The following is a 144,179-nucleotide window of genomic DNA, read 5'->3' as shown; positions in this document are numbered from 1 at the left end:
GAAGTCTGATAGATACCATTATAAATACTGAAGACTTTATCCCAGAATGAATGGACTCTGACGCATTCCCACCACACATGAATGTATGATCCTTTTCCTCGGTGACAACGCCAACAAGTATCCAAAGTGGCCGGGAACATCTTGTGTACCGTGACTGGAACTCTGTACCACCGTGATAACAATTTGTAGTTCTTCTCCTGTATAAATCCCGACCTGGACAATTTGTGTGTGAAAGAAGTGGCCCATTGTTCCGGGGATATCTCAATACCCAAATCCCTTGACCACTTGTGTGTGTAAGTAGGGAGGGAGCCACACTGGTGGGATTGTATGTCTTTATATATCAGTGACAAGGTGTGTCTGGGGATCTGAGAGAGACCACACATATCCTTGAATGACGGGAGGGGTCTTTGAACCAGTCCCAAAAGATGTAATGATCTGCTAAATTGAGTTAGGGAGATTGTGGAGAGCCAGTTAATCGGGGTAGGTGTCTGTGCGTCCGAAGGTGGCCAGAATTGACATGTGGTGGGATGAAAAAACTGTTTGGCTGTGGGCCACTGTTCTCGCCTATATAGACCACATTGTTCATTGTAGAGATATAGGTCAGGAGGGCTGGATTGTCAAATAAGGAGATGAAAGGGCCTGGGTGAGTGGATAGGGAGAATTTATTGATTTTGCTGTACCATAAGGTAAGAGCTGTAGTTGTCAATGGGGAAACACTGTGCATTGTGTGAAATTTGGCATTGTATCCCCAGAGAAGGGCCTGAAGATCGGCCTGTGCCATATCTTGCTCGATAATCATGGATGGTTTGGATAGGGGTCTCGGAAATCACTCAAGGAGTCTTGATACTAAGGCAGATGTATGGTATAGTTGAAAATCTGGCAGGCCGGTGCCTCCTCTGGTCTTGGGGCGCATAAAATGTTGTGCTTTTGTGAGTCTGGGAGGGTGGTGCTGCCATATGAATTTGACCACCAAGGAGTGAAGCGAGAGAAAAAATGCTTTGGGAAGGAGGATGGGTAATGTTTTAAATAAATAGAGCATTTTGGGGAGAATAGCCATTTTAAGGACATTCATTCTCCCCCACCATGTGAGCTTAAGGTTGTGCCAAGCTTCTAAAGAGCGTCTGATTTTTGTCAGCAATGGACCATAGTTCAAGGCATATATGTCTATATGCCTATATGCGATTGCCACCAAAAAGGAAATTGTTCCTGAATGAGGGCTACTTCTTTCGGTGCCAGGGATGATATGTTCAGGGCTTCTGTTCTAGCTATGTTTAATTTAAAGTTGCTATGTGCACCAAAGAGGTCAAGCTCCATCAGAATGGCTGCGATGCTAATTTGTGGTTGGGTGGAGTATAGAAGTAGGTCGTCAGCATAGAGTGACAGTTTACGGGGGCCTGAGGGTATAGGGATTCCGTGGATAGAGTCATTACTGCAAATGGCTTGGGCCAGATGTTCCATAGTATGCGCAAATAATAATGGCGATAAGGGGCAACCCTGCCTTGTGCCATTTCTTATTCCGAAGGCCTTAGAGGCCGATACTTTTACTGAAGGGTTTGAGTATAATGACATAATTTTGGACATTGTCCACGGGCCTATGGCTATTTGTTGTAGTAAAGCCTGTAAAAAAGGCCGGCTCACTCTATAGAAAGCCTTCTCGGCATCACACTCCAAGAAGCAGGTAGGGATGTTGTGGGATTTAGCATATAATATAAGGTGTAGGGTTTTTGTGGTGTTGTCTCTGGCTTCCCGACTCGGAATGAAGCCTACTTGGTCACTATGGATTATAAAGGGAAGCAGGGGGGCTAGACATATGGCAAAAATGTTGGAGAAGAGCTTTACATCGATGTTCAATACGGATATGGGTCTATAATTGCTAGATTGTGTATGGTCTTTTCCGGGTGTGGGCAGCAGCACTATCTGGGCTTGAAGCAGTTGCAAAGACAAGGGATGTGTTTCGTCCACTTCCTCTAAAGCTTTTGCCATTATTGGGGCTAGTTGTTACGCAAACGTTTTATAAAACTGGAGAGTGTAATCGTTCGGTCCCAGACTCTTATCATTCTTAAGGCCTTTGATCGTGATTAAGAAGTCAGACGAGGTTATGGGTTGTTCCAGGGAGACACTCTAGGTAATGCCGTGTCCTGTATATATTGATGAAGGTCATCTGGGGATGAAGGATTCAATGTCTTGGGAGGGGGGAGGTTATAAAGCGAAAAGTAGAAATCCCGAGACGATTTCGGAGTTCTTGAACCTCTTCTGTTGGGATGGGGACATGATGTGAGGAAGGTTTTGCCGCTGTTGTCTAGGGTGGATAACCCGTGTGAGATGTTTCCCACATTTATTAGCTTGGGAGTAGTAAATATGAAGACCCTTGTTACATGCTGTCAACAATCTTTTTGAAAAAAGATGCAGCAATTGTCGCCGTGCATTAGATCGTTCCGCTAGTGTCTTGGGGTCTAAAGTACGCTTATGAGAGGTTTATAGGGAAGTTATCTGAGAGAAGAGACGACATGTGTCTTCTGTAATCTATCCTAGTGTAGGATTTATGTGTAGGGGAGTAATATGTGTAGTCTCTCTCAGCCGGATGTAGGAGTCACCAGGTGTCTACTAATGACAAATTCGTTGGTGCGGATGGTGCGGATTTTGTTTAGCAAGGAAGGTGAAATGTATGACTTACCAGTAGAAGAGTCCAGCCTCGGAATGAGAGGGATGTTTATGTTGCTCCCCCAAGATCAAATTAGGAGTCCCGAAGGCCTTCAGGCGGTCAGTCACAGAGGATAGGAAGTGGAGCTGGTCTTGATTTGGTAAATAAACATTGGCAATTGTGAACAGTGCAACAGTCCGTAAATATTGCAATTTCAAAAACAGGAACCTGCCCTTCTGGTCTATGTCGGTGTCAATTACCACTGGTTAAAAGAGCTGCGGAAGGCCACCGAAACCCCCTTTGTTCTGGCTATGGGATTTGTGCTATGGAACCATGTCATGAAGTGTTTGTCTGGAAGTGGTGGAACCTTGTCTGAATGAAAATTTGTTTCTTGTAATAATAATATTTGCGTTTTGGTTTGTGAAAGTGATGCAGTATCTGCCTGTGCTTTTTGGGCGTATTAAATCCTTGACAGTTAAGGGAGGATACCTTAAACTCTAAGGTGGTTGCCATGGTAAGAGGATCGCGGAAATGTGTAACCAATGTAAATAGGTCCTAAAGTGAAAGAATCAAGTGTTAAGTTGCTGAGCTGAGCTAGGGAAGTAAGAGGGGGATAGAGAGGTGGAGAGGGTAAAATGCGGGATATATGCACTGATACAGAAATGGATGTGGTGTAACACTGTGAAGGTTAAGTGCAAGGGGAAATTAGGGAGGGTGTCTTTGGGAGCACTGTATCAGTGTGATGATTCGCTTATGACTAAGCTGGTTGTTGCTATCTATAGGGAGACTGCTCCCTCTAGTGTCCATTTTGAAGTAAAGGGAATGGACACTACAAATTATTTCTAATAAGTATAACAAAGACAGAGGAATTGAAGACTCTGTGAACCCTAGTGTGGGGAACATGTTTGGTCTGATCAGGGGGGCTCTGCCCCAGTCTTAGACATGTTTATTTTGTTCAAGTATTTCACACAGCACCGTAATCTAACTTAATAAATATTAAATGGGCTTAAAGTGATTTTCTCAGGGTCCTCGTATATCAACAAACTGTATTTATGGTTAATAACATGTAGTGCATACAAAAAACAAACAACTGGAACAAGTGTAAACTTTTAAACTTAACCCTGAGAGAAGCTGCAGTAGCCATTACAGCTGACTTGGCCCTCTCCTCTCTCCTCCCTTGGTGAGTGACCGTGTATGGGGATCACCCACCTCTCCCAACAATCCGGGTCAGAGGGGGAAGGCACAAAAACCAAGGGAGAGGAGAGGAAAAGAAAAAAAAAGGAAAAAAATCAAGTCCTGAGTAAATTGAGGGAATAAGATGCCCATCAGCCGGTGGGAAGGTAACTTTTCATCCTGGGGGGGATTTGGACATGCGGGATCGGGAACATTTCTTCGTGGATTGTTTTTCCCATCCAGAGGATCTTGAGAAACCTGGGGTTGCTGGGCTGAGAGGCCAATCCGGGACCCTTATATGTGGAAGTTCAAAAGTACCTAAGAAGTTAGCCAGGTCCCCGAGAGTGCGAAAGGTAGCAGATTTACCGTTCAGGGATGCGGAAAGATGGAAGGGGAACCCCCACCTATATTTGATCTTCTTAGCTTCTAAGGCATCAGTTATCAGTTTCAGGGCCTTCCGCACGAGCAGGGTCTGTTTTGACAGATCCGTCAGGATCATTATGGGGGTGCCATTGAACAAAATGGATTCCTGGGCACGAGCTGACTGTATTATGTTAGATTTTACATTAAAAAAATGTATGCGACAAATAATATCTCTGGGGTAAGCCGGGGTAGGGTTGCAGGGTCCCAGGGATTTGTGGATCCTGTCTATTTCAAGCGGCGCTTCCTTGGGCTTATTCATCAACTGATTAAACATGGCAATGGCTGCCATTGGTAAATCTTTGTTTTCCGCCGACTCTGGCACTCCGCGAATGCAGATGTTGTTGCGACGACTTCTGTACTCCTGGTCGTCGAGACCATAGAACAATTGTTGAATTTGATTAGTATGTTCCTGCAAGATATGGTCATGTTCTATAATTCTGGTTACTGATTCCTCCACAGTGGACTCAATATCTTCTATGCGAGGGCCTATGTCCTTGCGAAGATCATTGATCTCTCTCCTGTATGATCTCTCAAGCCTGCTGATATAGGATTCAATTTCCTGCTTTGTTGGTAGGGCCTTAATATAAGCCTCCATGTCCCAACTGTCCCACTGACTGTGCTGAGCTGGTGAGGGGCTTCTGGAGTGCGAGGGACTCCATGGGTTTTGTGTTTCTGACCCAGGGGACTGGTGTGAGAGAGGGGGATGTGCTGATGTTCTGTCCCTTTGTGGGGAAATAACTGCCGATCTCCCCTGATTTCTGCTTCCGGGGGGTGTTGTTGCAGCCCCTTTTGCTCATATGGAGGGCAGATGGTCTGTGTAACAGCGGTGCTGTGTGTAGTTTACAGGGCTGGAGCGGGAGCCGAGCTAACAAGCGTCCTTCTCTTCCATGCGCCCTGTACCTTCAGTTTAAATCACACGAGCACATTCCAATCCCTACCAAAGATTTTATGAGTACTATTGGAGTCCTGGCAGGGATTCAGAAAGTGTGAGTTATGGAAGTCCCAACAAGGAATCTCAAAGTACTGAAATAAAACTCTCTAGCTATAGGCACCGTGTTGCAACTTTGCAGCCTTCCCACCTTTTAATCTTCAATGAAGTTGAACCTGAACTGCCAAGAGAGCAAGTTTGAAAGACTATAGGGCTTCTCCTGTGAACTTTGAGGATGAATTGCTTCATAGTGCCTGCAGTTACAGGGGTAAGTGAAGACCTGTTTGAAACCTTTTGTACAGATTTTTAAGAATATGTAATTATTTGAATTGACATAACCTGGTCACAGGTTCACTTTAATGCAGGGCAAAGCAGCAGGTTCGCTTCAATGCTCCCATTTCTAGCAGCACACATTCACAGTACTTTTGCTCCCCTTCAGCTCATGTTACAGTGCTGAAATGTCGTCACTGCCGTAGTACTGTCACATGTGGGTGGATATATATATATATATAGATATAGATATAGATATATATATAGATTATATATATATTTTAACCCCTCCCCCTCAAAAAACTCAATTTGCTTGGTCTCCTTGGCTGCACTCTCCGTTGGTTCGAATCTTACTTATCTCATCGCACCTTCAGTGTCACTTACAACTCCACTTCCTCTTCTCCAACTCCTCTTTCCATTGGGGTCCCCCAAGGTTCTGTCCTTGGACCTCTATGAATTCCGCTGCAAGACTCATCCACATTACCAACCATTCAGTGTCCTCCACCCCTCTCTGCCAATCCCTCCACTGGCTTCCACTCACCCAACAAATACAATTCAAAGTACTAACAATAATTTACAAAGCCATCCATAACACTGCCCCCAGCTACATCACTAACCTAGTCCCAAAATACCAACCAAGCCGCTCTCTTTGGTCATCCCAAGACCTCTTGTTCTCTAGCTCCCTTGTCACCTCCTCCCATGCTCGCCTCCAGGATTTCTCCAGAGCTTCTCCCATTCTTTGGAACTCCCTACCCCAATCTGTCCCACTATCCCCTAATCTATCTTTAAGTGATCCCTGAAACCCTTCTCTTCAAAGAAGCCTATCCTGCTTCTAACTAACACTGTTTTACTTCCTCAATCAGCTCATCCCCCCACAGCTATTATCTTTTGTATCAGTTGACCCTTTCTTTTTAGATTGCAAGCTCTAACGGGCAGGGCCCTCTGATTCCTCTTGAACCAAATTGTAATGTAACTGTAATTTCTGCCCTCATGTTGTAAACCACTGCACTATATAAAACCTGTATATATATATATATATATATATATATATATATATATATACAATTAAAATCTTGAGTAAAATTTTCACAATGGCAATACTTTAACAGAGAAAAAGAAGTATGTGTAGTTGTCCTTTCTAAAGAATAAGAAAGGACACTGTGTTATTACTTTCCAGAAAAGTATGAATAGACTGCCAATGTGTATGTCACAAACAAGTACCCAAGTCTCCAACAAAGAAACAGAAGCAAATAGTAAGTTTCAAATTAAAGTGGTCTGACAAAGAAACTATTAATCATGATGGAATGCTTAGTATTGTTCTGCGCCTGGGAAAACCACAAGCCCGTTAAATGGCCCCAGAATAGTTACAACTAAAGCATTAATTTCCAACTCTGTTGTTTTTCATAAAAGGACAAGACATTAAAAAAAAAAAAAAAAAAAACGGAATACCTGTCCAATTAAGCAGGCTTATCACTGTATCAGTAGAACTTTCATTTTAAATGACAAAACACAAGTAATGTCTATTTTACTTGCTACTTTACGGAAACTGTGATATATATACAGTAAATATTAATATATATGTGTATATATATATATACTGTTTATGCATAAAATTAGCAGAATGGGTTTATTACAAGGAATGGATCATTTTCTGTTTTCTTTTTCTTTTCTTTTTTTTTAAGTTATTTTTATTGAATTTCAAGGTAAATACAGAACAAAACATAACAGCCTATTGGGCATACCCAGGCTGGTCTCTACTTTACAACTACTAAGAGAAAAAAACAAAACATACATCTGAATTGCATGTATGCTTAACAAGACCACTATACGCTCCACCACCAATGCAGACCATGCAAAGCAACCCAATTTCACACATACCCTACAACTTCCTTTGATTGTTCATGGGCTAAAATGTACAATACACTTTTGTATGCTTACTCCCCCTCTTCCCCATAGATTATTGACATGAGAGCCCAGGGATGTTAATACAATCAGGGATGCCACCCACTTCCTTCCCAGTGCTTAATAGAATGGTACTAATCATTGTTCGAATCTGCATTGGTGTACTGAGATTCAGTCCAAATATCCCATATTTTGTGAAATTTATTGCCACAGCCACGTGACAGTTAAGTAGCTTTATACTGTGGTAGAGCCGTGTTCACTAACCTCTTCCAGAAATTTTGTGAGGGTACGGCCGAGGCCTTCCATCTGAGTATAGTAATAGTCCTAGCAGTATTCTGATCGCCCGACGTGGGGCCAGTGGTTTGACAAGTCCCAGCAGACATCTCTCTACAGACAATGGCACAGGAACAGTGGTTACTGTCAGAATAAATTTGGTCACCTCCACCCAAAAGATTTCAATCTGAGGACAGCTCCAGAACATATGAGTGAAATCCGCCGAGTGTGAGTTGCATCTCGAGGAAGAGGCAGAAACAGATGAATAGATTCTGTGTAGACGTACAGGTGTGTAGTACACCTTATGTACTATTTTAAATTGCACTAATTTATCTCTAGCTGATACTAGCTGTGAAAATGGGTACTCCCACATTTTTCCCAGTCTTCTGTGTCTAGTGTAGGAAATCTACTTCCCACTTTGCCTTAAGGTTTTCTAGTCCCATATGGACGGTAGGGAGTAATGCTTTATATATGGTGGATAAGGGCTTAGATAGATTTTCATCTTTGAGCAGAGTCTCCAAACTCGCAGTATAAAAAGCTACAGAAGCATTTTCAAACTGCGTCTTAAAAGCGTTACTAAGTTGCAAGAATCTAAATAGGTGTGAGTTAGGTAAATTATATTGTTGTTTCAACTTGTCAAAAGTCTGTATATTGCCCTGAAAACAGATCTGATTAATATATTTGATGTCCCTGCCTGCCCATACACTAGGGTCGGGAATGGATCCGAATTCTGATAAATTTGGGTTAAACCAAAGAGTGTTATACGGGGAAATGTGTCCCGAGGGTATGGGGCGTATTGAATTAGCCATTGACCATGCCCTTATGGCCTCTCTCATTGCAGAGGTGAGAGGGAAAGGATCTCTAGGGCCTCGGTAAAGTAGGTTCCGTAGCGCCTCATATGACCCCAAACATGCTGCTTCCAGGACCACCGCCGCGTTGGACTCACCCGAGACCAGCCAGTTGTGGACGTGGGATAACAGCTTTTAGCTTGCTTGGATTCCCTTGTTGACAACTTTGGATCAGATATTGACTATGCTCAGAATTCAGCTTGCCCTGAACCCGGACTGTCATTGACCACTCTGCCTGTCTGCCAACCACAGCTACCTGTCCACTGTGCTCAGTTCAAGTTCCTGTTCCTGTGCTCAGTTTGCACCTACCCCGGCATGGTAGCCAAGCCCTATACCATTGTGTATAAGACTGGCGGCAACCAAATATCTGTAGGCCTGCTTTCCTTATGAGATAGGGGTTGCTATATGTGAAAAACACCGCAGCCAGTTATAGTGCCTGATGACCTACGCTAGGGTAGGTGTGACAGTGTGTAATTGCAAAAGCATAGCTGTCAACAGTTCAAAAAATGTCCAGGGGCACATTTTTTTCTGTGGTCCAGCAAGTCAGTGTAGGCAGAGTGATGTACTTTAAAGCGGGAGTCCGCCGTTTTTTTTTGTAGCCAGCAGCTACAAATACTGCAGCTGCTGACTTTTAAAATAATCACACTTACCCGCCCAGCACGCCCGCGATGTCGGTACCCGAAGCCGATCTCTCGGGTGCTGCCGCCGCCATCTTGGGTATGGGAATCAGGAAGTGGAGCCTTGCGGCTTCATTTCCCGGTTCCCTACTGCGCATGCGCAAGTCGAGTTGCGCAATGAGGATGGTCCTCGCTGTCTCTGGGATCCATGTGTTTCCCAGCAGACAGCGGGGGACCTTCGGAAAGGGGCGTCGATTCTGCGGAAAGGGGCGTGGCTTCTGCAGATATCTATGCCGGAAGTGGGTGCAGATACATGTACTGTACAGGTACCTGCACCCCCCTCCCCCCTGAAAGGTGCCAATTGTGGCGCCGGAGGGGAGCGGGTTCCAATGAGCGGAAGCTCCACTTTAGGGTGGAGCTCCGCTTTAATTCTCGGTGGGGCATTCATTCAAAATGGGTGTGATTCTACAGGAGGCAAATTAACTTATTAAACCATTTAGTGTTAAAATACTGTATATACAGAAAGGAGTAGCATATAAGGACAGAAATGTACATAAGAAGGTATTGTTCATTTGTAAAAGTTATTGTAGCACTGACCCCCGAAGGAGCTGCTGGTTTTATTGGGCTTACCATTACCTTCTTGACCTCTTCTCTGTCTAGGGTTTCCCGTGGTAGATGGCCCAAAGAAATGTAGAAACTGACACTGAATCTTCTTTTGGGTTATTTATTTGAAGTAGAAACAGAATCTCTCAGTTTAGGGTAGAGGGTTAGGAGGAAGTTCATGTACTTTGGACTGTCAAAAATGGAAAGTCTTTATAGAAAAAATCCAGAGAATAACCATTTCACAGCTGGATTTTCACAACCCCGGTATAGACCTCCTCTCACTAGGCCTAGCAGCCGGTAAGTAAAGTCTCTGCCACAGACTTGAGTGTAGAACACTTGACAAAAAGTCTCTGCCACAGACTTAAGTGTAACTGAGGGACATAGACAAATGTATAGAGCTATCATTCGGTACCAGTATCTCTCAGCCGGTTCGGCGATACCGTATGAGTGTGGATCCATGAAGTATCCTTCAACTGAGCCCCCAGGCTCCTTCAGAGAAGCCAGCCTTGTGCATAGCCTTCTCCTGAAGAGTCCTCCCCTGGATGCTTCTCCAATTGCTGGGCCTCTTCTTGGATGAGACGCAACACGGACCACCCTTGAATCACCAGGCTTCGATATCCATTCAGGCCTTTCCCTGCAGTTGCTTCACCTCGGACTATCCAGCCCCGAGACTTGGAAATGCATGGAACCGCACACCAGGCCAGGAGGGCCATGGGGGCTGGTCAGGAGGACCAGAACAAAACAGACAGAAAAATCCTCTGGCATGGACTCCCGTAGCACGTGATGTCAATACCTTAAATACCACCTCCCAGAATACACAGCAGGAGAACACTCCCACTGGGCTGGTTCAGAGAAAAACATGGCACTCAATACACCCAGCTAAAATGCGTTCTACCACTTGCTGGCGGTGACAGCGACACCTGTATCCAAGGAGAACCCAGTGCAACCCAGCTGGACTGGTACTGAAATTATAATTAAGTAAAATTAGCCTAAAACCCAACTGTGATTTCAAGAATCTTAAGTTTCAAAAACATATAGCACATGCTCGTCAGGAGCCAGCGCTACATTATTTTTGTAGTTTTTTAGCTAGCTACAACCTTTAAGCTAGTTATACAATGCTCCTGCTGAATCTTTTGAAATTTGAGTCATGGATGGCCCTATTGGCACCACCTAGCTTAAGTAATTGTAAACCTCAGACATGGGGACAAGGGTCTCTTCCCCACAACCCTGCTTAATGGTTGTGGGGGTCCACAACCCTGGTCAGTGGTTGTGGGGTCTACAGGCAGGGGGCTTTTTGAAATATGGAAGCCCCCTTTAACAACGGGGCCCTCAGATCCCACCCCCCATGTGAATGACATAGTGCCCCTACTTATTCACCAATTGTTTTAAAAACTTAAATAAAAAATACAACACAAGTTTTTGGCAAGTTCTTTATTAAGAAAAAAAAAAGTCCCCTGGTGTAGATCCATCATCAATCACGACACCTGCTGCTACCACCGACCCAAAGAAAGAAAGAAAAACTTCCGGTCGCGACAAAGGCTCCTGCCATCTACCAGGTCCTCCGTCTGACAGTTCTTAAATAGCTAAGCTGTGTGGCATTATGATTTTATATTTCCATAACACATAAGTGCAAAGCTATAGTGTAAGATGCTTAATTACAGGTTTGCATACTTTAGATTTTAACTGATTTGCAAAAGGCATAATATATATTTTACAAATATTTGTTATTTATTAACTCAATATGGGTTTATTTTAGATTTAGTAGGAATTTTTTAAGTTATGTTATGTTTGTGTGTAAGTACTGATTTTATTATATTTTAATCAAAATTGTATCAGTTTGATAACCATTTGGACAAATATTATGGAACCTACAAAATCTGTATCATCATCTTTTTTATTCTACCTGTCTTGTGCTTTCAGAAAATGCATATGTAGCACCGAAGGAGCTGCTGGTTTGATTGGGCTTACCATTACCTTCTTCTCCTCGATTTGTGTCTAGGGGTTTCCCGTGGTAGATGGCCCAGTAACTTGAGAGACTGATGACAGATCCGCATAAAGGGATTTTTATTTGCAAAAAACATAGACAATGAACAGTCTCTTAAAATAGGATCAGAGGGTTAGGAAGGAAGGTCAGGTACTCTTATGCCGCATACACACGATCAAACAATCGGGTGGAAAAGTCCGGCAAACTCAAGTCCGCCGGACAATCCCCCTGTGTGTAGCCTCCGGCAGACTTTTTTGATCCGAAAGTACGGCGGACTTAGAAAGTAGTTTTGCACTCCAATCTTCCCGCCGGACTTGCGGTCTGATGTGGACCTGGGGGTTCCCCTTTAAGTCCATACCAGGTGGTGGGGTCAGCGACGTCTCCTTCGCGGGCCCCGCCTACCTGGAGACGTGCTCGAAATGAGCGGACTTTCCTCCGCGTGTGTGGGCGAGGCCGTTCATTTCAAAAGTACGGCGGATAGTACGGCGGACTTAGTCCGCCGTATTAGTCCGCTGCAAAAGTGCCGTGTGTGGGCAAGTAGCCCGTTCGGAAAGTCGGACGGACAGTCCGGCGGGAAATCCGCCAGACTAAGTCCGTCGGATAGTCGGCTACGCGTGTACGTGGCATTAGTGTCAAAGTCAATAATAAAGGACTTGCTTACTTTGACTAAATCCACAGACTAGCCATTCACAACTGGATGTTCACTCAAGTTGGATAGTCTCTCTCTCATAAGGCCTAGCAGCCAACAAGGTGCTTTACTCAGGAACAAATCTCTGCCACAGACGTTGTTGTAGAACATACAGGAATAAGTCTCTGTCACAGACATTGTTGTAGAACATTCAGGAAACTAAAACTTGTAGAACACTCATGTGATAACTGGATCTTTCAGCCAGCTTGGCGATACCCACGAGACTAGATTCCCTTAGGTACTTCAGCCCCACCAGGCTCTTGCTAAGAAGCCAACCCGTATGTGGCCTTCTTCTGACGAGCCCTCCCCTGGATAGCTATGAAGTTACTGGGCCTCTCCACGACCAGAAATGGCACCCAAACACCTCAGAATCCTCTCTTTAGTTTCCCTGCCTCGGGCTAGCCAGCCCAGAGATAACAAGTCAGGTGGATCCGCACCCCAGGCCATAGCCTTCCTGGGGGCTGGTCAGGAGGACCAGGACCATGGAGTCAGAACATCCTTCTGGACCGGAACCCTGAACCACGTGACATCCGCATCTTAAGTACCCTCTCCCAGAAAGCACAGCAAGAGTGACACTCCCACTGGGAGGGCTCCGAGAGAAGGTAACCTTAAAGCACCCAACCAGACTGTGGTTCCATGCCTGCCAGAAGAGACAGTGCCCCCTGTGGCCAGGCTGAACATCCTACAGTCCAGTCAAACTGATGCTGAGGTCAAAAGTTAGAACAATTGTACCCAAACCAAACTGCAGTTCAGGTGTAACCTTAAATTTCAAAAACATACCGCGTGCTCTTCAGGAGCTGACGCTACACATAATATGGGGGATTTTTTACACGGTAAAAGCTGTAAATGAAAAATAAAATAAATATGGCAAAAATGGCCCTGAGGTCAAAAGTACCTGGCCTGATAGTGAAAGGATTAAAGTAGAAGCAAACCTAAATAAATGCTTTAGCAGCATGTATAATAAACAACTGCTCTTGTTAAATAAAGGTGTTTTTACCTTTCTTCATGCTTTGTTGTATCTCAGTACTGCTGATTTTCTGTAGCCTCTTTGCAAATACTCCCTGTCTACTTGTCCTCCAGTAATGGCTGCATTGCATTTCACAGGCAGGCTTTCCTGGTGACAACAGTAGATCATTTCTGCATAATATAAGCTGAAAAGGCCACTTTATAACAAGAAATGCCTGAGCAAAGATCTTCATATTAGGAATACCAACTATTATTTTAATGAAAGCTGCAGATTTGAAAATAATAAAAAAGACTTTAGAAATAATATTAACATGGTAAAGCTTATCTGAAATTTTAGTGGTTGGATATACTTGAAATCTATAAAATAAAGATTTCATGCAAATAATTAAAGGGATAAAACAACACTACTTTGTAAATTAAAAAATAATAAAATTACCCAAAAATAATTATAGTTTCCCACCATCTAATCACATTCCCTGATATACAGATGATAACTAGAAGAGGCTTTTATGGATCTGTATGTTAAATACTATGATCAAACTATAAACTACAGACTGAATGACCTAATGTCACAATGATCGCTCAAAATTAGTTTTTACAAATAATATACAATATTTCCTCCTACTGTATATAGAGATGGGTTCTGCTTAATTTGTTGTGTGTATTTATTTTTTTTAAGTTCAAAACTAAAATATGACATTTAAAAAATATACTGTATGTTTGTTTCTTATGCACAAATGCATAAATATTAATTATTTCACATAGATATTTGTAGTGCTAACCCCCAGGGGGAAGCTGGTCATAACTCAGGTCTCCCTTACTTGTTCAGAGGCCACACAAGCTCAATTTAGGGGTTGACTTTTTGAAGTTTTATTGCAGTACTTGAACCCAGATGGGTAGAGGGATGAGGGTGCAGGATGCTCTAAAATACACTCAGACATAGAGGACATATTCTCAAGCAAATTCCTTTAGTAACAAATATTACTGGAGGTAGAGGGGACAACCAGCTAGTCTGTGACTCCGTAAGAGCAGTCGCAGTCCTTGTAGCAGCCTCTGGCATCTAACCCTCAAAGCAAAAGTGTTTTCAGGCAGCTTTCCTTAAGTCCAAGTTCCTCTAAGGCTCTCAGCCAAACATATGCTGTGGCCCAACAGCAACAACTCTCCTTTAGCACAGGGCTGCCTCCCCGGGGAAGAAGATGCCCAAGGAGAAGATACCATTTGAATAGCCCTCCCAAACATTTATCCTCTCCCCAGCCACACCTTCAGGGCACACCCTCCCAAGATCAATTGAGGTCAGATAAATATTCATAACCCAGTGGCTAACCCTCCTACACTATTTATGGAAGCTTCTTCCAGAGGCAGACAGGAGCAATCAACCACCAGGCTTAGGGAGACCTAACTCAACCAAGAAAATAACCTGCTGCTCAGCACAGTAAACAACTAAATGTATCCAGCTCAGGAAATAGTGTTACATATTTATTGAGAGCCACCAGTTGGAATTCTATGAAACTTTTCTGCATATTTACAAGGGTTAACAATTTACCAGTCTGCTTTTCTAAACAAAGTTTGCTGTTTACTGAGCTCAATAACTCTACCTAAAATTTAATTAATGTGAAACCTGTATTTTAAATTAAAATTCTATAGTCACACAGCATATACTTTAATTTTATAACATCAGCTTTTTAATAGCAATACAAACAACATAAATGTTTGACAATCCTCTATAAGGTTACTTGAAAAAATCTGTTTTTATGATGTGAATTCTACCTATCTGCTGCTCTCAGCAACTCTCTGGTTTCACTGCGTACTTTTCAGCTACTCCTCTGTTGTTTACTTTCAATTTCTAGGAACTACATGTCCCATGGTACATTGCTGCCTGAAAGCAGTTATCCCTGTACTGAGTCTGTCTCCTGAAATGACTTCTCTCAACACCTCTGTGAGACACAACAGTAATTATTCACAGGGCATAGTAAATATTGGCGTTAACTACAAATAATTTAAATACAATGTGGAAAATAACATAACATTTTACATTTTGAGCATTTTACATGTAGTGCTACCATCGAAGGAGCCACTAGGTAATTTGGGTTCTCTGTTCTGCGCATCAACTCCAAGAACACCCTCAGTCCCTCTGGCACACCTCGTTTAAAGGAAAGTTACTGCAAGCACTTATAAGAACACAAGTATAGCTACTTTTGGCTTGGCTGTAAATAATCACCAGGAAATAGACAGGAGACTGTTTAATGCTAACCAAGCTCAATGTACTTGTAAGGGTTATGCCGCGTACACATGAGCGGACTGTATGGCGTACTTAGTTCGTCATACAATCCGACGGACAGTCCGTCGTACTTTCGACTGAACGGACTTGACCACACACGGATGCACAAACAGTCAGTCGAAAGCTTGCGCGATGACGTGTACAGCACGTACGACGGGACTAGAAATAGGAAGTCCAAGACACAGCAAAGCACCCTTCCGCCGTGTAAATCCTTTCTGGGCATGCGCCATTCTTAGTCCGTCGAACTAGCATACTGACGAGCAGATTGTCCACTGAAACCAAAGTACGACGGACAGAATTTTGAAAAATCCGAAATTCTTAGTACGTCGGACTGCACGCTGAAAAAGTCAGCTGAAGCCCACACACGAGCGGATTGTCCGCTGAAATGTGTTTCGACGGACTAAGTACGCCATACAGTCCGCTCGTGTGTACACGGCATTAGAATAAATGTTGGTTTGAGCATGAACACACAGAAGGTAAGTTCAGACACATTCTGCTAGACTGAATAATCACTATGCCAAGGTGACTTAAAGGCCTGTACCACTAAACTGGAAACAACACATAAATCAGCAAATTCAGCAATAAATGGTGTATATAAGCATTAACTGCAAAATGTATAACAATTACCACAGCTAGTCAATAGTGCACTCTAGGAGAATGGCTAGGATATGGTACAATAACTCTTGAGAGGTACCTCTTAGCATAAGCAATAGGTAAAGGTCTCTGTGTAACAGCATCAAAGGGACAGTCTTTAGGCCTAACTTTTTAGCCAGTTAGCATTGAGGCCCAGTTGCATTGGTACAGTATACAGTTGGCACAACAACTCAAAACTCCAGATCTTGCCACCATTATGCAGCAGTGGTGGTGTATACTGAATAGTGACGTGTACTCTCTGGGCTCCCTCATGGCAAGATGAAGCTGTGTGCTGTACAGCTTGGGAAATGCAGCTCTTTCCCATCCTTCAGGCAATCTGCCTCTGGGAAATGCAGTTCAAAAGCTCTTATTTACAGTGGAGTCTCTCTCCTCTGGACCACAGTTCCCCCAGTGCAGTGCTGCCTGACTCAGTCTATTGAACTCTTCCTGCTCAGCAGCTCTATCCTCTTGCTGATAACTGTTAACCAGTTCAGCACTGCAGGGCAGCAGCTACAGAAATCAGCTGCAGCCAGTGTTTCTCTCACTCTGCATTGTTGGCCAAGCACCTGGCTACATAAGAAAGAAGTAGGTTCTTTAGACTTAATCTCACATTTTATTTAGAGGTACATTATGGTAGAGTACAGCATTTAAGGACCAGCTTCAGGTGCAGGAAGTGGAAAGCATCAATGTCAGTGCACCAGAGTCAGAAACACTCAGTGCTATTGTACTTAGGAAATATACAGTCAACAGCCAACAATAGTCAAAAAAATTATTTGTTTTGTTTGGTCAGATCATTTAACATGCTTGGAAAACCCATTTCTATTCGATCTATTGGTTCTTTATAAAAACCAATTTCCATAGACTTACACAGTAGATTTTCCTATTACTGATAAAGCAGCACATATACCTATATACTTCTTCGTTTGAACACATTTTATAAATACTGCTAATTTTCGAAAATAAAGGAGCAAAGCCAACACTGTGTTTTTAAATGATTCAACCTAAAACATAAAGCCTTCCCATCGCCCCCTTTTGAAACAACTCAAGCTGATATTGGTACAATTTGCATAAATACAGTATATATATATATATATATATATATATATATATATATATATATATATATATATATATATATATATATATATATATATATATATATATATATATATATATATCTATGTATACACACACACACACACACACACACACACATATATATTTATAAACTTGCAACTGTTAAGCTTGTTAGCAAATCTGCAGTTTAGTAGTGTGAATTATTCAAATATATGGAGAAAAATGGATGCAAATGGCTGAAAATCTTATACATAACACTAAAAATATCATGGATATGGAAATCAGCTTGTCTCCTGTCTCAAATATTGTGGGTCTGTAGATGCCAAAAAGATCTATGAAGTTATTTCTAAAGTTTAGCTGGTCTGTAATCTTAAAAACCATGGATGTCACACTATTTATATACAGCAGGTCTCTGCCAACCTCTACAGCTAGGTAGAGACATGGCATTGGAATGTATGACATGATCTAGCTATCAAATGGTCACAGGGACACCATCCCACCTCTTTGCACTCTGATACCAAAATCTTTAGCAGTTTTCCTATATGTCCCTGGGATCTCACAAACAAAAAACCATCATTGGTGTACAGAGCACACGTGACTAACAAAAGAGGAAATATAAGGTTCACATATATCTTTCCTTCAAAACTCTGCTTGCCAACAGTGATATAATTATATCTACTCTACTGTAATTCTGCATGTAATTGAGAAAATGGCTAAATCAACATAACACATTATATGTCATAATGGAGCACCTACAGAATGGGTAATAAAGTAGATCTAAATCCGCACATTATACAAGCTTTAATGTGGGCCTTGAACTGAAAAACAACTAGAAAAAGACTTACTGTGTTATAGAGAGTATTTAAAAGTTTTAATTGTGCCTAAGCATTAGCCAGAAAAAGTTAGCTTTGTCCTGAAAAATATAGCTTTTGGTATGTAATTGTGTTCTGACACTCTTGAACCTACAGCCTAATAGCTGTATATCTGCAGTGTGAATCTCCTGCTCTGCTCTCTCTGTCTGGTATGCTGGCCATACACTAGTAGAAAAATCATTTTATTAAGCAATTTAAAAAGGTTAAATTGTTTCATGTAGGTACCATATTTTGAGCATTAAATAATTTGCATGCTATACTATGTGCCAATTTCAAATTCAGTTTTTAAAACTAACCTGTTAATGACATATAGTTGGTTGCTGTGTTTTTGGGCTAAATACTTTGCAATAAAGTTATTATTGCACTCTTTTGTGCTTTTGTGGTACTTATTAAAAATGTTTTTGCGTGTTATGCCACGTACACACGACCGGACTTTCCAGCAGACTAGGTACGACTGTCTTTCCGACAGACTTTCGGCGAAGTTCTGACGGACTTTCCGAACGAACGGACTTGTCCACATACGGACGGACTAACGTGATGACGTAACCGGGACTAAACAAGGAAGTTCAATAGCCAGTAGCCAATAGCTTCCCTTGTGTCGTATTTGGTCCGTCGGACCAGCACACAGACGATTTTTTTTCCTGATTTTAGTCCGTCGGAATGGAGTCCGTCGGATAGATTTGAAATATGTTCTATTTCTAGGTCCGTCTGATTTATTTTTATTTTTTTAACTATTGGACTAGCCCACGCACGATCGGATTGTCCAACGAACTAATCCCTAGTCTCCCGGAAAGTCCGCTCGTGTGTATGCGGCATCAGATTTGCAAGCACAAAAATGTGTTTAGCTGCTATGTTGGTCATATATATGCCTTGGATCCTTTTGTAGTGTTGTAGTGTTGATGATTGTGCATTGTGCTTGTTTACAAATGAACATTCGTGCACACAAACGTGGGACTTCCAGGTTAGCTTTTCCTTACATGTGCATTAGGTAGATAAAATATAGCGCTAGTGTCATAGTAACATGTGCTCATAACACATAAACATCAACATAAATAAACTAATCAGTGATTAATTACATAAATAAGTCCACAAAGTTTCCATCCGATACTTGATGGGTCCGTCATAAACCAAACTAATTCGTAGAGAGAGACAGCCAACAGTTGAATGTTTCTCCGCTCCCTATATTGCTTTTTAAACGATGTGATCACTATTTTATTTCGTTTTGTAATCATTTTATTTGTCGGTGTTTTATGAAAATAAATAGACATTTTGCTTTTTGACCTACACCATTGGGAGCTCGTGTTCCTTTATGTTTTTCATACCACCTGCTACAAGAGCTTGTTGATCACCTTGGGTGACACATTGCTACTGGGTCTCCTTACATCCCAGATTCCATTGTGCAAGGGTCACCAGAGGATGCTGCAGACTGGTCTGCGTGGATAGAGAATCCTTTTTGACCTGTTACCCCATTCCTGTGTGACTGCTTCTCTTTATGCGTTTATGATCTGGTGTCGCTGACATGCAGGTCCACCAGCTCTGGTAAGAGTACCCATCCTTATCTTTCTTCATTGGTGCCATTACCTCCAGAGGTCCATTCAACTGTTGACTGTCTCTCTCTACGAATTGGTTTGGTTTATGACTAACCCATCAAGTATTTGGATGGACACTTTGCGGACTTATTTATGCACTTAATCACTGATTCGTTTATTTATGTTGATGTTTATGTGTTATGAGCACATGTTACTTAGACACTAGCGCTACATTTTATCTTCCTTTTCACATGAATATTTGTCACATTCATATGTATCAGCTGTATTTGACCTTTTTTTCACAGATTAGCGCAGTATTTTCTTTTCCATTTTTTACATGTAATTAGACACATGATTTTTGTCAGATGATAAATATATCAACCTTTATGCCAGGTTCACACCACAGCATGGAGCTGCTCACAGCAGGGGTCTGGTGCGTCCCCATTCACAGTTTCAGGTCCGATTTCAGCACTCATTTTTGGCTGAATTCGGACTTGGAATGGAATTCGCACAGGAGTCGTTTCAGAGATGGGTAAACTGGCTCTATAGGGAGCCGGTCACATTCTCCTGACATGCGAATTGGATGAGGTGAAATCCGCATCCAATTCGCAATAATGTGAACCCAGCCTAAGATTTTTTTCTTGCTAACCAAAATTTTCCTTCAATTTTATGGGTCTCTAAAATGATTTTCAATCAACTCCCATTAATTGAATGAAAAACGAATTAAAGTTTAAAATTAACAAACTTCAAACAATATTTATACTAGTATATGGCCACCATTAGTCTTAGGCCTCATGCACACCAGGTATCTGTATAAGCCCTTCTGAATGCCAAAACTCCTGTAGAAAATGTCACTTAAAAGTCTTGCCTAAAGCCTCATGCACATGTGTTTAGGTGCATCTAGCATTTGAGGGTTAATATATTCTATTGGCCAGAATATTAATTTATACTGATCATTAGTATGCATCAACACTCAAATGCTAGACGCATCCAGGTGGCCTTGTATGTATATACAGTACCTAACTAAAGTGAATACACTCCTCACATTTTTGGAAATGTGACAACACTGAAGAAATGACACTTTGCTACAATGTATAGTGAGTGTACAGCTTGTATAACAGTGTAAATTTGCTGTCCCCTCAAAATAACTCAACACACAATCATTAATGTCTAAACCGCTGGAAACAAAAGTGAGTACACCCCTAGGTTAAGATGTCCAAACTGGGCCCAATTATCCATTTCCCTCCCCGGTGTCATGTGATTCATTAGTGTTACAATGTCTCAGGTGTGAACGGGGAGCAGGTGTGTAAAATTTTGGTGTTATCACTCTCACTCTCTCATGCTGGTAACTGGAAGTTCAACAAGGCCCCTCAAGGCAAAGAACTCTCTGAGGATCTCAAAAAAAAGAATGCAGCAGCCAGGAGTGTGTGTATATTTGTAAAAGCAACTGTCGGGTTTCATGTTGAAGTGATGCAAACAATTCTGAAGTCACCTTTCACTTCCACAACTGTTGTATCATATCCCCCCTCAACTTTTGGGGAGGGGGGCGGCGTCAAAGGGGGGCCCCATCAGGTAGGCTGTATGGGGCCCCATGACTTCTAACCCGCGGCCCTGCCTGAAAATACTTGCTTTATGGCAGCTAGCTGCTGCCATAACCCTGGTATTTAGCATCAAAGTACCAATGTACTGAGATTTGCGTGAAGTGGTTAACTGATGTCACTCCTGTGCTGGTCGCTGTTCTCCTTGCTGGAGGCTCTGGCATGAGGTTACAAAGGCCTCTACCAAGATGATGACCTCTACACAGAGACACATTGCATAACACGCTGCAGCTTTAATATAAAATGCCTGGTAATCCTGCTATGGGGAACCTTGTTTAGGGACTTCTTGATATAAGGTGACAATGTTCTGTTCCTTACAATCAGTAAAACACCTGGAAGCAGATTGGCTTCTCCAGATTTTACACTCTCCAGTGTTAGTAAAACAATCAAATCAGTTTAGTAAATGAACCCCGTTTGATTTTCAATGGAGAATACAAGTAGCCATTTCAACACACAATACTGAAGCATGGTCCACTGTTGTCAGCAACAGGAAAAGAGCCCTGAGAAACATCATGCATACATGTAGACAGAATGTTGCTGCAAAGTGGTCACAGGAGATCAGCAGAACAAAGATGCAGCAAAGGATGAAGAAAATGAAAACAAGTATTTTCTTTTATGATACTTTATGCTTTAGAAATCTAAATTTACTTCAGTTAGTGTTTACATCTGTCTGGCAGAGCTGTCAGCACAAGTTCATATAGTGCGTAATTCTCAATTCACCTGCTGTTCTAGTACAGCACAGGAAATATTATTTCATGGCCCAAATATTACACATGAAGCTCAAATCAGTTGCATAACTTTGCAATATAGGGTTCACTATAGACACCCTAATGTGTATTATGTGTACAAATTATTTGCGATTTACAAATTATTACACACCCAATAAATATAATAAGCACTTTGGCCCCAAGACTTTACTCCACATACTCCAATATGAAATAGGCACAAAGCCGAGGAGAGCTGTACCTTCAGAGACTTTAAACAAGTATATGAGCTTTGATTCACAAGCTTAATGAATGATAATATAATTTGAAGGAGGCTAGAAATGTAAAGTATGTTGAAACCTCATTTCAGATGCACAGAAGGGACGATTTTCCACAGCTCTAAAACATGCAAAGTGTATTAGGGTGATTACTTTTAGGAAGGAGTAGGCAACACTTATTTCCTTTGAATCTCTTCCTATTAAATTAATATGAAAGGCTACAATGGATGGCAGTTGATATTAAACTTTATGTGCAGCATCTAAACAATGTGATGTGCAGCCATATAAACCGAGGGGCTAGCTTTATTTACTTGCAGTGTAATGTCTGCTATAAAAGATTGCCACTATTTTATCTTATAATTTTTACAGACTTTCGATGCCATTTAAAAATGCTAGTTAAGTGCTGGCTCTGCTGTCTGTATATTTGCCACAAAACAGTATCAATAATTATAAGTACACTCATTCCTCTATAGATAAACCAAGAATATATTCTGTATTAGGGTGAGTATATTGTTATGTTATTATTATAAAATACAATTATTGTTTTTTTCTCTCTTTATCAATGTATTTTGACACAGTTTTATGTTTTGTATTAAAGGTTTATATTTCTTCTTTGCTTTGGGACTTTTCTAACACAACGGTTCCTACATACTACAGCCTCTTTGTGAACAAAAGAAAAACAAATGACCCAGATAAACATGTGAAAAATAGGCAAGAGCCCCACCTGCTGCTGGCATATGCAAATAAAAAATATTCTCATTGAAATATTTTGGAAGGATAAGCAAAACTACTAGCTTCCCTTAACAACATGACAATCAGGTTTTGCCATAACCTCTACTCCCACCATTCAAACCATACTTTTGAGCTGGATATTGGTGGATGGTCTGAAGTTAATGCATTATATATGTAATTCCCAGTGACTTTTAAGGCAGTTATTCTCTTATTCACACCAGCATTCTTGTTCAGGTCAAAAATTGGGCAACATTTTCTGATTTGCTTGGGTATTTTGCCCTGAGAATGGCAGGTTAGCACTGTATTTCACCTCCCCAATTGATTGCTGCATGATCAAGGCATTTGCAGCCAGATTGGAATCTGACACCTATTGTCTATGGCAGTGCTGGTCAACTTATGCCGCACACACACGACCAGACTTTTTGGCAGCAAAGGTCAGATGGAACAAGTCCGTCGGACAATTCAATCTTGTGTGGGCTCCATCGGACCTTTGCTTGCCAAAAATCCTGCGGAATTTAGAAATAGAACATGTTTTAAATTTTTCCACCGACACTTCGCCGGACCAAGAAATCCGCTCGTTTGTATGCAAGTCCGACGGACAAAAAACGACGCTAGGGCAGCTATTGGCTACTGGCTATGAACTTCCTTATTCTAGTCCAGTTGTACGTCATCACGTTCGAATCCGTCGGACTTTGGTGTGATTGTGTGTGGCCAAGTCCGTTAATTCGGAAAGTCCGTCGGAACTCCGCCAAAACTCCGTCAGAAAGACCGCCGGACCTAGTCCCTCGAAAAGTCCAGTCGTGTGTACGCGGCATTAGTGGACATAAGAAGTAAAACCCCTAACAATACCAAAGGGACCCTCATACGTTTGAGCATATGCATTATGCAACTCTTCAGAAGACTGTCAGTGACTGCAGGCATACTACAGTAGATGGTTAAAGACATAGTGGTGGAAATAATAAGACTGCAGGCAAGCTACAAGGAACGGTTGAAGATTGGGGTCATGCTGCAAATGAATATGAAATGCTGAGGAGATCACTAAACTAGTGGACTGGTGTCTTTTTTTTCAACCTATGTAACTGCCATTACCATACCTTTTACATATCAATGCTCCCAGATTTGTGATTTCTTCAGCCCCCTAAAAAAATAATGGCCCATTTTTTTAAGTTCCTCTCAGCAAGATAAGTTATGAAATAGAGGAAAAAAAAAAAAAAAAGAAAAAAGAAAGAAAGATGCAACCAATTAACTAGAAGAAGCTAAAGTAATAAAGTTGTACTTCGCTGATCATGAAGCATTTAGGCAGGGAAACAAACTGACTACCTGCAAAAGTATATATAAAGTCTATGGATACAAGCTGAAACAACTCTCGGAAAGGCACAACAAACCTCCCACGCTTTGTTATGAGTCTCCTCAAGCTATTTCTGATCTCTTTACTGTCACAAACCCTACAAATACATAAAATAAAGTTAAAATTGGCATTGTTGGCTTTTTTAATTTATCTGTCAGGGCTATGTGCTGCACATCATTTCTGCCTGACACATCCCACATGCTTAGGGGTGTTAGTTTTACTTCTGTGCATTTATTTGGAGGTGTGTAGGGGATGACAAGGGAGTTATCTTGTCCTCCATCATCACCCCTAATATCCACACACCAGTATCCCCCACACCCATCGCCCACAGCTGCAGTACAGGGAGACTAATGGATGGCAACGTTACCCAGCAGAATAATGCTGAGCAGGCAGACATCAGGACAGCGTTGGATGGCAATAACAACAAAAAAAGAGTGGCAGTCATGGCATCTGACCTAATGACCAGATTTGATGATGCAAGGAGGCAGACCTTATTAGGAGTGGGATACACTGGCCAGGGATTAGTAAAGAAAGGCAAGGAGTTTCTTGCTCAATTACCATAGTACTGTCCACTGTTCCCTACACTGTGATAGTAAGGGGACCAGTCACCTTGCTGAGGATAGAGCAGCCACTAGTGTCTAGTGCCCTGGACAGAAAATTACAGAAATGCAACCACTGATGGATGACTTTGAGGGAAGATCTGAGGAAAATGTTTCTGCTACAAGGTAAATGGAGCTCGTATTGTTTTAAATGCTATACATGCCTAAAATACTACTGGTAACAAAATTTGCCCCAAAAAGGGACTTTTTTTAATGGTTCCCAGTTAAGTAATTTGGTAGGCCAACTTCCATATATAAAGGTATACTATTACGTATCAGCTTGTCACCTAACAACATTTTATGGACTCTGTCAGGAACCTCATGCCGGCTGTGCTTCTTTTTTTTTTTTGTGCATGTACTGGTGAGCATAGGTGTTTGAGTGCATGTGCACACATATACTTCCAGGCTGTTTAAAGCAGAAATAAACTCTCTCAATCAATGATTAACTGTTTTTAATACTTGTGCTGCTAGCCTTAGAAAAAAAGATAGGCAAGTTACATAGTTATGTAACACCCTCTAACCTAGTTTGCTAGCTGTAGATAGTTTTTTTGTAAGCTGTACTGTGAGTAAATTTGGCCTGGCCGAGAGCCAGGCCTGAGCTGAATCTGGGTCAGGGATGGGTGACTCATGGAGTCTGAATGACTCATCAAGCAGTATCTCTGGAAAATCCTCCTGCTCTCTGCAACCTCGGGGAAGCTTCCAGAAGTAGAGGGTGGCGTTTAGGAGGAGATGCTTGGAGTATTTACAAGGGCCCCATCCAATACCTAGCAAGTGGGCAGGGGGCAGGGCGGGCACCTCTTAAATACTCTTTAATGCTACAGCTGTCCCCCACTGTCTCTAAGACCAAGAACCAAGTGATCACATCACCAATGACTGCTAAATTCCCAGTCTTCACTGAGCAGAGAGTCGTGACTGTCAATCACCGCTCTCTGTTCTGCCCCTTCAGAGCTCCTCGGAGGCTGACCCACCTGCCAGTCAGGTATCTGGGTGTATCCCAGCCTTAAACTCGTAAACCTTGCAGAGCATGGAGTGGCGATATGATGCTAGCGAGGTCACAGGAGTGCAGAAATAAGTGCACTTCTGCTACACAGAAGAGAAGTATGGTCAATAAAGCTTTGGTCTTCTCTTTTTAGACTAATAACCTTTGGTCTGGCCTGGCCTGTCCTGTGCTGTACAATTAGGAAATTTCTCTTTGTATTTCAGGCTCTTGACCTTTGAGTGTTGCGCTAATTTCCAAGCATTTTAAAATAGCATATCAGAATTATCCAAAATACACATTCTTTCTTTCTCATGCTCCGCACTCCGCTCCATCACCTGATATGGCCAATTTTCCTTTTCTGTTACACTTACAAACGTTCTATATACTTGCAGCAATTCAGTAACATCTTACTGTCTCTCAGGGTAACACTTTAAAAAGTCGTTTCCACTATTTCTTCTCTCCCTGTATCTGAAAAGATACAGAGATACATGAAGCAGAGCAGGTTGCTTTTCAAAGCATTACCATGGGAGAAAGTGGGATGTTACTGGATTGCTAAGAGTACATAATAACAAAGACATATAAATATCCGGAAAGGAGAAAAGGTTATATGATATTGAGGGGGATCAGAAAGAAAGGTGTCTTTTTAATATATTTACTTACACTTTAAGGAAAGAACATGTGTTAGCCCTTTCTTTTGCACAAACTTTTATAACACACAACTTACCACTAACTCTGGAAAAGTTAAACTTTACACTTCAAATTTATTGTTGGTATTTCAAAAATATTTCCTGTTTATTTGTGTACTTGTTCCGTTCACAGAAACAGACACTGATGAAATCTGTCTTTTTTTTTTCAGCTTCTAAAAGGTTATTGTGGAAATCCATTACTTTAGCAAGACATATTTTTGTGTCTTTATTTCATGTTGTTCTTCAATGTATCTTTTATTAGTAGTTTATGTTCTAGTTTATGCTGTCTTCTATTTTTGGTTGACATTTTTGTAGTCCTAAAGAACAACTATTTTCACTTGGATTTCAATCAGTTACCATATGTTGCCTTGATGATGATTAAGATAAAATACATCTTCAATACATTGGAAAATTGAGGGTCATGGACTCTGTGAGCTGCAAAGTAAACTTTTTTATAGTATGTTTGCTTTGCATTTTTTGGTTAACACTAAATTTGATGTAAGCGCACTGAGCAAAAAGGTAAACTTAGCATGACACAGAAATGATAAACATAACAGTAGGTACTTGATAGGTACCACACCAAAATCTCAGTCATCATAGCATTTATAAAGAATATTGTTCCTAATGCCGTGTACACACGGCCAGACTTTTTATTGTGTTTATTTGTGAAGAACTCTGCACTAGGATACAAGTCAGATTTTGGGCATCCTCTGCAACAGAAATGTCATTTTTGTTGAGATACTCCCTAAGAGTTAATCACATCTAAAGGGATACAGACACTGCAACGTTCCTCATCAGAACATGGAAGGGGCACCAGCTGAATAGAATTAATAAGTTACTCCCATTCAGAATCAGTATCCAAAAGACAAAATAGAACAAACAGCTTTTTTACCTGAGCTTGGTAGAAATATGCAACAAAGTTTTGATTAACTCTTAGGCCAGGTTCACACCGAAGCGATGTGGGAACGCCGCGAATCCGCTGCGTTTTCCCGCATCGCATGCCTCCCGCCGGCAGTTCACACTGCCCTATGCAGACTGCTGGGAGTGTCAATGAAATCTTAATGACACCCCCAGATCAGTCCGCATATCGCAGTGCGATCTGCAAACTCGGACAGGAATGGGATCGCATGGTGTGAACACCCATGCGATCCGATTCTGCTGCGGACCAAAAAAAGGGTCCTGTGCGAGTTTGCAGCGGGTGCATGGCTGAACTCGCATCGCACAGAGATCGGATGTGATTTGCACTGCAGTGCGGTGAGAATCACATCCGGGTCTCCCACCTGCAGCGGTGTGAACCCAGCCTTAGGCAGTATCTCAACAAAAATTACATTTTTGTTGCAGAGGATGCCTGAAACCTGACTTGTATCCTAGTGTAGAGTTCTTCACAAAAGCATGAATTTACATTTCTGGGGGAGTTTTGTACAGGATGCCTCTGGGTTGCCATATTGCATTGAATTTTTAAAAAAATTACATATTTTTAATAGCATTAAATTACAATATGACGTGTAGCAATTGTATATGCTATATTATTATTATTTTTTATTTGCTATATTTGTTTTTTCCACGGAAGCAGAGGTGACCTTTAAATTGACCCAGTATTTATAAAAAGAGACTGTAGTGGACCTATGTTATCATAGTCCTTAATTCTTAATTGGATACTCCATGTTATATTACCCAAATAGCTGTGTACACTAACAATTTGTTTGAAATACTAAACAAAGCTGCATACAATGCATCTTGAGCACTGTTGAGTGGAGCACCACTGATACAGAATACAACCCTAAACAGAGTGTTCAAATAGCCTAGGTATTTTTGCATACATCTAGACTGGGTTTTGGGAATTTACCTAAAGCTGCTTGATCAGGCTCAGGGGGCAGGCAAACCAGATCCATTGATCATGAATACTTGCAAGTTACAACGAATCAGAACTTTACAAAACAACTTGAGAGTGTGGGTTGTCTTACAAGGTGAGGGTTTATAATCACTTTAATCTGTAACAGAAACAATTTATATACAAAAGGCAAATCCACTTTGCACTACAAGTGCACTTGGAAGTGCAGTCACTGTAAATCTGAGGGGTATATCTGAAATGAGGGGAAGCTCTGCTGATTTTATCATCCAATCGTGTGCAAGCTAAAATGCTGTTTTTTTATATTCCTTGCATGTACCCCTTGGATTTACAGAGACTGCACTTCCAACTGCAGTTGTAGTGCAAAGTGGATTTGGCCTTAGTAAATAACCTCCAATGAGTTACCATTGCTTTTGATGGGGCTGGTATCATTATCTTTGTGTCACAGGTTAGTCTCTCTGACCTGACCTATGCTTTTCTCGACAGCTCCTTCTACTGCTCTGGTTTTCCGTGACGTAAGTAGGTTTCAGCAGTTTAACTCATCTTCAACCTGATCTCAGTGTCGGGCCGAACATTGGCTGTTTGACGAACACCCCAAATTATTGGGGTGTTCAACTGTTTGTTTGGCCCACCGATTGACCACAATGCACTGCGCAGCCACACAAAGCACTGTCAGAACCATGATTGGAGAAATAGCGGCATTTTGCCGGCGGTAATGCAGCGCTGCCCCATTGATTTGGTGGGGAGCAGCGGTGGAGGAGCGGTAAACACACTGCTCCTTCACTGCTCCAAAGAAGCTGCTGGCAGGACTTTTCCTGACGTCCTGCCAGCTCAATGCTCCGGTGAGAAAGCCCTCTGGGCTTTCACACTGGAGACAAAGAAGCAGCAGTCTGAGGGCGGATTGCAGGCGCTATTTATAACGCTATAGCGCCTGCAAAACACCCTTGGTGTGAAAGGGGTCTTAACGTAGTATATATCAGTGTGTTACTGCACATTTAACGCAGTATATATCAGTCCATTACTGCATGTTTAACGCAGTATATTTGAGTATGTTAATGAAATACAAATGTTGGTAGTAAGGGCGCCCTACTCTAATAAACATCTTATATTCCAAGAGATAATACAAAAAGGAAAAAATAAATAAATGGATGTGTACTAAAGTGCAAAGTGCAAATTTGGTGAGATCCAGTTAAGTGCAAAAAAAAAATAATAATATGTAATTGCCCAAATCCTTAATAATGGTACTATTAAATTATACCATGTACTAAAATATATACCTTGTGGTGCACAACAAAACAGCGAATAATCAATACAAAAGTGAATAATCAATACTGAACTAAAAAATGTAAAAACAAATGTCACAATTGAGTTCTAAATATACAAAATGCGGTGATACAAAAGCTAATCTCCTAATCAGTGTCCATAATTAGCAGTGCTACAGCATATAAAAGTATAAAAAAAAAAAAAAAACAGTCCAAAAGTGCAAGATGCCTGGTGCAAATAATCCTTGGGGGTAAAAAACCCGGTGCGGTTTTTTGTGCAATAGCCAGAATTCACACTCATCGACTTCCCTTCCCCTGCAGGGGTAGAAGCGCCTCCACAGTATTAGCCACTGTGTAGCTATTTGTTGATCCTGGTATCCTGCTCTCAGCCGGTCCCAAATAGTTTGCTTGTCACTTCAGGGATGTATTGTTCTCATTAAATATGGAAAGAAAAACTGCACATAGCGTGATAATGTAACAAACATCAGATATTTATTTGTAAAATGTGAAGAAACTACTCACAAAGGTACAATTTTAAAACCGCAGTTAATACAGGTACTGCCGCTTGAAGGAAGAGTCTGTGTGTATCCTAGGCCACGCCCTACGCGTTTCATCATACAACGTCCTCTCGATATTTGAGTATGTTACAACACAGTATATATCAGTGCGTTACTGAATATTTAACACAGTATGTATTCATGCGTTACTACACGTTTAACGCTGTATATTTATCTGAGTGCATTACTGCACTTTTAGCGCAGTATATATTAGTGTGTTACTGCAGGTTTAACGCAGTATATTTTAGCGTGTTACTGCATGTTTACTGTTCATTTAAAAGTGCATTACTGCATGTTTAACGTGGTATATATATATATATATATATATATATATATATATATATATATATATATATATATATCTCAGTGTATTACTGCACGTTTACCACAATATATATTAGTGTGTTACTGTACGTTTAATGCAGTACATATCAATGTGTTAGTGTATGTTTAACACAGTATATATTCGTGCGTTACTGCACATTTAAAGTTGTTCTGCACCTAAAAAAAATATCAAAAGCCAGCAGCTACTAATATTGCAGCTGCTGACTTTTAATAAAATCCCACTTACCTGTCCCAGGGTCCAGCGATGTCGGCGGCAGATGACGAGCGACCGCTCGTCTCGCTGCTGCGCCCACCGCCATCCTCTGTCAGGGAATCGGGAAGTGAAGCATCGCGGCTTCACTGCCCGGTTCCCTACTGCGCATGTGCGAGTCGCGCTGTGCGTCTCTTCTGGTCCCCCGCTGTGTCCTGGGAACTGTGTGTTTCCCAGAACACAACGGGGGGCAGGGCGTCTGAGGGCATCTGCGGGGGTCTGCGGCGGTCTGCCCAGAAGTGGGTGCAGATACCAGGATTATCCAGGTAACTGCACCCCCCTCCCCCCTGAAAGGTGCTGATTGTGGCACCGGAGGGGGGGGGGATCAGATTAGCGGAACTTCCCCTTTAGGGTGAAGAACCACTTTAAGGCAGTATATGTCCATGCGTTACTGTACATTTAATTTGGTTTATATCAGTGTGTTACTGTATGTTTAACACTGTATATATCAGTCCATTAATGTATGTTTAACACAGCATATTTGAAATACATCAAGCATGGCAAAAACTGCAGCCATTTTGGTACCACATGCTTGGCAAGGCATTTAACCTCCCACCACTCAGGCCGTTGACAAGAGCACCTGAAAGCCACGTGAAAGGGATGCAATTCTGCTCCTCCTCACCTTTCCGGTCTACCGCCGCTATACCTCATGACCTCTCAGCAGCCTCCACCAACAGGGATGATGATATAGCGCAGGGTGTCCCAGGTCCTTGCAACATGTTTGCCAGTAGCACACCACCAGCTGTAGACTACAGCAGGCAAACTTCTATGTCCCATCTGCTGCAGCAAAAAAAAAATACAGTGACTGCCATCCACATGTCCAGTGTCTAAATTCAAGCTTGTCAAAGCAGCTGGCTTTAAAATGTATGCCTTTCCATCTGGTGGATTCTGCCCCCGTCTGCGAATTTGCAGGAGACATGTGCAGTTCATTACATTCTGAATTGAAATTCGGACTAACTTTTGTTTTTCGGAGATGTGGATTATCTGAATTTCAAAATTACAGTAGTACCGAATTTAAACAAATCTGAAATAATCAAAATTCTGACAAAATTTGAATTTGAATCAATTCAAATAGTTTTCAAATCAATTTTTAAATAGTTTTCTAATTTAAATAGTTTTTCAATTTCCAAAGGTAATAAAATAGAATAGAAAATAAAAGAATAGAAAAAAATATAATAGAATATAAAAGAATATAACTGAAAATAAAAGAATAGATGATAATAGAGTAAAACAGAACAAAATAGAATAAAAAATAAAAGACCAAAATAGAATAGAATATAATAGAATAGAAAGAATATAACCATCTTCTAAAATTCAAATTTCAAATGGAATAAATTCAAATTTGAATACATAAGAAAATAATAGAATAGAAAAGAAAAGATTAGGGAAAAAGAATATAAAATATAATAGATTATAGTAGAATAGAAAAGCATATCATAAAAAAATAATAGAATAGAATAGTAACCATTTCCCAAAATTCAAATATAATCAATTTAAATTTAAATAGAAAATAAAACAATAGATTAAAATTAAAAATAACAGAATAGTATAGAAAAAAAACCTATAGAATAGAAAGAATAGAACCATATTCCAAAATTTGAATAGAATACATCTGAATTTGAATAAAAAAAGATCGAATCGAAAATAATAGAGAAGCTTGGAATATAATATAATACGAAATAATAGAAAAGCTTAGAATAGAAAAGAATAAAAAAATAATAGAATTCAAAAAACAATAGAATAGAAAGAATATAACTATTTCCCAAATTCAAATAGAATCAATTTGAATAGAATAGAAAATAATAGATTAGAATAGGAAGAGGGTTATATTCTTTCTATTCTACGCTAGTCTGTTTTTTTCTATACTACTGTTATTTTCTATCCTATTCAAATTCAAATTGATTCTATTTGAATTTTGGGAAATGGTTATATTATTTCTATTCTATTGTTTTGTTTTATTCTTTTTTTTTCTATTAGAATTTAAGAAGATGGTTATATTCTATTTTATTCTATTCTTTTTTAATTCTATTCTATTTGTTTCTATTCTGTTCTGTTCTTTTATTTTCTATTCTATTTTGTTCTGTTTTACTCTATTATATTCTATTCTTTTATTTTCTGTTATATTTTTTCTATTCTATTCCTTTATTTTTTATTCTATTTTATTCTCCTTGGAAATTGGAAAACTATTCAAATTGATTTAAAAATTATTCAACATGATTCAAATTCCGAAGATTTAACTCACTTCGAATACGAATAAACCAAACAAATTCCAAAAATTTATTTAATGGATTAAATGAATTTAACTAAACAAATTCATGTAAATAACGGAACAAAAACGATTTTTTTTGTTTTGCACGTCTAATTTTCAGAATGCGCTGTACCACAATGGCAGGGTCCCAGTCACTATTTATTTTCATGTAAGGCTATTCCAGCTCTCTACCATCACGTGGAAGACAATGTTGTGACATTGTTGGGCAAGGCAGTCAGCCGCAAGTGGTACAGCACACATGGTCAGGGACAATATATTTTGTTCACAACACACTGGATAATTGTGCTTGCAACTAGGAATGACTCAGGACATGCATCTATGCCCCTACATTTCCATACAGCTAGTGGTGATGATGCAAGATTTGTCAGCTCCACCTCCTTCTCCATGCCCTCCTCTGCTGAATTGTTTATGAAGTACAAGTACCCCCTAATGCCGTGTACACATGAGTGCAATGTCCAACAGAAAAAGTCAGACGAAAACTTTTCATTGTATATTCCGATCGTGTGTATGCCTCATCTGACTTTCTTTATGAAAATTCTGACGGACCTAGAAATAGAACATGGTTTACATTTTTTCCAACAGAATCAATTCCTATCGGGAACAACGCATGCTCTGAAGCAAGTACGAGATGGAGGCTATTGACTACTGGTTATTGCACCTCCTTCTTCTAGTCCCATCATACGTGCTGTACGTCACTGCGCTCTTAACAATCTGACTTTGGTGCGATTGTGTGTATGTATGACAGCTTCAGCGGAACTCTGAAAAACAGCAGAATGTCATAAAAACCATGTTCTGACAGAATGGAGAGAGGAGCCTACAGCTCCACCAAATTTGGAGATAGGAACCCTTGGCATCTAGACAGCGCCAACACAGGATAGATGTGGAGGGTTATATACGGTGTAGGTCAACTGGTGTCCATTACCATTGGGATATAATCTTATAGCTCTTCTCCTGAAAATAAGACATGGATAGTTTATGAGTGAAAAGAAAAAAAAAATCTCCAATCTTTTTCCCACTTTGGAGGGTACAGCAGTTCCCCTACAGAGGTCCCCTCTCTCAGACTCCCATATAGATGAGGTGCCGTGTGGGTAGGAGGTGTGTCATGGGAAGGGAAATATTCCAGGGAGGTAAGGTCAGGTACTACTCGGGCATTTTTCTTAAACCTGTGGAGAAAGACTGACAATTGAAATTGCATAAGCCAAGGTTGACTATGGGTTGAGAGTGGGGAGAAGTAGTGTTGTGCCTCCGAAATAGTGCAGTCAGGGTAAAAAATGCTTACTTGTGGCCAGTTTATTCAAGACAAAAAGCATGACAGTGGTCACCTGGAGTCCTGGTCCAAAAGAGGTGTTGTCAAAAGTGGGAGAAAGGCCCCAAGCCATAATGCCCCTATCCCAGAGGCGCAAGGGGTGTTGTGTCAAAAAGAGGAAGGGAGGTCTGGGGTGGAGGACATGGGGGGGGGGAAACCAGGGGAGGGTATGTAAGTCACGAGTGGAAAGGGCTTGCTCCATTTGAACCTCTTGGCCAATGCATGATAACACCAATCAGATAATCTGGTAGTAATTTCTGCTTTGTGGTAAAGTTAATAGTCTGGGAGGCCAGATTTAGGCATATAGAGAGATGCTAATCTCAGACGTGGGCAATGCAAACTTGAAGAAGGTTTACATGTACAGTATTTTAGTTAGAAATGTTGGGAATGTTATGCATTTCTGAATTTGGGAACCCTTGGCAAATGCCCTTTTGCCTCCCTAAAATGACTCAAGGGGCCAATTACATCAAGAAGATAGCATACAGGATGCAGACGGATGTGACTGATATAGATCAGAGACAAGGATCTTCCAGTGCAAAATAATTTCCAATGATAATCTGTTTTATTAATACTAAACTATAGAGTATGTAATCCCTGCAAAAAAAGGTCATACCCAATATTACATAAAAAAAAAAAAAGACTGGTTTAAGGCTGATCTCCAGGGAAAATAAATATATACCTTCTCCCCTCACCCCACTTAAAGCAGTGGTCATCAACCCTGTTCTCAGGGCCCACTAACCGGCCAGGTTTGAAATACTTCTCCCCAAGGAAATACATAAAACCTGGCCTGTTAGTGGGCCCTGAGGACAGGGTTGATGACCACTGACTTAAAGGATTAATTGCTCTATTTACCAAAGGGATTGATAAGGTGATATATTTACCTTATTCCTCACCCCCCCCCAGGCGGCCGGTGCTATCCTCCACTGTCCAACACTCTCAGATTGTGGACGGGCCCTCTTCACTTTCATGCACAATGCAGGATCCTGCAAGATCAAGAAATAAGTTTGGTATATCACTTTATTTATCATTAACCCTTGTAGTGTAAAGGGGGATCCACTGCAAAGGTAAGGGTTTTTTTTTTATCAGAATTCATTTTTAACTAAGTAGAAAGTTCCCTCACTTAAATGTTATTACATTGTCTTTATGACAGTTAAATGAACTGAAGTCCTCCCAGCTCTTTGTTTCTATGTAAACACAATCTCCCATTAATTTTTCAGCAGTCCAAACAATTACTGCTCTGGATGAGTACCAAAACATTATAGATTTAATATAATCTTGGAGGTTTACTGAAGTCTTTCCCACAACATAATATAATACCAGCAATTTCTATGAAGCGCCAGCGTCTACTCCCATAAACTCCAATAATGAGGTGCTGTAGAAGAACAGCTGTCTTGAAACCTTGCTGCCTCTCAAAGAAGCGACGCTGCTGGATAATAGCATCCAGCGATGGCTGGCAAACAATAAGTGTTCAAGTCTATTTATGCCAGGCAGCTGCGACTTCTAACTGCTCTTCTGTATGTCTTGTGTATGCAAACGTTTCACCTTCAGAAGAATGGCAGGAATGGAATCTGAATTACTGTAGGCACACATTCATTTAACGTAGACAATCAAATTGGGAGCTGCTGCCCATAATATGGGTTTTGAAGGTCTGTCAGTCAACAGATGGGTTAAATGTTTGCTGGGCCCAGTTAAGCTATTGATAATAAGAATATGGATGTTGCGTAGCAACAAAGTAGATTATTTTTGCTCACCCTGCTGTCGCTGGTATCTTGCCATATCCTTCTGTTCTGTGCAAAAACTCTTGGGGTTTGGGTCCATTAACCTTTTCACTGCCTAAAGCACATTCATAGCTAAGCTGGCAGATGCCGATTATATTGCACTGTCACTGAAGCGTAAGGGTAGTCAATAATTTAGAACAATCTTCATAAGACTGCTACTGCGATCAGTTTAGTGTCTCTATGGGCGTATTCTAAAAAGGCAACGTAAAGTGCGACGACAGTGCAAAATGTGAAAACCCTTAGTAAATTAGATTTCGGTGTACTAATGTGGAGAAAGAAGAAATCTGATGTTCTTAATAAATAATATTAATAATTAGTGAATAATAATGTGTGAAAGTCTACATGGTCTAGTGACTGCTGGAGCAGACAAAAATAACGCAGCTTGAATTTGAAATTGTATCTATGTGTTTCTTTGTCATAAAATTGTTAAAATAAATATACATACATCATTGTATATACTGAAAGCTTTCATTCAGCAGCTGCAGGAGGAACATTATGCTATTCAAAATAAATACATTTGAAATTTTGAACCATTTAATTTTATTGTGGTCCTTGACCGGTTACTAAATCACTTAAGTGGCCCTCGCTCTTCAAAAAGTTGAGCACCCCTAAATTAGACGCTTCGGGTCTGGTATGGATTTTAAGGGGAATCCCATGGCAAAAATTCATACTAGACCCCATTCCGGGCTTGAAGCCTGGCAGGTCATGAAAGGGGGGACAAGCGAGAGCCCTCCCCTCCTAAACCATACCTGGCTACATGCCCTCAACATGGGGAGGTGCTTTGGGGCAGGGGGGGTTCTGCCCCCCCAACCCCACAGCACCTTGCCCCCTTGTTGATGGGGACAAGGGTCTCTTCCCCAAAACCCTGGGCTGTGATTGTGGGGGGTCTGCGGGCAGGGGGCTTATTGGAATCTGGAAGCCCCACCTCCCCTATGTGAATGAGTATGCAGTACATAGTACCCCTACCTGTTCACCAAAAAATGGTCAAAAAGTAATACAAACAAAGACAGTTTTTGACTATTCCTTTATTAACCCTTTCATGACTAAGCCCATTTTTGACATTTGGTGTTTACAAGTTAAAATCCGTATTTTTTGCTTGAAAATTACTTAGAACCCCCCAAACAATATATATATATATATATATATATATATATATATATATATATATATATATATATATATATATATATATATATATATATATATATATATTTTTTTAGCAGAGAATCTAGAGAATAAAATGGCGATTATTGCAATATTTTATGTCACACAGCATTTGTGCAGCGGTGTTTTCAACGCAACTGTTTGTGAAAAGGGACACTTTTATGAATTAAAAATAAAAACAAAACAGTATAACACTTGGATGGGAGTGGGGTAGATACGAACACATGATTCAATTGCTCTCTTCTATTTTTGTTATTGCATGTCACTGTCTAACTGAATGGGTAACAATTTTTGCTATGCACTTGCCCCTGAGGTTGCCCCGACCTGCACCTGCTGCCCCCCCTTCATGTCCCTTCCCCCCCCCTCCCAATCCCCCCCCTTTTCACCTTCCCTCACTCCTGCCCCCCCCTCCCCCCCCCTCCCTCCTTCCCCCCCTCCCTTCTCCCCCCCCCTCTCTCTCCCCCTCTCCCTCCCCCCCCTCCCCCCCCCCCAAAAAAAACCCCCTCCCAGGAGGGGGAGGTACTCGACCGAAACTTCTCTCAGGCCTCCCCGTCCCGGGCCAATCTACTGAGGTTGACACTGCACCTTTCTTCATGCTCAATTGCAATGTTCATTGTGCACTTTTGTGTAATTGTATATGCCCTGTGGCCCAGGGCCTGTTTTCTTGTTTTCTTATTTTTGTCGCAGTTCTCTATTGTTTTATTGTTTTATTGTTATATTGTCTAGCTAATCTTACCTAACAATGTGCCCCCTTTTCTCCCAGGACCCCCTTTTTTTTGGTAGGCTCCCCTATACGCCCGGTTCCTCCCCAGAGTGGGTGAGGTCCCCCTTTTTCCCTACCTAGATCCCCCGGATCGCGGCTGTCATGTAATCCTCGTCTGTTCCATTGTCCCCACACAGCAGTCTCTTTGAGACCAGGCTGACACACCAGACTTTACCACCCGTCCATCCAGGTAGACAGCTGGTCTGGTTATACCTCTGTTTTTTTGTCCCCTGTTTCCCTTCCCTTACCTACCCTTCCTTGTTCCCTTGTCCCTTTCCTCTTCTGCTACTCCCACCCCGCTCTCCACTCTCCTCTTTGCTTGACTCCCAGGGTGTGGCCCCCCGATTCACATTCCCCTGTGTAGGCTTTCTCCGCCCACTCAACCCCTTATGATGCAGCCAACACCCGCGAACAGCGCTCCTCTGCAACTGAAGTGTGTTTTCCTTAACGTGAAGGGGCTCAACTTGCCAGAAAAAAGATCTCAAGTGCTCTCCTCGTTAACCAAATTCAAAGCACACTTTATTTTCTTGCAGGAGACGCACTTTCGCTCTGATGCCATTCCTAAACTCTCGAACCATGTCTACAAGACGGCCTTCCATGCCACCAATCCTGCAGCAAAAACGAAGGGTGTGTCCGTCCTTGTTTCCAGACACGCTAACTTTCATCTAACCGACTCCTTGGTAGACCCGGAAGGCAGGTATGTCTTCCTTAAGGGCACCTACGCGTCTACACCGATTACGTTGGCCAACATTTATTGCCCAAATGAACACCAGGTGACTTTCTTCCGCACAACCTGTGCCCTATTATCCTCCTTCCAGAGCGGCCTGCTTCTTCTAGCCGGAGACTTCAATGTCCCCCTGAATCCTCTACTGGATACGTCCACTGGGACGTCTTCGCTGACTTACAAAGCCCTCCATCAGATCAAATCACACCTCCAAGCCTTATCACTTCATGACGCCTGGCGCACTCTCTACCCCTCCTCCAAAGACTATACCTTTTTTTCGGCCCCCCACCAAAAATACTCCAGAATAGACTTCTTCTTTCTGTCCCAGAAGGACCTTCCCCTCCTTCAGCACGCATCCATTGAACCCATGTTCCTCTCTGACCATCACCCTATCACCGTCACACTCTCCTTCCCCGAATCCTGCCCCAAAACCAAAATATGGCGTTTTAAACCCATCTCTGCTCAAAGATCCCCTCGCCCTGGAGCGTATTCGCTCGAGTATTCGGCTGTTCTTCCAGGAGAACTCGGGGTCCGTTGCATCCCCGGTCTCTCTCTGGGAGGCCCACAAGTGTGTGATCAGGGGGGAATTGATAGCTATCTCCTCACAAGCCAAAAAGCAACACCAGGAGCGTGTGTCTACCCTCTTGACAAAACTGAAGGCGTTGGAACTGTCCCACAAATTATCACAGGCCCAGGCTACCCTTCAAGAACTGATCCACACCCGTACTTTGCTCACAGACGAGTTGGGCAAACGCACTAAAAGGCGCTATGTTCTTGGCCAAAGGATCTTTTACGAACACGGCAACAAGTGCGGCCGCCTCCTGGCTCGCTCGGTTCAATCAGCCAAGCTTTCTCCCACTGTCCATAACCTGAGGCGCCCCTCGGGATCCTTACTTACCAAAAATGAAGACATTGCGAAAGAATTCGAGAATTTCTACACTAAATTGTATAACCTTCAGTCACCCCCCCACTCCCAATCCGCACGAGCGGCCCGCGATGCGATTATCGCGGACTTTCTCTCATTGCACAGCCCTACACCCATCTCCTCCCTATGTGCTCAATCCCTGGAGGCACGGTTTTCCCCCCTTGAGCTAGACACCGCGCTGAAGCAGATGAAGGTCGGCAAAAGCCCGGGGCCAGACGGGTTTTCCCTCCAATACTACAAATCCTTTTTGGACACTCTCTCCCCTCACCTCCTACTCACATTTAATGCCCTAGCTGATCCGCAAGTGCGATCGGATCAGATGCTAAAGGCCCACATCGCCGTAATACCCAAGGAGGGTAAGGATCCGCTCCTGGTGGCAAACTACAGGCCAATATCATTGTTAAATGTCGACATTAAAATTTATGCCAAGATTTTAGCCAACAGGCTGCTCCCCCTGATCCCTAGTCTAATACCCAATGATCAGGTGGGCTTTGTCCCGGGCAGGGAGGCCCGGGATAACACCATCCGTGCCTTGAACCTACACCATTGGCTCACTTCTTCTAAAACTTCTGGCTTTTTTCTTTCCCTAGACGCCGAGAAGGTGTTCGATAGAGTGGCCTGGGACTACATGCGCGCAGTCTTGGCAGCGGTGGGCTTAGGTGACCGCATGCTTGCATCTATAATGGCTTTGTATGCCGGCCCTACTGCGGCGGTGAGAGTCAACGGCCACCTATCGGACGCCTTCCCTATTAGCAACGGCACCCGTCAGGGCTGCCCCCTTTCCCCATTGATATACATTCTCACTCTGGAGCCCCTTTTGAATAAGCTTAGAGCGAACCCGGACATCAGGGGGGTCTCGGTGAAGGGGAGAGAGTTTAAGGTCTCGGCATTTGCAGACGACATTTTGCTCTCTCTGTCCGCTCCGCACACTTCCCTCCCATCGCTGCTTCGTGACTTGGAGGCTTTTGGTAAGATTTCCAACCTTAAGATCAACTATTCCAAGTCTCAGGCCCTAAATATCACCCTGCCCCCCCAGGAAGTGGCCCACTGTCAAGCTGCGTTTCCCTTTCATTTGGAACGTACCGCCATCTTGTACCTGGGCATTAAAATCCCTCACCACCTCTCTGACCTCTTTTCCCTCAACTTCCACGCAGCTCTGGCCCACACCCAAACCTACCTTAAGGAATGGAATCACCTTAACGTGTCCTGGTTCGGACGAGCAGCCCTCCTTAAAATGATCGTCTTACCTCGTTTCCTATACCTGATTCAAACCATCCCTATGGCCTTGCCCGGCAGCTTCTTTTCTTCCTATCGGAGGGTTTGCTCGGCCTTTCTATGGAAAGATTCCCCCCCGAGGATCAAATACTCCAGACTCACTTTGCCCAAATCTAAAGGGGGGATTGCCCTCCCGGATCTGTACAAGTACTATGTAGCCTGTCATCTCACCAGGATAGCAGACTGGAACATCCACTCCCTTGAAAAACTGTGGGTGTCTCTAGAAAACGCCTTTTCCCCTGCCCCCGTCTACCTCCTTCCCTGGTTGCTCCCGAAACAATGGCCCCCGTCCCTGGCCACTCACCCATTTATCTACACTTCATTGATGTTATGCAGGAAGACCTCCGCCTCCGTTCCCATTGCACCGTCCCCAGGCCCCCTAACCACACTGCATTGCAACTCTGATTTTCCTCCTGGGAACTCGCCCAACTTTCTTCTGCAGGACTGGCCCTTTGAGGATGTCCTTGCCTCACATTTTTTCCCAGGGGGTAGGATCGTCTCCCTAGATACTCTTCGTAGCCTCTCGAATTCCTCCTCCTTCTCGTTCTGGACGTACCGACAGGTTCGCCATTTCCTCTCTACCCAGGCCCCCTTGGAGGACTGGACAAGACCTCTTACCCCGTTTGAGGACTTGTGCAACCGCAAGACGCCCCAAAAACACCTTGTTTCTTTCCTATACGCCCTTGTCTCAGACCCGGGTGTCCCGACCCTATCCCCCTCGCAATCCTCCTGGCACAGGGATCTGCCGACTCCTTTAACACCGACGGAATGGACTAGGGTCCATGAATACGCTCATAGTTGTTCACTCAATGTAGCCATCCAGGAGAATGGTTATAAAATTCTAACTAGATGGTATAGGACTCCATCCCGCCTTCATAAATTCTCCCCCACTATCCCGAATGTTTGCTGGAGATGTAATGCTGATGTTGGGACAATGCTTCACATATGGTGGGCATGTCCGGGCATCCAGCCTTTCTGGAGGGAAGTCCACAGACTCATCCTAGCAGTTACCACTTATGATCTTGACTTCACACCGGCACAATTTCTCCTACACCACACGTCCCTCTCTCGGAGAACCTATTTCAAATCCTTGGCCATGCACATGGTCAACGCTGCAAGGTTGTGTGTTCCTAGACATTGGCGGACCACCCACACCCCAACTATGGGTGAGTGGTTCGCGACCATCACCAGGATTGCTGGCATGGAAGAGTTGATCCACATCTCCCAAGAGAGACTGGAGAAATACTCCTTTACGTGGGCCTGTTGGTCTCACTTCACGACCACCCCTGAGTTTAAACAACACGTTCCCCCCGACTGAGCGTCGATTCCCCCCTGAAATCCTGCCGCTTATCCCTTCTACCCCTTGGGTCTCTGGGGTGGGGGGCCACGTCCCCCTCTCTCTTTCTTTCTTCTTCTTCTTTTTCTTTTTTTCCCCTCGTTTCCTTTTCCCTTTGTTTTTTCTCTTCCCTCTCCCTTCCCCCCCTTTCCCACCCATCCTTGCTTCCCCCCCTCCCCTGTAGGCGCGTCTGTTGCCCGGTTTCCGACGCCTTACTTTGCCTTATTCCTTTGCCCGGATTTCGACTCTAGGATGACTCGGGTGGGCGCTGGTAGCCACCCGAGCCACCTCCCCCCCCCCCCATTGAGAGTCTAGCACAGTTAGACTTAGCGTAAATACCGATATAGTTGTTGGAACAGTTTTTTTCACTTGTTCTTTAGTCTGGTACCCTTAGGAGGTTCCTTCTGGTCCCTCCTTTGAAATGTTCTTTTTCCTTTTGCTGATTGTCTCGTGCTCTGTACCTGTATATTTGTGACGACCTGTTCCTGTTAATTTTTGCAATCCTCAATAAAATCTTTATGGAAAAAAAAAAAAAAAAAACGAAACAGTAAAAATGTGAAAGATGATGTTACACCGAGTAAATAGATACCAAACATGTCACGCTTTATAATTGCACTCGTGGAATGGCGATAAACTATGGTACTTAAAAATCTCCATAGACAATGCTTTAAAAAAATTTTTTACGGTTACCAGGTTAGAGTTACAGAGGAGGTCTAGTGCTAGAATTATTGCTTCCGCTCTGACGATTGCGACAATACCTCACATGTGTGATTTGTATGTATAAGGGAATACTTATTAAGGTTACCAAAAGATATACTAGGTTAAAGGTCTAAGATAATATGCTTAGGCATGCATTTCACTAAGTTCAGAATTAAGATGCAAGATGTTGACATATTAGGAAGCATCTGTCTGCGGTAAGAGGTACAAAGCTAAGATAGGACTGGTTACGCAAGAATATGGTCAGTCAGCAGATGTTGAAATGACGAAATAACTATCAGAAGACTGTATTTCACCTTTGACTTAGATAATGTCATGAGTTTAAGAAAAATGTCGATGTATGTATGAATTACCTGATTGGCTAAACCACAGGGCTGTCCTTTAGCTCAAACTAAATAAAACTGCTGTGTGTGCTTCAATATACACATTCATTATTCACGTACAATCGTGTGTATGTGTAATGTTTTGTCCACCGGTGAAAGGGACCTCCGCTCTTCCATCCTAGCCTAGGCTACCAGGGGTTACTTACAGAAGACGAGCAACCTAACAGTTTTGGTACCAGAAAAGTGGGGTCATCTTGCGGCAGGTAAGTCACTTTACTCCTTTTTGCCTAAAAGGTGAATGGTGTGAATACTTACTCTGTCCAGATGGTCGCCATGAACTTAGTTTAATTTAAAAGAAATAACTGTGCCTTCGCGACGGACTAGGTTGGTCCCTCGGGAGGTTAAAAGGGCTCGCAAGGAATTTATAGGTTTAGGGGAGTCCGACTAGGTTGGTCTGACTTAAAACTATTGGTAATAGTATTTTTAACACGGGAAGTAGTAGATTACGCCCGTGACAAAGGGATTGGTGGAGTGGACGCCCATTTGATTTTTTTTTTAAAAAGTGCACTATAAATTGATAAATGTATTGCAATACGGTTATGTCATGTCTTAAAGTATATTAAGAATATGTCTGTTTCTCTCTAGGTACACGTGTAAGTATATAGAGTATAAGTTTTAATATAGAGTATAAGGAAAATAATTGTTGTTGTTTAAATGAGTGCAGAGTATGAGGAGCCCTCTTGTAGTGACATAGCATCCGCCTGCCCCCATTGCACGTTAGGTCTACTCTTCCTAAGAATAGATGACAAGTGGATTTTACTGACCACCAGACCAGGGGGGTTCTCTTGCAGACATGGTGTAAGAGGGGTATATCCCGCCACCAGGAAAGATTTACCCTTCATCGTATATTAAGGGTAAATCTTCATAGTTTTATATAAGTCCATCTGCCCCAAAAAAAGATCAGGGATCCTACTCCCAGACCAGAGACCGGATTGTTGGACAAACCGGGTGTTATCACCTGTGTCCTGCCACTAGACACACACTGCCCAGACTACTAGATGGGGAATTCTGCAGCAACCCAAGCCATGGCCACCCCATCACCCTATGAATTTGTCAGTAATATGATCCCTGGCCCCCAGGTAGAACCATTTTGGACACAAGTCCGGGAAAGGTGTCACCAATTGGGAATCCATGACCCAGGACCCCAAGGTCCTTGTTCAGAGGAAGACTGGCAAGAAGTCAGTAAAATTTGTCAGGTACATAAGCATTCTTATCCTCCCTGCAAAGGGGCTGACCCACAATACATGAAGGATTGTTTCTGTGCATGGAACAAATGCCTTGGAAAATATAGGCAATTGTGGACAGCAAGGACATTGGAAATCCCAGTGCCCTTATAGGACTGGACAGATTAGAGCAAGAGGCAGAGGCAGGGGATTTAACCCCCAGACCCGCCCACAGTATCCCCGTTATCTGCCATACCAGAACCCTCGTCAACCACTACCCCAATATCCTACACAGCCACAAATAATGCACCGAGGGAAACTCTGTTGGTATTAATGGGACACCTGTCACCCATCCCATCACTCCACCACTGACTGTAGCCACTCCAGAAGGACAGAAATTATGTACCCAAACTTTTGCCGTCTTGTCCTCATGCCCTGTGCCCCTTATGGGACGGGACCTCTTGGCACAACTGTGTATTACCATTAAGTTTAATAAAGAAGGTTCCCTTACCGCTAGTTCACCATTATGTGACTTACATGGCCCTAAGCGACATGCACACAGAGGGTTCCCAAAAAGACATGCACACAGGAGTTTCTTTCTAATGATACCTTCCTCCCTTGACCATCATACAATTTGGGCAGAAAACAAAGGTAGTGTGGGCTTTATTAATTGCACACCATATGCACCCCAAATGCGATCAGATGCAGGGATACAATATCAAAAACAGTATCCCCTACCCCCAGAGAAAGTCAAAGGCATCTCCCCTCAAATTAATGATTACATATCAAAAGGTATCCTGAGACCAATCATCAGTCCCTGGAACACGCCCATTTACCCCGTAAAAAAGGCCAGTGGGGAGTGGAGACTTGTACAAGACCTCAGAGCAGTAAGCAAACAAGTGATTCCCCTCCCACCCCTAGTCTCAGACATCACTTTTATTTTCTCATGCATACCGGCAGACTCTCTATGCTACACAGTAATTGATTAAGCGAATGCTTTCTTTAGCATTCCCATTGCAGAGGAAGCCCAACCTATGTTTGCTTTCTCCTGGGCCGGGGGCCAACTAACCTGGCAAGGGTATGTAGACAGTCCAGCCGCCTTCTCTATGGTACTCAACGAGACTGTCAAGTCTTGGACTTCTGAGCGAGGGTCGGTACTAATACAGTATGTGGACGGCCTGCTCCTGTGCAGTCGAACTGCTGAAGATTGTGCGGTCGATTCAACATCACTGTTACAACACCTAGCTCACGCCGGGCATCTAGCCTCAAGGAAGAAAATACAATGGTGCCAGCCACAGGTAGAATACCTAGGGTGCATTCTAAAGGAAGGAACAAGGCTGGTGTCACCTAAACGTGCCGCAGCCCTACAAGCTCTCAGTCCGCCAAAAGACGAGGCCGCCCTACTCTCATTTTTGGGTGCAATTGTATATTGCCGCCAATGGATCCCTGACTGTTCTCACTATGATGGTATCCTACGAGAGGCTACTGGGTCAACCGCCCCTAAATTGATAGACTGGACAGAGGACAGACTAAAAGCTTTTAAAGCCTTACTACACAGTTTGTCATGTGCACCCGCCCTGGGGTTGGTAGACTATGGTAAAGCTTTTCAACTATACTGTGTAGTTTCAGGAAGCTCTTTTGCCGCCGTGCTAACACAACAACATGGATCAGGGTATCGCCCTGTCTCATATCTATCAAAAAAAACTCCCCATCCAAGTACAGGGAATGCCATCCTGTCTCCAAAATCTTGCTGCCTGTGCAATGTCTGTACAAGATGCAAACAAATTAGTGCTAGGTCACCCATTGACTCTCTATACCACTCATTCAGTCACGCATCTTATTCAGAACATGAATACCCAACATATGACCTCGCAAAGACTTAGTGGTTATGAGATAACACTGATGAACACTGATAACCTCACACTCAAATATGTGCCTGCCAGCAACCCCGCTGTGCGCCTTTTGCATTCCATGTTGCGTTTACCACATGACCCAGACATTATACATGAATGTTCGGAAAAGGTTGCTGCTATTACCAGTCCCAGACCGGATCTCACTGACACCCCTATCTCAGGTGCAGAGGATGTTTTTGTGGACGGTAGTTGCTCCCGTCCCTCTGATTCCACCTTCCAAACAGGATATGCAATAGTCCAGTTGCCAAACAAGGTATTAGAAGCCAAACCACTGCCCCCCTCTTCGGCTCAGGTGGCTGAACTAGAAGCCCTCACCAGGGCCTGCATTTTATTTACAGATAAGAAGGTGAACATTTACACTGACAGTAGATATGCATTTGGGGTGGTGCATGACTTCGGAGTAATATGGGCTAAAAGAGGTTTTAAAACAGCGGATAATAAACCTATTTCCAATGCTACCCAGATTGAGGCACTTCTTCGGGCTATTTTGCTCCCAAAAGAGGTGGCAATAATTAAAGTAAAAGCACATTCTTCAGATAATAGCAAACTTTCCAAGGGAAATGCTTTAGCTGACCGAGAAGCGAGAAAGGCAGCCCAGTCCTCCACCCAGGAGCCCACCCCCACGTCCATGTACTTTAAGGATCATTTCACCTGTCCTAACTTTAAATCTGTAGTGGCACAAATGCAATCATTAGCCACTGAGGAAGATGTCTTGTATTGGGTGAAGGCTGGCTTGACCAAAGACCCAGAGGGTCTGTGGTCAAAAGAGGGGAAGATATTGGGAATACCTGAGGCAAGCAGTATTCTAATTCTCTCCTACCTTCATGGTCCAGGACACATAGGTGCCGTCCCTTTAGCCACTATGTACACCAAATCTTTCTGCACAAACGCCTTGAACAAACAAGTCAAACTCCTGACCACAAGTTGCCTTACCTGTGCTCAAAACAATGTGCAGGGCAAACGGCATGGCCTACATGGTCATCTACCCCCACCAATGGGTCCCCTTACAGATTTACAAGTAGACTTCACACACATGCCAAAACAAAAGGGGAACTTAAGATACCTGTGCGTTGTCATAGATAAATTTTCAGGCTGGGTTGAAGCCACTCCCTGTGCAGGTGAGACAGCCAATATAGCAGCAAAATGCTTGCTGAATAACTGGATTTGTAGGTTTGGCATACCAACATCTATTTGGTCAGATAGGGGACCTGCATTCAGCTCCTCCGTTACCCAGGCTGTGGCTAAATTGTTAGGGCTGCAATGGAAACTACACATCCCCTATCACCCTCAAAGCGCAGGGGTAGTGGAAAGAATGAATAGAAATATAAAGGATAAATTGAAAAAGGCCACAGGGGGCACAATGAAGGGATGGCTTGATCACCTCCCTTCTGTGCTATTCCAGATTAGAACGGCACCCCACGCCAGAACGAAACTTTCACCTTTTGAAATTTTGGTGGGAGTCCCCGCAAACATAGAATTACCCCCATTAGACCAAGACACTGATATTGACATTTATTCCCAACAGGAAATGTACGTGAAAAACCTGGTAAGTATGCTTCATGAAATGAACGAACAAGTTTCTGTCACCTTTTCTCCTCTTTCCACAGAGCCAACACACCCCTTCATCCCAGGAGATCAAGTGCTAGTCAAGCAACTGGCCCACAAAAAGAGGATCGGACCAATCTACTCTGGACCTTGGAAGGTTGAAAAGGTGTCCAGAACTGCGGTCCTGACTGACCAAGGAAACACCTGGATCCACGCCAGCAGGCTGAAAAAGTGCCCACCGCTTCCCACAACCCCCGACCCCCCACCTATTGAAGGAGAACCCGACCCACCCGAACAGCGACTGGAACTGCAGGAGATTCAGGAAGGCATTGGACAATTAACCCTTGAAACCCTACATGAGAAACGAAGAAGAAGAACAGAACTCTTAGATAACAAATAATCAGAACTTTAAAAAACAAAGATGCTTTCTCCATCAGTGTCAGGGAAGGCCTTGTGCCTCTTATGCTGTATTACCCTAGTAGTGTTCCTACCAACCTGGTTGATAGCTAACTGTATATATCATCCAGAAGACTTAGGTCTATTAAAAGGGATATGTGGACCACCTAAGATGAATAATACCCCCGGCCAAAGACATAGTAGAAGTATTGTACCCGTTAATGAGTCACCTAAGGGACTGACTAACAAGATGTTACTACTAAAATTCAAATATAGCTATGCTCAAAAATCTGGTTTTGAGAAATGCTGGATTTGCAGCAAGCTACATCCCAGTACAGCTAGAATCCCTCTCATGGCAGTCCCCTTGAATTTTACCCCCCTCCTTAATGGAACACCCCCTATCGTCCTAACGAATGTTACTAGGACCCTTCCAAATAAAACCCTCACTTTCCAAATTATAGGTAGAAGCCACTTCCCAGACTGGTGTTTCCGACTGGGAAACACCACAGATGGAGCCGAGGTTTGCAAACAAGCAAAACTTAACATTTCAATGACATCATTTAACAGTCCTTCTTTCTTCCATACTTCAGATCCCACCCTAAATGCCACCTTTTTAGACTTTCTTAGCTCCAGTACCAAGACTACAATACACCAATTAATGTCAATTCTGGTGCTCTCTGGCCTTTCTGATACTCTTAGGAACGTGTTCCATAAACGACCCCTAGCTCTAGGAAATACCATATATATATGCTGCGGCAAACTCTGTCACCCCTGGATCCCAACCAAACCCCAGGGGTGGTGTTACCTTGCAGCCCTGGTTCCTATCATGGGGGTATTAGGGGATAACAAGGGAAGTCACCTCCTTGAAGCCAGCATGCATCCTAGATATCCCCTTAGACACCGTAATAAACGAGAATTGTTTTTAGAAAAAGATATGGCCTGGGCATGGTTCCCTTCCTGGACAGGGTGGGGAATTGACCTAATGAAAAGATTAAATAATTACACTGGCATAATTGATGAGATTCTGGAGGAAAATTCTGATGACATAACCAAACTAAATCTAGAAACTAGGGCAATTAGGAAGCAACTAGAACTACATGAGTTGGCTATAGAAAGTATGAGTGCAGCCCTTACTGGCCTCTGTGAGACTACTGAGGATTATGAGTGCTGTACCTGGATTCATAATACCAGCATCGAAGTCCCAGACTACTATGACGTTATTGCCCAACACAGGGAAGAGGTAAATAAACTACAGAAAGAGGCAAGGAACATAGGAAAAAACTGGGATCCCTTCTCGAGCAGTTTTAGTTTTGGGGGATTAATATCTTGGCTCCGAAATGCTGCCATGACAATTGTCACTGTGATTCTCTTCATTCTATTTTTATATGCCTGTTATAAGATAATCAAATGTTTATGTAAAAAGGGAAACACGGTCGCTCCGAAGGATCTGAAACTCACTTCCATTGTTAAGGATCCAACGGTATGGTATAGAAACCAAGAGCACAAGGGTTCGGAGTATGAAGCCTGTGCTATTAAATTAGAAAAGGAATGATCATTATGTAAATCACAGAATGATCAAAGGAAGGATTATAAGGGAATACTTATTAAGGTTACCAAAAGATATACTAGGTTAAAGGTCTAAGATAATATGCTTAGGCGTGCATTTCACTAAGTTCAGAATTAAGATGCAAGATGTTGACATATTAGGAAGCATCTGTCTGCGGTAAGAGGTACAAAGCTAAGATAGGACTGGTTACGCAAGAATATGGTCAGTCAGCAGATGTTGAAATGACGAAATAACTATCAGAAGACTGTATTTCACCTTTGACTTAGATAATGTCATGAGTTTAAGAAAAATGTCGATGTATGTATGAATTACCTGATTGGCTAAACCACAGGGCTGTCCTTTAGCTCAAACTAAATAAAACTGCTGTGTGTGCTTCAATATACACATTCATTATTCACGTACAATCGTGTGTATGTGTAATGTTTTGTCCACCGGTGAAAGGGACCTCCGCTCTTCCATCCTAGCCTAGGCTACCAGGGGTTACTTACAGAAGACGAGCAACCTAACAGTATGCATTTTCTTTGCTGCTTGAGCTCGCAGCGATGGGAACACTTTAAAAAAAAAATTCTTATTTATTTTATTTTAATATTAATACAGGGTTTTTCGGCGATTCTGAAAACTGTATATATTTTTGAAACCGGCGCCATTGGCAGCTTCCGTGTTGATGTTGCTTCCGTGTTTACAATCAGGAGACTGGAATGAAGCCACTTACAGCCTCATTCCAGTCTGTCCCTAGCCGCTGGAGGCACCAGATTGTTGATCGGGTGTCCCGGTGGAACAGGAGGCCTGGTAAGAGCGACAGGAGGTGAAGGGGCATCCCCTCCCGCTCCTCCGGTATAACAGCCAAGTGGCTTTCAGCCGCATCGGTTGTTATAACTGGAAAGCCGTTTGCCGGCTCTAAAAAACATGAAGGCAAACCGTTTGACAGTTCTAACAGTATATAGGAAAGGGAGGGACCACATGGCAAGGTCACCAGGTGGTATCGCCCCCCTGGTGACATCACAGACCAGTGCATGCTGGGTCAGTGACATCACAAGGGGGCGGTATCACCAGGTGATTTTGCCAGGTGGCTCAGACCCTTACCTATATAAGAACTGTGAACAGTGGAGGAGGCATTTGGTGTCAGCCGTCAATGAGTGTGGAGCATTTTCTTTCCCCTTTTACATGTGCAGTGGGTGTCATGATTGACAAAAGATTTATATTGGGGGGCACAGTTTTTTTTTTAAACAAAGTAATTGTCAAAAACTGTGTTTTTATTACTTTTTAACACTTTTTTGGTGAATGGGTTTGGGTTTATACCCCATACTCATTTGCATAGCGGGGCCGGGATCTGGGGGCCCTCTTGTTAAAGGGGAATTCCAGATTATGATAAGCCCCCTGCCCACAGACCACCACAACCACAGCCCAGGTTTGTGGGGAAGAGAACCTTGTCCCCATTGATGGTGACAAGGTGCTTTTGGGGTGGGAGGACAGAACCCGTGCCCCAAAGCACCCCCCATGTTTGATGAAAAGTATCCTAGTATGGATAAGAAGTGTGCTCACTTGTCCCCCACCTTTCCTGACCTACCAGGCTGTATGGATAAGGGCCTGGTATGGATTTTGGGGGGACCCCACCCAACAATTTAAATGTGATTTGACTAATTGTTTTTTTCTTTAGAAATGTCAGTTTTGCTGCAGCATGTTCTATACAAATGCACCATTTTACAGGCAGACTAAGGACACCCCCAGGCACTATATTTAAAGGAATTTTTCATGTTTATTGTTTCAGCATCATTAAAATCCTGAGAAAACAATTGTTTTAAAAAACAAATGTTTGCATTGATACATGTCCCCCAGTTCAGTACCCAGACCCCCTTACCCCTTTTATGGCTAATTACTTGCATATAAGCCTTCAAAATGTGCACTTATGACTTCTCATGTCCGGCTCCTATAGACTTCAACAGAGTTAGCGGTTCAGGACAGAATTTTTAATCTCATCTCTAGCTAGTATACAATTGTATATGCTGTTGCTTGGCAGCTTGTATGGAACACAGCAGGAAGTTGGAGTCCAAGGTAAGTATCCCTGTTTTTATTCAGGGGGTAAGGTTGCATTTTTAAACAAAGCTGCAGATTTATAAATATTGAAAATCATTTTTAAAATTAAATTTTATAAGATTTTAGTGATTAGCTTTACATATTCATTAAAGCCCAAATCAATCCTGCTTCCTCCAAACCAGAACCTTAAGGGCTTCTTTACACTGTGTATACTGAGCTGCACACCATGCACATGAATGGGGCACAAAACTCCACACATACCGTGTGAACAGGGAGCATAGATAACAATTGTGCCTTGCTCACACCATAAATGTGTGGTGGTGTGCACAAAAGCTTAGCTCAAAGGAGATGGTGTGAACAAAACCTAAACCAGTGTTGACCTTAAGGAGGTACTATACAACAGGAAAAACTGAATATAGAAATAGTTTGCATATAGGTTACCAGATCTTCAAAATGAAATCCAAATACAATCTCAAGACCACACCAACTTTTATCAATGTTCACAAAAGTACACCCTCATTTGATGTCTCACACATACCAAATTAATTACCTGAAACAATTGGTCACATACAGTTTTAACAAGAGGCAGGTATTCTAGCTAAAAAGTCAAAATACCTTGGGCATCATTAGAAAGAAATGATGTAGCGCACATAGAGCGCTGTAGAAAATTGTGTGCGTGTGACCAAATTGTGGCAACAGTGGTTTGGCCGTAAATGGATAAATAAAACCTAATGCCGCGTACACACGGGCGGATTGTATGGCGTACTTAGTCCGTCGAAACACATTTCAGCGGACAATCCGCTCGTGTGTGGGCTTCAGCTGACTTTTTCAGCGTGCAGTCCGGAGTACTAAGTATTTCGGTTTTTTCGAAATTCTGTCCGTCGTACTTTGGTTTCAGCGGACAATACGGTCGTCAGTATGCTAGTTTGACGGACTAAGAATGGCGCATGCCCAGAAAGGATTTACACGGCGGAAGGGTGCTTTGCTGTGTCTTGGACTTCCTATTTCTAGTCCCGTCGTACGTGCTGTACATGTCATCGCGCAAGCTTTCGACGGACTGTTTGTGTATCCGTGTGTGGTCAAGTCCGTTCAGTGGAAAGTACGACGGACTGTCCGTCGGATTGTATGACAGAATAAGTACGCCATACAATCCGCTCGTGTGTACGCGGCATTAGCCTATGCTGCAATGGGGGTTAGGATGAAGTAACGCACAGCGTGCAAGAGTCAGAATTGGGTGATGCACAGAGTGCAGGGGTGGGGATTAAGCAATGCCCAGAGAGCTAGTGTCTTGAGTAAGGAATGTGCTGAGTTCAGGGTTGAGGATTTGGTGCCACACAAAGTTCAGGGGTCAAAATTTAATAACCCACAGGGGGATATTTACTAAAACGCAGATTTCAGTGCAGCTGTACATAGTAACCAGTCAGCTTCTAACTTGTTCAATTAAGCATTATGCATACATTTTAGTAAATCTCTTCACAGTGTGCAAAGGTCAGGATTAAGTAACACACAGAGTGCAGGGGTCAAAAATAAGTAACTCAAAGACCTGGTGTTTTTTACATTCAGTTTCCATTTTCATCATACTCCCCTCTGTCTTCCGGACATCCCTAGCCTTGTTCCCGGGAGCTGGGCAGTGTAGATTAAACATTACAGTGCCCAGGCTCCAACTCAAATCACACTGCGAAAAAGTCAAACTAAAATGGTGCAGTTGGAGCAGCCTGCTCATATGCTTCAAAATGGATTACCATGCACACACACAAGTTGCTCTTGTGGTGCCATTTTAGATTGTTGTTTGTGCAGTGTGATTTGAGTTGAAGCTTTCGCACTGTAGGGTTTACTCTATGGTAGTGGGCTCCCAGGGACCAAGTTGGGAACACCCTTTCTCAGGGTAAAAACCCCATATGAGAGGCTGTCCCCAGGAAACAGGGACAAATAATAGCCTTAGTCTGTGCTCAAATGTCCACTTCTAATAGACGCTAGCATAAAGATAATATACAGTCCATAACAAGCATGTAACACTTGTATCCAGACGATGACTATGATATTTGCAGACAGCCAAAATGATGAAATATCCACCACTGTGTTCATGGATATAACTTACCATAGCTACTAACCTTTATAGAACAATTGAGGTTAGTGTGCACATACTTTTTTAGATTCCATAGAATAGGAAAACCCAGGAATACTCACACTACTGATAGATAAAACTACCAGCTTGCAAAGCCGATCCAAGCCAAGTGGGATTCCATTAATCCTGGGATGTTCTTCCAATGGAATTTAAAAATCTTCAGAAGCAGCAATTCTCCCAAAAGTGAAAGTAACGTCTAACATTGGTTGTGATGAAATGCGTAAATCTGAGTTGGAAGGTCTGACACATGCAGTGGGTGCAGTGTTCCTGTGCAGGGATAGTTTTTTTTTTGTTTTTTTGTTTTTTTGGGGGGGGGGGTTATACGCAAGGCAGAATTACTGCAGTTTTATATACAGTTTCATAGGCAGGTTTTAGTTTTGGTTCAGCTAATGAGTATTTGTAGTAATCTTTAAATAAAATATTCTCTGAGCATTACTTGGAATATTTGGATTTCTCTTTGTGTAAGAATAGCACCAGAGCATTTTTAATTACACCAGACAAACTTCTCAGGATAGACGGTATCCCACATGACCTGGCAGCCGGGCAACCCAGTAGTTTCTTCATCAGAGGTGCAAGTGTTCCTGGGTGTTCTTTAGAGGTCGGCAGTTCTGATGAGTTATATCTGCGTTCAAGAAGAAAGATGTGGTCACCTGTTTGTGGACCTCAGAGAAATGCTGTTTATGGAAAATCTTTATTAAGATTTAGAAAAATAAACAATACAAATATCACATAAAAAATGTTTACATGTAAACAAGGGGATGTAAATGTAATGGGGAAACAAGGGGAAATCTAGCAAAAATATTTTAAAATGACTACAATGTATTTAAATATAAATAAAACATTTAGCGCTGACTTTTTTTTTTAATCAAAAGTGAAGAAATTGCAAAGTTTAATGATAATGCTTTAAGGGAGATAATCTATTGCAACCAATCAGATTTCATTTTTTCATCATTTATTTTAACTCCAAACATAATTGGCTATTATAGGTAAGTGCACTACTCAAATAATCAGTTAGCACTACCTTAACCGTGTGTTTGACAGCCATTCTAATTCCAGAATAGAGCATCCTATCGGAGCACTGTAACCCTTCTATAGCACCTGAGAAGCAACAAATTAAAACTTCAATATACTGTAAACAACAAAATTAACTGTGGCATTCACTGAATGTCATGACAGTCACTAGTGATGATCTCTGTCCTGTCAGGAAATCCTTTGCAGCAAACACAAACTTAATTAACTGTATTGTTATGTACAAGCTGGCTCCCCTTTTTCATTCATATTATACTGCCCGTCGTGCCCGATCTTCCAAATGACAAACAAGGGACAATTAAGATGGTAGTACAAAATTAAAAAACATTCTTTTATGACTGTATACAATATGTACATGACGTAATTCTAAATCAAATTACTTTAAGAATCACGCAGTCTTGACAAAAAAAAAAGAAGCATGGCGACATTTTTTCATGAAGTGAGTGATTAAATCTTTGCTGTTTATAGTACATTTAATTGAAGGACTGCCTTTAATATCAGCAGGTACAAAGTTTGACCCAGCGGTCAGGAAATTAGAAAAGATGGTCATTTGTCAATAAGAAAGTTAAAATTTTGTATGTAATGTAAACTGTGAGAAGTAGGGATGAGCTTGATTGCTGTATGATGATTGGCCAAAGCATGCACCTGACTTGCATGCTTTGGCCAATCATAGCATGCTCTGCTCAGAGAGCCATAATTTGGCCAATCATGGCTCAGGGGGACGTCCCACACTATATAAGGCTGCTTAAACACCGGAGTTTCATCAGATTAGGTGACCCGTCAAAATGTGTAATGGACGTGACATTCCGTCGCCGCCATCTTGCTACACCCCGCACTCCTCCATAGTAAGGATACACTGAGAAGGGGGAAAGCACACATCTTGTTACACCCACCGGAGTTTTGCATTTTTTCACTTATTTTTAACAGTAAAGTGAGTTTATATAGTGCAATACAGTACTTAGAACTCGGTCTGACTGGTTAGATGTTGAATTTTAAAAGCAGTGAACTTCTGTCAGATTAGCAAACCTATGAGATGTGCAGGCTTGACGCTGCTTTTAAAATTCAACATCTAACCAGTCCTAACGCCCTGTACACATGACCAGTTTTCCCGTCGGAATAAACTCTGAAGGTTTTTCCGACGGAGTTCTGATGGAATTCCGCTGAAACTGTCTTGCATACACACGATCACAACAAAGTCCAACCGTCAAGAACGCAGTGACGTACAACACATACGACGGGACTAGAAAAAGGAAGTTCAATAGCCAGTAGCCAATAGCTTCCGTCTCGTACTCACTTCAGAGCATACGTCGTTTTTGGTTCGTCGGAACAGCATACAGACAAACGGTTTTCTTGATAGGAATTGGTTCCGTCGGAAATATTTTAAACATGTTCTATTTCTAGGTCCATCAGAATTTCCGATGTAAAAAGTCCGATGGGGCATACACATGATCAGAATATACAATGAAAAGCTCCCGTCTGACTTTTTCTGTTGGACATTCCACTCATGTGTACACGGCATAAGTACTGTATTTCACTATATAAACTCACATTACTGTTAAAAATAAGAGTAAAATTAAAAACTCCGGTGGGTGTAACAAGATGTCCGCTTTCCCCCTTCTCAGTGTATACTTACTATAGAGGAGTACAGGGTGTAGCAAGATGGCGGCAGGATGGGAGCATCATTCATCACACATTCTGACGGGTCGCCAAATCTTATGAAACACCGGCCGTGTATGTTGTTGCTGGTGTGGACAGCGAGATAGCTTGATTTAGATTAATCAGGCAGGTTATTCAGTTAGTGGCAGTGTATTTGAGATATATTATATATACACACACACACACACACACACACACATTCTGCATCCAGTGTAGCCTATATCTACAGTGCATTCCGTTATGTACTGTTTCTAATACACGTCAGGTGGTGTATTAATATACAGAGATATTGTGTACATATATGTACTCTGCATTCAGTGTAGCCTATATCTACAGTGCATTCTGTGGTACACTATTTATAATACACTTCAGGCGGTGTACACAGTATAAAATACAGTGCAGCCATTGTACAGTTTCTAATACAGTGCAGGCGGCATTTTAGTATCTAATACATTGGGTACTGTTTCTACTACACTTCTGGTAGTGTACACAACAGTCCAGCCATAGTACATACTACAACTTTTTTGGTGGTGTACACAGTATCTAATACAGTGTGTACAGTTTCTACTACACTTCTGATGGTGTACACAATACAGTGCAGCCGTAATAGAGTTTCTCATACAGTATAAGCAGTGTATACAGGTTCTAATACAGTGTAGTGTGGTGTTCCAAAACAAAAAATGCATCATGTTCGGAAGGCCACCAAAGAGAGACAGACACTCACATGCCACTAAAAGAGGGCAAGCAGCCTCTGTGTCTACAGTCAACACTGGTGGTCATGGACATGGTGTATCCTCTGCAGGTGGCCATGGGGCTCGCTTGTCCTTTTTTTCTGCTGCTGGCCATGTAATTGAGCCAGAACATGCAGAAGAGTTGGTGCAGTGGATAACAAAGCCATCCTCATCCTCCTCATCCTCTTTTACCCAGGCTCAAAGTAGTTTGCCTTCCAACGCAGATGTCAAAAGGGCCTATTCCACTGGCTCCTTGTCCACAGTCAATCCTTCACCATCATGCACGGAGGAGTCCCCAGAATTATTCGACCACAGTGTCAGGTACAAGCTGCTGGAGGATGCACAGCGATTTGAAGGCTTTGCTATCAGTCCCAGGTTGAGGAAGGGAGTAATGTGAGCCTAGAGAGAGGGGGTGCCCAAGAAGGATAAGAAACTAGCAGTCATGTTCCCCCAGCTGCAGCATACTGCCAAGTTTGATCCAGTGACGAGGAGGGAGGGGATGGGTCACTGACTGTATTTGATGCCTGAGAGAAGAGAGGAGGAGGAGGAGGCACAACTCCAATGAGGAAGGGTGTCCTCTAGGGGGCAGCTTAAGGGCAGCCATCCTATTGCATCACACCTCAGAGCTCCACAGGTGCAGGGCACTGCTGAATCCCCGCTGACTTTTAAATGTTCCTTGGTGTGGGCCTTTTTCGACATGTGTGCAGCAGATGGCACTGTTTCTGTTTGCAACCTATGTCTGAAGTGGATCAATCTCGGCCAGAACAGCAGCCACTTGAGCACCACATGCTTGACCAGTCATATGATGACCTGCCATGCAGTCCGTTGGCAACAGCACTTGAAAGATCCACATCAAAGAAAAAGGCAGGTTTCTCCTTGCTCCTCATCTGGCATCTCCAACCCTACTATACCTCCAGTTCTCTCAAAAACCTGAGCTGAGAGGAATGAAGGTATAGCAATAGGTGTCCCAAGTACTTGCAGCCAATCTGCTAGCAGCACACCACCATCTGATTTTAGCAGACAGATTTCCCTACCCCAGTTGCTGAACCGTAAAAAAAAATTAGGCCCCAGCCATCCACATGCTCAGCATCTAAATGCTAGCTTGGCCAGATTGCTAGCACTGCAACTGTTACCTTTTTAGCTGGTATATTCTGTCCCCTTTCATGAATTTCTGGAATGTGCTGTACCTCAATAGCAGGTTTCAAAACGCCATTTCTTTTCACAGAAGGCCATTCCTTCTCTCTCTACCGGCATGTGGAAGGCAATGTTTTAGTGTTGTTGGACAGAGCAGTCAGCAGTAAGGTTCATATTACCGCTGTCTCACGATCCAGCAGGCATGGGCAGGGACGTTACCTTTCCTTCACGGCACACTGGGTAACTCTGCTCGCAGCTGGGAAGGATGCAAGACAGGGTTAGTGTTGTGTTGGAGCTTGTTCCGTCACCACACCTCCAAAATGCTAGTGGTTATTCTGCAACAGCTCTCTCCTCCACTCCCTCCTCTTCTTCTTCCTCTATGGTTTCTTTTGCATATTTGTCATTTGAACCAGCGGTGCTCCGTAAACGTTCAAGGGGGTATGCAAGCAGCCAGGCTAAAAGATGCCATGCGGTGCTTGAGTTGGTCTGCCTGGGGGACAGGAGCCACACTGGGACAGAGATTCTGTCAGCTCTGCAGGGGCAGACTCAGAGATAGTTGATGCCACACCAGCTTCAGCTGGGAATGGTTGTATGTGACAATGGCACCAACCTTCTCTCCGCCCTCCGACAGGGACACTTGGCCCATGTTCCATGTTTGGAACACATCCTGAATTTGGTGGTGCAGTGGTACTTGAGCAGGTACCCAGGCTTACAGGATCTCCTGAGGCAGGCCAGAAAAGTCTGTGGTCATTTACACAGGTCATACCATGCTAGTACTCGGCTTCAAAAGGAATGCAATCTGCCCACCAACAGCCTCATTTGTGACATGCCCACCAGGTGGAACTCAACGGTGACAATGCTGTACCTGTGCGAGTATGGCACCAGGACAGGATCAGGGGAGCTTGGCTTCTTTTCGCCACGCCAGTGGCTACTGATCAAGGATGCATGCACTGACCTGTAACCAGCTGAGGAGGCCACAACGATGGTGAGCAGCGACAACACATGCATCAGTGACACTGTCCCTCTAGTCTTCCTGTTGGAGCACACGTTTCATGGAATCATGGACAGGGCACTTGAAGCAGAACAGCGGGAGGAAGAGGAGGACTTCCTTACCTCTCAAGGCCCAATTTATCCAGATAGCATTCCTGCGGGCCCACCTAACACACAGGAAGGAGAAGAGGAGGAGGATTGTGTCAGCGTGGTTGTAGAGGATAACACTCAGCAGAAGTCTTCAAGGGATGGTTTTCAGTCCCCAGAAACCCAAGGAGTTTTGTGTAGCTGGTAGGAGGTAGTTATGGATCATGTGATCCTTAGTGACCCAGAATCGATTGCCTCTGCAAACTTATGCTGCATGGCCTCCCTGATTCTGAAAAGCATGCGGAAGGACCCTAGGATTCGTGGTATCAAGGAGAGGGATCATTACTGGCTAACAACCCTTCTTGATTCACGTTACAAGGGTAAGGTTGCAGAACTCATCCTGCCTTCGCAGAGGGAGCAGAGGATGAAACATCTTCAGGAGGCCTAGAAGAAAGGTTTGTGTAACCCTGGGAGGTTACAATTTCCTGGTGCTGGACAACATGTTTCTGAGGCTTTGTTCAGTCAGCAGAAGGGTGGTGGAGAAGGTGGCCAGCTAACCGATGCCTTTAACCACTTGACTACTGGGCACTTAAACCCCCTTAATAACCAGACCAATTTTCAGCTTTCGGTGCTCTCACATTTTGAATGACAATTACTCAGTCATGCAACACTGTACCTATATGAATTTTTTGTTCTTTTTTCACACAAATAGAGCTTTCTTTTTTTAATTACCGCAATGAGTGGCCGTTTACCATGATCCGTGATGCACCAGGTCCTCTGGACCCGGCGTTCACGGATGATCTCGAGTTCTCGAGAGCGAAATTCTGGGAGGGCGTAATAGTACTGTAGTAGCCGTCATTCAGCAATGGGCCGGTTGTTAAGCGGTTAAACTATTTTTCACTGCTGCTGATATAGCTGATCCCTTGAAGACTGCCTATGCTAACTATCCTATTCCTTCTCAATCTTGATGATGCTAGCTTCCCACAATATTTTTGGTTTAGGGCACCACCACCATAAGGCACAATTTTACTGCCCCTGTTTAACAGGGGCATGTAATTACAATTTTTGATATGATATTTCACAACAGGGCCTGTTATTGCGCCCAACATATGTATCTGTGAGGGCTTACAGTGTTCTGGTACCACCAACACCTAAGACCCAATTTTCTGCAGAGTATATAGGGCAGGCCATATAGTATATATACTGCTGCTCAGAGTATATAGTGCCTGGGGGCCTTAGGGACCCCCACGCCATTTTTTTTTTACTTTTATTGTTTCACTTTAAGCATTTTTAAAATCATTTCTCCCTGAAATAACTGCCATTTTTAAAACTTTTTTGCATTGATACATGTTCCTTGGGGCAAGATCCGGGTCCCCAAGCACTTTGGATTTTTCACGTTCGTGTCCCATAAACTTTAACAGTGTTCAAACTAATTTTTTGCATGTTCTGCTGCGAACCGAACGGGGGGGGGGGGGGGTGTTTGGCTTATCTCTAGTCCTCATATTTTAAAAAGTCAGCAGCTATAGTATGTGTGCGTATTCTGCTTTAGCTTTAGGCAGTCAAGGCTTTCCCCTATGTGTCCTGGCAACAATCACATAACAATTCAATGTCAGAACTATGATGCTGCTTACAGATACGTTCTGGATAAGCTTTGGGTTTACATTTAAGATGAGTTGGACCTGAACCCAGCCTGTTTAGAGTCAGGTGGACAAACTAGCTATATTTGGCCATTTTGGCAGCTTAAAGCCCTGACTGATGTGGGTAAAAAAAAAATCTTTAGCCAGAAGCATGTAATTTTGCGGTGGTAGTGCGATCACTCCAATATGTCAGATTCCTGGGCAGTTTCTGTTTGTAAACAAACTGCCAGGATAGCCTGGTGACATAACCAGTTGCAGACTCTAGACAACCCCAAAAAAATTTAATCATTGTACACAGGGCATGTCAATACGTCCAGTCATTTTGCCCTGCTGCCCTGATTCCCCCCTGTGACAGTACAGAGCAATTCAGATCTGATGAATCATGGTTGCATTGCCAAGTATACAGAGAAGATAAAAAAAAAAAAAAAATTCTGGCAATGTTTATCAATAACATTGCCCAGCCACGAATACAGAAAGATACAATGCTAAATATGGTTTGTACACATAGAAGGTGGTCTGCTGTACTGGGAGAGAGGTTTATGGGAAGATTGGAGGAGTATTTAAACTAGGATTGAGGGTGAAGTCGATTATAATGGGACAAACAGGTCAGACAGGAGTCAGTCCCTATTGGTGGGTGGAATAGGGAAAGATGGGGGGTGGGCTGTGGCAGGTGCTATGAAGGTTTCATGTTACAAACAACCATTGGAAATGGAACCATTTGAACGAAAATAAAAAAATATGCAAAATAAGAGTGCAAAATGTAACAATGAATTAAAGTGTTTGTTGCCAGAAGTCTGGCAAGCAAAATAGGTGAGTTGGAAGCTTTGGTGTATAAAGAGAACTATGATTCAATTGGTATTTCTGAATCAGGACTTCATTCTTCACATGACTGGGCTATTCTCTCTTTCGAAAAGACTGGGTAAAATGGAGGGGTGGTGGTGTCTGTCTCTATGTGAGAAGTGATCTCAAAGCAAGTGTGAAAGAGGACCTAGTTGAGTGAGAGTATGATGAGGCTGAAGCATTATGGGTGGAATTGTACATGGGTATACATAATACAAAGGTTATCATTGGAGTTTGTTATAGACCTCTCAGTGTTAACCACTTGAGACCCGCGCTATAGCTGAATGACGGCTACAGCGCGGACCTCCTTTGCCGGGACTACGTCTATTGACGTCGTCCCATGCACGAGCGGCCTGCGCGCCCCCTGAGGGGAGCGTGTGGCGCGCTCTGTGATCGGCGAGTCTATGAGACTCGCCTGATCGCCGATCCGAGCAAGGGGTCGATCCCGACCCCTTATCACGTGATCAGCTGTCAGCCAATGACAGCTGATCATGTGATATAACAGAGCCGGTAATCGGCTATTATTCCTCCTCGCGCTGACAGCGCGAGGAGAAAAAAAAAGAGCCGATCACGGCCAGCCCTGCCAGTGCCCACCTGCCCCCTGCCAGTGCCCACCTGCCCCCTCATCACTAAACATCATTAAAAAATAAGTGCCCCCCCGTCAGTGCCACCCAGCAGTGCCCATAGTGCCACCCAGCAGTGCCCATAGTGCCACCCAGCAGTGCCCACAGTGCCACCCAGCAGTGCCCACAATCTGCCTCAACAAAGGTGCTGCACCCCAGTGCCACATATCCATGCCCATCAGTGTCATCTACCAGTGCCCATCAGTGCCCAGCAGTGCCACCCATCAGTGCCCAGCAGTGCCACCTATCAGAGCCACCTATCAGTGCCACCTATCAGTGCCCATCAGTCCCATCTATCAGTGGTACCTATCAGTGCCCCTTAGTGCCACCCATCCGTGCCACCCATCTGTGCCACCCATCCGTGCCATCTTATATGTGCCCATCTTTGCCCATCAGTGCCGCCTTATCTGTGCCCATCGGTGCCGCCTTATCTGTGCCTATTAGTGCCGCCTTAACTATGCCTATCAATGCCCACCAGTGCAGCCTATCAGTGCCCACCAATGCAGCCTATCAGTGCCCACCAATGCAGCCTATCAGTGCCCACCAGTTCAGCCTATCAGTGCCGCCTCATCAGCGCACTTCAATGAAGGAGAAAAATTACCTGTTTGCAAAATTTTATAACAAACTATTAAACATGATTTTTTTTTATTTATTTTTTTTGCATCTTTTTTTGTTTAGCAAAAAATAAAACTCCCAGCTGTAATTAAATACCACCAAAAGAAAGCTCTATTTGTGGGAAAAAAAATGATAAAAATTTCATTTGGGTACAGTGTTGTATGCCCGTGCAATTGTCATTCAAAGTGCATCAGCGCTGAAAGCTGAAAATTGGTCTGGGCATGAGGGGGGTTTAAGTGCCCAGTAAGCAAGTGGTTAATGAGGAGGTGGAGAAAGGGCTGCAAGGGATGGGGCAGTGATAATAATAGGGTATTTTAACTAACTGGAGTAATGGCACTGCTGGGACAGTTAAAGTGTAAACATGTATAAACCTATAACAAGACAATTTGTATGGTACAGTTCATAGAAGCCCTGATTAGGAATGATGCTCTGCTGGACCTGGTAATCTGAAACCATTAAGAGCTTATTACTAATGTTCATATAAAAGAAAATCTGGGCAGCATTGACCATAACATGATTTAATTTAGCTTTAAGCAACAAGCTCATACTGGAAATATAAAAACACTTAGCTTTAAGAGAGCGCATTTTCCAAGGATGAGGGTTCCTCTCCAAGACTTAGACTGTGAAGGATTATTGGCATCCATGAACACAGAAGAGAAATGGGAATTTTTCAAAAAGACCATATGTGAACTCGCTAAAGGCTAAAGGCTAAAAATAAAACCTATTTGGCTCACGGCCAAAGTAAAAAAAAAAAACTATAAATAAGAAAAGAGCTTTTAAAAAATATATAAATGAAGGAACTCTATCATCGTAATCTAACAGAGTATGTAAAAAGGAGATCAAGGAAGTAAAATTTCAAAACGAATTACAGGTTGCAAGATAGGACAAACCCCCAAAAAATCTTCAAATATAATAATAGTAAAAAGGTCAGTAAAAAGGCATGTAGGCCCTTTACAAAATAACATAGAGTCGTGACTAGGGGCAAATTTATTAAATATCCTCTTAACTCTTGACATGTGCGGTTCGTTTAGTTCCGAATTAACATTTGGACAAATTTTTCATTATTCTGAGATTCGGATATATCCAAATACCCAGATTACAATTTAAACAAATTTACCGAATGCTCTGAATAACTAAATTAAATTCATCCAAATTTTCTAAATTCGGCCTGAAATTTGGATTTAATCTTACATTGATCTCTCGTCAAATTCTAACTGCACACATATTGCTGAAATCAAAGACTGTGTGTTTTTAGAGTACCATTTTGAAAAAGTGCTGTTTTAGTTAAGTCAATGGTGATTTAAAGAGTCATTGTAATAATTTGATAAAGATTTTATTTTTGTTTGTTCACTTTGCCACATTCGAATTGGAAAGTTTTCAATTTGGCCAATTCAAAATATATCGATTCAAATGCTTTGAATAGAAAAACAATCGGTAAATTAGAATCAGAATATGAATTAACCAATTAACTAAACAAAATAACTAGATTAGCGAAACGAAATAAAACGAAACAAATGTTATTGTGAGCTCTTTAATTTCAAAGCTATTGTTTCTAATTGTTAGGAACTCTAATGACTGGCATAGTACCACTGGATTGGCGTAAGGCTAATGTGATGCCTATATTTGGGGATGGTCCAAACACTCTCCAGTTCGGTTCACACCAGAACATCTTGAACAGGCAAAAAGTTCTAGCGAACATGCAAATCCTATTAAAGTCTATGGTACAAGAACATGAAAAATCAAAAGTCCTCATTTTAAAGGCTTATATGCAAGTTTTTGCCATAAAATGTGTATGAGGGTCCAGGTATTGCCCTAGGGGGACATGTAACAATGCAAAAAAAGTTTTTAAAACAAATGTTTTTAACCACTAGAGGACCAGCCCCCGCAGTTATATGTACAGCTACGGCAAATCATCATAGCTGTACGTCGGCCACTTTAACACCACTAGGGGGCACACGGCATAACAATGGAGCTGAAGTGCGTGCCCGGAGGCTGCAAAGTCTGCCAGGCATCCATGATCGCTCTTGAGAGGGAACGAACGGAGATCTGTCAATGTAAACAGACAGATCTCTGTTCTGTCAGGAGAGACGAGACAGATCTGCTGTTCATAATAAGTATGAACAGCGATCGGTCTCCTCCTCCAGGCAGTCCCATCCCTCCCAGTTAGAATCACTCTCTAGGACACACATTTAACCCCATGATCACTCTCTAGTGTTAACCCATTCCCTGCCAATTACATTTATACAGTAATCAGTGGCTATTTTTAACTCTGAACGCTGTATAAAAATGTCAATGGTCCCAAAAAAAGTGTCAAAGGTTTCCGATCTGTCCGCTGCAATGACGCAATCCAGCTAAAAGTCGCAGATCGCCGTCATTACTAGAAAAAAAATAACAATAACAAAAGCCATAAATATATCCCTTATTTTGTAGACGCTATAACTTTTGCGCAAACCTATAAATTTAAGATTAATGCAATTTTTGTAGAGGGGTGCAGCATTTTTTGAACAGGTACCCAAACTTACAAGATCATTTGAGGCAGGCTAGAAAAGTCTGTGACCATTTCCGGCGGTCATACAATGCCAGTGCTTGGCTGGCTGAATTCAAACTGCCCATCAACCGCCTCATTTGTGACAAGCACACCAGGTGGAACTCAACATTGGCAAAGTAGCAGCAGCTGCACATGCAGCATAGGGCGATCATTGAGCACCTGTGTAAGTATGACACAAGGACATGCACAAGGGGGCTTGGCTTCTTTTTGCCACGCCAGTGGCTACTGATCAAGGATGCATGCCCTGTCCTATCACCATTTGTAGAGGCCACAAGGATGGTGAGCCGCGACAATGCATGCATCAGACACTGTCCCCCTAGTCTTCCTGCTGGAGTACATGCTTCATGGAATCATGGACAGGACACTTGAGGCAGAACAGCGGGAGGAAGAGGACTCCTTTTCCTCTCAAGGCCCCCTTTATGCAGAAACCATTCTTGCAGGGCTGCCAAACACACAGGAGGAAGAGGAGGAGGATTGTGTCAGCATGGATATAGAGGATAACATACAGCAGTCTTCAAGGGATGGTTTTCAGTTCCCAGAAACCCAAGGAGTTGTATGTGGCTGGGAGGAAGTAGTTCCTAACAATGTTATCCTTAGTGACCCAGAGGACTCAGAATCTCATGCCTCCTCAAACTTACGCTGCATGGGCTCCCTGATTCTGCAAAGCCTGCAAAGAGACCCGAGGATTTGTGGTATCAAGGAGAGGAATCATTACTGTCTGGCAACCCTTCTTGATCCTTGTTACGAGGCTAAAGTTGCAGAGCTCATCCTGCCTTTGCAGAGGGAGCAGAGGATGAAACATCTTCAAGACGCCTTGAAGAAAAATGTAACACTTTTCCAGACGTTACCATTTCAAGAACAACATGTTTCTGAGGCTTTATTCGGTCAGAGGAAGAGTGATAGAAAATTCTATAGTCCTCAACTCCCAGGGCTGTTTAAGAAACCATCCGCAGCATCTGTATCATATGGTGCAAGATTATCTAGGGGCAAGAGCAGACTTGGAGACCTTTCCAACTGAGCATCCACTGGGTTACTGGGTCTTGAAGATGGACCACTGGCCAGAACTTGCTTAATATGCAATCAAGCTACTGGCCTGTCCTGCATCCAGAGTTCCTTCTGAAAGGGCATTCAGTGCTCCTGAAGGGCTTGTGATGTATAAAAGGGTGTGCCTGTCCACAGACATTGATAGGCTGGCATTTATCAAAATAAATCAGTCCTGGATCAACAGCAGCTATCAACCCCCTGATGCTGATGTAACTGATTGAATTTGCTAGGGATCTGTGATCCCTTGAAGACTGCCTGTGCTGCCTATCCTATTCCTGAATCTTGATTATGCTATCTTCCAACAATATTTTTTGTTTAGGGCACTACCAACACCTAAGGTCCAATTTTTCTGCACCTGTTTGACTGGTGCATGTAACAGCAGGGCCCATTCCTGCACCCAACAAGAGTAACTTTGAGGGGTTACAGTGTTCAGGCACCACTAGGGAAGGGTGAACGGTTTGGGTCGAGCATAAGTTTGGCCTGAACATCGCCCATTCAGATACTTGAGGCCCCTGACATTTCAGGGCCTCAAGAAATGAGATAGGCCATCAGTACATATAGTGCAAATCATAAGAATTTGATTACTCCTTAACTTTCACACAGACTAAATAATATCCACTAATTTGGGTTATTTTTAGCAAAGATATGTAGCAGTATAAATTTTGGCCCAAATTTATGAACAAAAATTATTTATTTGCAAAATGTTATAATAGAAACAAAAAATATATATTTTTTTTCTTCAAAACTTTCGCTCTTTTTTTACTTATATCGCAAAAATTAAAAACCCAGTACCACCAAAAGGAAGCTCTATTTGTGTGAAAAGAAATTGTCACGTACCTAGTGGACGAGCCCGACCCTCCGGTGGGTGACCTCTTGTGGCTCCGACTCGAGGGCCCTGGTAGGATAAACAGGAAGCACAAGAGTCAGGAGTGGCACGAGTGCCTGGCAGGATCAACAGCATGATATGGATCAGGAACCCAGGAAGCACTGTGTAGGAGAACCTCGGCTGGATCAGCGGATAGGCAGGAGCCAGGAAGAATGCTGGATCGGCAGGCAGGTGCGGCAGATAGGAACTGGGCAGCAGGCAGTACCAGGAACCAGGACACCAGAGCAGGAACTCAGACTGGAACTGGGCTGCAGAAAGGAGCTGGTCAGCGAGCTGGAAGCTGGCAGCTAACAGGGACTAGGAACCAGGATATCGGAGCCGGACCTCAGGTTGGAACTGGGCTGCAGGCAGGAGCTGGACCACAAACTGGGAGCAGAGCAGCAGGCAGGTGTCAGGAACCAGGATACAGAGAGCTGAGAGTCAGACAAGCCGGGTCAGTTATCAGGCGGGCAGCGGAGGTACCAGAGGCTCAGGCAGAAGAGTAGTCAGACAAACCGTGGTCAGATGCAGGCGGAAGACAGGGATGGTCGGAGACAAGCCGGGTAAAATTCAGGCGCGTGCGAAAGAGCAGCAGCAGGTCCAGGACGCCTGTTACTGGCAGGATCTTCCTGACAGAAATGACAAAAATGTTGTTTGAGTGCAGTGTTGCATGAGTGAGTACAGGCATACGCCACTTTTAAGTACACAATTGGGTTTACAGTATTTACTAAAGCTGGAAAGTGCAAAATCAGGCTCACTTCTGCATAGAAACCAAAGAGCTTCTAACCTTGGCTTCTTCAATTAACAATTAAGCTGGGATATTAAAACCTGAAAGCTCATTGGTTTCTATGCAGAAGGGAGCCTGATTTTGCACTTTCCAGCTTTAGTAAATAAACCCCATTGTGTACTTAGAATTGGGGTATGCCTGTAATTGTGTGAGTGAGTAATTGTAATTCAAAATGTGAGAGCACTGAAAGCTGAAAATTGATCTGGGCAGGAAAGTGCCCTGTACTGAACCCTATGACAAAATTAAGAACAAAAACAGTGTGGGGCCCACCCCAAAATCAATACCAGACCCTAATCGGAGCATGTAGCCTGGCAGACCAGGAAAGGGGGTGGGATGAGCGTGAACGTGAACCATACCAGGCTGCTTGCCCCCAAAGCACCCTGTCCCCATGGTGATGGGCTGTGATTTCCGGGAAAACCCTGATATCTTATTTTGGGAAGCCTCTCGGCCATCTGCCTCCTCTCCACTTTTGACAGTTCTTATATAGGCAAGGGTTGGGGCCACCAGGCTAAGTCCCCCTGTGGCACAGCTCCTTCTGATGTCACGCAACATCATAAGGGAACAGTGCCATGGGTGAGATACCTGGGTGGTCCCGCCCCATGCCTGTATAAGAACTGTCAAAAGCAGAGAGAAGGTAGATGGCCCGGGGGCCATCTTATATAGGCAAGGGTTGGGGCCACCAGGCTAAGTCCCCCTGTGGCACAGCTCCTTCTGATGTCACGCAACATCATAAGGGAACAGTGCCATGGGTGAGATACCTGGGTGGTCCCGCCCCATGCCTGTATAAGAACTGTCAAAAGCAGAGAGAAGGTAGATGGCCGGGGGGGCCTCCCAGGGGCGGAGCATTTTTTTTTCTTTTTCAGTTCCAGCGGGTGACGTGATTAATGGTGGATTACATCGAGGGACACTATTTATATTTTAATAAAGGACTTTTCAAAAACTGTTTGTACTTTTTGACACTTTTTTGGTGAATGGGTAGGGGTACAAAGTACCTGATTCCATTCACATAGAGGGGGGTCAGGATCTGGGGGCCCCCTTGTTAATGGGGTCTTCCAGATTCCCCAGACACTGACAACCACAGCCCAGAGTTGTCAGGAAGAGGCCCTTTGGGGTGGTTGGCACAGAGCACCCATCCCCCCCCCCCGTTGACGGTATGGTTCAGGAGGGGGAGGGGGAGCTTGGATAAGTTCCTGGCATGGATCCTATGCCTTTTTTTTGTATTTTTTAAAATCTATATTTCCGGGAGCTGGCAATACATTACAGCCGAGAGCAAATTTTAATTGCATTTTTTCCTTTATAAATGTCAATATTGTTGCAGCATGTTCTACACAGATGCGCCACTTTACAGGCAGACTAAGGGGACCCCCAGGTACGATATTAAAAAGGAATATATCATTTTTATTGTTTCACATTATTAAAATCACTGCTCCTTTAAAAACAATAGTTTTAAAAACTTTTTTTTGCATTGATACATGTCCATCAGGGCAGTGCCCAGGTCCCCATACACTTTTTGTGGCAATAGCTTGCATATAAGCTTTTAAAACAAGGACTTTTGATTTTTTGTTTGTGTCCCATAGACTTTTATAGGGATCATGTTCGCTAGTTCGCCGTTTTGTCTGTTTGAGATGTTCTGGTGCGAACCGAACCGGGGGGGTGGTCGGCCCATCCCTACTGAATAAACAGGCTCATAGCAGAAATTTGAAAATTTCTCTGATCCATAAGGGGTGGACAGGTGTGAGAGATGAAGAGGTTAATTAACCCAGTATAGTCATACTGCATTCTGTGCTCTTCATTCACATAGTGAAGTTGCCTGAGGAATTGTCTTTTGCAGTGGGAGTAGTGAAAGGTGATCATCATTGAAGAGACTGTCATTGTCAACATTGTCAAGTGTTTAGTCATCATTGACATGGATTTACAACTTTGTATGACAATATACAGTACATTCTACATCAATCATGTCACTAGCGTGAAGGTGGCCCTATCATTAATGCTATGGTAGTGCTACCACCACTAAATGAGAGAACATGGCGGGTTTGTTTGCAAACAGCAGCTGGCCATTGATCTGTCATTTTCTGGTGGGTAGTGCTGCTGACAGATCATGGTTGTAATCTGTTTGTAAATCAACTGGCAGCTAACCCCCTCATGACCAAGGGTAAAACAAATCCTAACACTTGAACACAGTGTTGCAACTTTAACACGTGTTAGTAAAACTGTATACATCATATAGCAATTACTTTGTGTATCCAGGTGGATTACACCTTGTTTTTTTTTCACAACGAATTGGACTTTCATTTGGTGGTAAATAGTAATGAATATCTCTTGATTTCTTTTTTATTATCAAAGTAAAACTGGCACAAAATAGTGAAAATCCAGTCCCTGTACTAGGAGCGTGTTTACTTCTGTGAGGGCATATATACAGTATGTGTACACTTGGCTGGAAGGGGTTAATTATGTGACCCAGCATACCTGTCTCATTGTTTAAAAACACACGCCAGATGGGGATCTGTTAGTTATGCCAGGAGTAGCAGTGAGGGAACATTTTCAGGTGATAGGTTGTCATGTGGGCAGGGTCAACATCATGGATCAGCGGGTCTTCGTTATTCATATGAACTTAGAACACTGGATTTACTTTCAGGGACAATGTTTATTTTTCATGATATGAGTGGGTGTTTTTTTTTACCATTTACAATTTTTCTGGAAATAAGTAGCAAGGGCTACTAAGTACCCCATACTCATTTACCATAAAGAGGGTGGAAATCTGTGGGCCCCTTATTTTTAAGAGGGATTCCCACCTGCAGAAGCCCTCCAGATAATTGGAATGATTGAAGTGTTTTGGACATTGACTTGGAGAAAGCTGAGTTTGATTGGGAGGTGTTGCTTCTATCCATCTGAGGGTGCGCTACTAGATTAAAATCCCCGCCAACAAACATGTGTGTGGATGAATATTTTTCTAGTATCTTAATTGGTTGACACTCAGTCCAGCAATTTGAGTGTTCCACAAACAGCAGGGTGTGCAGGTGACCTTAATGTATCTTGTAAGGGTACCAAAGACGTCTGGTATGGAAAGAGCAAACCTGCTACTGTATGTAGTTCCAAAGCTTGCTGAACAAGGGTGATAGAAACATGCAGTAACATCATAAAAACTGTGTTCCAGTACTTCCAAAAAGGGACAGTAGATGGTGCTCAGTCTTCAGGAGATTCCAGTGGATAATTGGGATTCAATAAGAGCTGTAGGAAAGAGTTTGTAGTGATGATAACAAAAATGCTTGCGGTCAGCTTTGATGGGCGTTTTTGGCCAGCTTCATGTCTGTGATGTCTGCGGTCTCGTCTTGGGGGTGGGGTGCTCCAGATGGGTGTTGGTCTGGGGGTGGAAGGTGGGCGAGGCAGGGATTCGGCATTTTAAAAGTCACAATTTAACAAGAATTTCCTGACCTTCCGACAATGTGGTCGCTATGTAGGTTGTACCGTTATGGGGAACAGAAAGTTTAAAGAGGAAGCCCCATCTGTAGCGAATGTGTGCGTTTGCAAGCACAGTGGTGAACTCTTTAATTTTACAGCGTCTGTCCAGGGTTGCTGGAGAGATGTCTGGATAAATGTGGATCGGAGTGCCGTCCAGGGAGATATTGTGAGAATTGCGGGCAGCACTGAGGATTTCTTCTTTAATAAGGAAGTCCTTTAGGCAGAGGACAATATCCCTGGGGGGTTTATCAGGTGGGGGTTTCAGGAGGAGTGCCCTGTGTATACGATCGCAGGTGAAAGATTCAATCTCATGGTCTGGTAGGAGGGACTGGAATAATTTGTGCATAGCAGGGATGAGATCAGAGGCGCTTTCAGGAACCCCTCTGATCCTGAGATTGTTCCTGCGATTACGATTGTCGAAGTCTTCGATTTGGGATTGTAATTGAGAGACTGTTGCAGTAAGGGACTCAAATTCCCTAGAGAGATCATTGTGGGCTAAACTGAGTTCATCATGCTTAGTTTCTAAGCGATCAGTACGGTCTCCCAAAGCAGATATCTCGCGTGTTAGAGCATTAGTGCTTTTATGCAGCTCTGTTTGGAACTTAGTGGCTATTTGCTGTAAATAGATTCCAGGCTTTTATCTAAGTCTGCTTTTGTAGGGGGAGGGGAGTACTCACAGTCTTGTGAAGGAGCAGCAATGTCCTGTGAAGTCTGTAGTAAGGGAAAAGCAGGGCTGCCGGCACCATCTTGGGACATGCTATAGTGTTCCTGATTCATCAGCAGATAGTTAGTAAGTGACCTCTGCGCGGTCTTTCGTCCTTTTTTGAGCTTTGGCGGCATGCACAACTCGATCCGGGGGGTGTTGGGAGCTATTGTGGAAAGTTTGGTGTACTTCTGGCCCTGGGAAGCAGGCTAGATGGTCGGAGTAGTGCGGAGCTACTCACTCATGCGGCCAGTCCTGTGGAAGTCGTGCATGCATCCCCCGAGATTGAGCTATTTATCCCATTCTCTATATCATTTATATATTAAATAGAATTGGTCCCATGACAGAACCTTGGGGTACCCCACTTACCACTCCAGACCAGTCTGAGTATATGTAATTTATCACAGACCTTTGGAATATGGCGTGTTGCCTAAATTAGTTCCCTTGTACACACGGTCGGAGATTCCGACGGAATGTGTCCTATCGGACCGTTTTGTCGGATAATCCGACTGTGTGTGGTCTCCATCGGACTGTTTCCGTCAGAGTATACGACGGACCAAGTTTTCCAACTTGTCCGTAAAATTTTCCAACAAAATGCTCCGATCGGACATACTCCGATCATGTGTAGCCTACTCCGATGGACAAAGTGCCACGCATGCTCAGATCAAATTCCTAGACCAAAGCTAATGGCTACTAGCCTGAATGTAGTCCCGTCGTAACGAAATAACGTCATCACGTTATGTACAATCGGATTTTGCGACAACTTTGTCCGACCGTGTGTATGCAACAGTTTCAGACAAAATCCGTCGGACAAAATCCAACGGATTTGGTTGTCAGAATGTCCAACCGTGTGTACAAGGGCTAAGAATAGCATCATCCTTTGTATTAGGATATAGCAAAGGGGGTGTGCCAGGGGCTGCTCCAAACTTGCCCTGCAGCACTGTGAAAGTTGAGGCCTATCTCTGTACACAAGGATTGGGCCAAAATAATAAGTACAAAATATCAAGGAAAACATAATTAAAAGCATTTTGTACAAAAAGTACATGAACAGTTATTGCAGAATTGATATGAATGGTTCACAAAGAACAGGTAAACCTCACAAGTGGTGTGAGGAATTGAGATGCATGTCCCAACGTAATTCTGTACATGTTTTTGGCAGCTTCTTCAGGAGGAGTCAACCATAAACATCTACAAAGACAAATACAATCTCATAGTTACATGATTAACAATGTGTTTGAATATCAGAAAAACTGGTTTAATACAATAAACATAATAGTATTGGGGATTTATATAGTCATAAAAAAAAAAAAAAAATAAAACGAGAAAAAAAAAAAAAAAATAAAAAAAAAGGAGAACTGCGCTAACCTCAAATGCCCAAAGTGAATGAGGTATGTGTATGTGCCAAACCCACGATGTGAGTCTCAGTGTCTTATTGTCTCTAAGACCACCTCAAAAATATAATGCATACTATTATATGTACAAATAAGTGAAATCAAATACAAAAATGGGACACAAATACGTGTCAATAATGTGAATTACCCAAACGCAATACAGATTGTGTAGATCTCTGTGCATACACATACCCCATTCACTTTGGGCATTTGAGGTTAGCGCAGTTCTCCTTTTTTTTTTTTTTTTTTCTCTTTTTGTTTAGTGTATTTTTGGTGTACATTTGAATTGCAGCTTCCGACCAATATCATTCCTATTCCGTAGCGCAGTTTCTTCCTCTTTGCTTTTTTCTATTTATATAGTCATGCATGGTTTACCAATGAAGGCCCAGTGTGGCATTAGACAGCACAAAAGAGAAGCACCCAGTGCAGGTAAATCCCCCCCCCCCCCCACGGTGGACACAGAAGGCACTTGATGGTGCAATAGCTATAATTGAAAAATACTATATTCTAATAGTGGGTATTAATGGTGGTCAGTGGACAAGAGAAAGCATTAAGAAGCAAAAAAAGGAAGGAAAAATGGGGGGGGGGGGGGGTGAAAAAGGAAAGGGAGGGGAAGAGAAGGAAGGGAAAGAAAGAGGTAGGAGAGGAAGGAAGATGAAGATAAAAGATAAAAGGGGGGTGGGGGGGAGGGGCACCAGAGGGAAAGGAAAAAAGGGAGGTGGGAGAAGAGGAAAGAAAGGGGTGGGCGATAGGGAAGGGTGAAGGGAGGCGAAAAAGAAGGAAAGGGAAGGGAGGAAGAAGGGATGAACAGGAAAGGGTAGGTAGGGGTTAGGGATAAGCTTGGTGTTCGACTCGAACACAGGCTGTTCGACCCATTCAGTAAAGCCAGAACTCTGTGGGCTGTTCGCGCCAAATTCGTTTGCCGCTCATGACCCACAATGCACTACTCCATCGCACTGCATTGCTGGCTCATGATTGGCCAAGCATGCACTGTGACCCCCCGCATGCTTGGCCAATCACAGCGCCGGCAGCGAGGAGAGCCATAATTGGCCACAGGCAGGATGCCTGTGGCCAATTATAGCTCAGAGTGTTTAGTACACGCCCCACACTATATAAGGCCGCCAGCGCGGTGGCCTTGTGTAGTGTTCTGGCATCTGCAGGAGTTAGTGGGTGTTGTGTGCCTTCAGCACAGTATACACCTGTATCTACCCTTTATTGCTGTTCTCTAATAGAGCCATTTGCAGGAGTTAGTGGGTGTTATGTGCTTCCAGCGCAGTATACACCTGTATCTACCCTTTATTGCTGTTCTCTAATAGAGCCATCTGCAGGAGTTAGTGGGTGTTGTGTGCCTCCAGCACAGCACAATATACACCTGTACCTACCCTTTATTGCTGAAGTTCTCTAATACAGCCATCTGCAGGAGTTAGTGGGTGTTGTGTTCCTCCAGCACAATATACACCTGTATCTACCCTTTATTGCTGTTCTCAGATACAGCCATCTACAGGAGTTAGTGGGTGTTGTGTGCCTCCAGCACAATATACACTACCCAATTGCTGGTTTTCCCATCTCCCTGCAAGCCATTACTATGTCTGGAAGGCCAACAAGGAGAGGCAGACAGTCACGAGCCAATAAAAGAGGGCAAGCAGGCTCTGTATCTAGAGACAACAGTGCTGGTCGTGGATGCAGTGCATCGTCATCAGCACGTGGCCAAGGGACACGCTTGTCCTTATTTTCGGCATCGGGTCGTGTTGAGCTGCATCATGCCAAAGACTTGGTAGAGTGGATGACCAAGCCCTCTTCATCCTCCTCATCCTCTCTCACCCAGGCTCAGGGTACTAGCAAAGCATCTGTCAACACATCCTCTTACCTCGTCTCAATGTCATCATCAGTCACTTCTTCCCTAGACCCACCATGTCCTCCCGAGGAGTCCCCCCGAACTGTTTGAGCACAGTGTTGGATACATGCTCCAGGAGGATGCCCAGTGTTTTGAAGGCTCTGATGATGATACTCAGCTAGAGAAAGGCAGTAGCGTGAGCACAGAGAGAGGGGATGCTCAAGAAGGAATGCAATCTGGCAGTCATGTTCTACAAGCTGCAGCATACTGCCAGGTTTGCTCCAGTGATGAAGAGGGAGGGGATGATGAGGTCACTGACTCAACGTGGGTGCCTGATAGGAGAGAGGAGAAGGAGGAAGAGGCACATCTCCAAAGAGGCAGGATGCCCTCCGGGGGCCAGCTTAGGGGCAGCACACCGACTGAATCACAGTGCAGAGGTCCGCCTGTGCAGGGTGCTGCCTCTGCGCGTTATTCCAAAAGTTCTTTGATGTGGGCCTTTTTTGAGATGGGTGCATCAGATTGCACCGCTGCTATTTGCAACATATGTCTCTAGCGTATCTTGTGTGGCCAGAACATCAGCCGCTTGGGCACTACATGCTTGACCAGGCATATGTTGACCTGCCATGGCATGGCAGCTCATTGGCAAGCGTACCTTAAAGACCCACAAAGAACAAAGCGGACCTCTCCTTGCTCCTCATCTGCAGGGATCTCCAACCCCACTAGACCTTCAGTCCTCTCTGAAACCTGCACTGAGAGGAATGAAGGTGTAGAATTAGGTGTGTCCCAGCCAAGTGCTCGCAGGCATTCTGCTAGCAGTACACCCATGTCCGATTGTAGCAGGCAAATTTCCCTGCCCCAGCTGCTAGGCCATAGAAAGAAGTTCACTTCCAGCCATCCACATGCCCAGCGGTTGAATGCTAGCTTGGCTAAATTGCTAGCACTTCAACTGCTGCCTTTTCAGTTGGTAGACTTGGCCCCCTTCCATGGGTTTGTGCAATGTGCGGTTCCTCAGTGGCAGGTCCCCAAACGCAACTTTTTCTCATGGAAGGCGATTCCGGCTGTCTACCGGCATGTGGAAGGCAATGTCCATGCCTCGCTGGACAGGGCGGTCAGCGGTAAGGTGCATATTACCGCTGACTCATGGTCCAGCAGGCATGGACAGGATCGTTACCTGTCTTTCACGGCCCATTGGGTCACTCTTCTGGCAGCTGGGATGCAGGACAAGGTGCAGTAGTGTTGGAGGTTGTTCCACCAGCAAGCCTCCAAAATGCTACTACTGGTGGTTGTGACACACCTCTCCCCTCCACCCCCTCCTCTTCTTCTTCCTCCATGGCCTCTTCCAATGCTCTGTAGGTGTTCAAGGGGCTACCCAAGTATGCAGGCAAAAAGATGCCATGCCGTGCTTGTGTTGGTTTGTTTGGGGGACAGGAGCCACACTGGGGCAGATATTTTGTCAGCTCTGCCGGGGCAGGCCAAGAGGTGGTTGACGCCACGCCAGCTTGAGCCAGGAATGGTGGTTTGCGACAATGGCACCAACCTCCTCTCCGCCCTCCGACAGGGACAACTGACCCATGTGCCCTGTGTGGCTCACGTCCTTAACCTGGTGATGCAGTGGTTCTTGGGCAGGTACCCGAGCTTACAGGATGTCCTGAAGCAGGCCAGGAAAGTCTGTGTGCATTTCCGCCGATCATTTAATGCCAGTGCTCGGCTGGCTGAGCTCCAAAAGGAGTTGAACCTCCCCAAGAACCGCGTTATATGTGACATGCCCACCAGGTGGAACTCAATGTTGGCCATGCTGCAGCGGCTGCACACACAACAGAGGGCTATCAATGAGTACCTGTGCGACTACGGCACCAGGACAGGGTCAGGGGAGCTTGGTTTTTTCTCACCACGCCACTGGGGCATGATCAGGGATGCATGCACTGGCCTGTCACCGTTTGAGGAGGCCACAAGGATGGTGAGCAGTGACAGTGCATGCATCAGTGACACTGTACCTCTTGTCCCTCTGTTGGAGCATATGCTGCATGGAATAATGGACAGGGCACTTGAGGCAGAACAGAGGCAGGAAGAGGAGGACTTCCTTGCCTCTCAAGGCCCCCTTTATCCAGACAATGTTCCTGCTGTCCCACCCATCACACAGGAAGAGGACGAGGATGAGGAGGAGGAGGATTGTCTCAGCATGGAGGTGGAGCCTGGGACTCAGCATCAGCAGTCTTGTAGGGAGGATTTACAGTCCCAAGAAACCCGTGGACTTCTACGTGGCTGGGAGGAGGTGGCTGCGGATCATGTTGTCCTTAGTGACCCAGAGGACTCCGGACCGAATGCCTCAGCTAACCTACGCTGCATGGCCTCCCTGATCCGGCAAAGCCTGCGGAAGGATCCGCGTATTCTTCGGATCAAGGAGAGGGACCATTACTGGCTGGCCACTCTCCTTGATCCACGGTACAAGGGTAAGGTTTCGGACCTTATCTTGCCATCGCAGAGGAAGCAGAGGATGAGACATCTCCGGGACGCCTTGCAGAAAGGTCTGTGCAACACGTTCCCAGAGACTGGGAGGTTACAAACTCCTGAGCTTTGACGTATTGCTGAGCCTTTGGGCAGAAGGAGCGGTGGAGAAGGTGGCCATCTGACCGATGTGTTCAGACAATTTTTTAGTCCGCAGCCCCAAGGTATGATCGGTTCCAGCAACCATCGCTAGCGTCTGATTTACATGGTGCAGGAATACCTAGGAGCAAGGTCAGACTTGGACACCTTTCCCACCGAAAATCCTCTGGCCAGGGGCGTAACTATAGGGGGTGCAGCAGTTGCGACCGCAACTGGGCCCTGTGCTGCAGGGGGCCCATGCAGCCCCCTCTACATATGGCCGGCAGCAGCATAGGCAGCTAGGGGTACCAGTGCACCATGTACATGGGTGGCTGGAGGTGGAGGGTGACTAGCAGAGCTCCATGCTTGACTATCGCACTGGCTGCTCTTTAGTTGTGCATTCCCCGCGTGACCTGTGTCCTCGGCCGGCTCCTCAGAGTACCCCTCTCCTGCTCCATGCATTGCCGCTCAGTCCAATGTCTGTTCTCCCCAGCCAGAGTCCCACCCCCCGAGTCCGGCCCACACTGCACTGCATACTTCTCCCGGGTAAACAAACTTTAAGCACACAGATGCAGTGCAGCCCTCTGAGAGCCGGCTCCCCGGAGGACACTGCAGGCTGGTCTGCCAGCCCCCCTCCTCCCCTGTCATACACAGATGATGAAAGGTCTTTCTGGGAGATATGCTGATCACCCATCCAGCACACTGGATGGAGCCCAGGCCAACATGGATGAGTGCGCGGCCTGCAGCTTGGTCATGTGAGTGAGAGGACCCCATCCCCCACACCCCATTACATACCCCCTCCATCTCCCCCTGGGGACAGGGGCCCCTTCTCACATGGGGACAGGGACCCCCATTTCCCCTAGGGACAGGGACCCCTTCTCACCTGGGGCAATAACTTTATCTGCCCTGGAGAAATGACCTCATCTCTTCTGGGGACGGGGACCCCATCCTGCCTATGGACAGTCCCCCAATGGGGCACCTAAAAATAATAAAAAAAAACTACTGATGCCAGTGGTGGAACTACAGGGCTCACAAAGGTCATACCTGTGACCACGCCCTGGAGTTCCACAGCCGGACTCGGAGGGAAGGGCACTGGCTGGGGTTCAGGGGGGCCCTTCATGGTTTCTTGCATCGGGGCCCTGAAGGTTCTAGTTACGCCACTGCCTCTGGCTTACTGGGTCTTGAGGATGGATCACTGGGCAGAGCTTGCACAGTATGCAATTGAGCTACTGGCCTGTCCTGCATCCAGCGTTCTGTCAGAACACACCTTCAGTGCTGCTGGTGGCTTTGTTACCGATCACAGGGTGCGCCTGTCCACCGACTCAGTTGAATCAACTGACCTTCATAAGGATGAATCAGTCTTGGATCACCACCAACTACCAAGCACCTGAAGCTGAAGTAACCGAAAAAAAATTTTTTAAATGTCACATCCCTTCAAGACTGCCTATGCGGATGCTGACTGACTATCCTCTTCAATGATCCCGCTGATATCTTGGAAGAACATTTTTGGTTCTGGGTAATGCCACCAGCCCAATTTTTCAGTCCCTGTTTAACAGGGGCATTTAATTACAATTTTTGATGCAATGCTTTGCAGCAGGGCTCATTCCTGCACTCCAACTAGAGTATATGGTAGAGGTTGCAGTGTATAGGCCCAATTTTTCAGCCCCTGTTTAACAGGGGCATGTAATACAATTTTTGATGCAATACTTTGCAGCAGGGCTCATTCCTGCACTCCAACTAGAGTATCTGGGAGAGGTTGCAGTGTTGTGGCACCAGCAAGCAGTGCCTAAGACCCAAATTTTCAGCCCCTGTTTAACAGGGGCATGTAATTACAATTCTTGATATAATTTTTCACAGCAGGGCCCACGCATGTTCCCACAGAGAGTAACTGTGAGGACTTATAGTGTTGTGGCACCATCACCACCACCCCAACCACCAAAGGCCCAATTTTTCTACCACTGTTCAACAATGGCATGTAATTACAATTCTTGATATAATTGTTCACAGCAGGGCACTCCAGCGCCCACCAAGAGTCACTTTGAGGGCTTACAGTGTTGTGGCAACACCAACACCTTGTTCCACCATTTCTGCAGAGCATGTAGGGCAGGCCCCTACTTTTAAACATCCAACTTACAAACATCTCCTACTTGCAAACGGAAGGAGACAACAGGAAGTGAGATAAAAAAAGATGGACGACAAAAAAAAATATACAGGGGTGATAACCCTTCCCATGTTTTCCAAAAAGCTTAAAAATAGATTTTTTTGACTGGAGCTACACTTTAAAAATGTACAAATTCAAAATTACAAACAGATTCTACTTAACACAACAAAACCTACACAGTTCCTGTCTTGTTTGCACCGCCTGTATACTGCTGTTCTGAGTATATAGGACCTGGGGGCCTTTCTTTTTTTCTTTTCATTTGGGTACGGGGTTCCCCTTAATATCCGCACAAGACCCAAAAGGGGCTGGTAATGGGCAGGGGGGCTACCCATGCCATTTTTCTCAATGATTTTCATCCATATTGCCGGAACCAGATATTACATTAAAACCGCAAGCAGTTTTAAAATTACTTTTTTTCCGTTAAATGTCATTTTGTGCAGGGACTGTTCTAAACACGGGAAACATGTGGCACTTCACAGGCATACTATAGACACCCCCAAGGCACAATATTTAAAATGAATATTTCACTTTTTTTTTTTCCACTTCCACGTCATTAAAATCTGTGCTCCCGGAGAAACGTCCGTTTTTAAAAACTATTTTGGCATTGACCCATGTCCCCTTGGGCAGGTCCCCAAACCCCTTTTAGAACAATATCTTGCATATTAGCCATTAAAATTAGCACTTTTTATTTCGAACATTCGAGTCCCATAGACTTCAATGGGGTTCGGTCCGTTCGAAAGTTCTGGTGTGAACCGAACCGGGGGGGGGGGTGTTCGGCTCATCCCTAGTGGGTGCATATTAAAGAGATGGGAAAGAGAGAGGCACAAAGTAAATATATGAAAAAGTATATAAGTGAAAGACATACACCTGTCCAATCATCGGAAAACCAAACCCGCCTAATTAATCACATACGTGAATGTAGAACACCCCGTGGGGGGGGAGAGGGGGTGTCAGAGGCAAAGCACCAAAAGCAATGGTGTCCAAGGACACAAGGTATGCTTGATTGCATAAAGATATAATGTTCAGGGGTCAGTCGCAACCTGTGACAGATCCCCTGCAACAGAGGGGGATAAAGGAAATGTGCAGTGAGACTATATACATATATGGACTGTGGGTCCATGACATGCTGAGTGCAAAGCCAGCAGCACCCTGCCATATATATACACCAGCAAATGCCATGGGTGGGCACCATCAGGTCCCATAAGGATAAAATACTGCAGGGCTGTGTAGGATTAGGTCAGCCTTACCTCAGTATGCTCTTGGTCTCACTTGACCCCAGGTGGCAACCATCTGAATAGAGGCTGCTGTATGCACCCTTATATTTGTCTGCAACCCGGCCCATGCAGTCGCGCTGGCTGGCGTCTGACATCACCGGGTCCATCTCTTCACACTGTGCATGCACGGAACCCACGCACGCATGTGACCACAACAGGGAGGCAGCCACAATGGCCATTGCCCAGGTAGGAGGGGAGAGTGTGCCCCACTGCCTGGAAACCCTCCTCCTTTTGGAGAGGCGCGCGCCCACCACTGGGGGGAAAAAATACACCTCAAGCCGCTGATGTCCCTGTATTGCAGCAATGCATGACAAAAGGAGGAATAGGGAGTAAACAAACACACAGCACAAAGTGTGTGTGCCAGGGCAACGCAGAATGTTGCCACATCCCAATCAAAGCCATGACACACACGTATAGCAAACAAATACATGGGTATATACTGTATGTAAATAGATGAAGTTAACCTCCAATCATAATCTCACGCATGGGATCACGTCAATTATCATATGGATCCTAAATTAAAATAATTCAAAATGGGATAAGACCAGAGCAATAAAGAAAAAAAATTGTCATTGCAAAAGGTATAGATGAATAATAGAGATTGGGGGCAAACAAAAAGGTGGGGGGGGGGGGAAAGGGACGGACATAGAGGGGAGAAAAGGATAGAGACAACCAATAGGAGAGACTACTAATGAAAAGTGAGGGGGAAAAGTTGGAGATGAAGAAATGACATGTCCATTCACAAAAAGGATTTGTATGAATGGGCTTCATTGAGGCCTGGTGGTATGAGGGAGTTGAGTCGCTCGATCCAGAGGATTTCACGTCCAAGGATCGAGTGATCTCAATTGCCCCCCTGTGGCTCTTCTGGGACCACTTCCAGAACCATAAACTTTACAACTTCAGGCTGAAATCTATGATGTAAACAAATGTGGCGGCCCACTGTGGTAAGCTTGACAAACAAGGCATGATACAGATAATCTCCCATTCTCTGCCTTAATTCTCTAATGGTCTTGCCTACATAAAGTGCCACAATTGCCATGTTTGGGAGAGAAGAGTTCTCCATTAGGAAGAGTAAAGGATCCTCCTGGATCCATGGGCAATGGCCACATCGGAAGGTCCCCCGAGGCTCCACCCTTTAACCATTTAGTGACTGCTAGTAAATCTGTCTCCGAGTGTGGTTGCTCAACAGAATACCACTTCTGGGTTGGGCCTTAGATATTTGCCTAAAACATGATGATCCGTTAAGAGATGCCAGTGATCTGACAGCAAATTCCTTAATTGGTTGTGGTGGGCAGAGAAATTAGTAACTATTTTTATGGTTTCAGGTCTTTTTATATGAGGAGGGACAAATAGCAATGACAATCTAGTCCGTGGCCACTCCCTGGGTTTGCAGATACATCTGGTCCATATGTGTAAAGTAATTTTTGGTCAAAATAAATTGTAATAGCTTCAAGATGAACTAATTCAAGGGCCATGTGTTATGGTACTGCTCCATCAGGAAGGTACCAGCCATCCGGATGCCCTTGCGACCCCTGAACATCATCTCTTTATGCAATTAAGCCTACCTTCTGTCCTTAGTCACCATTGCTTTTGGTGCTTTGCCTCTGACCCCTGGGTGTTCTATGTTCACGTATGTGATTAATTAGGTGGGTTTGGTTATCTGATGATTGGACAGGTGTATGTCTGTCTTTCACCTATATACTTTTCCATATATTTACTTTATGCCTCTCTCTTTTCCCTTCTCTTATGCCCCCACCTACCCTTTCCTGTAAGGACAGAACACTGAGCAAGGAGCAGAGGTCACAAGCCAGAGGTGGCGAATGACACACTCCAGCTGAAAAAACCCAGGGTGTGAGGATCACAATAAATGACCTGGCCGGTTGAATTTAGCCCAGGGGCCTTGTGTTTGACAAGTGTAGTTGTAGTTCTTACTAAAAAGAAGTTGCCTGCTCTAAAATACTTGAAAAGGTAATCAAGTGTTTGATTAACAAGTGTATCCAAAGAACTGATAAGTAGTAAACAGCCATGGTTAAACCTCCAGGTTATGAGTAAAGAGTGAACATTACAGTTAACCCGTGCGTTTATGAATAAGTGGACAGTAAAAAAGGAGAAGCCGGCCAGCCAGCCGGGGATAGAAAGCGATGGTGGCTAGTGATGGAAACTCTGTGAGTGAAGTAACCTGGCACTTGGCCCTCTAAATTGTTGAGGTGTCATGTACCTGAGAGGAGATTGAAATGATTGGGTTGGCCTCTCTTGTATCTCCAGCCCAGGTCCCTGTCAGGGCTGGGCTCAGGCCTTCCTTCTCTGAGCTGGCCGCTCACTGCCAGCTCCTTTCTCTCCACAGTGACTGCGCTGTTGATCTGTTCATTAGTCCTGCCTACTTAAAGCCGTCCAGCTCACTTCATCTCTGCCTTCCCCTTTGGTCATATCTCAGACTTTTCTCCTGCATTCCTGTTGAAGACTTGCTCGGCTGACGTCCCTTCTGGCTCCTGATCCCACTTGTTGTACTACTACGTTGCTCTCTGGCTCTCTGACATTGGCATTGGCTGAATAACCGATCTGGTTACTGAACTCTGGCTATGTATTGACTAAGCTTACACTGTTTACCTTTTTATTATTATTAAACAAGTTTGATTAACTGTACTTCTGTCTCGGTCTGATTCATGGTTTCTGACAGTCCCACTGGAAGTGAAACGGAGGGCACTGAGGGACAGGATGAAAACGAGTGCCTGCAGATGTAGATCGAGGGACTTGTAGCAGGAGATGCAGTTCCAAGGTATTGGCATTGGCTGACTACCCGATCTGGTTACTGAACTCTGGCTATGTATTGACTATGCTTACTCTGTTTACCTTTTTATTATTATTATTAAACAAGTGTCATTAACTATACTTCTGTCTCGGTCTGATTCATGGTTTCTGTCAATAGGCGAAGGCCATGAATTCAGGAGATGCAGTCACTCCACTTGTGGTAATATTTTCCGAGGGGGAGGGGTCGTTGAGGAAGGGGTACTGTCAGGGCTGGGCTCAGCCCTTCCTTCTCTGAGCTGTCCGCTCAGCTGTCAGCTAATTGCCAGCTCCTTTCTCTCCACAGTGACTTAGCTGTTGTTGATCTGCTCATCAGTCCTGCCTACTTAAAGCCATCCAGCTCACTAAATCTCTGCCTTCACCTTTGGTCACATCTCAAAGACTTTTCTCTTGCGTTCCTGTTGAAGACTTGCTTGGCTGACATCCCTTCTGGCTCCTGATCCTGCTTGCTTTACTACTACATTGATCTCTGGCTCTCTGACATTGGCATTGGCTGACTACCCGATCTGGTTACTGAACTCTGGCTATGTATTGACTAGGCTTACACTGTTTACCTTTTTATTATTATTAAACAAGTTTGATTAACTGTACTTCTGTCTCGGTCTGATTCATGGTTTCTGACAGTCCCACTGGAAGTGAAATGGAGGGCACTGAGGGACAGGATGAAAACGAGTGCCTGCAGATGTAGATCGAGGGACTTGTAGCAGGAGATGCAGTTCCAAGGAAACAGGAGAACCATCAGGTCAGGAGCAGTAGCCATGCACTTCACTCGCATTGCAGGGCCAGGACGTGTGGCTGGTCAGGGCTCTCTGCATACTTGCAGCAAGAACACACATCAGGGCACAGAACTGTAACAGCAGAAAACCAAGCAGACACTTAAATGGGTCAGGAAGCCAGGATCAGAGACAGAAGTGTGGTCACAGGATTACCAGGGTCCTCAACAGGCGGGCAGCGGGGGGGCCAGCAATATAAAGTAATAGTCAAGTGCAGCGCTGTTAATGAAATATAGGTAAGGTGCTACAACCAATAAAAGATTGTATGCAATAACAAAGTATCTGTATAAATATATACTGTCATAATCCAAATAAACAAAAGTATCTGTGTAAATATAAACAGGGATAATCAAAATATGAATGTAATTAAACAATAATGATATATATTGTGCAAAGAATATAAAGTCCCATCTGTACACAGAAAATCCAAATAAGTGTTGTAAAAACTCAAAAAGTGGGTGGTGACACTAAAACTATCGACCGTTATAGAAGCAATGGTGCAAAAAAAATAAAAAAATCCTATAAGTCCATGAAGAGTCCAAAGAGTGCCATAGCTACTGGAAAAACAAGCGATTTGTTTGAAGATAATCCCCACCTTATGGAAAGAGGCTTACCAGCAGCGATGCACCCAACTAGGCTTGTGCCCACTGAATCATTAAGGCTCAACCGTGTAGTCAAACCTGTGGATGTTATATCCCCGAACTTCCATACACATCAGACGTTTGAATTAGACTCTTCCATATGTGGATTGTAAAGGGATCCAAAATATAGTAGCCAGGTATACACTGTGAGTCTCTCCCAGGTTACATTTACCAAAAAAGGAGGAAATGGAGCCATATATAAAAAAAGTTTATTCAATAAAAAATGGGTACTCACATGTGAGAAGACATAAAAGGCATGTACATTAAAATTCTGGCAACGCAGTGGCGTCAGCAAACCTTGACTGACGCATTTCACCTTAATAAGGCATCATCTGGGGTTACTGAAGCTAATGCGTATTTATAGATATGAATGATCCTTACACTGGGGTCAGTTCCCTTGACCTGCAGATAAACCACTTCCTGTGACATCAAAATGGCACCCATGGCTTGTGGTTCAAGCCTCATTCTGATGTAAATGAATTATGTTCCTAGCTGATAAACCAAGCCTCATTCTGGAAATTATATCCAGAACTGGCTCTTTGTCAGACCCACTTCCTGTGACATCAAAATGGTGCCCATTGTATGTGGTTCAAGCCTAATTCTGATGTAAATGAATCTAGACACATTTTCCTAGCTGATGAACCAAGCCTCATTCTGGAAATTATATCCAGAACTGGCTCTTTGGCAGACTCACTTCCTGTGACATCAAAATGGTGCCCATGGCTTGTGGTTCAAGCCTCATTCTGATGTAAATGAATCTAGACACATGTTCCTAGCTGATGAACCAAGCCTCATTCTGGAAATTATATTCAGAACTGGCTCTTTGTCAGACCTAGAAATGGGAACTTCTAGTAGTGTATATATATATATTGTAGACATGTCACTGGAGAAGTGGTTGAGGGGGTGTACATCTCACCTAGGTTGCTACACAGTGTGAGATGGTAAGTCCAGGATGGATCAGTTTCTCAGCAGCAATATGCTGCTGAGTTGTTATTTAATCTTGCCGGGCCTGGGTTTATATGGAATGGCAGGTAGGTTTGGTAGAGGGACCTGTCATTCCACACCCCCCATCCCTCGTTCCAGTTCTGGGTTTTGGATCAGGTGAGCTTTGATCCTAATTAGCCTGGGAAGGTAAAGGCTCTGCGGGCCTGCAGGTGATTGCTCTCAGCCAGGGAAACGAACAGTCTGTGTGTTTGAGGAAGCTGCAAGCACAGCCACTGCTGGAGCTAAAATCCACCCTGCGATATCCAGGCGAAAGACGCTGTGTTTATAAGTGTCAGATAGGTGAGAAGAACCTGTTAGTAAGCGCCCAGCCGGGCTAGGTTGTTTGTTTTGTTATTATTTTGTTCCTGTTATACACAAGAAGCACGGTGTTGCTGTATACTTTGTTTATTGGACTGTTTGTACCACGAATAAACGCCAAGGTCTGCTTTATAAAGTCCAAGTCTGCTGTGAACTGTGTCCAAACACACCCTACCCCGGGAAGATCCCTTACAATTGGTGGAGAATGCGGGCAACACGGTTGCTAGGGGCAACGGTGTGGACAGACTTGGCTACAGCTGCTGATGTCCTGGGTGAAAGCTGCAACTACACTCCAAGAACAGTCCAGCAACATGGAGGAGATGCTGAAGCAGTTTATGCAAGTGAGTTTGCAACAACAGCAGGCTCAGACAGAGGCCAATAGACGACATGAACAGTCCATGGCTGCACAACAACAACTTCTCGAGCACCTGATAGCAAATCGAGAGGCGCCTGTGGTTGCTAATCCACCCACAGTGATGGGAGCCGCTCCAGAGATTTTTTTTGGGAGAAGGACTGTGCAGAAAGCGCTGCAAAAGATGACTGCTGAGGACGATGTTGAGGCCTTTCTAACAGTATTTGAGCGCGTGGCTGAGCGAGAGAAGTTACCAGCCGCTGAGTGGGCAGAGGTAATTGCGCCCTATTTAACAGGTGAACCCCAAAAGGCCTACTATGACCTCAGTGAGCAAGAGGTTAAGGACTATACTCGGCTAAAAGAGGAGATACTTGCCCGACTAGGAGTTACTACTGCAGTCCGTGCCCGGAGGGTACGCAACTGGAGCTACAGTCTGGACAAATCAGCGAGGTCCCAGATGTATGACCTAATCCATTTGGCAAGAAAGTGGTTGGAGCCAGACACTTCTACTCCTGCACAAATCCTAGAGAAGGTCGTGATGGATCGCTACCTCCGAGCGCTTCCTACTGACCTGCAACGCTGGGTGGGACAAGGTGATCCTAAGAATGCAAACGAACTTGTCAACCTTGTGGAGAGGTTCCAGGCGACTGAGGACTACCTCCGTGATGTTCCTGCAGCATCTTCACCTCCCCGGAGCGCCAGATCTGTGCCGTCAGCTGGTAAGAGACTTCCATCTATTGGGGGAGTGTGGAGGGGTGCTGATGGGGGGAAAAGGGCTCAAGTGGTGTCTCAGGGACAAAAGACTGGTGATGGTCCCGGGTGGCTAAGGGGCTCTGAAAAGGACTCCTTGCCAAAGAGACCAGGCCCTATCCAGTGTTGGAGATGCCATGAGGCGGGACACGTGTCGGCCCATTGCCCTCTTACCACTGAACCCATGGAGTGTGACGCTAGCCGGCGTCAGTCGCTGTTTGCGGAACCATCTTGTGCTGCAGTTCCTGGACTAGAGACTGAACCGCAAATCTGCAATATTACCATCAATGACCTTCCCGTTGAGGCGTTAATGGACTCGGGAAGCCTCGTAACCTTGGTGCATGCTAGCCTGGTGGCTGGGGACTTAGAGTCTAAAAAGCCTATGAGTGTTGTGTGCATACATGGTGATACAAAAATGTACCCTATAGTGCTGGCTAAAGTCGGGACTGAACAAGGCACCGTACAATATGAAGTGGGTGTGGTAAAAAACCTCATGCATAGTGTAATATTGGGGCGCGATTTTCCATTATTCTGGGCTCTCTGGGAAAAAAGAAAAATCCCCAAAAGGAGTGGGGATACCTCTAAGGGGGTTGCTTTGTCCCCTGTGAATGATAGAAGTGTGCAGGATGAAAATGATTGTTCTCCTTTGCAGGTCCTGGCTGGGGAGGAGGAGGCTCCTCCCACTGAGCAAAATATACTAGACTTAGAGGTGTCTAGGGATAATTTTGGCGCTGCACAATTACAGGACCCCACTCTCAAAAATGCGAGAGAGCAGGTTGCTGTTATGAATGGGGTACCTCAGGAACCAGATGCTGAAAAAAGATTTCCACATTTTTCGGTGACTAATGATCTTTTCTATAGAGTCAATAAGGTTAAGGATGAGATTGTGGAACAGCTTCTGGTACCTAAGCCGTACCGGCGTCAGGTGCTTGACATGGCACATAACCATGTTCTTGGGGGACACTTGGGGACTGACAAAACGCGAGAGAGGGTTCTCCAGAGGTTTTTTTGGCCGGCGATATATGATGACATTAAAAAATACTGCGAGTCGTGCCCCACATGTCAGGTTAGTGCCCCAGTGTCACATTTTCGCAGTCCTTTGGTTTCGCTCCCTATTATAGAGGTGCCTTTTGAGCGTATTGCCATGGATTTAGTGGGTCCCGTGGTAAAGTCAGCTAGAGGACACCAGTATATTTTGGTAGTCATAGATTATGCGACCCGCTATCCTGAGGCTGTACCCTTAAGAAACACTGCATCTAAAACAATTGCACGTGAGTTGTTTTATATGTTCTCTAGGACTGGGATCCCCAAAGAAATCCTAACTGACCAAGGTACGCCATTTATGTCAAAACTGATGAAGGAATTATGCAAACTATTTAAAGTCTCACACATCCGTACCTCTGTATACCACCCCCAGACGGACGGATTGGTGGAGAGATTTAATAAAACTTTGAAACATATGTTGAAGAAAGTGGTGGGAAAAGATGGTCGTGACTGGGATCATTTATTACCCTACCTCATGTTTGCTATTAGGGAGGTGCCCCAAGCATCCACAGGGTTCTCACCATTCGAGTTGGTCTATGGTCGTCACCCTAGGGGTCTACTAGACATTGCAAAAGAGACATGGGAGAGTGAGTCCACCCCATACAAGAGTGTTATTGAGCATGTAGCACAAATGCAGGACCGTATAGCCACTGTAATGCCCCTGGTAAGGGAACACCTCCAGAGAGCTCAAGAGGCCCAAAGTAGAATTTACAACCGGTCCGCAAGAATCAGGACATTCAACCCAGGCGATAGGGTCCTTATACTAGTCCCCACTGTTGAGAGTAAATTCTTAGCGAAGTGGCAAGGTCCTTATGAAATTGTTGAAAAGATCAGTGAGGTGAACTACAAGGTGCACCAACCAGGTAGAAGGAAGCCTTTCCAAGTTTATCACATAAACTTGATCAAGCCCTGGAAAGACAGGGAATCCTTGGTGGCGACAAATACTGTTAAAATTTGTCACCACCAATCCCTCCAGTCAAAGTAGGTGATGCTTTATCAGTGTCACAGAAACAGGAGGCTCTGGAATTTTTACAGAAAAACAAAAACAAGTTCTCTGACCTCCCAGGGCGTACCCACCTCATTCATCATCACATTGAAACTGAGCCTAGAAGCAGAGTAAACCTAAAGCCCTATAGGATACCGGAGGCACGTAGGAAAGCCGTATCTGACGAGGTAAAACGTATGCTTGATCTGGGGGTAATTGAGGTGTCACAGAGTGAATGGTCCAGCCGATTGTGCTAATCCCAAAGCCCAATGGAACTTGGAGGTTCTGTAACGATTTCAGAAAGTTGAATGAGATCTCCAAGTTCGATGCTTATCCTGTGCCCAGGGTAGATGAGTTGATTGAGAAGTTAGGTAACGCCAGGTACATAACCACCCTCGATCTCACAAAGGGCTACTGGCAGATTCCACTTTCTGACGAGGCTAAAAAGAAAACTGCATTCTCCACCCCTGATGGGCTATTCCAGTATGTAGTGATGCCATTCGGGTTACATGGAGCGCCTGCAACTTTCCAGAGGTTGATGGACTTGATTCTGCGACCACATCGGGATTACTCAGCCGCCTACCTCGATGATGTGGTCATTTTTAGCCCTGATTGGGAAAGTCACCTCTGTAAGGTACAGGCCGTGTTGGATACCATAAGTGATGCAGGGTTGACCATAAATGCCGAGAAGTGTGCTCTAGCCCTAGAAGAGGCCAAATATCTGGGCTACATTGTTGGGAGAGGATTGATTAAGCCACAGCTAAATAAAATTGAGGCAATACAGAATTGGCCTAGACCCCTGACAAGGAAACAGGTTAGAGCTTTCCTGGGTATTACCGGTTATTACCGTAGATTTGTGCCGAACTTTGCCTCAGTTGCTGCTCCACTAACTGACTTGACAAAGGGCGGAAAGACAGCAATGGTCACGTGGACCCCAGAGGCCGAGAAGGCTTTCCAAAGCCTTAAGTCTGCCTTGTGCCAACCACCTGTGTTAGTTACCCCCAATTTCAGGCGAGAATTTCTGGTCCAGACAGATGCCTCTAACACAGGCTTAGGTGCAGTACTCTCACAAGTAGTGAATGGTGAGGAGCATCCGGTGACATACTTGAGTAGAAAACTAACCCCGGCCGAGAAAAATTATGCCATTGTGGAGCGAGAATGTTTGGCAGTGAAGTGGGCCCTAGAATCTTTAACCACTTGCCGACCGCCGCACGCCGATGTACGTCGGCAGAATGGCACGGGCAGGCATAAGCACGTACATGTACGTGATTTGCCTCCCGCGGGTCGGGGGCCCGATCGGGCCCCCGCCCGGTGCCTGCGGCGGTCGGTTTTCGTTCGGGAGCGATCCCGGACGAGGGGACGGCCATTCATTCATGGCCACCCCCTCGCGATCGCTCCCGACGAATGGAAATCCCCGGTGACATCACTTCCTCTCCTGTAATGTAAACACAGGAGAGGAAGTGATGTATTCTCTCCTCCGTGTCGGTATTTTTCGTTCCGACACGGAGGAGAGCGGATCAGTGAGTTGCACCAACACATCCCACACACAGTAGAACATGCCAGGCACACTCACACCCCCCCTTTACCCCCCGATCACCCCCCCAATTACCCCTGCCCCCCAGTCACAGTGACACCAATGTCATTTTTTTTTTTTTTTTTTTTTTTTTTGCATTGGTGTCATTTGTGACTGTAATAACTGTTAGGGCAGTTAGGGTTAGCCCCCTTTAGTTCTAATGTACCCCCCTAACCCCCCCAATAAAGGTTTAACCCCGTGATCACCCCCCGTCGCCAGTGTCACTAAGGCTGGGTTCACATTGCAGCGGTTTATGAGAACGAATGTGATTCGCACCGCACTGCAGTGCAAATCACATCCGATCTCTGTGCGATTCGAGTTCAGCCATTCGCCGCACCCGCCGCACCCGCCACACCCGCCGCACCCGCCGCAAATTCGCACGGGACCCTTTTTTTGGCCCGCAGCAGAATCGGATCGCATGGGTGTTCACACCATGCGATCCGAGTTTGCAGATCGCACTGCGATATGCGAACTGATCTGGGGGTGTCAGTAACATTTCACTGACACTCCCAGCAGTTCGCATAGGGCAGTGTGAACTGCCGCCGGGAGGCATGCGATGCGGGAACCCGCCGCGGATTCGCGGCGTTTCCGCATCGCTCCAGTGTGAACCCAGCCTAATAAGCGATCATTTTTCTGATCGCCGTATTAGTGTCACAGGTGACGCTAGTTAGGCAGGTAGGTATTTAGGTTCGCCGCAGCTTTTTATAGCGCTAGGGACCCCCATATACTACCGCATAAAGCCCCCTGATTGCCCCCTAGTTAACCCTTTCACCAGTGATCACCATATAACTGTTACAGGTGACGCTGGTTGGTTAGTTATTTTTTTATAGTTTCAGGGCACCCGCCATTTATTACCTAATAAAGGTTTAACCCCCTGATCACCCGGCAGGTGTCATTTGTGACTAATAACTGTTAGGGCAGTTAGGGTTAGCCCCCTTTAGTTCTAAGGTACCCCCCTAACCCCCCCAATAAAGGTTTAACCCCGTGATCACCCCCCGTCGCCAGTGTCACTAAGGCTGGGTTCACATTGCAGCGGTTTATGAGAACGGATGTGATTCGCACCGCACTGCAGTGCAAATCACATCCGATCTCTGTGCGATTCGAGTTCAGCTATACAGATAGTATGGCTGAATTCGTGTCGCACCCGCCGCACCCGCCGCAAACTCGCACGGGACCCTTTTTTTGGTCCGCAGCAGAATCGGATCGCATGGGTGTTCACACCATGCGATCCAAGTTTGCAGATCGCACTGCGATATGCGAACTGATCTGGGGGTGTCATTAACATTTCACTGACACTCCCAGCAGTTCGCATAGGGCAGTGTGAACTGCCGCCGGGAGGCATGCGATGCGGGAACCCGCCGCGCATTCGTGGCGTTCCCGCATCGCTCCAGTGTGAACCCAGCCTAATAAGCGATCGTTTTTCTGATCGCTGTATTAGTGTCACAGGTGACGCTAGTTAGGCAGGTAGGTATTTAGGTTCGCCGCAGCTTTTTATAGCGCCAGGGACCCCCATATACTACCGCATAAAGCCCCCTGATTGCCCCCTAGTTAACCCTTTCACCAGTGATCACCATATAACTGTTACAGGTGACGCTGGTTGGTTAGTTATTTTTTTATAGTTTCAGGGCACCCGCCATTTATTACCTAGTCTCACTAGTGTACCCCTAAATTTAGGGGTGTCTACTTTCTAAAATGGGGTCATTTGGGGGGGGGGGTTTGTGCCATCTTGGCATTTTATGGCCTTCAAAACTGTAACGCCCTTAGAAAGCCTGAAGGCGGTGCTTGGTTTTTGGGGCCCCGTACGCGGCTAGGCTCCCAAAAAGTCCCACATATGTGGTATCCCCGTACTCAGGAGAAGCAGCAGAATTTATTTTGGGGTGTCATTTCACATATGCCCATGGCATGCGTGAGCAATATATCATTTAGTGACAACTTTGTGAAAAAAAAAAAAAGTTTGTAATTTTCCCGCAACTTGTGGCAAAATATAAAATATTCCATGGACTCAACATGCCTCTCAGCAAATAGCTTGGGGTGTCTACTTTCTAAAATGGGGTCATTTGTGGGGGTTTTGTGCCATCTTGGCATTTTATGGCCTTCAAAACTGTAATAGGTAGTGAGAAGTGAACTCAAAAAATTACGCCCTTAGAAAGCCTGAAGGCGGTGCTTGGTTTTCGGGGCCCCGTACGCGGCTAGGCTCCCAAAAAGTCCCACATATGTGGTATCCCCGTACTCAGGAGAAGCAGCAGAATTTATTTTGGGGTGTCATTTCACATATGCCCATGGCATGCATGAGCAATATATCATTTAGTGACAACTTTGTGAAAAAAAAAAAAAAAAAAAAAAAGTTTGTAATTTTCCCGCAACTTGTGGCAAAATATAAAATATTCCATGGACTCAACATGCCTCTCAGCAAATAGCTTGGGGTGTCTACTTTCTAAAATGGGGTCATTTGTGGGGGTTTTGTGCCATCTTGGCATTTTATGGCCTTCAAAACTGTAATAGGTAGTGAGGCGTGAAATCAAAAATTTACGCCCTTAGAAAGCCTGAAGGCGGTGCTTGGTTTTCGGGGCCCTGTACGCGGCTAGGCTCCCAAAAAGTCCCACATATGTGGTATCCCCGTACTCAGGAGAAGCAGCAGAATTTATTTTGGGGTGTCATTTCACATACGCCCATAGCATGTGTGAGCAATATATCATTTAGTGACAACTTTGTGTAAAAAAAAAAAAAAAATTTTTTTTTTGTCATTATTCAATCGCTTGAGGCAAAAAAATAAAATATTCAATGGGCTCAACATGCCTCTTATCAATTTCCTTAGGGGGTCTACTTTCCAAAATGGGGTCATTTGGGGGGGTTTTGTACTGCCCTGTCATTTTAGCACCTCAAGAAATGAGATAGGCAGTCGTAAACTAAAAGCTGCGTAAATTCCAGAAAACGTACCTTAGTTTGTAGATGTGACAACTTTTGCGCAAACCAATAAATATACAATTATTGACTTTTTTTTTACCAAAGACATGTGGCTGAATACATTTTGTCCTAAATGTATGACTAAAATTGAGTTTATTGGATTTTTCTAATAACAAAAAGTAGAAAATATCATTTTTTTTCAAAATTTGCGGTCTTTTTACGTTTATATCGCAAAAAATAAAAATCGCAGAGGCAATCAAATACCATCAAAAGAAAGCTCTATTTGTGGGAAGAAAAGGACGCAAATTTTGTTTGGGTACAACATTGCATGACCGCGCAATTACCAGTTAAAGCAGCGCAGTGCCAAAGTGTAAAAAGACCTCTGGTCATTTACCAGCAAAATGGTCCGGTCTGAAAGTGGTTAAAGTATTACTTGCTAGGCAGGAAATTCAAGTTGGTGACAGACCATGCCCCCCTAACATGGATGAAGTTAAACAAGGAGAGAAATGCAAGAGTGACTAGATGGTTTCTGTCCTTACAAAACTTTAATTTCACTGTGGAACACAGGCCAGGGAAATTACAGGCAAATGCTGACGCATTGTCGAGGGTGAGTTGTCTGTGGGGACAAAAGGCTCAGCCCTCCGGTCTGAAAAAGAGGGGGGGGATATGTAGACATGTCACTGGAGAAGTGGTTGAGGGGGTGTACATCTCACCTAGGTTGCTACACAGTGTGAGATGGTAAGTCCAGGATGGATCAGTTTCTCAGCAGCAATATGCTGCTGAGTTGTTATTTAATCTTGCCGGGCCTGGGTTTATATGGAATGGCAGGTAGGTTTGGTAAAGGGACCTGTCATTCCACACCCCCCCTCCCTCGTTCCAGTTCTGGGTTTTGGATCAGGTGAGCTTTGATCCTAATTAGCCTGGGAAGGTAAAGGCTCTGCGGGCCTGCAGGTGATTGCTCTCAGCCAGGGAAACGAACAGTCTGTGTGTTTGAGGAAGCTGCAAGCACAGCCACTGCTGGAGCTAAAATCCACCCTGCGATATCCAGGCGAAAGACGCTGTGTTTATAAGTGTCAGATAGGTGAGAAGAACCTGTTAGTAAGCGCCCAGCCGGGCTAGGTTGTTTGTTTTGTTATTATTTTGTTCCTGTTATACACAAGAAGCACGGTGTTGCTGTATACTTTGTTTATTAGACTGTTTGTACCACGAATAAACGCCAAGGTCTGCTTTATAAAGTCCAAGTCTGCTGTGAACTGTGTCCAAACACACCCTACCCCGGGAAGATCCCTTACAATATATATATATATATATCCTGGTATTTCAGTCAGTATCGAACACAGCACCCACTATGGAGCACACCACTCCACTATATAAAGACAAACCGGCCGACTGTAAGAAAAATAAGGTTTCCTCAGGCTCCCAGAACATGGTGTCCACCACAAAATGGTGCCCAAGCCAAAAGTGACGTTACATCCATAGAACCACAATCCAAGCCTCAAATTTGAGATAGGAAGTGAGGAGCACAAGCCTATTAGCAAACAGATAGCCACATCTTCGAGTGCCAATCAGACTGTAAGTCGGTGACACCAATAGATGGGGACACTTATATACCATGTAATAGATGATAGCTGTACAAGAAGATGTTTGTATTTCTGTCATTACAAACAATATTTATATATATATATATATATATATATATATATATATATATATATATATATATATATATATATATATATATATATATATTGTGACATTGGGGTGTTTAGCTCAAGTGGTTAGATGCATTTTCAGTCCACATCAGGCAGGCATTTATAGTTAAGGGCCTGGTAGCCCACGTTTATTAAAGGAAAAACAAAACAATAGTACATCCAGGAATTCCACGCAGGGGTTTAACTTCATTCAGCACACAAATGAAAACATACCAAGCCACCTGGCTCTCAATTGTCAGAAGTTCCTCTGCTTGCTCCCAACAGATTTATCAATTCTTTCCAGCCCCCTGGACTCACTGGCTTCCTTAGTCTTCCTGACTCTCAAGGCTGTCAGCCTTTCCCAGTCCCTTACACGGACTACACACAGATGGAAAGGGCTGCAAGGGCTGGGACAGTGATAATAATGGGGGATTTTAACTACCCAGAAATTGACTGGAGTAATGGCACTGCTGGGACAGTTAAAGGGCAAAAAATGATAAACCTATTACAGGACAATTTTATGGTCCAGTTTATTGAGGCCCCAACTAGGAATGAAGCTCTGTTGGACCTGGTAATCTCAAACCATGCAGAGCTTATTACTAATGTCCAGATAAAGGAACACCTGGGTAGCAGTGATCATAACATGATTTCCTTTGATGTTAGCGCTAAACAAGAAATACATACGGGTAAGATAAAAACACTTAACTTCAAGAGAGCTAATTTTCCGAGCATGAGGGCTACTCTCCAGGACTTAGACTGGGAGAGAATATTCGCTTCAATGGGCACAGAACAGAAATGGGAATTCTTCAAAAAGACTGTTGGGGACCTCACTGCAAAGTATATTCCCATGGGCAATAAGTTTAAAAGGCTAAAAACAAAACCTATGTGGCTCACGGCCAAAGTTAAAAAAGCTATAAACTGTAAGAGAAGAGCTTTTAAAAAATATAAAAATGAAGGATCACTAGTGTCATTTAAATGTTACAAAGAAATTAACAGAATATGTAAAAAGGAAATCAAGGATGCAAAAATTCAAAACGAACGACAGATTGCAAAAGATAGTAGGACAAACCCCAAAAAATTCTTCAAATATATTAATAGTAAAAAGGTCAAGTCTGAGCATGTAGGCCCTTTACAAAACAATCTAGAGTTGGTGACTGGGGACAAAGAGAAGGCTAATTTATTAAACACTTTCTTCAGCTCTGTGTACACAAAAGAGCATGGGGGAGCGCATGTCCATAATGGGGGTGATAGTGACACAGCCCCAAATGATCCACAATGGCTCAAAAGTGATATGGTCCAGAAATACTTAGACAGAATAAAGGTGGATAAAGCACCTGGCCCTGATGGCATCCACCCACGGATCCTAAAAGAATTGAGCTCTGTAATTTCAGAGGCATTGTATCTAATTTTTAGGGACTCATAAATGACGGGAATAGTCCCACTGGATTGGCGCAGGGCGAACGTGGTGCCTATATTTAAAAAGGGATCAAAGTCTTTACCAAGTAACTATAGACCTGTTAGCTTAACTTCTATAGCTGGGAAGATACTGGAGCGTTTAATAAAAGACCACATCCATAGAGTTCTTGCTGAACAAAAACACTTTAAGCAACAGACAACATGGATTCATGAAAGACAGAAGTTGTCAGACAAATCTGATTTCTTTTTATGAGGAGGTAAGTAAAACCTTGGACAGAGGGGTGGCGGTGGACGTGGTATACTTGGATTTTGCAAAAGCATTCGATACAGTTCCCCACACACGGCTCATGTGTAAGGTAAAGTCTACAGGTTTGGAAATATCAGTTTGTAAATGGATAGAAAATTGGCTAGAAGACAGAATTCAGAGAGTAGTGGTTAATGACTCATACTCTGAATGGTCTAAGGTTATCAGTGGTGTACCCCAAGGTTCAGTGCTGGGACCCTTACTTTTTAACATCTTTATAAATGATATTGGGTCTGGGATCAAAAGTAATATTTCTGTCTTTGCAGATGACACCAAGATATGCAGTGGAATAACGTCTTTACAGGATGTCTCCAATTTACAAGCCGACCTCAATACACTGTCTAATTGGGCGACTATGTGGCAGATGAGGTTTAATGTTGATAAATGTAAAGTTATGCACTTGGGGCCTAAGAATATGCATGCATCATACATGCTAGGGGGAGTACAACTGGGGGAATCCATAGCGGAGAAGGATCTGGGGGTTTTGGTAGACCATAAGCTCAATAACAACATGCAATGCCAAGCTGCTGTTTGCAAAGCGAGCAAAGTCCTTTCTTGTATTAAGAGAGGTATGGACTCCAGAGAAAGAGATATAATTTTGCCCCTGTTCAAATCATTAGTAAGACCTCACCTGGAATATGCCGTTCAGTTTTGGGCACCAGTTCTCAAAAAGGATATCGGGGAACTGGAGAAAGTGCAGAGAAGGGCAACCAAACTGATAAGAGGCATGGAGGAACTCAGCTATGAGGAGAGATTAGAGGAACTAAATTTATTCACTCTTGAGAAGAGGAGATTAAGGGGGGATATGATCAACATGTTCAAATACATTAGGGGTCCATATAGTGAACTTGGTGTTGAGTTGTTCTCTGTACGGTCAACCCAGAGGACACGGGGGCACTCTTTACGTCTAGAGGAAGAGAGATTTCATCTTCAAGTACGGAAAGGTTTCTTCACAGTTAGAGCTGTGAAAATGTGGAATAGACTCCCGCCAGAGGTGGTTCTGGCCAGTTCAGTAGACTGCTTTAAGAAAGGCTTGGATACTTTCCTGATGGTACATAATATAACTAGGTACTAACATAGGTAAAGTTGATCCAGGGAAAATCCGATCGCCTGTTGGGGGATCAGGAAGGAATTTTTTTCCCCTGCTGTAGCAAATTGGCGCATGCTCTGCTGGGTTTTTTTTCGCCTTCCTCTGGATCAATTGTGGGCATAAAATTGGGTATCTGGATTGTACGATTATTTTTTATTTTATTTATTTGTTTTTAAGGTTGAACTGGATGGACTTGTGTCTTTTTTCAACCTGACTAACTATGTAACTATATGTAACAGTCTCCCACAGGGCAGACCACTCTCCAAACACAGGCTTGTCTTCAAACAGCAGCAGCAAGCTGCTCACACTCCACCATCCTCCACACTCTACTACCAACAGCCCCTCATTATATGGGCTGTGTGCAGCTGGGCACACACCCTGCTCGCTATCATCAAGACCCAGACACAGGGTTGGAGATCCCGCCCCACCCATGACTCTCAGGGATCTCCAAACTACAGAATCCCATTTGGAGCTAGCAAAATCTGGAGAAAACTGACAGAGCAATTTTCTCCATTTAAACACTACACTCTGTAGTCTTGCAGTCCGCAGATATGCAAACTCTGTGTCTGTGTCTCTTTTTCCTCCAATTTCATAAGGACAGAGCCTCGCTCTGTCACAATATATATATATATATATATATATATATATATATATATATATATATATATATATACACACACACACATATACAGGATATAAATACCCCAAATACATATACATATCAAAATGACCTCTCAAAAAAAAGGATTTTAAATAGAGTGAGTGAAAAAAGTAAAAATAAAAAGATAAAAACTATATAGACTAACACAAATAAAAAACATGGAACTGCCCCCAATGTATAATCTGATAACAAAAAATACATAAAGAATATATGTGAAAAATATATGAAAATGAAATAAATAAATAAATTAAAAAAAGCAGTGAGGTACCAAATCAAGAGCAGAGCCAAAGTCAGGAACGAATGACAAGACAAAAGCAGAATCCGAGATCAGGACAGGAGTAAGCTGGGTCAGCAACCAAGGGAACACACTGGAAGGACACAGGGAACAGCTGAAGACCAGTCAGCATTTGAGCACAGGCAGGAGCATCCTTAAATAGTCCATCTGGGACCACTATGCACTGTGCTCTCGCCCGTGCGTGCATTTATGTGCACATTGCTGCGCGTGTGCCCATTTCTGATTATCTTGAGACCCACTGTGGGACAAAACTCTCCTAAGGGCTGAGCTTTGTGGAACTAGTGGCTTCCCTCTGTGACTTTGGGCTGAATAAGATTAATGAACAGGGTAATGTGTTATCATAAGCTGGTGGAGATAAGTGTTCTGCACTGCTTTCTCAAAATGTCCATCAGAAATTGCATAAGATAAGGTCAGACCTTGCCACCTTGTAGTACCTCAACGATATTTTGTCATGATAGATGATATTAGAATGTATGGTGAGTAGGTTTTGCAGAGTTCGGTTTGCACCAGAACCTACAAACGGACCGAAAATTTGGGCAAACTTTAGAACTCCATTAAAGTCTATGGGACTCAAACGTTCAAAATCAAAAGTGCTAATTTTAAAGGCTAATATGCAAGTTATTGTCCTAAAAAGGGTTTGGAGACCCGGCCCTGCCCCAGGGGACATGTATCAATGCAAACAAAAGTTTTAAAAACTAACGTTTTTTCGGGAGCACTGATTTCAATGATGCTTAAAGTGAACAAAAAAATGAAATATTCCTTTAAATATCGTGCCTGGGGGGTGTCTATAATATTATGCCTGTGAAGTGGCACATGTTTCCCGTCTTTAGAACAGTCCCTGCACAAAATGACAAACTGACAACGGAAAAAAGGTAATTTTGGGTCTTGCATGGATATTAAGGGGAACCCCATACCCAAATAAAAAAAAGTAAAGGAGTGGAGCCCCCAGGCTCTATATACTCAGAACAGCAATATACAGGTGGTGCAAACAAGACAGGGACTGTGTAGGTTTGTTGTTAAGTAGAATCTGTTTGTAATTTTGAACTGGTACATTTTTAAAGTGTAGCTCCAGTCAAAAAATCTATTTTTAAGCTTTTTGGAAAACATAGAGGAGGGTTATAAACCCTGTAACATTTTTTTTTTTTCGTCTGTGCACCTCTTCAGAAGATTTTCTTTAGTAAAACAAGGATTGGGATAAAGCATCAGTGGAGAGGAGACATGTTTTTTCCCGTATCAACACTTACAGGAGATAATTTCCCTTCCTAAGTGTAGATTTCATCTCACTTCCTGTTGTCTCCTTCCGTTTGCAGGTAGGAGACGTTTGTAAGTTGGATGTCTGAAAGTAGGGGCCTGCCCTATACGCTCTACAGAAATTTGGGCCTAAGGTGTTGGTGTTGCAACAACATTGTAAGCCCTCAAAGTCACTCTTGGTGGGCGCTGGGACACCCTGCTGTGAACTATTACATCAAGAATTGTAATTACATGCCATTGTTGAACAGTGGTAGAAAAATTGGGCTTTTGGTGGTGGTATCTTTTTGCCTGCGTACTTACGTAGCCCCTTGAACGCCTACGGAGCACCGCTGGTTCCGAGGACAAAGCACAGGAAGGGGCTATGAAGGAAGAAGAATAGGAGGGGGTGGAGGAGAGAGGTGTGTCACAATCACCAGTAGTAACATTTTGGAGGCGTGGTGGCAGAACAACCTCCAACACTACCTCCTGCATCCTTCCCAGCTGCCAGAAGAGTCACCCAATGCGCCGTGAAAGATAGTTAACATCCCTGTCCATGCCTGCTGGACCATGAGTCCGTGGTAATATGCACCTTACCAGTGACAGGCCTGTCCAGCGAGGTATGGACATTGCCTTCCACATGCCGGTAGAGAGCCGGAATCACCTTCTATGAGAAAAAGTGGAGTTTGGGAACCTGCCCCTGAGGAACCGCACATTGCACAAACTCACGGAAGGGGACAGAGTCTACCAACTGAAAAGGCAGCAGTTGAAGTGCTAGCAATTTAGCCAAGCTAGCATTCAACCTCTGGGCATGTGGATGGCTGGGAGTGAACTTCTTTCGATGGTGCAGCAGCTGGGGCAGGGAAATTTGCCTGGTACAATCGGACGTCAGTGTACCGATAGCATATTACCTGCAAGTACTTGGCTGTGACACACCTAATTCTACACCTTCATTCCTCTCAGTGCAGATTTCAGAGAAGACTGAAGTTATAGTGGGGTTGGAGATCCCAGCTGATGAGGAGCAAGGAGAGGTCCGCTTTGTTCTTTGGTGTGGGTCTTTTAGGTATGCTAGCCAACGAACTGCATGACAGGTCAACATATGTCTGGTCAAGCATGTGGTGCACAAGCGACTGATGTTTTGGCCACGTGAGATACGCTTGAGACATATGTTGCAAATAGCAGTGGCGCGATCTGATGCACTCCTCTCAAAAAAGGCCCACACCAAAGAAACTTTTGGAATAACATGCAAAGGCAGCGCCCTGCACATGTGGAGCTCTGCAGTGTGATGCAGTTGGTGTGCTGCCCTTAAGCTGGCCCCTGGAGGGCATCCTGCCTTGTTGGAGATGTGCCTCCTCTCCTCCTCCACCTCCTCTCTCCTATCAGGCACCCACATGGAGTCAGTGACCTCATCATCCCCTCCCTCCTCATCACTGGAGCAAACCTGGCAGTATGCTGCAGCTGGGGGAACACGACTGCCAGATTTCTGTCCTTCTTGGGCATCCCCTCTCTCTGGGCTCACGTTACTGCCTTCCTCTAGCTGGATATCATATTCAGAGTCTTAAAAACGCTGGGCATCCTCATGGAGCATGTACCCAACACTGTGCTCAAATAGTTTGGGAGACTCCTCAGAGGGACATTGTGGGGCTAGGTAAGGCGTGACCGATGCCATTGAGATGAGGGAAGAGGCCGTGTTGGCAGCTGCTTTACCAGTACCCTAAGCCTGGGTGAGAGGATGAGGAGGATGAGGACAGCTTGGTCATCCACTCTACCAAGTGTTCAACATATTGTGGCTCAACACGTCCAGCTGCCGAAAATAAGGACAATCGTGTCCCATGGCCATGTGCTGATGAGAATGCACCGTGTCCATGACCAGCAATGTTGTCTCTAGACACAGAGCCTGCTTGCCCTCTTTTATTGGCTCATGACTGTCTGCCTCTCCTTGTTGGCCTTCCAGACATAATAATGGCCTGCAGGGAGATGTAGCTGCACAGAGCTGGGACGTATATACTGATTATACTGCAGCTAGCATAATAGAATAAACTGCCTGCCTGTAGTATTATTATTTTGAGAAGACCAGCAATTGGGGTAGCTTTAAGTTCACACTGTGCAGATGACACAGCACACCGACTGTAATTGCTACAGCTGCCTTCGGATAGGATCAGCAGGACACCAGCAATTGGGGTAGCTTTAGGCGTACACTGTGCAGATGACACAATATACCGACTGTAATTACTGCAGCTGCCTGCCTGTGGTATAGGATCTGAAGAACACCAGCAATTGGGGTAGGTTTAGGTGTACACTGTGCAGGTGGCACAATACACCGACTGTAATTGCAACAGCTTCAAATTAAATTCAAAGACAGCTTTTCTCCATTTATCTCTCTCTCCACCGACGCAACACACTACGCAAGGCCGCCTCGCAAAAACGCCCTTATATAGTGTGGGGCGTGTACTAAACCCCCTGAGCCATAATTGGCCAAAGCCACCCTGGCTTTGGCCAATTACAGCTCGCTGTACAGGCGCTGTGATTGGCCAAGCATGCGGGTCATAGTGCATGCTTGGCCAATCATCATCCAGCAATGCACTGCGATGCCGCAGTGAATTATGGACTGTGAGCGCCACTTGAATTTGGCACGAACGGCCCATAACGTTCGGAATTCTCCGAACGGGCGAACAGCCAATGTTCGAGTCGAACATGGGTTCCACTCAAACACGAAGCTCATCCCTAATGGTGAGTGAATGTTGACACTTTAGAGCAGGAATTGTGTAATGGTAGTATCACCAGGTGAGTAAAAAAAGTAATGGAGCCACCAGATTTAAAGGAGTAGTACAGGCAAAGCTTGCTTGGCTGTACTTCTCCTATGGATCACAGGAGTGCAGTTCATTCTGCACTCCTGTGACCCACTTTCAGCAGAGAGTTGACTGAAGTCCACTCTCTGCTGATGTCACAGTGTCAATCCAGGCTCCGCGTTATCACGACCACACCCAGCTCAGTCTCTCAGCGATCCACTGAGAGCTTGAGCTGGCCGCACCTGACCCTCCACAGCTCAACGCTACAATGAGCAAGGAGGGGGCAGAGCAGAGAGCCACTGACTGACAGTCACTAGCTCTCTGCTCAAGAAGCTTTGAGAACCGAGTGATCGGTGGTGTTCAATCGCTTGGTTCTCAGTGTAGAGGCACGGGGGGACAGATGCAGCATTGAACCGATACTGCATCCACCTAGGTAAGTATGAATCTGCAAAAACCCTGATAGTGCCATACTCCCATAATAACCCCATACTTCTCTTTTAAGGACTGGAAGTTGCATTATCGCAGTTTTGTTATTGGATTTAGATACATTTTAAGATTTTTCACTTGTTATGTGATTTATCCTATAACAGTTTTTTTTTTAGCAGTCCTTTTTATCAAAGGTGTTGTTTTATCTATCAGACATACAGCCATGTACCGGAAGGCGAATATACTAATCTGTACATTAGATACTAGCATTACTGTCCCTTAAAGCTAGACATCAGTCCAGGTTTACTTTATCCTTAAATGGTTTGTTTGGGCCAATTTGGCCCAAACTATTTTCTACACTAACGTGTGCCCCCACTGGGTGCACTGAATAAACTGGATGCAGCCTCAGTTACATACAGTACATCACTGTGTTGAGAACGTCCTGTCCCACACAAGAAAAAAAATATCATCAGGCTGAGCAGCCATTCATATGCAGCTTTGTATTCTAATCAGAGGAAGCTTTGTATTCATTGATAGAAAACAACAATGCCTAGGAATGGCTGAGTGCCACTCAGCTCAATGCTATTTTGCTCCTGGAGTGTGACAGGAAGGTCTTGCCTCACACCTGGAACACAGTGCTGTATACTGTATGTAGCTGAGGCTACATACAGTTTATACAACGTACCCAGTAGGCACACATTTTTGTGAAGAAAAAAACTTGTTTGGGCCAGCTTATAAACTATTTAAGTGAACGGAAACCTGAACATCAGCTTTAAAACAACTCAGGTAAGATTTAATTTTTTTAAGGCCCTCATTGAGAATGTACAATAGTTTTAGCTTTAAGCTGTGCCTTCTGAAAACAGGTACCTGCAAAAGCCCCCCTCCAAACACACTTCCCACACAGGCGTTCATAAACACTTTGGACAAATGAGCTACATTTGTTATTTTCCCTTAAAACAAAAGAAATACAAAATCACACCGCAGTGGGAATAAATCTGCAAAGCATTGTAAGCTTTTACCTAAGAAAATCATATTGCAATTTCCTTTTCTTTTATTTAAGTGTGTTGATGATTTATGTAGATGTGTCAGCTCTGCAGTGTTAGTAAATTTCCCTTTGGTCTTATCATTTTCCTTTCATCCTACAGAGATAGTAATAACGCTTTAATGAAAGCTCCTAGGCCTCCCGGGTACCAAACTAATGCTTTATAATGATTTCATAGAATTCCACTAACTTAGAACCTGCAGTTTTTCTAAAGGGTTATGTAAATCTCTATGTTAAAGCTTTTTTGCCATCTTCGTAATTACTTTCCAAAGCAGAAACATAAACTTTCACAATTAAAGGCCATTAATTATTAGCAGAATTAACACATGTTTTGTAAAGAGGTCTTATGTTTTGAAATCCAGACATCAGAAAAGGCTATTTGTTGAATACCGGAATATATTTGTGTTAGAAATCAATAATATATGCTCTGGTATTCCAATTAATGGGCTCACCTCCTGTTCTTTGAAATTTTCAATATAATTCAGTCATTATTTCTTTATTAGGAAAACAGTTGAATGTTTATGAAAACTAAGCAGGGGGGAAATGTAATGTAACCACAAAATACATTCATGTTTTTTAGTATAAATGTAACATTAAATATAATTAAAAAAGAAACTGTAGGCTAAGACTTTATTTCCTTTGGTAAATATACAGGAATTTGGGACCTTACATATTTCCCAGAAAGGGTTTGCCCACATCAGTGTACTTTATCTGGGACATTACTGTATTTTATGCCAGCAGGGTACTCTATATATTTTGCTTTGTATGTGCAGGTTGTTGCTGACCATTGTACACAACAGAATGACTTCTTATAGCTTGTCATTGGTATCAAATATTCCATTGCAAGGGAAATTATATATCATTTGGGTAGGGTAGGTATAACATACATTGCACAAGATGCCTCCTTCTACCTTTTTTACCCAGAAGAGGCTCTTCTGTGCTCCTCTCTCTCATTTGGTTTACTTTGCTACAGTACGGAGACATGATTTCCTCTGACTACAAATCTGAGCCCTGCCAATTCCCATTCTGATGTCCAATGAGACTGCTTTAGTGGACAGCAAAAACACTAACTTGAAAGGCAGGAGACAGTTGGTGGAGTTGAGCCATCAATTCAGGGAAAGCTAGGTTCCAATAAAAAAAGGTGAAATTAGGCATTTTATGATGTGTGCTCTTTGACATGATGTTTAGTTATTAGTTAAAATTGGGTAAGGTTCACAATGTGTTGAAATACTGGAGAATAGAAAAACACATGGAGAGAATACTGGTGGGCACAGAGAGACAGAAGGGGAATACTGAAGGATAGGGTGGGAAGGTGCTGTTAAAGTAGAACTATAGGCAAAACTTTGTTTTTCATTTTGGATAAAGTAGGGAAGGATTATAACCCCTCTCAGATTTTTTTTCCCACCATCTGTGTACCATTGCAGAGATTTCTATTCACTTCCTGAACCATAGCCAAACAGAAAGTTAGAGGAAATACCCGCAAATTAAGGGAATTCTTTGGCAACCCCAGATCACCAGAACTAGTGTCCCCATTGGAAGATTTCCCCTCTATTACTTTTCTGGGGACAACCCAAAATGTAGGCTTTTATTTTACTTTCAATGATAATGGTAAACAGGACTAAAAGAGAGGGTTAACAAGCGTTCAAATCCCTCTCCACTATCCAAAACAAAAGGAAAAAAAAGTTTTGCCTTTAGTTATACTTTAAATGTTTTTAATAATTTTCTTGTGCTTTTTGTGTATTTAATTTTTCTTACCATTAGGGATGTGATTCAGGTTGGGCATTACTGGGGTTCATATCAAATCCCTAGGGTAGACAAGCCTTGTGCAGACTTTTGGCAAAAAAACATTTATGGTTTCCCTGCTAGAAACAAGGAAAACCCCATTATGCAGTGTTTAGCCTTCACCTCTGGTTTGCTTAGTCACAAGAACCAATAACCCAATTGATAACCCTGCCCATTCACGATAAATGAGTGGGCTCCCATCAGCCCAACTGCCACTGAGTGTTGCTGTTAGAGAAAGTTGACAACCCCCATGGCAGTGCCCAGCTTCCTTGATAATAGCTTGCTTACTTGCCCTACAAATGGAAAGAATTGAATAACAAAATTCACCCCTATAGACTTCTATGGGGTTCACCACAAAGTTTGCAAAAATCAAGGTTTATAAAACTGTATCTAAGTTGTTTTGCTAATCAATAATTACTATGGTTTGCTAATTTTGTATATTTTTTCATTCTCTAAAGGCTTTATCACATGGATCATCCATTTTTTTTTTAAACAATATTATGTTGTTTTATTCTGGTGACAATTGTGAGGTGTTTATGAGGACGTTCTGAAAATAAGGCACTGAAGTGATTGCAAAATGAGAAATAGAGGCTTTCAGTGTATGCATAGGTATTTCATGTGAAAAGGTAATAATTACATACCTTTATTTATGTGTATGAACTAAACATTTTCTGAAAAAAAAATCATACTCAATGCAGTTTCAATAACTCCTGCACATTACAGGATTTGCTGTATCCTCACATGTTCTCTTTTTTTAAAGGTTAATGAATACCCAACAATATTATCACAATAGAGATGGTGGAATAAGAAAAAAAATGTACACAGATCATGTGTGTAGCAGCACAAAGTACATTAGTAGGTAGGTTTGCTTTTTAAAGAGAGTTATAGTAATATAACTATACTCGATGGTAATGATAAATCATCCTGGCTAATTCTTTCCGTATACTGAAAAAGGGCGAGTTACTGAGGAATAGCTGCCATGCTGTTGTGAGAGACACTATATGACCATAGGTTTGTGAATACCTAAACACCACACCCACATGAGCTTGTTGGACATTGTAGGGAAGTGTTCTTTTGTACACTGTCTTTTAGGTTGTTTACATTCATGCCTGGTAACTACCATAGAGTTCTTGTTACAAACAGACTCTTCCTGTTAAGAGTTTTTTTCCTGTCCCTGCTAAGGGTCAGTAAACCCCTCAAGGATATATAGATAGATAGATAGATAGATAGATAGATAGACAGATAGATAGATAGATAGATAGATAGATAGATAGATAGATAGATAGATAGATAGATAGATAGATAGATAGATAGATAGATAGATAGAGTATCTCACAAAAGTGAGTACACCTCTCACATTTTTGTAAATATTTTATTTAGGGCTGTTACTGATTAAAATTTTCGAGTTTGATGAATCCATTTTTTTTTAATCGATTAATCGACTAATTTCAACTAATTATAATGCACATACAGATCCAACTACTTTTAGCTGATCTTCTTGCACTGCAACTCTGCATTAGTCAGTGGTAAATGTGGTATACACTATATACAATCACCCAACACTAGTTAGTTTCCAGAATCCATGACTTAACTTCACAGTTCACACAAATATGTTTTAAATTCAAACTGTAGCACTGACGTAAGTAATTTTTTTTTCCACAGTAGCGTGATAATCCCTCCACCTCCGATTTAACTAACAGGTGGTCACGCAAGCGGGGACCATAAACGTCTCTCAGGTCTCCTTAGATCTCAGCAAGGACACCAGGTCATGGGTAGAAAGAAAAGATCTAAGTGATCACCGCTTACGTATAAGATTACATTTTTGTGTTCATACACAAACTACTCACATAAAGATGATAAAAACACAGTTTGTAAAGCCGAGAATCGTATTAGTTTCATAGGGCAGCAGCGGGTGACGTCATGGGTAGCTCCTCCCCGGACACGTTACATTCAATCAGAACTTCAATGTCACCGGACTCCTCAGACTCCGCAGACGGAGGCACTTGGGGAAGGGGAGAGGAGTCCGGTGACATCGATGCCTGTGATGTCACTGGATCTCCAACGGAACTCCCTGAAGACTCGGAGCCAGTGGAGAGGCGAGTACCAATCAAAAGAATTTTGATCGATCAAAAAAATTAACGATTAATCAAAGAATTAATCGTTAATTTCCACAGCCCTAATTTTTTCATATCTTTTCATGTGACAATACTGAAGAAATAACACTTTGCTATAATGTATAGTAGTGAGTGTACAGCTTGTATAACCGGTTCCCGACTGGCGCGCGCCGATGTACGTCGGCAGAATGGCACGGCTGGGAAAATGGGCATATCTGTACGTCCCTTTGAATTTGCCACCGTGCCATCATGTGTACGCCGCTGGCGGCACATGCACGCTGGCCAGAAAGCTCTGTGAGTCGATCACGGGTATCCTCACGGACATCGAGTCTGCGGGACCCACGACCTGACTCACGGAGCTTTCCGGGCAGCGGAGGAAGAACGGGGAGATGCTAATGTAAACAAGCATCTCCCCGTTCTGCCTAGTGACAGTGTCACTGATCATAGCTCCCTGTAATCGGGAGCTATGATCAGTGAGGTGTCACAGCTAGCCCATCTACTCTACAGTTAGCACACATCCCTAGGATACATTTAACCCCTACAGCACCATCTAGTGTTAATCCCTTCACTGCCAGTCACATTTACACAGTAATCAATGCAATTTTAATCGCAATGATCGATGTATAAATGTGAATGGTCCCAAAATCACGCCAAAATTGTCCAACGCGTCCACCAAAATGTCGCAGTCATGATAAAAAACACTGATCGCTGCCATTACTAGTAAAATAATAAAAATGCCATAAAACTATCCCCTATTTTGTAGATGCTATAAGTTTTGCGCAAACCAATCAATAAACGCTTATTGCAATTTTTTTTTTTGTAAATAGTTTTAATTAAGAGATTTTCACAATATAATCACAGTACAATGACAATGTAATCACAATGTAATCTCCACATCTTCCCGACAGTTGTATCGTACCAGAGACAAAGGGGGGGGGGGGGGAACCAGGAGCAAAGGGGGAACACGAGCAGCCCATGCCGAAGAACAAACTTATGCATTATACATGTCAAAGTCGTAGATTAGGCTGCATATCAATATACAAATAAGCATATACTCCCATCTCCTTCCCTCAACCTCCTACCCACCACACCGAAGAAGGATCAGCGCGTATGGGGGGGGCAGGAGGACGACAGAGCCTCCCCCCCCCGCTACTCGAGCATTCCAAGATTATGTGTTAGGATATTAAGTAGCCAGGGGGGAGGAACAGGCAAATAATAGGGAGATGCATAAAACATTTTTGGTAAAACATATTGTAAACTAAACTAAAACATAACAGGTAACGAAGAACCTTCAAAGACTGGTCCGTCTTATGTCCAAGAGGGAGAGTGGGTAGGAATGAGAGTGGTCCTGTGCGATCTCTACTTTCTATTAGGGGTAGATAGGTTCCAGGTCAAGGATTTAAAAAACTTGAGTTCTTTTATACCATGTTTCCCAAATTTGCCAATTGTTATCAAACTTTATTTTTTTCCCAAGCCTAAGGGCTAGGATTGATTCATAGGTGAAATGTAGGTGGGTAGTCGACCATACCTCTGAGGCATTGGGCACTTGATTGTTTTTCCAGAACCGAGCTATCAATGTTCTAGCCACCAGGAGAATGTGAGATACTACAACTCTAAAATTAGGTGGATATTTTTCAATGACTAGGTTGAGAATTGCCAGCCCCGGCTCAGGAGCGGAGAGGAAACCAGTTATACTGGAAATAACACGAAATATGGTGTTCCAGAAGCTTTTTAGATGCTTACAAGACCAAAACATATGGAGGAGGTTACCTACCTCCCCACACTTTCTCCAGCACAGGGGGGAGGACTCAGCGAAGCCAAACTTTGAGATTCTGTATGGTGTAAGGTACCATCGCAAAGCAATTTTTTGGGCTAACTCCCAATGCCCCACACATTTCGAGGCTTTATAGTTAGCTTTGAATGCGTGCCACCATTGTATCTCTGAAAAGGTCCTCCCCAAGTCCTCCTCCCAGCGCAGATAGGGACGAGATTTAATAAAGGTAAGCTTTTGTTGGAAGAAGTTGTAGAAAAAAGATATTCCTTTGGGTAGGGTAGGATTGGCATCATAAAAGTGCCAAAGAGATTCAGCTAACGGGACACAGGTGACTTTACCATCTTTCAGTAAGTGGGAAATTTGATAATATTTGTATATGTCAGTAGGCTTTAGATGAAAGCGTGACCGTAAAGAGTGGAATGGGATCAAGGAGGGTCCCTGGTAAAGATCCTGCAGCCACCGTAATCCTCTCTCAGTCCACTCTTTTGTCGTGAAATTAGGAATTAGGAAGTCTTAGGCCTGTAGAGGTATAGGGAGTTCTGCCAATTTAGTGGTCTGTGGAGTGGATCGAAGAAGTCCCCGCCAGGCCTTCAGGGAGGCCCAAACAGTATCAGGAAGCTGATGGAGGGGCCATGGTCTAATTGAGTCTATAAGAAGCAGGAGCTTTAAATTCCGGGTAGGGCAAAGGGCTTTTTCAATACAGCACCATTTAGGTTCCTGGGCAGAGTTGAACCAATGTTTTAGTTGGACGAGCCTGGATGCTAGATAATAATCCTTGAGGTCCACCATGCCCATACCACCCACCAGCATCCGCTATTTCTTGCGGATTAATTCTTTTCTTTTTATCTAAGGGGTGGTATATGAAAGGAATTTTGGCCTTAATCCTGGCCGCCCTCACCCGGTTGGCTAGGTATTTTCCAGCGCGATTGCTGGAAGAGTAGTGTGACAACTTGAGAGAATACACATATTTATCATACTTTGCAAGCAGTAAGCGTCGAAGGTCAAAACGGAGCTAAGTAAGCTTATGAGCCGTGTTGAGATCCAGCGTCAGCTTGTTGGAGGATTCTAAGGTCCGAATGTCCGCCAAAATGCCATCCAGTTGCTGGGTCCTAGTTCTTTTTTCCCTGAGCAAATTTGGAGCATAATTCCCCTTATGAAAGCCTTATGGGCACACCAAAGGGTAGTAGGGCTTTGCACCGAGCGGGCATTCATCTCAAAGAACTCAGCCAGGTTCTTAGAGATAGCAGCAACATGCGAGGAGTTTTGAAATAGCTGGGAGTTTGCTCTCCAAACATAGGCTGAGCACAGAGCGCATCCCTCCATCACCTCAATAGAGACGGGCGCATGGTCCGACCAGGAGATGTCATGGATGGTGGAGGAAGACACTGCCTGCAGCAACAGCCTATCCACCAGATCCTGGAGTAGGTGTTGTGTCTAGCAGAGTGGAATGTGTAATCTTTCTCGCATGTTGGCACCTCCAGGCATCATATAGATCCTTAGCAGCCAATAGGGGTTGGAGTTTTGGTAAAGATCGACTAGTCCTGGATGTAGTGTCCAGTGTGTAGTCGACCGTCATGTTGTAGTCTCCACAGACAACCAATGAACCCTTACGACACTTATTGATCTTACAAAAAAGTCTATTCAGAAACCGTAGTTGGTGCACATTGGGAGCATAAAGATTAACAATGGTATAGGCCTTATTGTTCAGTTGAGCTAACAGTATCAGGTACCTCCCTTCAGGATCCATCAGTACTTCAGAAAGGGAAAAGGCCACCGTGTCCTTTATAGTGATAACCACCCCTCTCTTTTTTTCCGAGCCGGAGGCCTGAAATATGTGAGGGAAGCTCTTGTGCGGGAATCTAGGAGCGGCTGATTTTAAAAAGTGGGTCTCCTGAATACAGAGCACATCCGCCCCTAGGTTCAAGGCCTCCTTCCACACAGAGTTCCATTTAACCGGGTGGTTCAGGCCGTGTACGTTAAAGGAGACTAAATTAAGCAACATTGAAAATGGAAGTCAAACGCAAATTAGGTGAGAGGAAATCCCATTCAAGATAGATACCTGGGTCTCCTGAGGACTCGGACTTCCCAGGACGCATGTAGTAGAGGGACTGCAGTTCGGACCTAAATAGAATAGAGCAGTTCGGACACTGACAGACCAGAACAGTACTGTAACACAGCAGTAAATAAAATAAAAAAAACACGAAACAAAAGTTCAGAACAGGGGTTAGTAAAAAAGAAGATCTCCAATGAGATCTGAAGGCACTATGGATGCCCATTTATTTGGGGGGAACAAAGGGTGAGCGCTAGATTATATCCAGCAACTGGGAATCAGCAGTCGGTAAAGGTGTTGCAGCAGTCTGGTCAGGGAACCCTTTTTTTATTTTTCTTCCTTCTTCTCCCCTGTACTGTCTGCCAATCTCCCTGAGTATCCAACTTCGTAGGTGGGGATGGAGCCGGAGGCGCAGCAGGTTCCTCGGGGAGAATGTCAAGGGTGCGTAGTAGATCAAGCCCTTCTTGGAGGGTGGAGATCACAGAGGATTTACCTTCGTAGGTAATCAGCAGTTTCAGGGGGTATCCCCACCGATATGGGACTCCATGATTCCGTAGGGCTTTAGTGACAGGCAGGAGTGCTTTACGTCTCTGCATGCTAAATTGGGAGAGGTCTGCGTACATTTGTATGTGAGAGAATCTATCTGGGAGCTGGGTCTCTCTTCTAAACACTGACAGTAGTTGCTCCTTTACATGAAAGAAATGAATCCGCATCAGGACATCACACGTGATATTGTCCGGCAAGTGCGGAGGTTTAGGGATTCGGTGGATGCGATCAATAAGCAATTCTTGATCCGACAGAGAGGGCAGCAAGGTTTTCATGAGGTCCTGAACATGTTGGGCAAGCTGTGCAGGCAGGACAGACTCAGAGATTCCTCTTACTTTAACGTTATTGCGTCTGGATCTATCTTCCAGGTCCGCCACTCAATGTCCTTAGATTGATCATTGTGTGCATCAACTAATGTGTTGTGGGCAACAGCGAAATCCCCCATTTTCTGTTCCACATGATCCACTCTCCCACTTAGCACTCCTACTTCAGCTTTAAAATTGCTAATACACTGCATAAAGTCTGTGTGTAGTGAGGCACGCAGGGAGACAAGCATGTCCTTGAGAGTGTATTCAGAGACAGGCTGGTTGGTGGCAGGGAATTCAGAGATGCACTCAGTGATTTCTCTGGTGTCAGCAGAGGAGTTCTGTTCAGCACTCACCTGCAGCGCTTCTTCTGATAGTCTCGGCCTGGATTTTGCAGGGCTGCTGCTCATCGGCGTGTATGTCCCTGGCGACCTCCTCCCCTGTCTGTCGCTGGGTGCTGGGCTCTTGGAGGAGGCCGGGGAAGATCCAGGGGAGGAGTGCATGCTCCCACCGGCGCCATTTTGGCTAGATTCGCGGGCCGCCGGCGGGAAGAAATCCAGCAGTTTTTTAGGCTGCACGGGACCCCTCCACTTCGGCGACATCTCCGGAGGGTGAGCAGACTCTCCGGGTTGTTTTACAGTTGTTTCGCTGGCTCGAGGGATCCCTAAGGCTGTAGGATTCCCGTCGCTGGAGCGGAGCTCTGTCCCTATGCGGCCATCCACCAGCGTGCGGTAGCCACGCCCCCCAATGCTTATTGCAATTTTTTTTACCAAAAATATGTAGAAGAATAGGTATTGGGCTAAACTGAGGAAAAAAATAAATTAATATATTTTTGGGGCATATTTATTATAGCAAAAAACTGAAAATAATGTGTTTTTTTCAAAATTTTCGCTATTTTTTGTTTATAGCGCAAAAAAAAATGCAGAGGTGATTAAATGCCACCAAAATAAAGCTCTATTTGTGGGGAAAAAAATCAATTCAATTTTGTTTGGGAGCCATGTTGCACGACCGCGCAATTGTCAGTTAAAGCGACGCAGTGCCGAATAGCAAAAAGTGCTCTGGTCTTTGGCCAGCAAAATGGTCCGGGGGTTAAGTAGATAACAGTGTAAATTTGCTGTCTCCTCAAAATAACTCAACTCACAGCCATTATTTATAAACCGCTGCCAACAAAAGGGAGTATAACCTCTAAGTGAAAATGTTCAAATTGGGCCCAAAGTGTCAATATTTTGTGTGGCCACTATTATTTTCCAGCACTGCTTTAACCCTCTTGGGCATGGAGTTCACCAGAGCTTCATAGGTTGCCACTGATGTCCTCTTCCACTCCTCCATGATGACATTACGGAGCTGGTGGATGTTAGAGACCTTGCGCTCCTCCACCTTCCGCTTGAGGATGCCCCACAGATGCTCGATAGGATTTAGGTCTGGAGTCTTGGCCAGTCCATCACCTTTACCCTTCTTTTCAAATATTTTATTGAATATAATGCAATAAAAAGAGTTATACAATAGATTTATAGTTAAGTAGAATGTATAAAAGTGTGAAATGAGGCTTCTCAGTATATTAACAGGAGGTGAATACTATAATAACAGTCATGTAATTTGGGATATATTAGTTTAACACGTTTTAGCTAAAGATAAACATGTATAAAGTTTAATAACTGGATTAGATACATAGTAAAAATTGTAGTTTCAAAGTTTAGGATTGGAGGAGATTTGGTATAATATAGGGTAAAAGAAAGGTTGTTACCAGGAAGGTATAGAGAGGTAAGTAGATAATTCAGGGCCAAGATCCAACCATGTGGCTTGGTTATTCCCTGAATAAAAGATACTTAATTAAACCATCCCTAAAATCTCCACTATAGTAATAACATTAGGAAATATATAATTCATTAATTTAGCTTGTACATCTATTTATAGTAAAAGGAGAGGGTATGGGGAAAGCAAGGGTGGGGGAAGCATATATAAGGGTTGTGGAGGGAGGAGACCACTCCGAAAGAAAATGGTATGTTGATAAATTCTACATGTAACATAGGGGGTAAGATATATGTTTGATTAGTTGTTTCATGAGAATATAAGAGATTGGTCTAGACCATGTGGTAAGTAGTGTTCAATCCAAGGAAGCCATAATGATTAGAACATGGGAACTTTATCTAGTACGGTTGCCTCTATTTTAGCGTGAATCATGGCTTGCGTTACTCTATGTTTGAATGATACCATGCATAAAGTGGGTGTTTTCCAGGCTTTTGCAATATTTTGTTTGGCAGCCGTGGTTATCGATAATAGAAGTTTAAATTGGTAGTGAGTTAAAGTTTGAGGTTTATTATTCAGGAGTGCTACCGTAGGGTCTGGTTCTACTGTGGTTTTGAAAATGATAGAAACAATTTTGAATATTTCTGACCAAAAAGCTCTGACTATGGGACAATCCCACCAAATGTGTAAGTGTGTGCCTAAGTCAGCACATCCTCGAAAGCAGTTAGCTGGGTATTCCGGGAGGAATTTTGAAATCCTAGCAGGTACTAAGTACCATCTAGAAAGCACCTTATAGTTAGTTTCTGAAGCTACTATATTCGGGGAGGCCGATCTAGTAGCCTGCCATATGTGATTCCAGTTTAGTTTGTCTGGTTGAAGATTTAAATCATTTTCCCATTTAGATGTATAGGTTGGAGGGGAAGAGGTTGTATGCGATAATAGTTGGTTGTACAGATTTGAAATGAGCCCTCGTTTGTGAGGATCAGATTTGCAAGCTTGTTCAAAGAAAGTGAAGCTTGGGGTAGATGGATTTGAAGGAGTGTTTTGGATTAGAAATAGTTTTATTTGTAAGTATCTAAATGTTTCTTTTTGAAGTATAGCATGTGTTTTTTGTAATGCAGCAAAAGGGGTAATAGAAGAGGATTCATAAAAGTGATGAGAACGGGTTAATTCTGCATTTGACCAAGTAAGGAAAGATGATGGAGAAGTCCAGGCAGGATAGAAAGATGGGTTATTAAGGAAGGAAAGAAGGGGGTTATGTTTGGATTGGAGACCAAAACAAGCTCTTAGTCTGTCCCAAATTGAAAGGCTATGCTTAGTAATAGGTTTAGTAATTGCTCGGCGTTGTGCTGGTGGGAGCCAAAAAAGGTTTGCAGTTGATAAAGGATCACATTCTACTGATTCAATTATAACCCAAAGGGGAATTTCTTTTGTAGCATGGTATTTAGGTAACATGGCTAATTGGACAAAAGGGCGTATCTAAAAAAAGATAAGGAAGGTGGGACTTTGTATGAGGGGTTTTACATTTTACCCCCAACCTTGTCTTCCGCACCTGTGTTAATTTTTTTCTCATTTTACATTAGTAATGTCTTGCAGACTTTACACGCGCTTGCTCCTGACGAGTGGCGTGAAAGCCACGAAACGCGTAGAGCTACCGGTTGCCGTGTACTTATCCACCTACCAAGATTTTTCAAATGATTATTAATTTATCCTCTCAGGTTCTGTGAGGCCATAGGTCCTGCAGGCAATACCATTTGAATACCATTTTTATCTATTTCCCTTGAGATGAATTGTGGAATTTTATGTATCTATATTAATGTATTACTACTATTAACTGTATTGCTATTATTTTTATTGCTCATTATTGTTATCACCATCAATTTGTATGGATTGTACCCAAATGACCCAATTATTATGCATGTAACTGTTTATTGATATTATGTACCGTATATACTCGAGTATAGGCCGACCCGAATATAAGCCGAGGCCCCCAATTTACCCCCCAAAAAACTGGCAAACTTATTGACTCGTGTATAAGCCGAGGGTGAGACATGCCTGTCCATCCCTGTGTGTGTGTCCGTCCATCCCTGTGTGTCCGTCCATCCCTGTGTGTCCGTCCATCCCTGTGTGTCCGTCCATCCATCCCTGTGTGTGTGTGTGTCCATCCATCCATCCATCCCTGTGTGTGTGTGTCTCCATCCATCCATCCATCCATCCCTGTGTGTGTGTGTCTCCATCCATCCATCCATCCATCCCTGTGTGTGTGTGTCTCCATCCATCCATCCATCCATCCCTGTGTGTGTCTCCATCCATGTGTGTGTGTGTGTGTGTGTGTGTGTGTGTGTGTGTGTGTGTGTGTGTGTGTGTGTGTCCAGCCTACCTTTGTCCCGAGCCTCCGTCCCGTGCCTTGCCTCCTTGCCTCCGTCCCGTGCCGTGCCTTGCCTCCTTGCATCCGTCCCGTGTCGTGCCTTGCCTTGCCCCCGTCCCGTCCCGTCCCGTGCCGTGCCGTCCCGTGCCCTCTTCGTCGGCGGCCATTGTAAAGTTCAAAAGCTGCGCCGCCGCCTTCGCCTGTGATAGGCGGAACACTGAATTTCCCAGCAGCCTGTGTTCCGCCTATCACAGACGTCGTATCATCCTCGTCCGTAGTACGAGGATGATACGATGTCCGTGATAGGCGGAACACAGGCTGCTGGGAAATTCAGTGTTCCGCCTATCACAGGCGAAGGCGGAGCCGGAGGCGCGGCTTTTGAATAGAATGGCCGCTGTCTGTCTGCTCGACACGCTGATCGAGCGGGCAGACAGCGATGACTCGAGTATAAGCCGAGGGGGGCACTTTCAGCCTCAAAAAAGAGGCTGAAAATCTCGGCTTATACTCGAGTATATACGGTATGTTTAAAATTTCAACTGAGCTTTCCAATAAAATTCTGTATATTCATCCTAGTACCCTTTTGCTGTCCGGTGCTTCATACAAAGTCCCACCTTCCTTATCTTTTTTTAGATACGCCCTTTTGTCCAAATGTATATGGGATGGATATTCATGACTTTACCAAATCATGATATCATTGTAAGTCCCCAGGGATGGAAATACATGACCTTACCCGGCATTGGCTTCCTAAAAGTCCCTAACCCTTTCCTGGAAAAAATTCCTATTTTTTTCCATTTTTTTCTGAACATGGCTAATTGGGCAGCATAATAATATTTAGAGAAATTAGGAACGCTCAATCCACCACCAATACGAGGAGGGTAAAGGGTAGATTGTGGGAGGCGGGGCTTAAGTTTTCCCCAAATTAATTGGGAAACTTTCCTCTATAATATGCGTAAGAAATATGCTGGAACCTGTATTGGAAGCACTCTGAAGAGATATAGGATCTTAGGAAGTATTGTCATCTTAATTACCGAAATTCTACCCATCCATGCCAATGGGAGAGGGGACCAGGTTTTCATTAATGTTGAGAGGTGAGTTAGCATGGAGGGGTAGTTTGCCGAATATAGATTAGTTGGGTTAGCTGTAAATATAATTCCAAGATAAGTAATTTGTGTTGATGACCATGTGAATGGGAGGGAGTCTTGCAATTGTGCCTGCAAGTCAGGTGGAATAGAAATGTTTAAGGCTTTGGACTTATGAGTATTTATTTTGAGTCCTGATATTGATTAAAATTTGGTTAGGATATCTATAAGATTTGGGGCTGAGGTAAGTGGTGAAGTTAGGAAAATAAGAATGTCGTCAGCAAACATACATAGTTTGTGTTGATAACCTCCTAGTTCGAGGCCTTTAATATTTATATTGGAGCGTATAAGCTGTGCGAGAGGTTCGATTGCCAAAGCAAATATAAGAGGGGAAAGGGGGCATCCTTGTCTAGTTCCTCTCTCAATGGCAAAGGATTCGGAACGGTATCCAGAATATGAAACATATGCTTTTGGGTTTTGATACAGAGAAGAGATCCAACCTCTAAATTGTGTTCCGAATCCCCATCGGATTAGGATGGAGTTGAGATAGGACCAAGAAACAGAATCGAATGCCTTTCTTATGTCTATTGAGAGGAAGCAGGTAAGTATACGACGGGATCTTGCTATGTGGGCTAGGAGGGTAGCACGGCAAATGTTATCACCTGCTTTTCTAGAGGGAATAAACCCTGTCTGATCTTTGTGAATGAGGGAGCCTATTATTGGATTTAGTCGGTTAGAGAGGATCTTGGCTAGAATTTTAATATCTAAATTAAGTATTGAAATTGGTCTATAATTGGACCAAGAAGTGTCATCAGTGTTCGGTTTTGGAATCATGGCTATGGATGCTAATAAGGATTCATCACGAAAGGAATGGTTTGTGAGAAGGGAGTTAAAGGCCTCTACCATAAGGGGAGATAGTATAATAGTAAAATTTTTATAAAATATAGCTGAGAAACCATCAGGGCCTGGACGTTTGTGGATTTTCAGAGTTTTTATTGCTGTTTGGACTTCAAAATCTGAGATTGGTTTATCAAGAAGTTCTTTTTGAGCAGTCAAAAGGGAAGGGAGTTGTATAGAGGAGAGAAGGGTATCAAATTTTGCTTGGTCAAATTTATGAGTATCTCGGTATAGGTCAGTGAGTCCTTTACTAAACTTATGGATAATTTTGAGAGGGTTACTAGAATAATAATCTTTGGATAATTGGAGGCGGATCAGTTTAGGGGTATAGTTTGCCTTGCGTAGGGCTAAGGCTAAGAAAGTAGTCGGCTTATTGGCTTTCATATAAAAAGTATGTGCTGATTTTCAGAGAATCTTTTTAGCGGAGTCTGTTAAGAATAGGTCGAGTTCTAATTTGGCTTTTTCATATAATTGTTTATTTTGCTGTGAGGGTGAGTTTTGAAAATTCTCAGAGGCTTTATAAAAAGCATCATCAAGTTGTGCATGTAGTTGTTTTTGTTTTTTCCGATGATATGTTGCTTGGCTAATGCAGACCCCTCTGATAGATGGTTTAAGGGCTTCCCAAAGTGTCAAAGGGTTTGTATCTAAGGGAGTTGAATGCACAGTACGTTATGACCGGGATTATGACAGCCATTCAAAATAGTCTATAAATTTGTAAACAAGCAAGTTTTTAGAACTATTATATAACAATATAATTATACTCGGTACATTAACAAAAGTACAAAAAAAAAAAAAGTGTATGAAATAAAAATAGAATTAGTGAAGCATCTCTGAGGTTGATTTTAAGATGATTTATAGTGCTTGTCTCATTAATTATAGCTGTCCTGTACCCATTAATCAGAAGTAAAACCCCCGACAACAGGTCCAGGAGAGGATAATAATATATATAATTTCTTATGAAATGAAGGTGTTGCAAATATACCGAGTATTGGCACTATATTAGCATTTAAATTAAGAATGTTATATTATGTTAGGGTGTAAGACTCATCGCAGTGTTATTTACTGATGACGTCACTGAATATATGATTTAAGGCAGAACATGCCCTAGGGGTTCTATATCACATATAAAAATATTAACATCAGTCCATCTGTTCTTCTTGAGCTGATGGAGGTGAAGTAGTACGGCACCTTTTATGCATACTGGGATGATCTGAAAGATTAGAAGTGTCCTGTGGTTGTTTAGGATAGTTAGATGTTGCTCGACGTTTGGATCCTTCAGCTGTTCCCTCTGATGTTGACAGGCGAAGATCTTGAATTGCTTCAATGAGATCATCTTCCATTTTACAGGTGATGGTAGAACCTCCGTGAGAAAAGCGGACAGCAAATGGGAAGTTCCAGCGATAAGAGATGTGATGAAGTTGGAGAATCTGCAAATGTGGCTTCATCGCCTTTCTTTTCATTAGAGTTTGCTGTGAGAGGTCTTGAAAAATCTGATATTTATGCCCCTGAAAGATTAAGGAATCTTTACTACGGGCTGCTTCCATTATTTGTGCTTTAGTACGGAAGTAGTGTAATTTTATTACAATGTCCCTGGGGGGGCCATCCTCTTTTCTGGGAGCCAGGGTTCTATGAAACCTGTCCATTTCCAGGCGCTCTATAGGAATTGATGGGACTAATTCCTGGAAAAGTGCAGTAATAGTGGATTGGAGATCTTCTATAGCCTCAGGGATGCCACGGATACGAAGATTCGATCTCCTGGCTCTATTTTCAAATTCCTCGAGTTGGCTGCTGAGGGAAGAATTTTCTTCCCTAAGGGCTTCTATTTCTTCTTTTTGATTATTTGTAATAACTTCCAATTCATCCATTCTCTGTTCTAGGACAGATGTGCGACGGCCCACCTCACGAATCTCTCGTGTAAGTCTCTCAGTAATTGTATCTGAGGTGTTTTGTAAAGCCTTTTGTAAAACTCTCTCAAATTAACATAATAAGTCAGAGCCAGGAGGAGAGTTCTGTAAAGTAATGGGTGTCATTCCAAAATCAAAATCTGTCTCACCTTTCTGTGTAGAGGGAGAAATCCTTATTTGTGTCTTTTTCTGTGAGGAAATATTGCAGGGGGATGATGCTGCCGCCATTTTAGCAGTAGTTCCACTCAGCGATGTTTTGGCTTTTAAAGTTTTAGATTTAGATTTTTTCTCACTGTACATAGTATCAAAATGTGCCCTGATGTCTCAGTGACAAATGTAACAGTTTTGTAAAGCAGTGTGCTGCTATAACTTGCCGTTATTAGCTGTCAGGTCCCGGTATCCACGGAGCTCTAAGCAGCCATGTACTGCTCAGTTAGCCGCGCGCATGTGCACTCCCCACCTTTACTCTTCTTTAGCAAGGCAGTGGTCATCTTAGAGGTGTGTTTGGTGTCCTTATCATGTTGGAATACTGCCTCAGTATGTCACAGTACATAATGGCATTCATGGTTCCTTCAATGAACTGTAGCTCCGCAGTGCTGGCAGCACTCATGAAGCCCCAGACCATGACACACCCACCACCATGCTTGACTGTAGGCAAGACACACTTGTCTTTGTACTCCTCACTTGGTTACCGCCACACACGCTTGACACCATCTGAATCAAATAAGTTTATCTTGGTCTCAACAGACCACAGGACATGGTTCCAGTAATCTATGCCCTTAGTCTGTTTGTTTTCAGCAAACTGTTTGCGGGCTTTCTTGTGCATCATCTTTAGAAGAGGCTTCCTTCTGGGATGATAGACATGCAGACCAATTTGATGCAGTGTGCGGCATATGGTCTGAGCACTGACAGGCTGACTCTCCACCCCTTCAACCTCTGCAGCAATGCTGGCAGCACTCATACATCTTTTTCCCAAAGACAACCTATGGATATGATGTTGAACACGTGCACTCAACTTCTTTGGTTGATCATTGCGAGGTCTGTTCTGAGTGGAACCAGTTCTTTTAAACTGCTGTATGGTCTTGGCCACCGTGCTGCAGCTCAGTTTCAGGGTCTTGGCATCTAGGCCATCTATATGTAGAGCAACAATTCTTTTTTAGATCCTCAGAGAGTTCTTTGCCATGAGGTGCCATGTTGAACCTCCAGTGACCAGTATGAGAGAGTTAACATCAAATTTAACACACCTGCTCCCCATTCACACCTAAGACCTTGTAACACTAACGAGTAGACATGTGCATTCGTTTTCGTCCGAATGCATTTTCGTCCGAATTTCAGCTATTTTCGTTTTCGTTTTGACAAACGATAACGAAAGCACAAAATCCGAAAAACGAAAGATCCGACATAAATAAATGCTTTATTTTCGTTTTCATTGTTACAACAGTTCGATATAGAATAGGAGATTCGACATGACTCTGACAACAATCTGTGTCTATAGAACCTGTGGTCGAATGTGCCTAACCTTACCTCTATTAGTCCAAGATTATATAGAGAAAATATTCGACAGAGAAAAAAGATTTGACAGAGAGAAAAGATTCTGCAAGTTACTGTCCTAAAAAGTGTTTCGGGACCCGGGTCCTGCCCCAGGGGACATGTATCAATGCAAAAAAAAGTTTTAAAAACGGCCGTTTTTTCGGGAGCAGTGATTTTAATAATGATTAAAGTGAAACAATAAAAGTGTAATATTCCTTTAAATTTCGTAGGGGGGGGGTTGTCTATAGTATGCCTGTGAAGGGGCGCATGTTTCCCGTGCTTAGAACTGTCCCTGCATAAAGTGTCATTTATGCAGGAAAAAAAGTCCTTTAAAATCACTCGCAGCTATTATGAATTGTCGGCTCCGTAATACAGAGAACACTCATTGAAAGTCATTGATAAATAAATAAATAAATAAATAAATAAAAAAGCGTGGGGGTCCCCCAAATTCAATTACCAGGCCCTTCAGGTCTGGTATGGATATTAAGGGGAACCCTGCCTCAAATTTAAGAAAAAAATTGACGTGGGGTTCCCCCTAAATATCCATAACCAGACCCTTCAGGTCTGGTATGGATATTAAGGGGAACCCCGCGTCAAATTTAAAAAAAAATTGACGTGGGGTTCCCCCTAAAAATCCATACCAGACCCGTTATCCGAGCACGCAACCTGGCAGGCCGCAGGAAAAGAGGGGGGGACAAGAGAGCGGCCCCCCCTCCCTCCTGAACCGTACCAGGCCACATGCCCTCAACATTGGGAGGATGCTTTGGGGGTCTGTGACCCCTCAAAGCACCTTGTCCCCATGTTGATGAGGACAAGGGCCTCATCCCCACAACCCTGGCCGGTGGTTGTGGAGGTCTGCGGGCGGGGGGCTTATCAGAATCTGGAAGCCCCCTTTAACAAGGGGACCCCCAGATCCCGGCCCCCCCCTGTTTGAAATGGTAAGGGGGTACAAAAGTACCCCTACCATTTCACAAAGAAAGTGTAAAAAATGGTTAAATAAAACAAACACACTTTTGAAAAATTCCTTTATTAAAAATAAAAAAATAAAAAAAAGATTCCAGCGGCGGTAATCCACTCTTGCTATCCAGTGACGGACGGTCATCTCTCCAGCGATGTCTCATCTCATCCAGCGCAGCGAATACATTCTTCTTCTGTCTCCATGGAGGAGACACTGCAGGCATTCCGGCGGCTGATGTTTCTTATATACGGAGGGCGGGGCCACCCGTCACCTGACCCCGCCCCCCTCTGACGCAAGGGGAAACCCGGGGTTCCCTGTGACGTATGGGTGACCCCGCACCCCTCTGATGTAACACAGGCAGGTTTCCGTTACATCAGAGGGGGGCGGGGTCACCCATACGTCACGGGGAACCCCGGGTTTCCCCTTGCGTCAGAGGGGGGCGGGGTCAGGTGACGGATGGCCCCACCCTCCGTATATAAGAAACGTCAGCCGCCGGAATGCCTGCAGTGTCTCCTCCACGGAGACAGAAGAAGGATGGATCGCTGCGCTGGATGAGATGAGACATCGCTGGAGAGATGATCGTCCGTCGCTGGATAGCAAGAGTGGATTACCGCCACTGGAATCTTTTTTTTATTTTTTTATTTTTAATAAAGGAATTTTTCAAAAGTGTCTTTGTTTTATTTAACCATTTTTTACACGTTCTTTGTGAAATGGTAGGGGTACTTTTGTACCCCCTTACCATTTCAAACAGGGGGGGGCCGGGATCTGGGGGTCCCCTTGTTAAAGGGGGCTTCCAGATTCTGATAAGCCCCCCGCCCGCAGACCTCCACAACCACCGGCCAGGGTTGTGGGGATGAGGCCCTTGTCCTCATCAACATGGGGACAAGGTGCTTTGAGGGGTCACAGACCCCCAAAGCATCCTCCCAATGTTGAGGGCATGTGGCCTGGTACGGTTCAGGAGGGAGGGGGGGCCGCTCTCTCGTCCCCCCCTCTTTTCCTGCGGCCTGCCAGGTTGTGTGCTCGGATAAAGGGTCTGGTATGGATTTTTAGGGGGAACCCCACGTCAATTTTTTTTTAAAATTTGACGCGGGGTTCCCCTTAATATCCATACCAGACCTGAAGGGTCTGGTTATGGATATTTAGGGGGAACCCCACGTCAAATTTTTTCTTAAATTTGAGGCAGGGTTCCCCTTAATATCCATACCAGACCTGAAGGGCCTGGTAATTGAATTTGGGGGACCCCCACGCTTTTTTTTTTATTTATTTTTTTATTTTTTTATCAATGACTTTCAATGAGTGTTCTCTGTATTACGGAGCTGACAATTCATAATAGCTGCGAGTGATTTTAAAGGACTTTTTTTCCTGCATAAATGACACTTTGTGCTGGGACAGTTCTAAGCACCAGAAACATGCGCCCCTTCACAGGCACACTATAGACAACCCCCCCCCCCCCTACGAAATTTAAAGGAATATTACACTTTTATTGTTTCACTTTAATCATTATTAAAATCACTGCTCCCGAAAAAACGGCCGTTTTTAAAACTTTTTTTTGCATTGATACATGTCCCCTGGGGCAGGACCCTGGGTCCCCAAACACTTTTTAGGACAGTAACTTGCAAATTAGCCTTTAAAATTAGCACTTTAGATTTTGAACGTTGGAGTCCCATAGACTTTAATAGGGTTCTAAAGTATGCTATATAGTTAGCTCCGTCGAATCTTCTTTATACATTCGACAGACACCATAAGCCTTCCAAGACAGATTCGACCGTAATTCATGAGGATATTCGGACGAATGCAATTTTTGAACGAAAAACGAAATAAATAAAAACGAATTTCGGGAGTAACTAAATAAATTAAGTTTTCGGACGAAAACGAAATTCCGAAACGAAATATTTTACTCTGCACATGTCTACTAACGAGTCACATGACCCCGGGGAGGGAAAATGACTAATTGGGCCCAATTTGAACATTTTCACTTAGGAGTGTACTCACGTTTGTTGCCAGTGGTTTAGACATAAATGGCTGTGTGTTGAGTTATTTTGAGGGAACAGCAAATGTACAATGTTATACAAGCTGTACGCTTACTACTTTACATTGTAGCAAAGTGTAATTTCTTCAGTGTTGTCGCATGAAAAGATATAATAAAATATTTACAAAAATGTGAAGGGTGTACTCACTTTTGTGAGATACTGTATATAGCTATATATATATATATATAGATATATATAGATATATCTATATCTATATCTATATAAAGATATAGATATATCTATAGGTATATATCTATATCAAGTGACTGGTTTGTGTGGAAGTGTATATCTGCCACTTCATTATTTAAAGCAAAGGTGTCCCTTTTTGGTCTGGGGGGGTTCCTACCTAGTATTAGCCTAAGGAATGATAAACAGCTCAGGGTAACGGCAGGATAGGCTTCCGGTTGCCATTCAGATAGGTAGAGGGGCGGTAGCATTGATAGCCTATTGTAAGGTTAGGGACAAAGAGATAGGCTAAATAGGCCCGATTTGCCTTGCAGGTGGTGTTTTGCAGATCTCTTCGCCATCGGTGTGTTCATCTGCACAAGTGTCGCCGGGAAGCCACCACTCCACAGATGCGCAGCGTTCATCCTCTCAAGACGGATTGCGTTAAGCCTTGCAAGTCAGCTCATCGGGGTCCCCTGCAACTGAACTGTGCCACATTGCTTAATTGGAGGTATTGGTGTTAAAGGTCTTTAGGTATATATCCGGATATATAGATACATATATACACTGTTCTTCTTAGCCCCCGTACACACGGTCGGAGATTCCGACAACCAAATCCATCGGAGTTATTCCGACGGATTAATTTCCAGAAGAGGTCCGGAAGTGATGTTGCATACACACGGTCGGACTAAGTTGTCGGAAAATCCGATTGTACATAACGTGATGACGTTATTTCGTTAGGATGGGACTACGTTCAGGCTAGTAGCCAATAGCTTTGGTCTAGGAATTTGATCTGAGCATGCGTGGCACTTTGTCCGTCGGAGTAGGCTACACATAATCAGAGTATGTCCGATCGGAGCATTTTGTCTGAAAATTTTACCGGCAAGTTGGAAAAGTTGCTCCGTCGGATATTCCGACGGAAACAGTCCGATGCAGACCACACACAGTCGGAATATCCGACAAAGCGGTCCGATAGGAAACATTCCGTCGGAATCTCCGACCGTGTGTACAAGGGCTAAGACATATGTACATTCTTCCTGTTATTGCCTTGTTTGTATGTAATGCCATCACTTTATCATATATAAAGTTACACTAATCACCCCTGGTATGTCTGCATACCTTTACTCTTAAAAAAAATATATGCTGGGTGTATTAGTACTACTGCTGTCAGTTATTTTGGGTGAGTTGCTAGTTATTGTCCTAGAAAGGGATCATCTCTCTACATATACTGAAGCCCTGTTCTAGGTGGAGGCACTGAATAGCTTTAGTCTGGTAGGGCACCATGAGAAATTATGTAGAGCTCCCTCTTCAATCACATCACAGGGGCAACAAAGAAGATTACAGTGCTCCAGGGGCCAAGTAAGTAAAAAGCAAAACACCTAGGCCTCTATATTCAGGGGAGATTTTAAGCCAAAAAATGACAAGCCATTCAGTTACAATTGACTGGCAAGCATTCACTAAACTAATAGTGAAATTACAACAGTTTTGATGTTGTAGCATTAGTGCTCACAGATATGGTATAGGTTGAACCACTTACCACTTTACCCCTTTCCTGACCAGGCAAATTTAAAATTTTCAGTGCTGTCGCACTTTGAATGACAATTGCATGTTCATGCAACACTGTACCCAAACAAAGCTGTTGTCATTTTTTTTTGGACAGATAGAGTTTTCTTTTGGTGGTATTTAATCACCACTGTTTTTTTATTTTTATTTTATAAACAAAGGAAAAAAATGAAAATTGTGGAAAAAAAAGTTTTTCTTTGTTGCCGTTAAAATGTTTTAAGTAAGTAATTTTTCTCCTTTATTGATGTACGCTGATGAGGCTGCACTGCCGAGCACTGATAGGTGGCACTGACAGGTACTGATGAGGTGGCACTGATGGGCACTTATGAGGAGGCACTAATATGCACCACTGATGGACACTGATAGGCAGCACTTATGGACACTGATGGGAGGCATGAATGGGTGGCAATGATAGACACTGATAGGGGGCACTGATGGAAACTGACAGACAGCCTGATAGGTGGAACTGAGGGGCACTCATGGTAAGCACTAATAGGCAGCACTGATGAGGAGGCACTAAAGGGCACTGACAAGCATTACTGGTGGGCGCTGATTGGCAGCACTGATAAGCACTGATTGGCTGGGCACTGATTGGCAGCACTGGTGGGCACTAACTTGCAGCACTGATGAGCACTGTTAGGACTGCACTGATGATCAGTGCCCTGATTGTCAGTGCAGATGTCCCTGCTGAAGAATGCGCCTTACTGTCTCTCCTCTCCTCACGAGCTGTCAGCGTGAGGAGAGGAAGTGCCGATAACCTAATTTGCTGTTACACTGTGATCAGCTGTTGGACACAGCTAATCAGATGGTAAAGAGCCTACGTCATAGCAGCAAGAAAGTGGTTGTAAAGGTAAGTTGTTTTTTTTAACAAACATATCATACTTCTTCAACTCGAACATCGGGTGTTCACCTTTTTGCCCAACAGTGAACATTATGCCGTGCTGGCGGCAAATTCGAAAGGCGCAAACACCATTAAAATCTATGGGACTCTAACATGAAAAACCAAAAGTGCTCATTTTAGAGGGTTATATGAAAGTTATTGCCATAAAAAGTGTATGGGGACCCTGGTCCTGCCCCAGGGGGCATGTATCAATGAAACAATAAAAATAAAATATTCCTTTAAATATCATACCTGGGGGGGTGTCCTTAGTATGCATGTAAAATAGTGAATTTTTCCCATAAAAAATATCACAGCAAAATTAAATTTTTACATTGCGGCCATAATGAATTGTAGGATCCTGGCAATATACATAAAAGTTATTGAAAAAAACAGCATGGGCCCCCCCCCCCCAAGTCCATTACCAGGCCCTTTGGTTTGGTATGAATATTAAGGGGAACTCTGCACCAAAATAAAAATGTGTAGGGGCTCCCCAAACTCCATACCAGGCCCTTCAGGTTTGGTATGGATTTTAAGGGGAACCCTGCGCCAAAATAAAAAAAATGGCGTAGGAGTCCCCCCCAAAATCCATACCAGACCCTTATCCGAGCACACAACCTGGTAGGCTGCAGGAAAATGGGGGGTGAGAGAGTGCCCCCCTCCTGAACTGTACCAGGTCACATGCCCTCAAAATGGGGAGGATTCTTTGGGATCCCCCAAAGCATCTTGTCCCCATGTTGATGATGACAAGGGCCTCATCCCCACAACCCTTGCCCGGTGGTTGCGGGGGTCTGCGGGTGGGGGGCTTATTGGAATTTGAAAGCCCCCTTTAACAAGGGGACCCCAGATCCCGCCCGACCCCATGTGAATGGGCGTTGTACCCCTACACATTCACCAAAAAAAGTGTAAAAATTGTAAACATGACAGCAGATAAATTGGGTACAAGTCCTTTATTAAAAAATAAAAAGTGTCCCACAATGTCCATTCATCTTCGATCACAGCGTCCCATGGCCCGAGAAAAAAAATGCAACAACTCCGCCTCTTCATGATGACAGCTGTTATATAGCTGAGGGTGGGGCCACCTGGTGACATAAACGGGTGACCCTGCCCCCTCTGACACCCAGTGATGTAAATGGATGGCCTCACCTTCCTCTCACGTCACATTTTCTTGGGTCGTCGGACAATGTGATCGAAGATGAAAGTACTTGTCCCAAATTGTCTACTGTCATTTTTAGCATTTTGAGACTTTTTTGGGTGAATGTGTAGGGGTACAATGTACCCGATACCCATTCACATAGGGGGACGGGATCTGGGGACCCCCTTGTTAAAGGGGGCTTCCAGATTCTGATAAGCCCCCCACCCGCAGATCCCCACAATCACTGGGCAAGGGTTGTGGGGTTGAGGCACTTGTCTCCATCAACATTGGATCCCAAAGCATCCTCCCCATGTTGAGGGCATGTGGCCTTATATGGTTCAGGAGGGGGCCCTTTCTCGCCCCCCGTTTTCCCGCTGCCTGCAAGGTTGCATGCTTGTATAAGGATCAGGTATGGATTTTGGGGGGACCCCATGCCATTTTTTTTATTTTGGCGCAGGGTTCCCCTTAAAATCCATACCAGACCTAAAGAGCCTGGTATGGATTTTTGGGGGACCCCTACGCCATTTTTTTAAATTGGTGCAGGGTTTCCCTTAATATCCATGCCAGACCTGAAGGGCTTGATATGGATTTTGGGGGGACCCCCACACATTTTTTTTTTGGTGTGGGGTTCCCCTTAATATTCATACTAGACCCAAATGGCCTGGTAATGGACTGGGGGGGGATCCATGCCATTTTTTTTCAATGATTTTTATGTATATTGCCGGAAACCTACAATACATTACATTTAAATTACTTTTTTTTCCTTTTCCTTTTCATTTTGCTGTGGTATTGTTCTAAACACAGGAAAAATGTGCAACTTTACAGGCATAATAAGGACACCCCCGGCACGATATTTAAATGTATATTTCATTTTTATTGTTTCACTTTAAGCATTATTGAAATCACTGCTCCCGGAAAAACAGCCGTTCTTTAAACTTTTTTTGCATTGATACATGTCCCCTGGGGCAGGACCCAGGTCCACATGCTGATTTTTTTCAATGATTTTTATCTATATTGCCGGGATCCGACAATTCATTACAGCCACAAGCAATTTTAAATTAGTTTTTTTCCTTTAGAAATGTAATTTTTCTGTGGTTTTGTTTTAAACAAGGGAAAGATGCACTGCTTTACAGGCATACTAAGGACACCCCCAGGCACAATAGTTAAAGGGGTTGTAAAGGCAAATGTTTTTTCACGTTAATGCATTCTATGCATTAAGGTGAAAAAACATCTGACAGTGCCTGCGCCCCCAGCCCCCCCGTTTTACTTACCTCACCCCTGAAAAATCCCGCGCTTGCCCCCGCCGTTCTTCTTCACCACTCAGCCTGGCCGCTGATTGGCTGGAGTGGATGGATGGAAAGCAACGCAGCCATTGGCTCGCGCTGCTGTCAATCACATCCACTGACGCGGCGCGCCGGGGGGCGGGGCCGTGTGATACAGCGAGCAGCTACAGCCGCCGGCTGTATCACGGGAGCGTGCCCGCAGATGCTTCTCACCATGCGAGGGAGCTCACATGAACGTGAGAAGTACCTGCGGGAGGAAACAGAGACAGCCGCCGAGGGACCCCAGAAGACTAGGTTCGGGGCCACTCTGTGCAAAACGAGCTGCACAGTGGAGGTAAGTATAACATGTTTGTTATTTAAAAAAAAAAAAAAATTTTACTTTACAATCCCTTTAAAGGAATATTTCATTTTTTTTTTTTTCCATAATATTTTATTGAGAAATCAAAATTAAAAAAAAACATGGAACAAGGTTTACAACATCTTAGTTATATAGACAAAAGCAATACAAAGATATCACAGAAGCGAGGAGTGGAAATGATCAGCAATATCAGATGTAGGATATTATCTAGTTCATGTTATTGTTAGTCAAACACGTCAAAGGCCTGAGGTGTAGTTGTCGATGGTCTAGTAAACTTTTAGGTCCATCTGTTGCTTAGAACTGCTTGTGGATAGTCAGCGTGTTCGTAACGAGGATCTGATTGGGCAATTGCTGGATCTGAGAATATTAGCCAACTTTGACTAGGTAGTTGTATCTAGGGGCTAAGCCGTCAAAGTTGGTTACGTGACATTGCTTGGGAGCAGGGAGTTTTGTCAGATGGGGGAGATAGATGGTGGTGTAAACCCAGAGGGGGAAGAAGTACAGAGGGGGGAAGAGAAGGAGAGAGGGGGAAGAGTAAAGATAGAGAGAGAAAAGAAAAAAAAAAGGGGGGGGGAATGATCAGGGGGGGTTGATTGAGGTTGGGGGTACCTCACAGTCTCCGCTACCAGTCCCGGGGGATTGAAATAACGTATGTAGAGGAATCTAGTCTGAAGATACTTGGGTGTTCTTGAGGATAATTTGACAAGGGTCCTCCCTCTGTCTCCCCTTGTTTAGGTGAGGGAGGTCACTTGTCTCGTGTTTTGCTGCGAATACTTTCTAGATAAGGTGAGGAAATCATTGGGGGTCGTCGTCATTTTGGGATGTGCTGTTGGAAGTGGTTTGGCTTGTCAGTAGTTTGTATTGGTCAGTAGTACAGAAATGGGTCCAACAGGCCCATGTGCGGGAGAATTTAGTTGGGCAGTCCTTGGCTATGGAGATTAATTCCTCCATTTCCGCAATTTTCCCCACACGTTTGAGCCATTCATGGATGGTTGGGGTATGCGTTGTCCCCCAATGCAGCGGGATACATAGTTTGGCTGCGTTTAATAGTGGAGGAATCAGTGTTTTACGATAGTGGTGTGTCGGTATATCTGAATGGTGCAAAAGAAGTTGTGCTGGGGTGTGTTCTAGAGTGTATGAGGAAATTGTGGACGTCAGTTCTCTTACTTGAGTCCAGAATGGTTGGATAAGAGTACAGGACCACCAGATGTGTTCTAAAGTACCTGTAGTTCTGGCACATCTCCAGCATTTCTCCGAGACGGCAGGGTTATATTTGTTGAGAATTGCTGGGGTTCTGTACCAGCGCATTAATAGTTTATAGTTGTTTTCTTGAATTGAGACATTTAGGGATCCTTTATGTGTTATCTGAGAAATACGTTCCCATTGCGCTTCTGTCATGTCTATGTGCAGGTCCCTTTCCTAGCTTAGACAGGCTTTGTTCGATTTCATGAGACTATCAGAGGAGAGTATGTGATATATATTGGAAATCATATGTTGCTGGGGTGAAGATTGGGAAAATAGCTGCTCGAATGGTGTTAGTACTCGAGAGACAGAGGCTACGCGATTAGTACTCTTAAGAAAATGTCTGATCTGGAAATATGTCCAAAGTGGAAGGGCATTAATGTCTGCGATGATTGGCAGGGAAGAACGTTCTAAGAATGAACCTGCACGGAAAAACTGGTGGGCTAGCACCTCTGTGTGTTGCCAGGTTTCTGTAAGGAAGTTGGCAGTCATGCCAGGTGGGAACGCCGGATTAAATTTTACAGGTGTAAGGGGCCCGGGGTTGGAAGAAATATGTAGCTTTCGGCACGTTTCCCTGAAACAGCGAAGCGTCGGGGCAATTAGGGGGTGTTCCATTAGGTGCTTTGGAATGTGTTCAAGTTCGATCCAAGGAAGGGATCGCAGGGGTAGGGGGGAGAATGTATGCTCCAGAGTCACCCAATCTTTGTAGGGGCCATGTACTGACCAGTCAATAATTCTGGAAAGGTGGCATGCCCAGTAATATTTCTTTATGTCTGGCAGACCGATGCCTCCCTTCGTTTTGGGTTTTGTCAGTTGCTCGTACGCTATCCTAGGTCTCTTCTGTCTCCACAGGAACCTAGTTGTCATTCTTTGGTAGAGTTGAAAGAAGGTTGGGGGAAGTTTGACGGGTATGGTTTGTAGGATATATAAAATACGGGGGAGGATATTCATCTTTAGGATTGCTGCCCTTCCAAACCAGGAAAAATGGGGATTGTTCGATTTAGTAAGATCGTCAGTAATGGTTTTGAGGATGGGTTGAAAACTTTTTGAGAAGATATCTGAGAGGCTTGCCGTTAGATATATTCCAAGATATTTAATGTGATCATGTTTCCATTGAAAGGGGAAGTTGTTTTTGCATTGAGTCACCATTTCTTGTGGGAGAGAAATATTCAGGGCCTGGGATTTTGCATAATTAATCTTGAAATTGGAAATAGTAAGGAAGTGATTCAAATCTTTTAGTAGATTTGGGATTGAGATGTGTGGTTCCTTCAGGAATAGCAATATGTCATCGGCGAACGCAGCCATCTTATAGCTACGGTCGCCGATGAGAAAGCCTTTTATACTGTTGTTATCTCTGAGACATTGAAGGAAGGGTTCGAGGGTAAGGATAAAGAGAATTGGGGATAGCGGGCATCCTTGTCTTGTCCCATTAGTGATGGAGAAGGCGTTCGACAGGTGGCCGTTCACACGTACTCTAGCGGTTGGGGTTGTATAAAGGGACATAATGGCGTTAAACATACGATCTTGTAGCCCGATATGCCTAAGGACCGCGCTCAGGTAGTCCCACGCCAGCCTGTCGAGCGCCTTCTCTGCATCCAGCGACAGAAAGAACCCCTCTTGTTTGCGAGTTGTAATCCAATGGTGAATATTCAGGGCTTTTATAGTGTTATCCCTGGCCTCTCTTCCAGGTATAAAGCCTACTTGGTCCGTTCCTATCAGGGACGGCAGAAAGATTAACAGACGTGAAGCTAAAATTTTGGCGTATATCTTTATGTCGACATTTAATAGGGATATTGGCCTATAATTAGTCACTACTGTAGGGTCTTTTTCTTCTTTTGGGATCACTGTAATGTGGGCTTCTAGCAACCTGTGAAAGGGGAGAGTGGATGATGTTAAGGAGTTAAAGGTCTTAATCATATGGTGGGCTAGTACGTCTGTAAAGGTTTTGAAATATGCAGCTGTAAGCCCGTCGGGGCCTGGACTTTTACCATTTTTAAGCTGTTTAATTGCCACTTTAAGTTCTTCTTCCGAAATAGGGTTTTCTAACTGGGTGGCATCCTCTCTATCTATTCGTTTGGTGCAAAATTTGTTGAGGAAAGACTGGATTGAAGAGGTCCGACTCCCAGGTACATCATGGTTTGTGTTGTGTTTAGGGAGATTATATAAGTTGGTGTAGTAGGTTTCAAATTGTGCCACTATATCGACCGGGGAGACATGCGCTTTCCCTTGGGAATCTTTGATGGTGTGGATATGTGTGCGCGCTTTCCTGGTTTGGAGGGCTTTGGCCAGGTATTTACTACACTTATTGCCAAATTCATAGTAGAGCTTCTGGTGTAGGGTAAATTTACGTTGCGTTTTACGGTTTAGTTCTTCCCACAGCAATTTCCTGTGGGTGGTAAGTTCTTGACAAGTTTGTTTCGCTTGTGAGAGTTTATGTGCAAGTTCGAGTTGTTTGATTTTGTCAAGGATGTGCGTAATTGTCTGTTGGTGAGCTTTCTGACGGGCTGCTTTAAGGGCAATGAGTTTCCCACGGATAGTGCATTTATGGGCTTCCCATTGAGTGATTGGGGCTGTGTCAGGTGTGTCATTTTCACGAAAAAATGCCTGTATGCAGCTACGGACGTCGTTAGCAACCTCTTCTGAGGTGAGCAGTGAAGAGTCTAGTCGCCAGATGTTTTTGGGAATGTGTTTGTCAGGAAATGTCAAGGTCATTGTGATTGGGTGGTGATCCGAGAGTAACATTGGTTCAATGGTGGCAGAGGATAGGAAGGGAATGTCTTTCTGGGATAGGAACAAGTAGTCTATTCTAGAATATTTATTATGAGGGGCAGAAAAGAAGGTAAAATCTCTGTCGTCAGGGTGAAGGGTACGCCATGTATCATGTAGGAGAAGATCTTGTATTTGTATCCTAATTTGCCGAATGGCTTTATACGGCAGTGAGGCTGAACCTGAGGATGTATCTAGAATGGGGAAAAGGGCTACATTGAAGTCCCCTCCCAGGATGGTTAAACCAGAATTGAATTCTGCGAGTAGTTTTGAGATCGATCTGAAAAAGGAAACCTGTGCTGTATTGGGGCTGTATATGTTAGCCAAAGTTACGGGTCGTCCTTGGAGTCGGCCCTTTAGAAATATGTATCTGCCTTCTGGGTCCAGGAGGGAATCTATGAGTTGCCAATCAAGGTTTTTCGAGAGTAAAATTGAGACCCCTTTGGTTTTTGCAAGTGGGTTGGTCGCATGATACACAGTTGGAAACATATGATTTGTAAGTCTGGGGATTTTGTTTTTGCGAAAATGCGTTTCTTGTAGAAATACTACATTTGCCTTTAGTTTATACATCATGTCAAGCACTTGACTACGTTTTTCGGGTATGTTGAGGCCCTTTGCATTCAGTGAAATTATCTTAAGTGTGGAGAGTTTTTGGGTTGTGCGTATGCGTGTCATAGTGCGTTGTTGTGTAACTTGAGAATGCACAGGGAGTTGTGGGATGTCGGGTAGATACCTCTTCATGAATAAACTGAAGGGATCCAGGGAGAGGCAAGGTCTTAAGTAGTTTTTTGTCCTGAAAGGGGTGTGGTGGTGGCGGAGGCTGTGAGTCCGAGAGGGAGAGGAGAGGGAGGGGAAGAAGAGAAGGGAGCGGGGAAAAAAAAAAAACGGGAAGGGGGGGGGGGGGCTTAAGGGAGAAAAAGCGAGAGGGGGAGGAGGGGGAAAAAGAAGGGGGGAGAAGAGAGAGTCTGTGGGGGAGGGGAATAAGCCTAGGTCTTAGACGACCACAAGGTAATCAGTAGTCCGGATTCAGGGAGGTTGTACTTAACCTACCCTGAGGGTAAAATAGTATCCGGTAAAGTGTGACAGGAACACCAAAGTTCCCGTCTTGTGAGGAAGTGGAGGATGTCGGAGCGGAACGGTCACGATTCAATGTCTTCCGTCCGCCGAGGTTCATTCTGTTGATTGTAAAAGGGGAGCCCTAGTTACAGGTGTCTGAAGTAGTAGCTATAGGGCCAAACTCAGGGAGGCCAAACAAACGGTATGTGCTTAGGGTCATTGAGCAAATGTATTTTGAATGTACATAAACAGTTCCAGAATGCAAGACATCATATACCATTAGAATAACCATCACAAGAATACAAATTTCTCTTTACCCAAAAATTACTTTTCTTACATCTCCAATAAGGGGGAGATGTAAGGAGTCTCTAATAACAGAACAGATCAACATTATATAGAACATGTTATGTCAACGTATAAAAAGATAACTTTGGTCAAGGCTGTATCAGAGGGCCCACTTCCCCATACTTGAGTTTAGCTGGGCAACCATTAAGTTGCAGTCAGCTTTGGCCAGGGTCTAGTCTGAGTATGAGTGGGTTGGAATGTGGATGACAGGAACCCCAAAGGTGTGTTTATCGTTCCAGAAGGCGCAAGGCGAAATAGACTAGAGACTTCTGGAGGCGGGGGTGATTAGGCCCAGACGGTGTGTGTGCGTGAATTGGGAATTTTTAAGGTCAGTCGAGAGACTGAGTGTTTGAGGTAAAAACTGATATGTGAGACGGAACCCTCTGGTACAGACCAATCTTGAAAGATTTGTGTATCCCCCTTCTCTCACGGGACCTCCAGAGGAGGTATGTAAAGCAGTGTCATGGTTCTATGCGATGATGGAGTAGGTCTCCATGCAACCTCATCCCCCACCCCCCAAAAAAAAAAAAAAAAAACAAACAAAAAAGAACACCGTCCATGAGAAAGAGTTACAGTTATTGAACCGTAGTTAAGGGTAGTTCCTGGAGTGGAGAGGCTACAAAGGTCCATATATGGAAGCACTTGATGAGGATGGGTATGGGTGGGAAGGGGGCCCAGGGAAGGAAAGGGGCGAGTAGAGGAAGCGCGGGGAAGGGTGAGGAACGGTGGAGGGGGCGGCCCTGGGGAGGGCAAGGGGAGGTATTTGGTGCTATAGTTTCGTTCCTGAGATCAGATATACATCGTTCAGAACTATCCAGTCTCACAGCACAGACTGAGGCATTTTGCTGGGGTGTCTATGGCTATTCTTAGGGGGACCGTTGGTTGGTCTCGAAAGGATTTACCAAGCAAGAGGGTTCTCTAACGTGGGCATCAAACGTACATTGTAGCCATTTGTTAAAAGTAAAGTAACCTAGGGGTATAGTAGATGTCAATCAGGAGTCTGATGTAGGCAGTCACTGGGGAGGAAATGAAAAGAAGTACTTAGCTGTATCCGTATGTGGCAAGGTCCCATCTTCTTGGGTGTCATCGACGGGAGTCGCAGAAAGGCTCTTATCATGATGAGGAGCATTCGGTTTGCAAGTGCATAGAAGAGTAGATGAGAGGCCTCTCAATCAGATCTGTCATGACGGGCTCTTCTATGAGCTGGGGAGGCCGTTGGGCTGTTGGGTACCACATTCCGGGAGTCTGAAATGTCGGATTCTCTCGGCGGAGTGGTTCTGCGGCGTCCGATGTGAAAGTCATCACGTACTGGGATGGCATCAGTGGAAGTTGATCTTCTCACACGTGGCGGACGAAGGGTGTTATACCAATCTGGGATGTCGACGCGTGGGAGATTAAGTGTCTCACAGAAGGCGGGTAGGTCTTCTGGCACGCGTAGATTTGCTGTACGGCCTTGAAAGGAAGCAGAGAGGCAGAAGGGGAACTTCCATCGATATTGGATCCCTTTGGTGCGTAGGAGATCAAGGAGAGGGCGTAGGTCCCTTCTATTTTGAAGGGTGATCGGCGAGAGGTCTTGGAACAGTTTAATGTCCGCTCCTTGGTAGGTTAGGGAGCGACGGTCTCTGGCCCTGTGAAGGATTTCCTCCTTTAGTTTGAAGTTGATCAGACAGCATATGACGTCTCTAGGCGGATCTGTGTCTCTGCCTCTGGGTCTTAGAGCTCTATGTAAGCGTTCAAAGTCAATGGGTGTTTCAGGGGGTCTACCCAGAAGATCGTTAAATATGGCGATAGTGGCTTTTGCGATTTGCGCGTTTTCAACGGATTCAGGGATTCCTCTTAGCCGAATATTGTGGCGGCGGCCACGATTATCCAAATCCTCCATTTGCCTTTGGATATCCCTGATCTGTGTAGTTTGGGAGTGGGATGATGTCTGTAAATGCTGGATGGCATTAGCATGGATGGTTGTTGTTTCTTCCAGATCATCCATCCGCACAGCCATCGCCTGGACATCTCTCCTGAGATCAGTGATAGCAGAGGCAAGAGTGGCTTTAATGTCCTCTGCGACAGATCTCAGGTCTTGCATGGAGAGAGGCTGAGGGGCACTTGCTTCTGCAGCCATAGGCTGGGGCTGGGCAGTGTTCCTGCCTGAGGGGCTGAGGCTGGAGGAACGTGCGGCGTGGGAGTAGGCCCGATCTGAAGCCGGGGCCTCGCGTACCTGGGTCCGGAAGAGCTCCGGAATGCGGCGGCCGTTCTGTGCGCCAGTTCCTCTCGGCGAGCGGGACCTAGCGGGGGAGGGATCCCTCGAGTTTTTCCCCATGTTCGGCTGCAGATGGCTCGGCTGGGCTTATTAACAAAACCTCCGTGGACGGGAGCTCAGGCACTAAGCGGCCATTCAGGTCCGGCACCAAGCCACGCCCCCATCAGAATATTTCATTTTTATTGTTTCACTTTAAGCATTAATAAAATCACTGCTCCTGAAAAAAACAGCAATTTTTCAAACTTTTTTGCATTGACCTGGGCCCCTATACACTTTTTATGGCAATAACTTGCATATAAGCCTTTAAAATTAGCATTTTCATGTTCATGTCCCATAGACTTTAACGGTGCTCTCTTGTTCGTACACATTTTTTGCCAGTTCGCATGTTCTGCTGCGAACTGAAACCGAGGGGTATTCGGCTCATCTCTAGTGCTGAGGGTTTAGATTAGGAAGGTGGTTGGCACTGGGGGATTAGGCTGGGAAGTGGGGTCTTTTATGAGCAAGTGAGCTTGGAGGGGGGATTTAGGGCTGCGGAGATAGCTACACTGAAGGGGCATATGAGCTGTTGGTGGACAGCTTTACTGTGGGGGATATGGCCTTGGGGGATTTGTCCTGGGAGGAAGGAGTGGCTTTGTATTCTGTACAGTGGTCTGTTTGCTATGTATCCGTGACCCTTGCACTCCCTTCGTTACACATTCCTGCCCCCTGCACTCTCTGCATTATGCACTCATGACCCCTGCAGTCTCTCTTTTACTTAATCCTGACCCCTGCACCCTCTGCATTACATACCCCTGACTCCTGAATTATGTGCACTAAGTACACATAAGCCCTGTATTATCTGTGTTATCCAATCCTGACCCCTACATTCTTTGCAATGCCCATTCCTAAACCCTGCACTCTCCATGTTACCCATGGCTGGCCCTGCACTCTCACCATTGCATACTCCTGACCCTTGCACGTTCTCCCCTAATCACTCCTGAGCACTGCACTCTCTGCATTACCCACTCCGGATCCCAACCTTCTCTATGTGGCACTGTGACTAAACATATTTTGTGGGTACAAAGACTGTGACATATGTGTGCTGTCTAAAAAGTGAGTAGACTCAGGTTTTATTTAACTTTGCCCATTCAAGCCCCCCCCCCCCCACAGGGTTAGCACAATTTGCCCACTATCTTTATTCCTGCATATATTCTTTTTTGTGGGGGGAAGGGGGTGTTAAAAATGATCCACCCTGGGTATACAACTGCCCTTAGTTACTTAGTTACAGGACTTCATCAGGGTTGTCAGCAATGTAGATATGCAAGTAAAAGCTGGTCTCTGAAAGAGAATGTAAATAATTACCTTTACTTCCTGTCATCACACATGCCGTAGCTTCTAGGGCAGAACCAACCAATACAGGGAGCACTACTCCAGTTGTTACCAGAGTATTGTGCTTCAGGTGGGGTAGCCCTGCATCTCCAGTTGCCTACCCAGAGGGAGGACCCAGGAGCACTGGCGTGGGAGCCGAGAAGAGGAGGATCTGGGCTGCTCTGTGCAAAACCAACTGCACAGATCAGGTAAGTATAAATGTTTATTATTTTTAGAAAAAAAAACAGGCCTTTAATAACACTTTATGCTTTAAAGCCAACCCGTGATTTGTCTATGCAGGGCGAAGCAACAGGTCTGCTTTAATGCTTCCTCCCTGTCAGAACAAACTTGCCTTCTTTTCATTCTCCTGCTTCATTTAGGTTCCAAGGGTGTGAAAAGGGAAAAAAAGTTTTGCCTTTTAGTTATACCTTAATTTTAAAACTTTTTTTCTGTTCATTTGCCTTTTGTCCCTAACTGACATAACTTTTCTTTCTTAATGCTTAGCTAAATCCAAGAAGGGATCTTAGGAGAAATGTTGACTTAGCTGCAGTGCAGGGTTTTTTGTTTTAAACCAAGTTGGTATGATTATGTCACACTAATCATGTCTCTGGGGCATAAAGCACAAGTGAAACAGTGTACCTAAAGTATCTAATCTGCATAGTGCTTTTATTGTGACAAATGCCAGAAAATAGCATTTACAGTACATGTTCTACGCATTATTTTTGTGGCTAGACAAGTATCATCATGAATAATGACATCTATTAACCTTTCTGGCTATGAAGACAGTGTTCATTTTTATGTTAACATTCTGTGTAGAGGAAAATATATGTAATGAAAGATTTTTATTGGGATTTATGTGTGTATTTGGGACTTTTGTTTGTGTGAGTTTCCCCCCCTCTCCCGCCTCCATGTTCTGCAGTCACCTGCCGCCTCCCCAGCTCAGGAGCTCCGTGTGAGAAAGTTTCTCCCAACTCTATGATATGGGTGGAGCAAGGGAGGAGACTCACTCCGCACACATATCTCCCTTCTCTAGCTATCAGTGAATCACTGAGTGCAAAGTACTCAGTGAGTGTGCTGTGACTGTGCGGGGCAGCGTTGTGTTAGGCAGTCCGCAACACTCTCACAGTAGGGCCAGCCCTGGACTCAGGGCTATGGGCCCGGGATTCGGGGCTCTAGCCTCAATAGCCACCCCCTAGTGATGCCATTGGCCTGCAGACTTTTGCACATAATTGAAAGCAGTGATGGGTCAAACCTCCCCCTGTTTGATTTGCAACAGAACATCCTGAACAGGAAAAAAATTCTACTGAAAATGTGAACTCTATTAAAGCCTATGAGACATGAACATGAAAAATAATTTTAAATGCTTATATGCAAGTTATTGCCATAAAAAGTGTTTCAATCAGTTGCATCAGCACCAGGGGCTTGATGGCTGCTGTTGATCCAGGACGGAGTCTATGGACATCCGCACGCTTTTATACATCACAAAACCTCCAGCAGCACTGAATGTCCATTCGGAAAGCATGCTGGATGCAGGACAGACCAGTAGCTTGATTGCATATTGAGCAAGTTCTGGCCAACGGTCCATCCTCAGGACCCAGTAACCCAGTGGATGCTCAGTTGGAAAGGTCTCCAAGTCTGCTCTTGCCCCCTAGATAATCCTGCACCATATGATGCAGACTCTGCGGATGGTTTCTTAAATCTAGCAGACCTGGGTGCTGAGGACTGAAACCTTTTCCACCGCTCTTCTTTTGACCAAACAAAGCCCCAGAAACACGTTGTCCATGAAATTGTAACCTTCCAGTGTCTGGAAAGGTGTTACACAAATTTTTCTTCAAGGCACCCTCAAGGTGCTTTATCCTCTGCTCCTTCTGCGAAAGCAGGATGAGCTCTGCATCTTTACCCTTGTAACAAGGATCAAGAAAACTTGCCAAACGGTAATGATCCCTCTCCTTGATACCACACATTTCTCTGGTTCTTTTGCAGGCTTTCAAAACATTAGCCACTGTCCTCACCTATAACTGGCCTTTGCAGTAAGGTGCATTGGAGGGCAATGCAGGCTTTTCAGAATTAGGGAGCCTATACAGTGTAAGTTTGAGGAGGCATGAGATTCTGAGTCCTCTGGGTTAGTGATGGACGAACTTCCGACGGGACGTTTCGCGAACGCGAAATGCGAACGGACCCAAACGTTCGCGAAACCGAACGTTCGCCGCGGGCCCCATTGACTTCAATGGGAGGCGAACTTTGCAAACCTTCATGTCGAATTTGCGGCCACGTGGTAATTATTAGGGGGTAAAACGTAGTCCCACCATCTGGACAATGACATAATACATGTATGAGGTGAATTTGGGATCGATAACTACAAGCAT

The sequence above is a fragment of the Lithobates pipiens genome, unplaced genomic scaffold, assembly GCF_037356315.1.
Source record: "Lithobates pipiens isolate NorthernLeopardFrog02 unplaced genomic scaffold, aLitPip1_a1.2 Scaffold_8, whole genome shotgun sequence".
Lineage (NCBI taxonomy): Eukaryota > Metazoa > Chordata > Amphibia > Anura > Ranidae > Lithobates > Lithobates pipiens.
The sequence above is the reverse complement of the archived record's forward strand: the minus strand, read 5'-3'. Positions refer to the sequence as shown.